The following is a 144,179-nucleotide window of genomic DNA, read 5'->3' as shown; positions in this document are numbered from 1 at the left end:
GTCTCCTCGTCTTCCTTAAAATTATTTCTTTTCTGTCTTAAGCTGTATAATGTATTTAAAAAACAATGTTTTGCATACTCTGTTTTTATGTATACCTGTATGTTTTATCATGGACTCTGCTTATTTCATACATGTACACACTTGTATGTTTGTCATGTATTCAAACTCAAAGTTGGAAGACAAAATGAACTTATGAACCTTCTCTAGAATTATACCACAGTCCTGATCCCCCTCCCCACAGGCCCTGACCCCTAAAACGCTATATCTGCAAGTGCTCGGATAGCTGGTGGTAAAATATAGAATGGACAGACAAGTAATGTGGAAATCAATAATGAATGGTTAATTTCGGCATGAAAGCACCTTAGTCCCTCTTAACATGACTAATATGAGTAACTATAGACAATTTTAGCAATCCCCATCACGACAAGGCAGCTTTCTAAAACGCACCAATTCCTTTGTAAATGCAAGTCAAATGACAATTGAGAGCTGAGAGGCTTTTGTCAAAAGTTGGTGGACTGGCCGGGACAGCAGCGTCGTCTCGTGACTCTGGACAACGACATATTTGCAATTGTTCGTCCGGTCCAAATCTTCGGATGGTCTGTTCTCCCGGTCTTCCAACGTTCGGCAAAACCCTCTCGGCTCTCCATTGTGATTTGATTTCCATTTTTAAAGGAATTGGTGCGTTGTAGAGAACGGCCGCGTTGTCGTGATTGCGTTTGGATAGACATTGCGGGGTCAGATGCATAAAAAAGGAGCAATTGCTTTTTCTAGGCTTTTGCTTGATTCCGTATACATATAATGGGCGAGCAAATACTTTTGTTAGTTGAAGCGATCGCTAACTGACTGCTACCACGTCCTTTACGATTAAGCGACTGCTAAAAAGCGTATGCATAAAGCAAGCATTTCGCTTGCGCGTTTAAGCACTTGCTTGTTTTTTTTTCAAGCTCCGTCAGAGCAGCTTGAGCGTTTGCTTGATCAAAGCGTTCGCTTTGTTTAAGCATGTTTATGCACCTGAAAGAGAACCCAAAGGTTTACCGTAGCCTACATGTACATGCAAGTTTTCTTCTTATATTAATGCCCAAAACATAAATTTATTATTAAAAAAAGTTCATTTGACACCACGTCTTCACGAGGAAAAGATTATGAAAGAAACGGTAATTTGCACTGACACACTTATGCCATGTATGTGTTCGAGACCTGCCTTTTTTTAGTCTTGTTATCATGGTAATTCAGCAAATACCCACAATATGACCAAAGTTAATTGACCCCTAAGGACCTTCTTTGATCCTGGTCATGTGACCTGAAACTCGCACAGGATATTAAGCGATACTTGATTACTATTATGTCTAGGTTTTATGAACTAGCCCCATGCAGAAACAATAAAAGTTATGATAGAAATTCAACAAATGTCCCCAATATGACCAAAGTTCATTGACCCTAAATGACCTTTGACCTTGATCATGTGACCTGAAACTCGCACAGGATATTCCGCGATGCTGAATTGCTCTTATGTTCAAGTTTTATGAACTAGCTCCATAAACATTAAAAGTTATGATAAAAATTAAATATCCCCAAAATGCCAAAAGTTCATTGACCCTAAATGACCTTCTTTGACATTGATCATGTGACCTGAAACTCGAGCAGGATGTTTGATAATACTTCATTACCCTTTGTGTGTAAGTTTTATGAACTATGTTTATTTACTTTCTACGTTATAATGACTTTTCAAAAACTTAACTTTGGGGTAAGATTTCGATATTGATTCCCCCAATATGGTCTAAGTTCATTGACCGTAAATGACGTTTGACCTTGGTCATGTGACCTGACATTTGCACAGGATGTTCAATGATAGGCCCTAATTGATTATACCCAAGTTTTATGAACTAGGTTCATATGCTTTCTTAGTTATGTCATTTCAAAAACTTTATCTTAGGTTAAGATTTGATGTTGACGACGCCGCCGTCGGAAAAGCGGCGCCTACAGTCCCGCTCTGCTATGCAGGCGAGACAAAAATCGCAGTTATTTTTACTACGATATATGTCCCCGGTATACGTTACATTTTCATATTTGGTGTGCATTAGAATGATCTTTTTCAAGGTCAATGTATCAGAAATTTCATCTGGGTTTTGCTGATTTAATTATTTCTTTAAAAAATAAAAGACATCCGGAGATGTTTCATGTTCACGATTATAAAATGTTCTGAAAAGTCCTGATTTCAGGTCAATTTATTGAAAAAATTACGCATATAGCACTCGTATTTAGTTCATTTAGTGTTTATTTTTCATATTCATGACAGTTGACTACATAATGTGCCGAAAACTTAATGCGAAAGGGGAAAAAACAAGTGGAAAGGCTCAGACAGTCACGCCTGTATAATTGGATTTAATATAGTAGCAGTACCAACTTTGAAAACAACTGTAATGAATAATTGTTGACAAAAAAAATCGCTCTAATTTCATTGACCCTAAATGACATTCGACCTTTATCACATAACCTGACACACGTGCAAAATGATCAGTGATACTTGATTACCCTTATGGCCGAGTATCTTGCAACAGAGAAATTTACTTTCAAAGTTATGATACAATTTCAAAAGTTAACCTTGCTTACGGATTTCATTGTTGATACTCAAAATGTGTTCAAAATTTATTGACCCTAAATGAAATTTGACCTTGAATTTGATTTGATTTGACTTTATTTTACATATTTCACAATTACAAACAAAATTATGAAAACAATATCAGAAAACTTATGAGAATACAAATCAGACAAGGCATAACAATTAATTCAAATTAAAGAGAATAGCGATTTGGAATTAAAGACAATCTAATGGAGTGAAATATCATTTGTTTGGCTCACCTGTGCCTGGGAGGCGAAAAGCGAACTGAATCACTATGACCCGCAGGTCTCTCCTCCCGATATAACTGATTGGGGGGATGCAGATGGACCACTACACCGGGGTTGCCCCCTACTCTCATACGAATAGTGCAGTGGGTTCTTAAAACGTGCAAAGGTGGTGACTCTCCTCTACACGGGGCTTCCATTTAACGTCCTATCCGAGGGACGGAGTGTTTTCCATTGTAACATAACCTGCATCTATGAAACATGGGAGAGACGTTTACACACAACGCACTGGCTTCAGTCATCTGCCCGGGTGGACTCGAACCCACGATCTTTGGTTCGACGGGCAGACGCGTTACCGACTGAGCCAACACCGCTCTCAATGAGGGAACCTGCATAAAAAAGCAAGGCTTGTTAAGTCTGCAGGAGCCAGAATTGGTCATGCGACCTGAAACTCACGCAAAATGTTCAGTACACTGAGTTTATTTAATCTGCCCCCGTCCCCCTGTCCACATACTTTCTAAGTTATAACTTTTCAAAAACTTAACTAAAATTTAGCAAGTTTATATTAGACGCCATCCTCCTTTCTTCACGTTCTTTATATTTTTTCAATCCTCAAGCGACCCGGTCGTGTTTAAGTTCTTCTCTTTTTTTCTCGTCCCTTTTCTCTATATTCTGATTTTCCAATGAAGCTTTCCGTTTGACATTTTCTCCCATATTCCCGCCATTCTTGCCCGTGCCATCGAGTCGTATCTTTTCATTTTATATCCCTTTCTTGCTAATCATGCTCATGTATTGATTTTGTACTTCATCATGTGTTCTTCTTTCCTTCCTTCTACCGCTTTCCTTCCATGTTCCCTATTTATGTTCTTTCTTTCCTTTTTTTTCATTTTTCCCCCTTTCCTCTTTTTCTTTCTTTCTTTTCCTTCCCCTTCCCTCTCTCGCTTTTCTCTTTTCCCGTTTTTTTATTTTCCCGGGAAATCCGCCAGAGGGGGGCAGCTTCCCCCCCCCCTCCCCGCCTGTTACGCCACTGGCTAATGGTGCGGATGCCGCCGACGGCCTTTTTACTCATTTGGTCTTTCAAATTCCCACTGACGGGCCTAAGTATATGGTTGGATTAATTTAGTACCAGCTGTCAGACTATTGGGGGAAATAAAACATTTGTTTTCAGACTTGGCATCAAGTAAATGTATTTTTTTGTATTTTGATCGGATAAGTTACTTTACGCGGTCTTCAAATGAGACTATGATATTGTACGCATTTTGACAACCTTACAGCGCACACGAGAGATCCATCGAACAATTCCGACTTTGTGAATCTGTGTAAAAGCTCCGAACAACCTGTTAGCACGCAGCTCGCCATTACATATTCTAAATAAACGCACACACGTTCTTTTTCCTTCTCACTTATCCCCTCTCCTGCCCATTCCTGACTGTGGTGCTACTGTTCCGGGCTCTGTTTCTGTTTTACTGCCAGTAAGTAACAAAATCATTTCTTAACTCATAAACTGATTGTTTAACTCTTCAATACTTGATCATGGAATCTCTTTATATCTATGATACGTGAAATCATCTGTTTTTATTTTCTTTATGTTAAACGCCGGTGATCATTTTGTGGCCATATTAGGAGCGATCGCTTTTGTTCTGTTAGCCAACGCCCATTTTTGGTGTTGAAGGGGTTGAAGGGACTCTTACAGTTGTCAAAATCGTATTATATTATGTACTTACAGACCAAGGGGAGCTATACGATTCTCTTTTTGACGAGATGTTTACTATTGAAAATATGTTTATAACTCTGCTTGCGGTGAATCGCTAGTCAATGATGAAAAAAAAGAGCTTTGATCGTTTTATGATTTTGGTTTATGGTATTAACGTGTCTACAATGTCCACAGATTGTTACCCTTTCTCTCGCTCTGGAGGTGCAGCAAGGGTGTGCCTATGGGGCGTGGGATTTGTCGTGGGTGTGTGGTTTGTGGGGTACATGTGGGTGTGTGGTTTGTGGGGTGTATGTGCGTGCGTATACAGTAGGGGTGATTCTTACCCTCTAAATGGCTAATTACAAAAATGCTTAGATTAAATTTGTTTGCAAAATGATAAATAAAATATCAATTTTTGCCGTCCTACAGTTTTCCGATTGTGTTGAACCTTTTTTGTATTATATACTTGCCTATATACACACTATCAAATATATATATATAAATATATATATATAGTAAATAGTGGTAGTAAAATACGAGCTGTGATTGGCTGGATTTGTACCACGTGACCTCCCTTCAAAAAGTTATATTGTACATATGTACAATATAACTTTCGATTTTTGGATGGCAAAATCCATTATGGGGGGCTTAGATTGAGGGATCTATTTACTATAATAAATAGTGAACGTTCTATCATACAATATTACTGGACTATATGAACTCCAAATATAAAATTATCCCTCGTGCAAGCCTATTTCACCTCGGCCTTCGGCCTCGGTGAAATAAACCTGCACTCGGGATAATTTTATATATTTGTCGTACATATAATCCAGTATATTGTACAACAGATTGTACACTATTTATATAATATATATAATTTCAGGTTGGTTAACATGTGAATAAACTGTTGGTCAAAAGAATTTTTCATGTAAAACGAATGGAGATTTTTCTTAAAGGGTCCAACAAAAAGTTGATTTGAATAAAAAGAGAAAAATCCACCAAGCATAACACTGAAAATTTCATCAAAATCGGGAGTAAAATAAGAAAGTTATGACATTTTAAAGTTTCGCTTAATTTCACAAAAGAGTTGTATGCACATCATGGTCAGTATGCAAATGAGGCGACTGATGACGTCATCCAATCACTATTTCTTTTGTATTCTAGTATATGAAATATTCTAATTTTGTCCTCATTGTCAAGTGAATCAACTATTAATTCCTCCCTGAACATGTGGAATTAGCATTGTTTAATACTATATGGTTCAGTCAAGTTGGTCCTTATTGTCAAATCTGTAAAAAATGAAACATTGTATAATTCAAACAATAAAAAACAAAAGAAATAGTGAGTGATATACACATCATCGACTGTCTCATTTGCATATCACTAAGTTGTGCATATCACTGTTTTGTGAAAAATAAGCGAAACTTTAAAATGTCATAAACTTTCTTATTTTAGATCCGATTTTGATGAAATTTTCAGCATTATGCTAGTTTGATTTTTCTCTATTCAAATCGACATTTTTCTGGGGTGGACTTGACATTTAACCAATATTTGGTAGGATCATACCAACCCGATAGGTTGGTTTAAATATTTCCGAAGGTGTGTTGGGACTATATAACGGCCTATATACCCATTAGTTTAAATGATATAATAGGTTACCACCACCCCAACAAGCAAATAGGCTCAATATCTATAGTAGTCAAGGAAGTTTCATGTAAAAGGAAACCACAGCTGCAACTCCCATTCGTTTTCCATAACGTTAGGATCTTGGCCTTAACTAGTCATAGTTAAGTTAATTTGTGTCATTGGCTAGGTGCTTTAGACGGAACGTTGCCATTAACAGCCTTGGTCAGTGAATGATCGAATATAAATTTTAATATTTTGAAAATATCGTATGTCATCGATTAGTGTACTGATTGTTTATTTTACTATATATTTTAATTCAGTTTTATTCTAAAGAAAGTTGAGTAATACTGCAAGATTTCATTAATGTGCATGGCACTTTTAAAGGGCATCTTAAGACCTATTTCTTCAACCTTTAAAGTTTAATGCCTTTTATAACTTAATCCAAATTTATTATAAATTAGTTTTGTATACATGTAAAGTACACTCTAAATCTTGTTTTGTCATCACTCACTGGTCTGACTGGCTTCCTATGGGGGCTGGTGCCCTTATATGCTAGAGCTCCCGTGAGTTCTGAGCTGATTGTTTGGGCTTGCCCCTTAAATTGTCGGTGAACGGAGCACCAGGTAGGAGGGCACCAACCCCCACCCGGATCTAGCTAGGAATTCCGGCGGGTGATGCCCCTGATGCAAAAATGTTCTTTTTGTATTTGTTAAGATCTCTTTTTCAATTGTTTATATTTGTTGTTTGTATATATATTTTATCCAAAGGAACTGTTGTTGGGCTAGCGCCATGAGCGCCTCTGGACGGTGTACATGTATGTGCTCAATTAATAAGATATCACAACTGTTATTATTATTCTAATGTTCATCACAATACATATTGATATGAATATATAATCCGGTAATCTGGGGGATGTTTCACAAAGATTTAAGTATGACTTAGGTCGCACTTAAATGTCGACGCGTACATGATATGCAACGCGCAATCTTATTGATCAATACGCAGTAGTCCGCGTCCTTTTGGCATGATCTTACCAATGCTGTCATGCCTTTTATACTACGCGCAACTAGACATTTAAGTGCGACTCTAAGTCGTACTTAAATCTTTGTGAAACACCCCCCCCCTGGGTGTATTCAAGACGTGTGAAACACAGCCTAAAACACAAGGATACCTTACCTTGGGGGAACATTGTTTAAAAGTTTTGTTATTTACAATGTATTGTAAACTACAGTCAGTAGAGCATTTCGTATGTAAATAACTTATGGCAAGTTTTGAAAAGGATGTGCAATTTCCAGACAAGCATAATTCTCTGTGTTCGGCCATGCACGTGGAGTGGATAGGAACGACACTGGTTGTGAGTGTGCATACAATATAAGTGCAAAAACAGACAGTTCGAATCATAATGCTATTTGTATTTTTTTTCCTGTCTTTTCCTCGACACTATATCTGCATGATCAGAACTGCTCCCGCCTACATGCTTCCGACTATTTCCTCTCTCTTTCCCTCTCCTTTTCGTTTCTTTTTCCTTTCATGTTTCCTCTTTGGTGATTTTAGTGAGTGGGTGATATTGGATCACACTGTTAAAAAGGACATGTCCACCCCCAACAAAAGGTTGATTTGAATCAAAGGAGAAATCCAGCAGGCTTTACATTGAAAATTTCATCAAAATCGAATGTAAAATTATTACATTTTAAACTTTCGCTTAATTTTACAAAGCAGTTATATGCACATCCTGGTTCGGTATGCAAATGAGCAGAGTGATGACGTCACCCACTCATTTCTTTTGTATTATATGAAATATAAAAATTTCTAATTTTGTCATATGAAACAAAATTTCCCCCCCCCCCCCCCCGAACATGTGGAATTACCATTATTTTAACAGTTTATGGTTAAGTCATGTTGGTCTATATTGCCAAATCTGTAAAATTTGAAATAGTGGATAATTCGAACAAAAAAAACCAAAGAAAATTGTGAGGGACATCATCGACTCTCTCACTTGCATAGTACTGAGTTGTGCATATAACTGTTTTGTGAAAAATAAACGAAACTTTAACATGTTATAATTTTTTTTTACATCCGATTTTGACGACATTTGCAGCGTTATGCTTGTTTTTGTAATAGTATTTATTCAATTCATTCAGTTCAAAATCATACAAATAATAGTATAACAAAAACACTGTCGACAAAGTCAAATAATTATTCATAATACAAAAAAATATACAAGAAATACAGATTATAACATTCAAATCATCTAGAACAAGAGTCTGAAGAAAAAAATACAGATATAACAAATATAATTTGATTTTTCCCTATCTATTCAAATCAACAATTTTGAAATAGATAAATTTGAAATAGATAAATTTAGTTGGCAGGAAATTCTTTTCGGGAAGCAGGAGAAAAGTAAAGGTAAATATCAATTAATTAATCATGTCTTGATTTTAGTTAAATATCTTATTTACAAAAACCGAGAATTAAAAAAACCTCCTTCATTGATTGAAATAAAAAATAGTATTAGGGGGGATCTAAGAGAAGAAAAGAAATTAGCAACAAAGAGGGGGACTCTTACAATCCATTTCTGTAAATGGGAAAACTTAAATTATATTAGACCATATACTGGAGCCCAGAGCCAGTTCTCCACCGGATAGGGGATGGGGGTGTTCAAGGGAGGGTTGGGGGGGGAATGACAAGGGCTGAGAAAAAAAGAAAAAAAAATCATAATCCTTTTTTCTCTCTGATCATGTCATATTTTGTTAATATTTCATTTTGTAATTGCTGAAACGCATTAGTATATTAATTTCTAGTATTTTTGAAGTTTGATGTATAAGTTGTATAATTATATTGTAATGGATTTATTGTATAATTTATAATTATGTTTCAAATAGTTTGTACAAAGTATGTATGTTGATCTGAGAGAATATAATAAAACATCCTTTAAAAAAAAAAAAAATTTCTGGAGTAGACTTGACCTTTAAAAGCAGATGAGAGGGGCGAAAAGAGATAGAAATCGGAAGCTTATTATCCGTTTTAATTTCACCGGATAAACTTCTGGGTTTTTGTGTGACAGTCGGTTATCTAAAGATGATAAGATCGCATTTTGTCTTTTTTTCTTTCATTAAATAATTGTTAATGAGACCATGACAGGTCCATGATCAGACCATTTGGCTTTTGTAGAAAAGGGTATGTTATGTATCATAATCATTTCGAGCTACCGAGCCGTTCCTCCCCCCCCCCCCCTTGATAGTTTTTTTCTGATTCGTAAAAAAACTAATATGTGAAGTTAGGCCTATGTCATTTCTGTATCGTTGTCAGAGTGACAACCTTGTTGATTCTATATCAGCGCTGGTTGAATCATAGCCCAGCGGATATATCATGAGCAAAAGAGATCGTGAATAGGGTTTTTTGCGTGACCCTCAATAAACACATGTATTACGTAATGCGGGTTCTTACTACGTCGCGTAGAAACCTTGTCGTAAGAGCTGAAGTGTTAATTAGAATTCGGATTGAAATGTATTAGTTGAAGAAGGAATGATATAATCATGATGGGATTGGTCACATGATTGGACATAATTATGTAGGCACTATATAGGTCCTAGTGTTTGCTGTTCACCGGTCCTTTGACATATATGCCTACTGTAAATGACAGATCTGGTGTATTACTACAATTCAATATTTTTTTTACACACGTTTCAGTCAGCTTTGTGGCATGTTGGACTCAATGGTCGAAGATCAATTGCGTTTGATTTGTTAAAGTTTGGTTTTAGAATCCTATATTTGAACCATTATCTTAAAACATCTGTTAATGAACAAAATATTAGCTAAACTCCTTGATATTATAACGGACAGTTTTATGTCCGTTACTAAAATCATTCAGAGAATATCCATTTGAGAGTGTTCGTTAATGCTACAGAATCCTTGCAATAGTAGGCAGGGCCCGAAATTCCAAAGCCACAAACGCATGGGCACAAAATTATCTGCATTAATCTACGTGTATAAGTAATCAATTCTTTGTTCGGTAAATAATTGTTACCTTCTCGAGGAAATAGTCGATGTATGTATTATAATCCTGAAATTGTGTCCATATTTGGATATTTAGTAGTGGATCGAGGTACACATCCGTATTTCAGATGACGAATCGTGCATTCGGTCAGCACCTGAAATAGGTCTAATCATCAATCCTCCTACGCTATTCCATTCAATTAAAACATGTATCATAAAGTGAATAAACAATATTATATACCTGCAATTTCCAAATAGCTTTTTATGAACTGGAGGCTTTTCTGATCAAAGCACAAATATTACAAACAATGCCTGATTTGTGATTTTTCAGTGTTTTTTTTTTAATTCAATTACATACATGCCCTCTTTTAACTGATTTTAATAGATATGCATGTAATGAACATTTATCAGATACCATTTAAAGTAGGTCTAGATGCAAGCGATCGAATTTGATTGGTTTTGCTAAAAGCTCGTTCTTGCGCGGCGATTTGAACAGACAGAAATTTTGAATCAACACATTCAATTTTATCATTAAGTTTTATCAATAAGTCGAAAAAATGTGCCAATAAGATTTTCCTGTAAACCTGCCAGACATAGCAACAAGTTATGAATGTATATGGAATTACATGTTTATGTTCATTCATTAATGGCGCTCAGTTTATCATGTCCTTGGCCTATATATATATATATATACCCTTTTCACTTCTAAGGCTAGACCCTTTGCTCTTATTACATCAAAGGGAAGAGGAATATCTATTGGAATAGGTTTTTTAGACCTGTCTTCATTCTTTATTGATGATATTATATTGCATTCTTATCGCCCTATGCATTCGTACCACTCTTGATTTATGGTGTTCATTGTTTGTTATCCATTATCATCACTCTTTATCGTAAAGAAGATATTGACGAGATTCCGAGTATTAATAAATATACTGCTATAAATGAATAATGCTATGTAGATTGGTTTGACTGCCATAAAAAAATCGTTATCTTTATTTTGATAAATTCAATACCACCGTTTATCACGACCAGTTGAACCGTATCTGCAAACATTCTCCCTAAGTAATGTGATCGTGGAAGTATGACAATGACTGAACCATAAATTCTGCGCCTTTGATTCGTTTCTACTGGTTTTCTCATTTTCTTAAAGGGGCAATCGAAGCCGGAAAAAATAAATGTTCATATTAGATAATTAGAAATCCAAGGAGCAGGACGCTGAAAATTTCAATAAACTCTGTTTTAATTATGTAAGTAATGATTTTTTAACTCCGGCGATACTGTGCTGTGAAAACAGCGATAAGGGGGTGTGGTAGGAGCAAATATCTCATGACCCCCCCCCCCCCCCCTCCCTGTAACCCATCTGAAATAGATCGTTTTGTCAGCTCGTACTTTATTTCTTACTCTTGAATGTGAAACTGACTCTTGGACAATGAAGGCCCACGCGTATCACAATAATGAACGGTAGGCCCTATTTCGGACACGTCGTTGGTTAAAGCAATGATAGGTCCATGGTTAAAGATAAAAAGTTGGTCAAAAATGACCTATGGGCCTATACCAGTGAAAAGTCCGACGTTGATTGGCGCAATTTTAACAATGAAACATACTTCATGTAAATATGGCATGGATAGCTCTGTTGTTCTTTGCAAGGCAGATTGGTATGAGTTATCAGATGTTTCATTTTAGCTGTATTTAGTTACATATTCAAACCGGAATCTATCAATCATTGAGTGGAAACCACATCAAATATTAAAGGGCTGGTCCGGGCTGAAAATATTTATATCTAAATGAATAGAGCAAAATGCTGAAAATTTCATCAAAATCAGATAACAAATAACAAAATTATTGAATTTTAAGTTTATCATTATTTTGTGAAAACAGTTATATGCACATCGTCATGAGTATTCATTAGGTGGGCTGATGTCACATCCCCACTTTCCTTTTTCTTAATGTTATTACATGAAATCATAAATGTTTTATTATTTCATACATGTGTAAATGAAGTGTCTCCATTATGATGAAATAAGATTTTGCAATAAATAACTAATGCACTTCATCAGTTGTCAATCCAATTGTTTCAGTTCTTGGTAGAAAAAAATTTAATAAACTTAATTTCATGTAATAAAATACAAAAGAACAAGTGGGGATGTGACATCGTCAGCACGTTTCTAGCGGTCCATTTATCATTCGTACACGTAGATGTTTCTTACGGAAAGTTTTGGTTACAAAGGTTAAATAAGCATGTTTGCTATGTTATTCTAAAATACAAATGCAAATACACGTTGATGCAACACGGAAGAATACGTTGTGTGCCCAGTGAAATAATACACGTGAATCATACAACCAAGTGCTCCTGCAAGTAATCTGAATTGAGTCATGGAAAAATCCCAATTCGTGAGAAAAAAATAATGACTTGTAATTTCTTCATTATTGCAGCACGCTGTACATGTATACTATACCAAATTTTATATGATCCTTGAATGATCGAGAGACCGGGCTCCAGATCATACTCTTAAAAATGTACATCTAAATCTGGTCGCATGGATTAATTTATTTGTTGTGGATTTGCAATTTGCAAAAATCCGAGCTGTGAGGCCATATTCATATATATACATATACATATTGTAAAGAAATGGATGAAGAGAACAATGGTAGACGTAGCTTAAATCAAGGTTCCCCAGAGCTATCTACCCTTTGGAAAAAATTGGTTATGCCGAAAAAATGTCTCTGCCGGGAATCGAACCCGGGCCCCAGCTTTGAACGCCGGTGCCTTAACCACTAGACCACAGAGACAGGCTATTGGGTAGGTCGACCGAGATCCGACTGACCGTCAGAAAGACAGATTTTCGACACTACCAATTACCTTTGTCGGGTGAAGGTGGGTTTTGAACAATGACAAGCCGTCATGCCTCAGCTGGATCAAAGCTATTGCTTCGATACAGTACACGTATGTGAGAAAGTATACAAATGTGTGAAGCTATACATGTACAACAGCTTTGGCAACTCTTTTATTTAAATATTGTAAAGAAATGGATGAAGAGAACAATGGTAGACTAGCTTAAATCAAGGTTCCCCAGAGCTATCTACCCTTTGCTGTTGTACATGTATAGCTTCACACATTTGTATACTTTCTCACATACATGTACTGTATCGAAGCAATAGCTTTGATCCAGCTGAGGCATGACGGCTTGTCATTGTTCAAAACCCACCTTCACCCGACAAAGGTAATTGGTATAGTGTCGAAAATCTGTCTTTCTGACGGTCAGTCGGATCTCGGTCGGCCTACCCAATAGCCTATCTCTGTGGTCTAGTGGTTAAGGCACCGGCGTTCAAAGCTGGGGGCCCGGGTTCGATTCCCGGCAGAGACATTTTTTCGGCATAACCAATTTTTTCCAAAGGGTAGATAGCTCTGGGGAACCTTGATTTAAGCTACGTCTACCATTGTTCTCTTCATCCATTTCTTTACAATATTTAAATAAAAGAGTTGTCAAAGCTGTTGTACATGTATAGCTTCACACACATATATATATATGGTGTTAGAGTAGAGCATGCGGTATGATGTACATGTAATATCGTAATCATTTTCCCTCCATATACTAGTTTTAACTAGTACCTAGAGTGTAGTTATGGCAGCACATAGCGACCGATTGCCTCCAATATTTCAGGTGATTCCTGAATGTTTGCAATTAAATATAATATATATATTTTTTAGATCTTGAATGAAGTAAGTCCATCCATTAATGCATATTGTATAATATTTAAAAGTCACGCTCATAATACGGACAAAAGAACACGATTCAGTAGCGAGCAAATCACTGAATTATTCATGATGTGAATTACAGTATCTCATTATGCGGTTCCAATAATTAGGCCGAGTTACAGTTTCGCTTTGTGCGATGAACAGCAGCTCTATTTATTGTTGCAAGTGATAATAAATGCATTTTTGATTGATGACATTTTGTCAAGAGTACCCGCAAAACGTTCAGAAGTCCGTTTGTAACATCTAATTATTCGACTATTTGCAGAAGTGCTATTACTCCGCCACTGTCGTAGGCCTGCCAGTTACAAACTTCGCGATTTCGATTCCATTTACATATTTCCAAACACATTACATTATTTTTGGTTTAAATTCACGTTAATGGTAATGTAATCTTTGATGGATGTTCATCAAACCTTCAACAATAATTTTTTAAATAATTGTTTTTACTACAAAAATCTTTTCTTAGGCGTGAAATTCCCTTTTGATAGTGAGCTTCTGGGGTCTTCTGGGCATGCAGACGATCTAAAGAAACGATATAATTTCTGGTATATGCATGGCCGTTCGTGAAGTTATAGTAAGGAAGAAGATATTCAATACTAACATTCACATTACGAAAGAGAAAGAGGGGGAAACGGCAATCGGTAAATATTGGCTAAAACAATATTTGCTTTAAACGCCCACGTTCATTTTTACACCAGGGCATGGAGGAAGTCGTCGTATGGAAATACGAGACAACCATATATAGTTACTAGCATTTGATTTATGTTGCTTACCTGTTTTTGTGTGAAACTAATTATGAGCCGTTTTATTTTATGATTTCATGAATCTGCACGTTAGTTGTAAAGCGCTGGCACGTGTTGTCATAATTAGCAAACCACGTATAATTCATTAATGAAATAGAAAACCTATTGAGAGCAGATATCCAGGGGCGTTCCATGAGCTTCATAATACGTGATATTAGAAAAATATAAAAAACAGATAAGGAAATTTAGGATTATAACAAGATACTATATATATTAGCAAAAATAATATAATAATACACTTTGTAGAACCAGCAGTAAAATTCGAAGAGAACCAGAAAACTGCATGAGTATAAGCACCAAATACTGTGTTGTCAGTGCTTGGATCGTGGTGATCGACCCTTTCTTGGTGGATCCAGCATCTATCCTCCCCATTCTGACCCCCACCCCCTTCCTATATGCGCCACTGATTGGCGCCGTCTTCACTAAAACTGGCGTGTTACTTCCCCTTAAAGGGATGGTCCATGCAGGCTGAAAATATTTATATCTTAATGCATAGAGTCAAATTCACTGAGCAAAATGCCAAAAAATTCATCAAAATCGGATAACAAACGATAAAGTTATTGAAGTTTAAAGTTTAGCAATATTTTGTGAAAACAGTCGTCATGAATATTCATTAGGTGGGCTAATGATGTCACATCTCCACTTTCCGTTTTCTTTTGTTATTACATAAAATCATAATTTTTTCATTATTTCATACTTGTGTGAATAATATGTCTCTTTTATAATGAAAAAGTTGCAGCAATAAATATCTAATGCACTAAATCAGTTGTCAATCCAATATTTCTATTTCTGAGAGGAAACAATTTGAATAAACCTAAATTCATATAATAAAATACAAAAGAACAAGTTGGGATATGACATCAGCCCACCAAATGAATATTCATGACGACTGTTTTCACAAAATATTGTTTAACTTTAATTTCCATTCAATAACTTTATTTGTATTCCTTTTTGTTGAAATTTTCGGCATTTTGCTCAGTGAATGAATTTATTAAGCTATAAATACTTTCAGCTCGGACCATCCCTTTAAAGGAGTATTGAGGAAGTACTGTATACAAGTTCCTAAGTTCAGAGATATGCATGTGGTGTATCTTTACATCTCTGCGCTCGTTTCAACGATTGCTTATTTTATCATATCTCAATTATCATTTTATTATCAATAGAGTGGACTTTCTTTTTAAATTACAGTGTGTATAGGTCGCAAGTATTCTTGATTATGACTCGATATACTGCGTTGTTAGCTGTCACACAATAGATCCGAATTGGTTGCCATGGTAATTCGCCAGGCAGAGGCGTTTATAGTCGAGTGGATTCGCATTGAGAGAGATTATACTTGGCGATATGGCAATGCGACTTCGTAATTAAAAAAAAATCCAGTGTGGCTATTCCATTGCAAGACACTATATCAGAGATAATTCCAATTTGTCTTGATTATGGTCTCTTTTTTTAAAGTGAAAGAAACCTACTTTGGTTTTTTTTTACTTTATTTATTTAGGTATAGATATATTTAGCCTTTAAATATCCCTTTAAATGTGGATTTCAGCAACGGAATGGGCAAAAATCACAACCAAAAAAATGTTTAGGCCTTTATGAAAAGCATCATATTAGATACCAAAGCATCGCAGACCCTACCCCCCCCCCCCCCATTTTTAATTGATTTGTTTAAATATTTTATTTTAATTAATTTTTATTAAAAAAATTAATTTTGCTTTATATCTTTGCAGGTGATTTCACCAACATATTAAAACAGCGACCATGCAGAAGGCCAAGAAGTACGACTGGAAGGATTCAAATCTTGCCCTCTTCGGGTCAGATACAGAGAAACAGGTGAAGAAGGAAAGTGCGGAAAGTGAACCAGCCTGGAACGGAGCAGGTCAAAGTGTTGGCATTCAGATCTGGCGTATCGTGAAATTCAAGGTAAATAATTCTAAATCCTTACATAAACAACAATAGTGATGCCATTCGGGGGGGGGGGGGCTTAGATGGTTCTATATATGCTTGTCCCGTATTTGGAACCTTCATAGGTTTCCTAAAACTTTAGGTTTCAATTATCTCAGACAGGCACTTTGGATGCTTTATAGGTACTTTTTTATATATACCATTTTAAAAAGATAATAAAAAAGGTTTAGTTCAAAGGTTCTTGACCACATAAAGATCCCTTTTGGGAAGTCTTTTGAGGCTTTTTCTTAAGGGTTTCAAATACAGGACAAAGGTTTCCAGTTTGTCTTTTTTTTCGGAGACCCACTGGCTCTACAGAATGCTGAATTTCAGTTTGGTAGGACATAGGTGAACTACCATAGATGACATCAAAATGTCATACATTACACACATTGACCCCAGTATGGAGGAGAGCAATCGAGGGAATGAACTGTCCAACCATACGAAGTGGAAAAGGGGACTTTAAACGTTGCTGTTGAGTATTGATAATGGTTGGTAATGTGCATTTGCTTCATAACATGAAATGGATCTTTGGCATTTGGTAAGTTATCCCCTTGAGAACGTATTTTGCCACCTCTACATGAAATGCCTGAAATTCAATATCATTTCCTTATTTTTGACAGAGACCTTTTCTTGGATATATCCATCTTCTGTATGCACCAACACGGGGCACTGCAAAGAGGTACCACACCATCATGATCAGAATAATCACAATAATGATATTTGCATCCAATTAAAGACATCCCACCTTCCCTTTCTACAGTCTTTTGATACAAACACACATTTACCACAAATATGATTATTTTTGTTTGTTTATGCAGGTTACACACTGGCCCAAAGAAGATTATGGAAGTTTTTATGATGGGGATTCTTACATCATCCTTAACACATATGTAAGTTGCGAAATAGATTGTTATTCAAGTAAAGGTGTAGGTCCTAATTGATATGGGAATAAATTTCTGGAATAGAAACCACATGGGTTAACATCTCACAACACTGCCATTTGGCAGGACACTCGTGGACACTATCTGTCTAGTTATGAGTATCCCCACATCCACTACTGACACTATCTGAAATAATTGGTTGACACTGATTTAGTAGTAGGTATAATAGCAGGGATGGAGTCAAGGCCACATTTTGCTCACCTGGCTTTGGCCTTGAGCGTAGTCACAACAAGTGTGTGGGTCCACGAGGTTGAGGGTTCATGGGGCCAATTGTTTTCCCATAAGGCCACGGGTCCACAAGGCTGATTATTTTCTCACGAAGCCGAGGGACTCTACAGTACCCACCTTGACAGCATAAATCAACCATCAGCCACCTTTGTAAGTTCAGAGGTGCATCAATAGCTCAATTCTTAGAGTTCCTACAAAGCTGAGGGTCCAGGAGGCAATATTTCTCTTTTCTCATAATTGTTTCTCATAATTGAAGTTATTAACAGCAACTTAGTCAGTGGTCTAGGGTATATTTCAATTTACATTGGAGAAGAGGCAAAGTCAGAAGTCTTTATTCGACATAGACAAACATCTTGATTAAAAAGAGAAAAAAATAAGAGAAAATCAGCCTCTTTAACCCTTGTCCTTGTGGATTTTTCATGATATAGTGGTGGTCTCACAACCTGCATATGGCCAGGCCTAGTGCTGTCTAATGGTTACGGTACCCTTCACCTTTACCGTGTCCCTTGGAGAGGACTCTGTCAAGCAATCAGTCTCCTAGGAGCTTTCTAACAAGCATCCATATTGAAATAACCACCACCACCACCACCATTGGAGCAGTTTGAGGTTTTGCATAAATTATTAATGAGGTTTTGTTCTTTCTCTTATATTTCTAGAAAAATCCAGGCGAGGAAGATTTAGAACATGACGTTCATTTCTGGATTGGAGAGAATTCCACCCAGGTGAGTGTTGGCAGTTTTGGCCTTTTGCTGTTTTGACCCCATTCCCACATCCTTGCCCCCATCCCCTAAAAATATCTTTTATACATATATTTTGTGAAAGAAATTTGGATTGAAGTTCCAGACCTATTCTGGTGAGGCCCAAAATTTCCTTTACCGGAAATCGAACAATTAAGGGCCCTCAGCTTAGAATGCCAGTACCATTTGTCCACAGAGACAGGTTAATGTTTATGGTTAACCTGTTCCGATTGACCATAAGATGTAAACAGATTTCAAGCTCAATAATTATTTCCTGTGGCGGATGTAGAGGAGTTTTTGGACAATGACAAGCCACCATGCATCGGCTGGCTTCAAGCATATGCTTAGTAGGTAAGAATTTATTGACTCTATCAACCCTCTATCAGGGTGTGAGAGTAAGAACATATTTACAATACATGCATACGAAGACATTAAAGTGATAATCAAATATACATGTTCAACTTGCACATGTTTAAATAACAGATAACATATTTACAAGTCAAGGCGTTAAGAAGTTTGACTACTCTACCACTACTTGTACACACATTCTCATCTACTTTACTTTCTGTAAAACTACTGTCTGCCTTCACCCAGCCATCAGGATGATCATGTCTGTACTTGAATCATTCATAACCTACCTGGGAATAATTGTACTGAATTACTTGTCTTCAAACATGCGTGATGAGTTAAATAATGATGGGAAACATATATGTAAATGCATGCAATATTGTCCATAATTTTAACCCATTGCCGACTGGCTTTCAATAATTTTAACACATTGCCTACTGGGTGATCTTTGTACAGGACTAATGGAAATTACAGAATTCAGTAGTCAACAGGTTAGCACAGGTGTCAGACCGTGACTTCAGAATACAGCAGGCCATAAGTGAAAAATGTACTTCTTTCCATCTCTTCATAATCAGAATGGTCACAGAGTGTATCCTGTCCAAGCACTGTTCCTGTATTTTGCTTTATTCAAATTATGTATTAATTAAATCTATGGGTCTGTGCTATTCAAAGAGTACCAGAAAGTAGTCTGCTATAAGATATAGACCTTATGTATTGATGGCGCTATCATAGAGGCTGCAGTGGGCACATCTCGGACACCTCCATTTACACGTACATGTATTCCTATTTACTCTGATGTAGGGCGCTACTAGATTATGTTGTCATTACAAGGTCCATTGTAGATTACAATAGCTTGAATAATAATTTTACCAAGATGGTTTCTTATCCATTCTTTTTCTCTGAAATTAATTCATGCCTTCTAGGATGAATACGGTACAGCAGCGTACAAGACAGTGGAACTAGACACTCTGCTTGACGATAAGCCTGTTCAACATCGAGAAGTCCAGGACAATGAGAGCGACCTCTTCAAAAGTTACTTCAAATCTTTCACGTAAGGTTGCAGTTCCCTATCAAGGTTTGACAAACACTGAGAGTTTGGGGTCACATGGTCAAAATTCAAAGGTCTTAAACTGGTGCAGATGCAGAGTTGAGCTTTATACCAGTGCAAATATCCTTGAAATATCTGACTAAAATAGGGTCATCGCTCATTTTCCACGGAGTGCAATTACTGCCCTGAGGGACCATTCAAATGTATTGCTGTACACATACGTGACCCCCCCCCAAAAAAAAAAAAAGAAACGTGTTTATAATGGGGTGTTTTTTTTTCGGTTTTGGACGCAGGCCACATTTGCAGTCTTTTATAAGGGAATAAAAAACGCCCATAAAAAGGGTGGTTTTGAAAACTGGTCAATTGTCAATCTTGGGGTCAAGCGTATTAAAGATATGTTTTTTCTAAAGCCTTTATTTTTTTTTAAAGACTAGCCATATGTGTTTAGGGCATGTTTTTCCCCAAGGCTTTTTCCTCCTCGTTTCTGAAAAGTGTTTGGGTTCTTCCCAATTGTGGTATTTTAACCCTATACTGCACTGGGGGCATGCAATACCCATTAATATAATATTTTTCTATTAAGATTATTGTTGAGCAATTAGACAAAACTTGTTTAGGGGTCATATTCTAGCGACAACTTGTTTAGGGGCCAAAATGTATAAATTAAGCCCGTGAAAAACTTGTTTAGGTGGTTATTTTGCAGAGGAAAACTTGTGTAGGAGGTGTTTGGAAACAATTTGTTCATGCATGTGTACAGCAATACATTTAACTGCCCCCCCCCCCCAGATTACTGCATTCTACATGCTACATATGTAGCATGTAGAACATTTGTATGCAGAAATGTCCTGTATGACACACAAGATTTTCACCTGCGGACAACATTTTTGTTGGTTGGCATTTTTTTCACAAGACTACTCTTATTATTAACACAAAACAAATTACAGTTCATTGTTTGTTCGGGGGTTCGGACAGCATGTTAAAAATGCTGTGAAAATGGCAAATTCTTGTAGCATGGAATCACCCAGGTAGGGCATGCATTTCTGCTCTGTTCTGTGTCCACATTTTGTTTTTTTTACAATTGCAATCTGAAATTCTGGTATAAATGGTTGATTTGTGGTGATTTACCAATAAAAAGCAAATGTATTGATTGAGTTAATGAACAAACCCTGGTGGAAAGAACACAGTGTTCAGACAGTGTGATCACAGTGTGTTCACATAATAGACTATGTGAAAATAGTATTTACACTGGTAAAATTCTCAAATTCAAAAGTGAAGATATTTTCACACTGTGGACACCTCAACTGGGTCACTGTTCTTTGTGTGTTCCAGTGGCTTTCCATTGGATTTTCCAAAGGGGGGCAAAACCAGTCTAAAACTTTGACAAGCAAAAAAAAAAAAAGGTCCTCGATCAAAAAGCTCTTCGTTTCCGAAAACATTTGACAAGAAAAAAAAGGTGTTCAAGCTCGTCAGGAGGTCAGGGATATGTCTTTTGTATGGGTTGTGACTCGTCAGGGGGGGCAGACTGCCCCCCCCCCCCCCCCGGAGGTACGCTAGTGGTGTGTTCACATGGTAGACTTGTGTGAATGTGTAATTCACACTGTTGAAATGCTCAAATTTAACAGTTTGATGGTGATTTCACATTGTGTGTTCACAGTGTGAACACACCAGCTGTGGCACACAATGTGGGACACGCAAGGTACTAGAAGGGAATGATCAAATTTACATTCATAAATGAATTAATGAATGTTGTATTCATGCAATCGGTGATTCTTCATTCTTGTGAACATCATTGCATACACTGTGGGCGCGCCGTGGTCTAGTGGTTATGACTCTCGTCTTTTGAAGAACATGGGTTCGATTCCCAATCGTGGGGTGTTATCCCTCGGCAAGAAATGTACCCACATAGCTGTGCTGCACTCAACCCAGGTGAGGTGAATGGGTGGCTGATAAGAAGAAATCCCTCAAATGCTTGAGCGCCTATAGAGCGACTCGGCTACAGCCGGGGTAATAATATTATGATACCAAATGTAAAAATCAGTAGAATATATCAATATAGTAGCTGTGCTATAATAAATGCTCCTTATTGTCATTTTTTGTCTACTGACCTAAACAATTAAGTCAGCATGTGCCCTTCTATTTTCGTTGACTAGGACAATGAGTGGTGGAGCTGACACAGGTTTCAGGCATGTGGCACCAGAGAAATACGAGACCCGCCTCTTCCACGTACGTGGCGATAAGAAGACGGTCAAAGTGACAGAAATACCTATCAAGAATGCACGCCTCGATAGCGATGATGTCTACATTCTGGATACAGGACTCAAGCTGTACAGTTGGGTTGGCAGTGGATCAAACAAAGATGAGAGATTCAAGGTATGTAGGGTGTAACTGTTGTGCCATAAATGACTGGTTTAAATATAACCACCCACTAGATAAATTTGTTTAGAGAGCGAGGTGGAACAAAATAATCAATGCTATATGATTTGCAGGACTCTTCAACTGAGGGCACCTTTAGAGTGCTTATGATACCACACCTTGTGGACATTTCATGAATATCTTCGTAATCAACTTGTTACGAGTGACCTTGTGAACAACTGGTGATCCTAAATTTCCTAGGAGCTATAAATGAAAATTTGGTGCACATATAATGTAGCATAGGAAAAGGATCACCAGGCGACTGCAAGGTTCCCCGCAAGCTGCTTTATGAAAGGCTGCGTTCATGTGAACTCAAGACCTCAAGCCAGAATAATGATTTCACTATGATTCAAAAGACAAACATGAATCACAATACCACAGAATCAGGGTTTAGACGACCTGGGGCGGTATTCTGAACATTGTCTTTTCTCCATATTTTATCTTATCTCAGAGATATGACAAAATCGGTATTCTGGTGGATGTCATAACTTTTGTCACAAAAATTGTCATAAATTTTGTCTCTTCTTTTTGGCGCGCAGCAAAAATACGCGGCTTTAAATGCGCGTAATCCTTTTATACAAGCAAAAGATATGACAAAAGTTATGACAGGCTGGTAGCAGTCATAAATTTTGTCATATCTTTTAGTACCAAATATCCCGATATCCTGCCGACTGAATGTCAAGCAAACAATTATATTATTTAGATTAGATTGTGATATTCGTTTCACTCATCTTCCATGACAATTTTCAAAATTATTTTTTCATGCTACAATTAGTTAGGCCCTCCATATTTATTCCTCCCTTTTTTCTCTGTTTTCCTTACTTCTATACTTCTCCTCTGAAATTCTTCATAGCTCCCTGTCTCTCTTTGTAATTAAGCGCATAAATATACGCGTAGTTGCACGATGCCAGCAACTGTTTTGGGGATACGCCCTACTTGCAACGGGGCTTTCCTATTGGCTAGAAGGGCTCCAACCGGGAACTAACGATGATTTTGATTGGTTTGCTTCCGAAAAGATGGGTGGGAACTTTGAGAGATATGACAGGGAAAAGACAATGTTAAGAATACCGATTTGTGACAATCATAGCGGTGTCACATCTCGGAGAGAAATGACAAAAGTTATGACAAAAGTTATGACAGAGTTACAGAATACCACCCCAGGATTCCAACACTATTTCTCCTCGGATTCGGGCCAGACCAGTGCGCATTTACAGTGAGCAGTTTGACGCAGGAAGTATGAGGCCTGTATAGGTCAACTTTTTTTAAAGTGTTTCAGCTTTCGAAAAAAACAATCTTTTGCTTTCAAAATTAAGTCTATTATACCTCATTTTGTTTTCTTCTGTTCGTCATGTTGGTTTATCGAAAATAGTGTTCGGAAGTGAATTTCAGCATTAATCCAATTTGATGATACTGTTAACTCAACAACAAATGAGATCTATTGTCTGTCCTGTTATTTCATTTATTAGAACTTAAACTTAAAGCAATGACAAAAAAAATGAAAAGCAGTGGACAATCAATGACCAACACAGAACTTGAAGTTAAATGCACGTGACAAGAAATCCATGCATAGCACAGTATGTACATACACTGAGCATAGCGCGCACATTGAGCTTGGCAAGAGTTTAACCAGAAGAAGCCCAACGCAGGTTTGTCATAGAATCATGATTCAAATCACAGTTGCGTTTCTCCACCCTTTTTGGTTTGTGATTCGACGGAAACATCTTTCAAAACGCCCCTTTTTTCGTGCCTGTTTCATGCTTGTCATTTGAAACATGACGAAAATCTTGCTTTGAAGAGCAGTATACCCCAAGTTTCCCTTATCATCAAATCTCTTCTCAAAACCATATTGCCCTCAAGCATGAAATTTAAGTATAGAAACACCTGTTTCTTGACCTCGGTCCGAAGATAATACACCCCAGCATCAACGGTCACAGCAGGGGGCCACACACGATGGATTGCAATGTGTGTAGTTCTGGTGAGTGCATGGAGTTCCATGTATACACGCGTTGATAGAATCTTTTTTCTTCCTTTCTTTCTTTTTCTTTCTTTCTTTCTTTCTCTCTCTCTTCCTTTCTTTCTTTCGTTAAGACTGTATCGTTGCCCGAGTGAACGGCATGCATCCCATATTTTCTTGCTGTACGGACAGAAACTAGATGGGATGCATCGCGGTCCTTGCATGCTAAGCATACCGTAATTTTTATTCCGCATACTTTCCTTATTTCGAGGTCGATTTTCTTCGTTCGAAATTGAAAATGGACTAGTATTGGATGTCTGAATGTAATATGCCTTTGAAAACGTGATTAATATCGAATACAATAATTTCATTCCGAAGATCCTTCTACAGGCAGACAAGTCTTACGTAATAGCACAGCTGTTGTTTATCATTTCGTCCTTGGCTCAACGCTCGTTTAGCTGGCCAGTGGTGGTGAAATTGAGACAAGGGGATTACCTGGCCAAGATGGGGTTATCGGGGTTGGAAATGTTGTTTGAGATTTTCCAAATGAAAAACGGGGTATATGACCGCAGTTTGCAGTCCGAAGTGCGGTCGAGAATCAAACGGGAAATTTTCGTAATGAAGACGTTTATTTTCACTTTTGGCTAAAAGCAATCGTGATTCATTGTGATTCTACAGAATCTTGATTTGAATCATGATTCTAGGGTAAAAAAGTGGCACATAAACGCTCCCTTTAACACCCTCCTGATAAGCACTCATGCAGGTCGGTATGAGGAAAGAGATCACTGACTCTATACTATGTGATTTGACTGATTTTTTTATTTTGGAAAGAAATGAAATTACTTAATATCCAGAATTTTCTGGGCGTTTTACCCAAAATATAGGGTTGTAGCCCATTTTCTATCTTCATATTGGCCAATAAATGAATGGAAAAAAATTATTTGGGGTTATCAGCACTAATTACATCATCAATAAAGCCTTCTTAGCAATGACCTTTAGGGAAACAAACTGCTATGACAATCATCCCAAGGACGATTTCTACTTTTATTTGGGGTTACTGTGCCAGAAGAATTATCTTCTGGGGGCCCGTTGCGTAAAACCCCAACCATAGTTTTTTTCTGGTTGAAATTATTGTTGGTTGGAAGCATAAACATTCAACCAGACTTTTCTACGGTTTGCCCTACAAAACTAATTTCTAGCACTATGTGTCCGTCCCTCCCCCCCCCCACCCTTGGATAACTGCCTGAGCGTAATTGTCCAGAGACTACATTTGGTGTGAAGTAAAAACCCATTTTCAGAATACTGCAAGATCAACCCATGCTAACGTAGAGTTAATTTCAATTTTTATTTTAAAAAGTATTAACTATATTTTACAGGCCACACAGCGTATACAAGCAATAAAGAACCAGCGAGGAAAGGCAACATCAGAAACCCTGGATCAGGATGAGATACCAGCGAGCCATGAGTTCTATACATATGTCCCTTTTCCTTCGGACGATGGTACAGACGGAACAAACAATGGTGAAGAGGAGCAGGACACAAGTGTACCTTGTATCTTCCAGTAAGTCTACTAAAGTTCCTCTGAACTTTGACCCATAGGCATGGGTGGATCCAAATTTTTCTAAAGAGGGAGGGGGGCATTATTGTTAAAACTAGAAATTTGAAGTGCTCAAAGGACACAGATGCCCCCACTTAACGCGATAAGAAATTCATTCAATATGATTGAACTTAATATCGTGCAGAAACCAATATGCATATACATAAAATGAACAAATTTAGACCTTTGACCAAATGACACACCCTTTTCATAAAAATCTCTGACAGAAGATATGATAGTCAGGTCATCTGATGTGACCTGCATTTTGGTGTCATCTACCCAGACACCAAACATTTTTAATATCTGGTATTTCCAAAGTTACCATGCGAAAATCAACTTGCATATTTAATGAGCTTTGACCTGCGGACTCCAAACTAGAACTTACCCTTATTTTGGTGTCATTTATCTACACACCAAACATTTTTTAAATCTGTTGAATATTTCATAAGTTATCATGCAGAAACCAATTTGCATATATAATGAGCTTTGACCTTTGACCATTGGACTCTGAATTCGAACTTAGCCTGTATTATGGTGTCATCTACCTACACACCATAATTTTTTTAAACCCGTTGAATATTTCATAAGTTATCATGCGGAAACCAACTTGCATATATAATGAGCTATGACCTTTGACCTGTGGACACAAAATTTGAACTTGGCCTGTATTTTGGTGTCATCTACCTACACACCAAATATTTTTTTAAACTGTTGAATATTTCATAGGTTATCATGCGGAAACCAACTCACACATTAAATGAGCTTTGACCTGCGGACTCCAAATTCAAATTTATACTGTATTTTGGTGTCATCTACCTACACCCGAAAAATATGTTAAATTCGTCGAATATTTTTCGAGCTTTCGTGCGGAAACCAAGTGGGGGGACTGACAGACGGACAGGGGCAGTGCTTCATGCCCCCTTTGGACTTCGCCTGCGGGGGCATAAAAATATTGACAAGCTAGAAAAAGTCTTTACTTGCATAGTAGGCATTTCCCGCTATGTTTAATCTCAGAATGGGGCACCGATGTACCTCTAACTGGATTCGCCGCTGCCCATGGGCTCGTCTCGTTTAGTTGAGACCATGTTCTAAGTCAATGCTTTAAATTGAGTGAAGCAAAAATTGTCAAGATTTTATTCATGTTGCATGCTTATATTTATTGAGTTCCTTAACCATGCATGAATGGTAAATAAACTATATCATTCATTATTTTCTAAAAAGTTCTCAATGATTGGAGTAAATAGACTGATAAATTGAACCTGTACTCTTAAGAAAATGTGTCACAACTGGCCATCCATGTTTAAACCACAACTTCGTCCAGAGTTCAGGTAAAACCCTGGTTGATTTGGGCCATATAGATACATGTCTGCTTAGAAATAATGTGCAATGTATGTATCCATCTGGACGCAGTATGCATGACTGCGCACATGCATGTTTGTAAACCGGTGCACGCCAGCTAGACTAAAGACAGGTAGGTGGTGGCTGACTTGAAAATAATTTGCACGATGGATTATCGCGGAAAATGTCTTATTAAAATTCACCAATCGATTTCCTGTCTTTTATCCCCAGACTGAGTGATGCAAGTGGACAAATGGAATTCACTAAAGTTGCTGAGGGCCAGCTTTCAAAATCAGACCTTCAGTCTAACGTAAGTATCTCATTTGTATTGTTGAGCTAACCTAGCTTTACAACCGAACATCCGCAATGTGCCTAATTACCCAAGAGTGTTTAATTGCTTGGCAAATTTTTCTTGCATCTGCTCATTTTGAGGCAATTTATTTTACTGTCAAATATGTGATAGCCCAATTCGTGACCCATCCAATTGAGCTGCCCATCCTTGTTAGTCGTGTTATGACATTGACACCATAACGTTGTGCACAGCATACTTTATGCATCAAAGACAATGCACACCTTACACTGTAGTTGCAGTGTCTTCCTGATCTGCACCTGACTTCAACTAGGTCTTTCAGAACATGGTGGAAAAATGTCAAACATTACATGAGCTAATTTAAGAGAAGAAATGAATGCAGGTGGGCCTTAACAACTGTCCTTATGTTAAAAATGACTTTAAACATGGCTGTTGACTTTTTTGTGCTACATGGTATCCCTATGTAACTACCACCTATGAAGAAGTTTTATGAAACACTTACCTGGGGGCTGGTTTACAAAAAAGTGTGACGTAGAGTCACACTTAACCTTCCCATTTCGCACGGTATAAATGAATCACTGCCTGGGTGAAATCATGCTATGAAGGTGCGCACTACTGCATGTGAAACAATAAGATTGTGTGTTACATGTCATGTATGTGTCAACATTTAAGCATGACTCTAAACACCTAACTCTTTGTGAAACTCTACCCCCCCCCCTCCCCTGGTCCCACAAGCCTGTGAAACTCGGTGTCATGTTTAAGTTACACGAGCTAAAGAGCTACTTGTTAGTCCAATGCCCATCTCTGTCAATGATGAAATCATACGTATAATTTTGACTGCATGAGCTCATTCAATTATTAAAGGTATTGTTTAACTTTGTGAGCAGCCGATTTAAAAAATTCTCAAACCAAGATGAAACATGTGTACAAGTGCATGTATTAGAACTAATAAACCCTGAAAACAACCATTATTGAGGATGAAAAGCTAAAACTACAAGGCAAACCCCGATTTTGTAAATAGGCGTCTTATAGACACCTAAATAGTACACATAAGTGTATGGGATGAAATTAAGATGGTGTTTCCGGTCACTTTATATTTCAATTTTTGAAGCACTAAATAATTATTTTCGAATGCAATTTTTTGGGGGCTTCATTTTTGTAACATATCACAGACACAGGTGACAAGTGTGACCTTCTAGCTCATATTTTTTAAAAGTCAAACCAATGTTAACCAATCACTTTAATCAGCAGTGGCATTCATGAAATAAAATTCCCTTTCTTTATATCTTCATACAAAAATTATGCTAAGGAAATCAAACCCATGACATTTCAGACTATCATTTGCATTTCTTTCAACTTGGTTTGATTTTTAGGATGTGTTCTTGATTGACGGACGTGTGATAAATGATGGACCGAGCACGAATAAGAGGATAAAAAGCAACGACAGGCATTTGTTTGTCTGGATTGGCAAGGGGGCCTCTGTCGCCGAGAAGAAGAATGCTATGACATATGCCCATGTGAGTTTTCTTTTGTCTTTGATTGTCTCAAATGTAATTTATATATATATATATATTGTAATGAAAATGTAATGACAATTACCCTGCAACTCTGCCCCAAACTTTTTTTTTTAAACAGAGGACTTGCCTAGTCATATCAATAAGTTAAATGCAAAGTAAGTTGTATCCAGTTTGGTTATCAATATGCGGAAGGGAGTCTAACCCTCGTGCTAAATTGTTATAATATAGTCAAGATCAATAAGAATGGAAAGGGCCATTGGAAGATTAATACCAGTCATCAAACCTTCAGGTGCATGCCTGTCATCAGAATCTGAACCAATAGACATGTGTAAATGATAGTAGCGTGGACATCAAAGAAATACTATACACAATAATGTAAACAAAAGTCACTTTTTCAATAATATCGAGTGAATAATATACCATTAATTATAAAGTAATACATATCGATATGATAGTGTGGAATCATTACTGTTAGGTTTGGCAAGTAGAGCACAGTAATAGGTTAAGTGTAAAAAAGTGAGGTCAAGTATAAAGGATGTGGAAGAGGATGGAGAAAGTTGTTAATTGGTCTGATTTTGACCGGGGGGGGCAGTAAAATATATTGCTGTACACACTCGTGACCAAGGAATTTCCATACACCCCCTAAACGATTTTTTTCTGTGTGTGCAAAATAACCCCCTAAACAAGTTTTTCCGCGGGCTTTATTTTTAGATTTTGGCCCCCAAACAAGTTGTCGTGAAAATATGACCTTGGAGGAAACACGTTTGGCTTGTCTTAAGAAAAAGCTTTGGGGAAAAAACATACCCGAAATACGTTTGACCCCGCGATTGACCACTGACCAGTCTTTCAAAACCACCCTTTTTCTTGAAAATCAGTGTTTTTGATACCTTTAACGAGTCCACCCGCGGACCACATCCAAAACTATAAAACCACCCCTTTAAACATGTTTTTTTTTTGTCATGCATGTGTACAACAATATATTTGACTGCCCTCTCCCCCCTCCCCCCCTCGGGGATTTTGATACATTGTCTTAATGCCTTTAGTTTGTTCATCAATGGAATTCTCTTCTCATGATGGGCTTGACTCTTGACGTCCTGTTTTGCTTGGATTTTCCCCCCTGAGAAGTCCTGTCTCGACATATTCCACTTTGGGGTAAACTTTGCAGATCAACCACTGTCAAAGTTAGACACAAGATATTGAATCCCTTGCCAGGTTCATTCTGAGACTACAGGCCCATTTAGAGTTCCTGTTTACAGAGACATGCTCATATCCCTGTGGTCAAAGTTTGCAACTGGGTTCTACATGTAGGTACCTGGAGAGAGATGTTATTCATGTTGTCCATCCATTCCGCTTTTTAAGGTAATTTCACATCCTTCTTGTGTAAAGTGAGGTCAATTATGACAGATGTGTAAGAAGATGAAAGTTGTTCATTTGTCTACATTTGCACCAAGTGATCTGAATGTTTTTAGTTGTTCATCTGTGGATTCTCTTCTCAAGATGGTCTTTACGTCTGACTTCCGGATTTGCTTTGATATTGCCCACTGAGAGGTCCTTTCTCAACATTTTCCACTTTGAGGTAAGGTAAGCTTTGTTTTTCAACCACAATCAAAGTTTGACTTACTAGTGACAGCCAGGTGCGTCTGATACTAAGGCGGAATTGGAATCCCTGTTTAGAGACACGCTCACATCTATGTGGTTAAAGTTTGTAGGTGCCTGGAGACAAAGACTGTTGTTCATGTTGCATGTTGTCCATCCATTTCAGGTTTTAGGGGAATATTGTGTCCCTCTGATCCAAAGGCGGATCTTCCTTCAAGGGTTCATTTTTGCTTAGGATAGGAGTTCTTGAAAAAGCAACTCTCAGGCCATCCACAACTGCCTGCCTTCTTTCGTATTCTTATGACCCTGTAATACATAAAGTGCTATCTACTCTTGATGGGAGGATGGTACTCATTCAAATACCCTAAACCCGATTCTTGGCTGCCTGGTTGTTGAGGTTGCGTCAGACAGCCTTCCTAGATCCCGGACAAAACAACCTTTTTAACACCCTTTCTATCCCGGAGAAAGTATCTTTTGAGTGGTCAGAACATCTGCCTTGCAGGGGCCGCAGTACGGTTTTCAAAGTGGTGGGGGGGCTGACCATGCAAAAAAATCACAATCAAGCTGGGGGACTTCAGTCCCCTCCCAACTCTTTTCCAAACCGTGTACAAATGAAGTTTGGGGGCTGAAGTCCAAATCCCACCATCCCCCCAACCGCTTCCACGGCCCCTGCCTTGACTTTACTTTTGGCAGACAGTGATCTGGTAAGATGTGTATTTCTCTTTCTCCAATCGCCTTGATTCCGGAAATGATTGCATAGCATCAGATGTATGCCCAAAGACCACTGCATGGTTACATCTATTCCTTTTAAAGCAGCCACTTATCTCTCTCTAAAAAACTCCTGTTGGGAAGGCTCTTTCATGTTTGGTGCAAAGGCCTTTGGGTTTATGCCCTGTGAAGCGACAATCAAGACAATTGTAGAATTCATGTCTCCTTGAGGCAGATCCCATTGAATTTCAGTGGATCATTAAAAGTTTTATGGATTAGTCTTCATGAAAATTCGCATTTGCTGGGTACAGAGAGTTGTGAAATACTTAGGTAAGGTTCTTGTTATAAAGATAAATGCCTTTCTTGATTCATTGTAGATCCTTTCTGTAAGATCTTCAGGTGGACTATCATTACTTTGCACCTTTCAAATATTTTTTTAACATGTAAACATGTACTATTCCTCACTTAAAGAAAGGAACGGTAAAAATAACCAGTACATAGGTACACAATGTAAGACCCGTTAAGAATGGCCGAAATCAAGTCATTTGCTGGTTAGAATCTGCCAAAATGTATCATACTGACCATTTTTATCAGTCAGCCACATATAAGTTCAGTAAGATAAGTCACTTATACCAATCTTTGTCAAGAGTATTACTGGAAGTGTACAATTTGCTCTGAGGCTTTCTTTTCTGCCTTTAACTTGGGCCCTGTCAAAAACCATTAACCTCAATCATCCATTGAGTTTTTATCTTGTTGATTAACAGATTACATTTTCTTCTCTTTTTCCCCTATTCAGGGATACCTTCAGAACACCGACCATCCTCTCCTTCCAGTCACGGTTGTGAAAGAAGGCTTAGAGCACAAGACAAAGGCATTCGAGTCAGTTTTCCATTAGAAGAACTTATCCTATGCAAGAAAGAGATAATATCCAATGTATGGCCCTTCTCCCCTCGAAACTTAAACTATTCTCCCAGACCCTAATGAAAACGGCCATGGTTGAAATCTGGAATTTAATTTGTAGAAGCTTTAAATAAGTCTCCTCAACATTTGTTGTACCTTTTGCATGGTCCTGTTATGATTTTATTCTCTGTGAGTTCCATTTTGATAATCGACTCATGCAATTGCAATTAAATGACAGCCACGTAAATTGCTGAAAACTTGAATGCTGCAAGTGGCTCATGGAATATCTATGTTAGATATTGGTGTAAAATCTGGCTTCTCATAATTAAATAACAAATTTTGACCTTGGCAGAGAGAAACTGGGTTTACAAACAAAATTCCTTTGCCTCATGCTATTAAGATAATAGCAACGGTCATATGTGATAAGAAATGGAAGCACTGTTAAAAAATATATTGACAAATTTCAATAATATTTAAACATATGAAATTCATAATACGACAAGTCCTAACTACAGCTTTGATTTACCAATATGACCAATCAGGTGAATTTTCATATGAGGCAAAGAACATGAGTTTTCGAACAAAGCAGAATTTTTGTATTATATACAGAGGTGCTCTTAAATGAAGAATACTTTGCAACACCATGAATGCCTGTATAAATAATATTTTGTGTATAAGAATGATTTTATATCTATATAAGAATGTCTTAAAGTTGTAGATTTGCCTTGTATTTGCACTTAGTAGTAGTGACACTTAGAGTAGTGACAATCCACTTGACTATCACATCTTGACTATCATTTTTTTGTTTACTTTCTTTCACTTGCCATCCTTTTCTTCATTCCTTCCTTCCGTATAAATCCCTTCATTCCTTCTCCTTCCCTTATTTTTATCACCATAACTTTTCTCTCAAATACACCCTATATCCCCTTATTTTTAACATAGAAATGTAGATTTGCACAGAGATAATCAAATTTCACTGTAATAAGTACAGACTTATCTATTTTATATTTGCATTTGTACTTCATATTTCAATCAGTTAGCTACATATGTTTTTATTGTTGGGAGATTACAGTCATGTTGTAAGTTAGATTATTTAGTATTGACAAGACATGTGCTTCTTTCATGACCAATTGCTTGTGTAAAATTTAAGTTTCTAAGTACTGTTTTAATGCATCAGTCATATCAACTACAGAGGCAATTCAACAGGGGTGGGGTGGATCATGGGGTAGTCGCCCACTCTTTAATTTCTCAAGTAATCAAAGTAGAGAAACAAGGAAAGAAAATATGGAATTAGTAGAAAAAAATAAGTTAAAAAATCATTTGAAAGAATAAAAACCCAACATGAAAAGAGAGTAGGCCTACTGGGCCATGTGACTACATTGGCATAACTTTTTTTTTAATTCATGTACAATTTTACATTTTTTTCTACTTTATGTTGCATTGTTAATGTTAGACGCCTTGAGCTTGGTATTGGTATTTTCTTTGAGGAAAAAACCTCTATCCACCCCCCCCCCCTCGTAAAATGCATGGCGCTACCCATGACTAGATACAATCCTTACAGACAATCTGATCGCACGTTGCAAATTAATTGGTGTTTCCAGTTTTAATAACAGTTTTCACTCGTTTCTATAGTTTATAACTGTACTACAAAATTGTTAACTACATGTACTTTGTTTGCATGGGTGTATCAATATTCATCTTGGATTGGAATCAAGTTCAATCATTTTAAATTGAGCATAGATGGAACCATAACTTTATATTGTTTGTTATTTACCCCCCAAAAAATCATGATTCTTTTGAATTCTGAAAACCCAAACCTGAAGACTATTGAACAACTGTTAAGTATATTTATCTATACAAAACAGTAACTTGGTGCATATCTTTTTATAAAATATACTTTTATATTGAGTTTTTTATTTGACTATCAGTGATTTACATACATTTGTTTTATATATGTGTATATTGCAGCTATTGTTTGTTAGAATTAACAAGCAAGTTCTGAACTAAAATTTAATTGAGATAACAAAATATATTATTTATTGTTTCCTGATGAAGCAAAGTTGTCATGCATTTGATGTATGATATGTTTTTAATTCATCTTGTAAATGAAAAAAAAATTACTTTTATTTTAGTACTCAATTTATGCACTTTCTGTACTTTTATTGCAATAGAGTCTACATGTAATTTCTATTGGCAAATAGAGGGCTTTCTTTATATAAGACAAGTACCATTTACACGTATGAAATGTCTATTTTGATTATAAACTACCAGGTGTCGTAGCTGAAAATTATAAAATGTTGCACTTAACAAGGTGTTGAATAAAATGGATCATTACGTAAGGGATAAGTCATGATTACCTTGTCTTTCTTTGCTGGTTATGACTTATTATATAATAACAGTAACAATACATATGACAATGATGAAGATGATGATGATGTTCATGACGATGATTGATGATGATATGATGATGATGCCAATGCTGAATATGATGAAGATAATATATTGATGGGGTTTTCCCCCTTATTTAGTATTAAGAAAATATGCAAGTGAAATTGCAATTATATCAAAGGGGCAATTCCATAAAATCTGTAGGTCCAACCCCATATATGTGGGACCTTCATGAAATTTTCTGTCTCTGATTTCTGGTTCTCATGACAGTCTGTAATGCTCTCTTAAAATGATCATGACTTGGTCAGTTTTGGAAGTACAGTAAGAATTGAGATAAATAGGGGTAGAATGTACAAAAAGGTTGATTCTTTTATGAAATTGCCCAAAGGTAGACACATGGGCCCATATTCTGAATTATGGTTTAATTTAAACTCTTTCCTAAAGCTGTGGTTTAATTATGGATAGCCAATTGTGAAACACCTGAAATCTCTGCCAGTACAGGTTATATTTATCAGGTCACCTGTCACTCAAAATCATTCAAAACTGTCTGGGAATATCAAATGGATTTGTTTTTCTTCCTCATGAAAGTATGATGAAAGAGGAAAGTGAGCATAAGAAACATACTATGTACATGTTGGCATAAACATTTTGACATACTTGGCTTCCCACAATTTCAGCACAGGGTTAGACCATGGTCTTTCAAAACGGACGGGCCATGCACTTCAGCAACCCGCAATGTTCATAACGTCCATAGGTGGTATTCCAGCTTCCTCGTTTCATCTATTAAAAGATATAAAATATCATACAGGTATACAAAAATATATCCACCCAAGGAAGCAAAAGACAATATTCGCTATAATACAAAATGACTAGAATATAGTTGGTGACTCACCATTTGCTTGCAGTAGGAACCTCACTATCAGAAAGAAAGAAATCTGTAAAAAAGAAATCCAACTGTAAAATAGAAAGGAAAATGTAACATATAGATTTAGACTAGTTTTGCTGAAATTGAAATTCCAACACCGTAATGTGTGAGCTAAAATAAGGAAATGCTGAATGGGCCTAAAGTTAATCCCCATGTAGTCAAATTGTATCCAAAAAATGAACACACAAAAAATATTGATATTGTAAGAAATAATGATAAATTAAATTGTAAGAAAAAAATGTATTGCCGCTTAATCGCCCAATGAAAGACGTTGTTGTACACAAGACTTATGTGAGGTGATGACCCAAGACCGTGAATTTTGTGAAAAAAGGGGTATCTTCTGTCACAAGGATAGTGAGCGGCCTCTAGTTTGATTGGTCCCGGACTAGGCCTATAGTACTGCGATGTATATCTAGTTGGCCCATTATACTTTTATAGTAGTCCTAGACCTACTCGTGGTGAGGGGGAGGTGAATGCCAGAGTATACCTTGTCTGTGTAAGATGGGCCAGTATTACATTGCACAGATTTGCTAATGCGTCATTTTCAGCTTTTAATATCCTGTTTAGTTTGATGTTGGGCCCATAAGAATGAATTATAGACTTGTTGCATCCGATCAGTGATGATGTTCACCTGGCTTTGGCTTTAAATTCTTCATTTGGGTGACATATAGGCCCCAATTTCTTAATTTCATGTATTTCCTAAAGACTTACCACACTAATCTTTGGACGCTGACAAAAGAAATCAGCGCATGCTTGATTCCATATCTATCAACTATCAAGAATGGAAGGAAGAGACCTTAATGTTTCAACGCGGTAGTCCGGCTTGATTTTCATACATTTTCATACATTTTCCCCGTGTTGACAATGGTAGGCCTACGTCCATCTTCGCCACGATGAATAATGGCAAGGCAGAAATACAATATTTCTCATTTGTTGAATCAGCTGCAAGGCTGTTTGGGAAAAATCTTCCAATCTTCGAGATAGCTAGCTGCAGATGGATCGACCCTTTGAAGATTACAGCAGATGATGATGAGATGATGAGATGATGAAAACAATGTCCACGTTCATTTGACTGACATCTCATGATCTTTTCTTCAAAAAGTTTATACTCCGACCCGGCGGCGCGGCCATGCCAGCTATCGACCGCACTGCAACTTTTCATATTTTGCGCGCCGGTACGTGGTGCGCATGCTCGGCAGCGGCTGTGCGCATGTGCTAGTAGCTGGATACGCGAGGAGGGTTCAAGAAAATTATATGAATTTCGGGAAAATTGGGATTCAGTTTCAGGAAATTCGTTTTGAATCTGTGTAAACACTGCTTGGGCTACCAAGTAAAATAAAAATTATAATGACCTACAATTTGGAGTCAAACCCTTCATTTGGTAGTGACCCCTCCCCCCTTCTTTTTTACATGTCAAATTTCTAGGTAGGTTAGCATTTATTTTGTAGAGGAGCCCAACGTGTTTTTTCCCTTATCATATTTCTCGGTCAGACCCCCCCCCCCTTGAAAAAAAGCTAGATCTACCCTGCACACCTCAAGATGAAATTTCAAACATCTTTTGGGCAACAAATACAACATAGGTCGTATTAACAAAAGGGGCGGGGTATTATTATTATTCCTTAAAAACTCTGAAAAAGACTCTGAAAGTTTTGAGTACCTTAACTTTAAAAAAGAAAAAAATTCTTATTATCTAAATAACCTGTGCAAGTGCTAAGTGCTAAAATGTTTAATACTTCATGTATAGACCTTGAAACTTAAAATTCTGAGCAATTTTCGTCATTTTTTTTGTTTTAAAACATTTATTTCTTCCTCATATCAGATATCCGTCATCATGATGACGGATGCACATTAACTTAAATATCGCCATAACTGAAATATTTTAAGCCCATCATTATCCTCCTAGTCAGCAAAGTATCTGGGCCAATATGGGCCCCATATGGGTTTCATTTGGGCCATATGGGGCCATATGTCCCATATAATCCCCATATGGGCTGGCCCACTTGAAACCCATATGGCTAAAAACATCTGGGTCCCATATGGGATATATATGGGCCATGTGGCATCATTAGTATCGATCGATCTGGACTGCACTCATGAATATTCAACTTAATACAACAGTAAATGACCAAAATTTTAGCTAATACAGCTACAACAATTAATATGTTTATGTTTATGCAAGGATTCCACCATGAAAAGTTTTAGAAAAGTATGTTATTTATTACTATACAGTGCGTATCAAAAAAAGTTTACACATAGAAAAAATCCAATAAATTCATACATTTGTCATATCCTGAAGATTTTTCCACATTTCAACATTGGTATAAATCCATTTAAGCAAATGACGATATAACTGTCGAAAAAATATTTCCGCTTGTGTGAGCACCACTTTCTTTTAAAAAGTTAGTTAAAAATGATTTGCGCAGACCTTTGAAAAAGTTATGCGAATAAAAGTAGACAATAATCATGAAGAACACAGGGAATTTAGCTATTAAGATTGATTTGAAGATATCTTTTTACCTTTTTTAACTTGTTTCCTTGCCCAAAACACTTCATAGAGTGCATTGCGCCACATCCCATTCCCCCACTCACCGAGGCCATCGTGACGATATTTAATTTACACTGAGCTGTGATTTACATGAAATGGCCTAGGCTTGATTTTCATTTTGTTAATCATTGTCAAGCTTGGAAAAAGTGTAAAGAAACAAATATTAAATGAAATATTAAATGTAAACCCAATTTAAATGATAAAAACATAGTGAGAAAATGCTGGATATGTCTGATATGAACTTTTGGTCAGATTCATTTATGTCCTCAGATCCAGCTGGCACAAAAAAATGAAGGTTGTGCTTACTAAGTGTTGAATTTCAATTTAGGTGGCAAAATTGGTACAAAATGCTTGAATGTATCAGTTTTATTTCAGTTGACTAAAAGTGCAAGGGAAATGTATGAGAAAAGTTATGCAGGGTAAGTTTGATTTCGCCCTTTCCCTTGACACAGCGTGAAAACAAGCATTTCTGCGCAAACAGATTTCTGCGAGCTTTACAAAAATGGACAGTGCTCACTCAAGTGTAACATTCTTTTAAAACTTTTACTTTCATTGGATAGATGAGACCCAAACCCAAGATTATATGTAAAAAAATTACCAACATGTTGTATATTTTTTAATTCCCAGGGATTTTTCAAAGTGTAAACTTTTTTTGATACGCACTGTAGAATTAAAAAACAAAACATTTAATTTCAGGAGAAAATTTTCACTGTTAAATATTGAAAATTGTTATTAACGATAGCCTGTCAAGTATAGCAAACTCGCTCTATAAAAGTCAATAACAAGATTCAGTGGTTAGGTGTATAGGATTTAGGAAAGGATTACGAATTATGGTTAGAATGTAGGATTATAGGATATGATGAAATGATAGGGATTAGAATATTGGGTTGTAAAGTCACCTTAATGACACAAATTAATGTATTTTTTAATTGATAAAAACATCGTGAACCTACATGGGGCCCAGTGCACATCGGACCCATATAAAACACAGTATCGTTTTCATACGGGGCACAGATAACGTGGGGTTTACATGGGTTTCATGTGGGCTTGACCAGATTTTCCCCATATGAAACCCACATGGCCCATATGGGCCCCTGATGGTTTGGATGGTGCAAAGCCCATATGGGCCCCATGAGCTGCCCATATGGGGCTCATAATCCAAGCCCAGATGAGCCCACACGGGCCCCAGATACTTTGCTGACTGGGCTTTGTTCCTAGCGTACGTACGGGGGGGGCAGACTGCCCCCTGGCGAGTCACAACCCATGCAAGGACCTATCCCTGCCCCCCCCCCCCCCCGACGAGAAGTTGAATTCCTTTTTTTTTTCTTGTCAATTTTTTTCTCCTGTGAAATGTCCTTTGTAACCTGTTGAGGACCTTTATCAAAGGAAGTTTTCTTACTCAGTGCGAAAACTGCCACTAAGAACAGTGTCAAATGCCCTTCATGACAATGAGGAACTAAGAAGTCTTTGTCGTAAATCAAATTGGTGACTTTAAGATTGCAGTTTCATCCTAGACCTTACACAGATGAACCACATATTTGTTTGAAACTTAGGATGAACTGCTATTCCGATTTACCAATTCGCGACAAAGACCACCCAGCTGTTCATTGTCGTTTAATGGGCATTTTCAATACATTTACTGTGTTCTTGAATTCGTTCTGCGTGGCGATGTGAAAACTCGATAATGTAGCATCGGAGATGACTTAAACTTGTAGCATGGGCTCATTCAGATTCCGTCCTTAACATGAACAAGGGAAGCGTATAAAGACATCACAACTTCAATCACGGCATGCATAAGAAATTAACACAAGAGTACCTCGACCTTGCGTTTTGAACTTCGCTTGAAGTAGGCTATATCCTCTTTCGATGCATACATTTTGAAAGCATGACTAGGAGAACTGGAAACGTACAGTGTTTGGATAAAGACTATCTAGACGCCGTTGGTATGCGAGGAATGCGCGGGAGATGTCGGGCTAGAGTTTTTTGGCGGGATGGCCTCGTGCAATGCATCTATCGTCTGCTCGTCATGTACTGGGAAGTGCTTGTTTTTGGAAGTTAGTGGACCATTCGGCGCAAAGAAACTGGGCGCGGTTTGAGGAAGAGCAAAGGATTTCATCGCATAAAAAAGGTAGGTTGTTAAGATTTATACTTTTAATCTGAAATTTAGTCATTGACCTGTGCCATGTTTACACCTTCGGGTAATTAGCTTTGAAAATAATCATTTCTTAACACCAAGTTTAGTTCTGTAGAGGGTTAAGGAGAGATAAGCTTTAGATAAGAGTGAGATTGAATTGGTTGCTTATCGGTTTCAGTAATGAGAACGTTGCTTAGAAAAGCACTTAAATTATGAGAGATGCTAATTCCGAGATTGAAAAAAAAGACCTAATGATTATGGTGCATGAAAGTTTCATCATAAAAATTGCATATCCAATCTTGCTTTGTATTTTGTGACTGTATTTGTTTATTACTGATGGTTTGGGATAATGTTTGCCAATGTAACTACCAAAGTTTCCTTCATTGATATTTAGGGCAGCATCCTGAAAGCTGCTTGCAATTGAGGTCATTTATCGATTACATATAGTTATCACAAACTTTATCAACTTATTTTTCAACAAAGATTATCAGGACCAAGAATGTTTTTTTATACAACTAGACATTTCGAAGACGTGGGGAAAAAAGAAAGAAAGAACACAAACAATCCAAGAAAGAGAATTAGAAAGAGGGATATGGGAGAAATGGGAGGGAATAGAGGGGGATGTAGATAATGATTCCATCGGGATGTATGTGCTTGTTGTCTGATGGGAGTGTCTCGGGCGGGTGTGTTCATATACGCGTGATAACGAAGATACGCAGCTTGTATAGGCTGCTGTCTACTGCTTGCCAGAAATAGTATATGCCTATGTTCACATCTTCATAAGATAAGGACTTGTGTTAAAGAGTAATTTGGTTAGATAATAGGCGCAATATTCAAATAGGCAACAAAATATTAGTTATTCACTGCTACTTATCAGGATTTAAGCCTGAAGAATATTGTGCAATTTATTACATTCAAGAAATTTCAATAGCAAATTAAGACAATCATAATATTGCGACAGCAATAGTTTTATTATGCAGTAAAAGTCGACTTATTTGTTGAGGCCACATTTTATTCTCTTTTCTCCCTTTATAAATTGCTGACATCGGATGGAAAATCATATCTCTGCATGGTACAAAAAAGGTATCTAAGAAGAAATTATTTTACTTGTACTCAATAATCTTTCATATTCTAGAGTTTTGAATGAAATAAGGAAACCATATTATGATCCATAAATTTTAAACACATATTTTGTCTATCATGCCTGTATAAGCTTAAAGTTTCTTTTACTTGATTTGGTGTGATTTATACATCATTGATTGATTGATTGATTGATAACGAATTTATCTCATTTCAAAATTTTCAACAAAATAAGGTGAATTATGATACAACATAATGAAATGGGGAACTTACTGGAAAAAGAAGAAAAAAAGAAAGAGAATCTTTTGAAAAAAGCATGTGAAAAACAAAAAGAATAAAACACTCGACGTATCATACGATGTATAAAATATAATACTAAGTTAATATTTTGACCATTGAGAACGACCCGACGATAACTCAATCTGGAGTACACAAGGAGTAAACTTACGAATGTATTGCAAAATTTCACATTTAAAAAGATGAAATTCACTCAGCAACGACTTCACGTCATTCTTAAAATTTATCCACTCCCTCCGAGGATTGGATTATTCACTGAAGAACGAGGATCATCTAGACCAGGCGCACCAGTACGATACAGGAACTCAGACTCATTTTCTCGCGGGTCTGGTTATACGAGGAAAGATCGAGTCAGCTGTTGAAACGATTAAGTTGAGGGAGGTAGGGGGTGGGAGTGAGAAAGGTAGGGAGAGAGAGAGTCAAGGACATGTAGCCATTACATTAACGATTACAGTCAATGCTATTTAAATACTACTATCACTGATCAAATGGAATCTTGAATATGCTTCGCCCATCCCCCATGTTGATTGGTTTCTTAACCTTGTCACGGAACAATGTTTCTGTTAACCGTTAACCCTTGAAATTTCTTCTGGCTGTTTTGGTTTTGCTCCATATTGTTCCACAATTCATATTTTTCGATTCATTATTTTTTACGTGCTTTATTGAACGAGAGGATGCTGCATGATTGATGCTGCAGTTTTCAGGAGACTCCAAACATGTTCTAATTTATTACGTTAAAGTTGCACATGCTAAAGGGTTCTGAATGGGCTTGATGGTGTTAAAGGTGAATGATAAATAATATCATAATATTATGAAATATCAGCCTCTTTAATCGCGACTTCATTCTGATTCTGATTATTACCCGGCAGGAGTAATTCCTTGCACTGAGCGCCGGTGATGGTAGCTCGAGCTAAAGCCGGTGTAATAATAGTAGCGCTTTGTATCCTCTGGTAAAAAGCGCTTTATAAATCCATTCTAATCCATAAATCCATCTTTTATTATTATTACAAATTTCTTGATATCGGATGAGAATATATACACTCTAAATGCAAGATAGCTAATCTGGTCCCCAATCATACTCCCCTCAGAGTGAGACGGGGGACCTGTCAGTTTGGAGCGGGATCTACTCCCATCCTTTGATAGTGCATTATAACTCCTTCTGGAGTGAACAGTGTACATCTTTAGACATTTCCACTCGAAAAGGCGTAAATCCCATTCCAAAACGACTGGTTTCTAGTCTCACTCCGAGTGGAATGTGATTACCAGATTTATCTCTTTTGCGTTTAGAGTAATTGCAATTGGATTAGGGCGGATCTAAGATTTCATAGAAGAAGAGCAACTGAGTCTCGATCGGAACATTATGACAAATAGAAAAGAAGGTGTTAAAATAGATAATGACACACGTGTGAACGATTGACGGCATTTGTTTAGTCGGACATACGGGACATCGAAGATGGATAGGTGAGGCGAACTTGGGGGCGTTTCATGAAAGGACTTGTCGGACGTTTTATCCGACAAGTCCCATTTTATCCGACAGTTACCATGGTAACAGTGTCTCTCAGTCAATCAGAATCAAGGAAAGATGTCAGGTCTGACGACTTGTCGGACAAAAATGTTGATGAAACTGTCCCCCGAACTGGGATGCCCCATTCTCCCGTACTAATTCCAATGGGTAACTGGATAAGCCCGAATGCCAGTTTATATAAACCTATATGTCTAAAATGAAATCGACAATTCGCCATTTAAAAAAGACAAAATTTTAATCGGAATTTTGGCTTTCACTATACAGTCATGCTAGTGGGGAGACCCCATCGGTCCCCGATGACCTTTGGTAAATGTTTTTTTTTATGTATGAGCTCGGGGGAAAAAAGAAAATGAGATCAAATTGGCTTAAATATAAAGTTAAACCATTTTAAGCAATACGGCATTATTTTTTCATGTTTTACTGATATAATGAATCATAAACCACTGTTTAAACGGATGTTTAAGCTGATGTTTGTGTATGTGTACACAATTGCTTCTTGTAAATATTCATTTTTCATTGCTTTACTATGACTATTACTTAATTTTTTTGTAAAACTTAATTGTATCACCTCGATGTTATGTTGCATATTTATCCTGAGTGCAGAAATAAAATAAAATCAAATGTATATTTAGTATTATACCTAAATTGAAGAAAATCCCATGCTAAAACAATTAACAAACAACAAAGGCATTTGCACTCTTCGCCTTCGCACCTCCTCTTAATTACCTAGCACATACCATCATGACCATTGCGGTATACTATCGTTTATATATCTCTGTCAATTATCTGATAACCGCGAACCCGGGTCTTTGGAAGTCAATAAATATATTACCATCATCTGTCATATGCCTCATCAGCTGATGTTAAGATTGCTTGTGGGTTTAACTCAAACTTAACCCCTTCGTCAACCATCGTTCGATAGAATTTGTTTTTCTCCATCATTTCTCTCTGTCTTTCTTTCTTTCTTTTCTTATCCTCCCCTTTCCATCACTTCCTGCCTCGTCCTTTTCTATCCATCCCCTTCCCCTCTCCCTATAATTTCGTATTCTTAGTTCACCCAGCCTAACTCATTTGTTCTCTGCTCCCCATAATATCCTTGTTTTTCGCTGTTGTTGTTGTTGTTGTTGTTGTTTCATTTCTTTCTTTTATAGTTTTGGTCCATTACGTATCCCTCATCATTTCCATCCTCCTCTTGCCCCCCCCCTCTTTCCTCTCCTTATCCTGTCCACCCTCTTCCATTTATTTGCACCCCATCACTTTCACTTCTCAATTCCTCTCCTACCACACCATCCCGCATCCTCCCCTCCCCTTCTCTTCTCCTTCGCCCCGTCACCATCAATACCCCCCGCGCCAACCTCTCCTCCATCCTTCCCGTGCATGTCATACCAACCTATATCTGCTCTCTTGCTGAGACTAGCTGGGTTCATCCTAACTAGGTGGACAGCTGACGGTTATCCATCTCATCGTCTCGGTGATAATGAGCCATACTGAATCGAGATCCAAGATGATGTTTTTTGCTTCGGAAGCTCCAGACCATCATTGTAGACTTCCAATAAAATTCACAATTTGTTAACATTTTTACTATTAACCAATCGAATTGAATGATTTTTTTAAAGCTTTAAACTGCTTTTGCAAATTTGCTTCTATAACACGTATTATCAAACGGCGGCCAGGGGCCCGTTTCCTTTTCGTAAGTAAAATTCGAATGTCTTGCACAAAGATGAAAATTAAAAAAATATAGGTTTCTCCAAACTTACTTAAACCGGAGTAAAAAAAAGAAGAACGAACAATTTATACAAATTTCTTGCTTGGCAGGTTTATAATCTACCCTTGTAAACAGAGGTGTCTCCAATGTTCTAGGGAGTGTTGCAAGAAAGTAGTTATAATGAATTATTTCAGATGCAATTTTACAATTGTTAGATCACTACTTGCTGTAAGAAGCTAATCAGCAATTAATAATACAAATATATGAATTGATTTGATATGATTTGTTTTCTTCTGCATTCATTACATTCGTACATAATTCATGTTTCATTATATAATAACATTATATAGGTTGAGTTTGGGAGCATGAACAAAATTGGACTAAATAAAAAATCGTTCTAAACATAGTGATCTATATACTTTCTCTGATAATTTATACAAATTTATTTACAGTTTGAAGGAGAAGGATTTACATTTACAGTTTGCATGCGAAGGATTGTCATATATATATAGGCCTATAAGCAGATTGCTTGAAAAAAAATGACATCCTCGGAATAAAAATCATCAAATTAATGCATTTATAAAGCACGATGGTAATAATTGCAAGACATATTATGATTGGTTTGGGAGCTCAAATGCATTTGACCGTTTCTTGCAATGCTCTATTATAGTTCAGGTAATGTTATAGGTCCTTTTACTATCAGCTGAAGAAATGAAAAGTAGTTTATCGGAGCAAGTGAAAGACACTTTGAAAGAATTTAAGTTTATTCGCGTGTTATTGCATTAGAATCAATACGAAATGTGATACTAGTATATCATATTGTCAAGAAACGATCTATTTTCAAGCCTCGTGCAATTCTGGATAATGATGATTTGAAAATATAGCAAATATCAGCGTGGGATATGAATATATTCTCACTTAATCAGTTTACAGGATAGCCTATTCATTGACGTGAAAAATATTGTGTGTGTGTGTGTGTGTATTATGTATGTCTGTGGGAGAGTGGTATGTGTGTGAGAGAGAGGGTGTGTGTGCTTAGTGTGCGAGTGTGCACATGTGAGGGTGGGAATATGTATGTATTGTGGTGTGGTTTGTATGAGCATTATGTGTACTATTGTGTAGGCCTATATGTTAACGTTGTGTTGGATTGTCAAAACTTGTTTTCATTTCTTGTTCATCTCGCACTGCAATAGGCATGTGACTTGTCCTGATCGAACCGTTAAAGTCGGGGGCCGCGGAAATGGGACCCACTTTTATCCGAAACTGTGTACAAAAAGGTAAAAAAAATACCATATGATTGTGATTTCTTGCATGGTCACCCCCCCCCCCCCCCCCCCCCAAACACACTTTCAAAACTGTTCCGCGTCCCCTGAAAGTTAAAACTGTTGGGGAATTAACATTTTACATTTAAGATGACATGCCGGATACAAGTTCCTGTGGACCCAGAATGGCCGAATCTATGTAAGGAAGGATGAGAAGTGTCAACCCATCATCATTCATTCCAGAGAGGACTTTTCTAAGCTGTAGAAGGACTATCCATGTTATTCCATTTTCCAGTATTCTTTTCATTTCTTATGAAATTCTCGTCACAAAAATTTTCGCATCGATCAATATCTGTGTTATTTTCCGTGGTATATTTTGCATTTTTTCACTGCCCTTTCAATAATTTTTCAATACCAAGCATTTCATGGAGGTCATTTTACTTATTTTTGTGTGCAAATATTCTTCACCGACCGTTAATAATTGTATTTGATAATCTTTATTTTGTTAACTATTACTACTGCATTATTTTTCCAGCTCGAATTTGGGGTCATGTTGGTATCAAATCTAAAAGATGCTTTACATGCTCAGCTTACAAAGATTTTGTTTTAAAATGGCAATATATTCTATTTCAAAATGGTGGATAATATGCGTGATTTCCCATTTTATCATCTGAATAATGATGATTTCTTATTACTAAATCATCAGGATAAAAGCAATATTATCTCAAATCATCATACTCCATTCGATAGATTTTCTACCGATATTCTTACAAGTAATTTTGATGAGCTTCAAGTTGAATTCGATATTCATGATAAAGCATACAATCTCTCCTCATCTCCATATTATACAGAAAATTCATTCAAAGACTATGCTAAATCGATTGGAGAAGAAGATGTTTTTATTTTGCATTTGAATATAAGAAGCGCTAACCAAAACTTCGAGAAATTACGATTATTATTAGAAAATACACAGTTTGCCAATCCCCCAATCATTGCTCTTACTGAAACTTGGTTCACGGAAACACCGAATTCCTTATGCACCCTCCCGAATTATGATATTGTTATAAACAATAGGAAAAATAAAATTGGAGGTGGATTAGCATTATATATTCCGTCTTCATTTGATTATGCAATTAGACATAAATTTGAATATATGAATGATATCATTGAATCCTTATTTGTAGAAGTAAAAATTCATAAAGATAAGAAAACTCTTATAGGTGTCATTTACAGACCTCCTCAAACTTCTTGTATAGAAGATTTTTTATTTGCTACTAATGAACTTTTGCAAAACGGCGAATTGATAAATAACAATTGTATCATCACTGGTGATTTCAATATTAATCTCTTGACCAGTAATCACTCTTTAACAAACGATTTCCTTGAATTAATGTTAACTTCTACTTTTTTGCCGATTATTTCTAGACCAACCCGTATTACTGATCATTCTGCTACGCTTATAGATAATATATTCTGTAACTCTCATCCTCTTCCGAAAGCTGGCATTGTAACGACAGACATATCCGATCATTTTCTTATTTTTACCCATATCCAAACAATGCAATCATTCGCAAAAATGGAAAAGAAATATAGGATCTGTCGCAACTTTAGTGACAAAAATATTGAACGCCTCCAAGAAAATTTAAGCTCTGTTGATTGGTCTGACGTTTATAACTCGAAAGAGAATGTCGATGACTCGTTTGACATATTTTTGAAATATTTTAATGATTGCTTAGATTCTTGTGTTCCTCTGAAGAAATATCGAAATTACGACTATAAACGTGTTCCAAAGCTACCATGGGTTTCAAAATTGATATTAAGGTCCATCAATCGGAAAAATAATCTGTATGTTTCTTATATATCAAATCCAAATGATATTTCACGGAATAGATACACGTCTTATAAGAATACCTTAACAACTACTCTCCGAATAGCAAAAAAGAGGTTTTATTCAGAAAAATTACAATCATATAAAAACGACCTTAAAAATACATGGAAAACAATAAATGGGGCTCTAAACAAAATTAACAAATCTAGTGCTGTTAATAAATTAAGTGTAGATGGAAATATGGTTGAAGATACTCATTCTATAGCAAATGAATTTAATTCATATTTCTCTCAAATTGGACCGAAGTTAGCTGGAAATATTATACCTGTAGAAAATTCGTTTAAGGACTTTTTGGATAAACAAAATGATAGTTCAATATTTCTTACTCCAGTTAATAGAAAAGAATTACTTGAGATTGTATCTAATTTGAAAGCAGAAAAGACACCCGGTTATGATGGTATTACAAATAGAGTTGTGAAAAACATTATACATTCTCTTGCTGATCCCCTGCTTCATATATTTAATTTATCATTGCAGCTTGGTCAGGTCCCAAAGAAGATGAAAATAGCTAAAGTTATACCCATTTTCAAAAAGGGAGACCAATTGATTACTAGTAATTATCGCCCAATATCCTTGTTAACTTCGTTCTCAAAAATTCTTGAAAGGATAATTTATAAAAGGACAGTTGCTTTCCTTAAGAAATATAGTATTATATGTGATAATCAATTCGGTTTTAGAGAAAAACATAATACAACTCATGCTATATTGACATTAATAAATAAAATATCTACTTCTTTTGACAATTCTGATCATACCGTAGGATTATTCCTCGACTTCTCAAAAGCGTTTGACACAATAGATCATGAAATACTGTTATATAAGCTATCAAATTACGGTATCAGAGGGACAGCTTTACAATGGTTTAGGAGTTATCTTACTGATAGAATTCAGTTTGTTACAGTAAATGAATCAGAATCTCCAACAAGGCCAGTTTCCTGTGGAATTCCACAAGGTAGTATTCTTGGCCCTTTGTTATTTATACTTTATGTTAATGATATGAAAAATTCATCTCATGTTCTCTCATTTATTCTCTTTGCTGATGATTCCAATATTTTCTATACACATCATGATCCACATGTACTTGTGAGAACTATGAATACAGAATTTAAAAAAGTAACAAACTGGATTAAAGCCAACAAACTGTCACTGAATCTGCAAAAAACTAATTATATGCTTTTTAGTCATTTATTGAAACATCTACCGCATCAAATACTTTTAGATAATACTGAAATCAAAGAAGTGCAAACAACAAAATTCTTAGGTCTTACTATTGATAACAAGCTCACGTGGAATGCTCATATCAACAATATTTGCAAAACTGTGTCACGAAATATTGGAGTCATCAATAAGCTTAAAAACGTTCTTCCAGCACAGGCGCTATCCATGTTGTATTGTGCATTAATCCTACCGTATCTTAATTATGGAATTCTGGCATGGGGTAATGCCTCTCAAACGAGACTAAATAAAGTCTTGCTACTTCAGAAAAAAGTAATGAGAATAATATGCAATATGTCCTTTAGATCTCATACGGATGAATTGTTTCGTCAGAAACGTATCCTTAAAGTCAATGACCTGTACCGCTTGCAACTATTCCAATTCATGTATCAGCTAGATAGAAATAGTGTACCTAATGTCTTACAAAAGAAATTTATGAGAAACAATACTTTACATTCATATAATACGAGACAATCAAACGACTATCACCTACCTAAAAGTAGAACAGTATTTTCTAGCAAAACTATATTTTTCACAGGACCAAAACTCTGGAATTCTCTGGACAGAGAAATGAAAGAGGCAGCTAATCTTAACCGATTTAAATTACTCATCAAAAAATTTCTTCTGAATTCTTATTGATTCAATCAAATATTTGTGAACTTCATACTTATCCACGGTAATATTGATTATTTTAAAGTCAATATTTAATTTTGTATATAGTGTATATACATTTGTGTTACAGTGTTTATATCTATATAATTGTATAGAATTTTGCTGATTATTTTACTCTATTTGTGTCATATTACCCTTGTATAAAGTTTTAATAGGGGGTCTACATTTTACAAGCACTGCTTTTTAGTAGGCCCCTCCACTTTTTTTCTTTTCATTGTACGTTTCAGTCCTGCATGTGTTATGCATTTTTTTCATTGTAAACATGATTTATTACGAAATGTACTTTGATGATTGTGGAATATGAATTTATCAATAAATAAATAAATAAATAAAATAAAAATCACCATAATTATACTTCAAAGCCACTGCTAAGTTGTTGGTATACTTAGGAGCATACACTTATTCGCGCACACCCTGGAGCACAGTGAAGGTAGTCAACTGCTCACACGGGCTGCATGCGCTTCAATCTACGGGTCTGTGATAGCTGTGATAAATCTCACGCGATATAGACGCATCTCAATTGGACCAGCAGTAATTGACTCCGGTGGGGAATGCTGGAGCTAATTAACTTTGAGAGAGAAAGATACTTCCCTCCTGTTCAGTGATGTAATATATCCACAATGGTCTTAGCTATTGCCGTTGTCTATCAGATAAGGGTTATCATAAGCAAAAGATTATCCCTTGGACATTATTTCAGCATAGCACTTCTATTGTCATATCGCTCATGTATTACAGGATGTAACTGAACACACATTTAAAAGTACTTCTTTTATATTAAAAAAATATATTTCAGTAAAGAATCTAAGTAATACAGTATACAGAATAAAATGGTTTTTCAGAGAATTAAGATATTTACACATGAAACTGCTTCTCGCTGAGTGGTAGAGCAAAACGTGGGCTATCTAGGTGAATGAATCTCAATCTTCCAGAGGTGCTGATGACATAAGTTAAACCCAAAGCCATGTAACATCGAAAGACATTCCCCAATTACTCTCTAGGTCCTATTTCTTTTCATGAATATTAAGTACATACAATGAGCCTTTAAGCAACTTATTATCAATAATAAGGCTATCATTATGTCGAAGCCATACCAAGCACATATTTCTAAACGGATAACGGTATGTCATACAAATTAATATACTAGCTTAGATCGGTATGGAGTCGGTCATGAAGCACTGCATGACTTTCTAAGTCTGATGGTAAATAAGGGGGGGGGGGCTTAATTGACATTGTAATTCCATTCGTGATTTCGATTAAATCTATGAGATAAAGGAGATCATCGTTGGAATGAAGATGAGAATAAAGAGAGCTTGGAGAGGGATTTCCAGTATATAGAGTGAGGCAATATGACCAAAGAGAGCGGAAAATGATGTGAATGATGATGGTGGTGATGATGATGATGATGATGATTATGATGATGATGATGATGATGATAATGATTTAATAATGGTAATGATAGCAATAATGATAATAATGATAACAATAATGATGATGATGATGATGATGATGATGATGATGGTAATGATGATGATCATGATGATGATAACTGATGGATTAACGTATAGTGTTTTTTACAGAGGATAAAAGATGAAACTATTATTACCCATGGCTTTAGCTCGAGCTATTGTGTTCAGTGCATGTAACGATAAAATCCTGCCAATCCCACTTCACCTGAGGAAAAAAGGCAATGCTGTCTGGAATTCGAATCTCACTTCCCCTCTGTTTGAGAGAAAAGACTATAAGATCCACAAAAGAGTGAAGGTGCAGGAAGATAGGTCATTATGATATTTTAAAGCATAATTATTATATTTTAAAGCATAAATTAGCCTAATTATATGCATAATATGGGGAATGACCTGGGCCAATTGAGGAAGGCTGAGTGAGATATATTATTATTAAATATGAGGGGGGAACGGAGACTTACATGCATTTACATACAATTATTCGATGAAAAGAAAATACTTATTAACCTGCAAACCGGCAACGGCTTGGAATTGATAGATTTCCCAGTGCTGATTTCATATCCAATGAAGATAGCAATACGCGATTTCAATTTATGACACATACCAATGGTATTCGTAGAATCCTCCATACGATTATATCTGGAAATAATGCACAGAGCTGTTCTCCCCATCTTGATAAATATTGTGAACGGCGCTTCACGTTAAAGCTGAATACCAGTAAAAGTCATGTACTCGCAAGAGCGTACTGGTTGCCGCCCCCCCCCCCCCCCCCCCCCCCTCCCCCCCTCTCTCTCTCTCACTCTGTCTCTTTCCCTTTCACCTACCATTCTCTTTTATTTTATGAATAGATATGGTATATTAATTGATTTCACATTTTATAACAATGTTTCAACTTTGACAAGGATCCAAAATCATTATGCAATGCTGACCCCCCCCCCCCCCCACACTATACTCTAAAAATTATTGTTTTATTTGCCCCTACCCCCGAAAACAGTAATGATAATAATAATAACAAAGATATCGATTATAATAATCGTCATTAGGAATAAATGAATGAATTAATGAATACATTAATTAATTAATAAATATACCAAAAAAGAATAATGTAAATGAATGAATCAGTGATCATACAGATGAATAAAATAAACAAACAAATGAGTGAATGAAGGAAGGAAGGAAGGCATGGATAGATAAACAAATAAGGAAAGAAATTACATTTTCATCAAACAATATTATCAGGTAAGCGAGCTGCCGAGTTTCAATACCGGGTGCATGAACTGCACACGGTCAAAATCGGATCTTCTCATTCTCAGCCTCTTAATATTGCAGGCAGGATACCAATTACCATATAAGGGTCGAGAAGGGACTGATGTCCTTTGAAAGTAATCAAAGAACTGAGGTCCGACACGCGGAGCAACGGGAACGTTCGTTGACGATGAGGAAACTGCCAGATGGGTTTATTGAATACAACTTAGTATACCCTAAATAGAAAAATCAGTCAAAATACCCAGTGTGTCAATGGTGCTGGTAAGGGGCGGATTCAGGATTTTTCGAAAGAAGGGGGCAGATTTTCCCGAGGACAAATTTGACAAGCAACAAAAAAGTGTTTGAACCAAAAATTAAGGATATTCCGTCCAGGAAAAAAATTGACAAGCTAAAAAAAGGTCTTCACCTTAAAAGGGGCACACTTGTTTTAACGGCATTTTTACATTACAAGTAGGCCTATTAATTGTGCTTATCAGGAGGGGGGCATGGGCCGGCTGTGCCCCCCTCCCCCCCCCCCCCCTTTGATCCACCAATAATATGTAAGCGGCCAAAAAATATTGATGTTCCCATCATCAACTATTAAATCGTACCAATTTTTTTTTTGTCATTTTTCGTGGATGTGACATACTGTCGGCGAACTTTCTCTCTCTTCAAAGAACCTTCTCAAAAGTAGAAATTAGTTTTTGATTAAAAATGTAAATATTGTTGTTGTTGTTAAACAACTGAATATTGGTAGAAGGATGAATTAATTTCGAATAAACTATTCAATAATTGCAATTAAGAATTATTGAGTGATGTCTTATTTTCATCTATTTGATTGATTAATTTCCTTTCCATTTTTTTTTTTGCAAATTAAAAGTTTCTGCGTGCTGTCAGAGTGCTTCCTAATAATGTCCCTACGTTACACCCGACTTTATGCACGACTCTGTTGATCCTTTCTTCGGTGCTAAACCAGACTCAAGTTTGAATTGAGCTACATTTGAACACTTATCTTTTTAGGATGAAAGTCGCGTTTTTATTCAGCATTTCAAAGCAAAATGGGTTATTAATCAAGACTTATGCAGAATTAGGGGCGAAATTCGGGATATCTCATTTCGCATGAGAACGGGGTGCCAGACGCCATGCGTAATGTTCAGCTTGATGGCATTGCCCCTGAACTCTTTACACAGTAAAATCGCTACTTAAAGTTTTAAACAACGCTGCTACTATATAAAACTTACAGTAGTTGTTTGATAGTTCAAACACTGCTTAATTAATTGAGAATTAAACATTAAAAATTACACTTTGTTGTTAAGACTTTAAACATTAAACTGTTTAAAAAAAGTACTGTAAGGTTCTTATATTTAATAGCGTATAAAAAATTCAAATGGCGTTTTTACTATGTATCTCCCGTACCCCCATGCATACATTTGAAATATTTTTAAGAGAAACATATATATCATCTCGTGTTTTTACTCTGTATAAAATGCAAATGAATTACATTTCAAATTTTATCTTAAATTAGGAAAATATAACTGAACAAGATGACTGCACCGAGCAAGGGATTGCGCAAGGCCAAGGAGTATGACTGGAAGGACTCGAACCTTGCACTCTTCGGTTCGGATACAGAGAAGAATATCAAGAAAGAATCGGCTCAAACCGAACCAGCTTGGAAGGGAGCCGGGTCAAAGGTCGGCCTTGAGGTATGGAGGATCGTTAAGTTTAAGGTCAAGCGTTGGCCAAAGGAGGAATATGGAAGCTTCTACAGCGGGGATTCTTATATCATCCTCAATACATATGTAAGTGACGGTAGAAATAATCATGATTGGTTGGTTGGTTGGTTGGTTGGTGGGTGGGTTGGTTGGTGGGTTGGTTGGTGGGTGGGTTGGTTGGTTGGTGGGTGGGTTGGTTGGTTGGTGGGTGGAATGGTTGGTGGGTGGGTTGGTTGGTGGGTGGGGGGTAGGTGGGTTGGTTGGTGGGTGGGTGGGTTGGTTGGGGGTAGTTAATTGGGTTGGTGGGTGGGTTGGTGGGTGGGTGGGTGGGTTGGTTGTTGGGTGGGTTGATTGGTGGCTTGGTTGGTTGGTGGGTGGGTTGGTTGGTTGGTGGGTTGGTTGGTGGGTTGGTGGGTTGGTTGGTGGGTGGGTTGGTTGGTGGCTTGGTTGGTTGGTGGGTTGGTTGGTTGGTTGGTGGGTTGGTTGGTTGGTGGGTTGGTTGGTTGTTGGGTCGGTGGGTGGGTTGATTGATTGATTGGTTAATTGACTCATTGATTAATGAATGAATGGATTGAACGATTTATTGATGTGTGAATGACTAATGATTAATTGATTAATCGGTGGATGAATAGATTATAATTTATTGCTTATAATTTAGTTATTGATTGATTAAATGACTGACTGATTTATTGATTGGATGAAAAATGATAAATATGTTAACAGCTTTGTTTTTTATCTTGTATATAATACTTTCTGTTGTATACAACACTTTATGTGCCTCTTCTTTCAGAATCACTTGTTCCTTGGGCAATCATATTTTATATGAATCTAAACTTTTTAATGCTCTTATACAGAAAGATCCCAATTCGAAGAGCGAGGAACTTCTATATGACGTTCACTTTTGGATCGGGAGATACTCCACACAGGTAATGGAATATACCATCCTGACAAAAAATAGATTTTAAGAAGATGAAAAAAAAGATTTCAAGAAAAGTAGAACATTATTGTCATTGTTTTGCTGTTAGAAGTAGAAGTAGTAGTAGTAGTAGTAGTAGTAGTAGTAGTAGTAGTAGTAGTAGTAGTAGTAGTAGTAGTAGTAGTAGAAGAAGTAGTAGTAGTAGTAGTAGTAGTAGTAGTAGTAAAAGTAGTAGTAGTAGTAGCAGTAGTAGCAGTAGAAGTAGCAGTGGTGGTAAAAGTAGTTATTGTTATTGTTATTATTATTATTATCATCATCATCAATTACTATTATCATTAATGTTTTCATTGTTGTTGTTGTTGTAGTTATCATTATTACCAATAATTACTGTAAATATCACTAGTAGAAGTAGTAGTAGTAGTAGTAGTAGTAGTAGTAGTAGTAGTAGTAGAATTCGGTAAAAGTAACTGTATTTTAATTTTCTTTTGCTAGGATGAGTACGGCACTGCAGCCTACAAGACCGTCGAACTCGATCACTTCCTCGACGACAAGCCCGTCCAGCACAGGGAGGTCATGGACTTCGAATCCGACCTCTTCAAGTCTTACTTTGAGGACATCACGTGAGGGTTAAAGTTCATCTATAATTGAGAGTTTAAAATTCACGTTACATCATGTATATGTACCATACAGTTTATAAACCACATTCAGTTGTTTATTCATATTTCTTTCGACCTGTAGGGCCTATACGTATTCATCATGTAAACATTTAGTCATTCATGAGTTGTTCTTCCATTTACACATTCATCTTTTCATATCGTATAACTCAATTAATTATTCATTTATGCATTAATCTATTGTTGATTTACAATATTTTTATATATTTCTTTATTAATAAACTATTCATTTATTTGTATATACATCTGTATCTACTCATTCCTCAATCGTTTAATAATGGTAGATCTATCAATAGTTGAAATGTGTTTTTCTTCGAGGCCCCAAGAAAAAATACAAAGTTCCAAATGAGACCAAACAAATAGTACATGACTTCCCTTCCGTCTTGATTTTTGCAATGGACTTCTGTTCAATTTAGCCCAACCCCAGAAACAGTTATCTCAAATTCAGAAACTTCAAAATGTTGCAGTTCGTATATACTGTCAACTGAATTCGCTGCTCTGGCCTGGCTCCTTATCAAGGATCGGATAACTTTCAAGATTTTGTTGCTTGCCTTTCATTGCATTCATGGATCAGCTTCTCAGCACAATCTTCATGTCTAGGTCTCTTTAACATCCAGTTCGCTTGTGGTTCCAAAAGTTTCAAAAACTTTGGGGATCCTTTGCTCATGCGTGCCCTATACTATGTAACAGACTTCGTGAAGATATCAAAAATTATATCTCTGTTGACTCTTTCAAAAACATTCTTAACACCTTTCTTTTTATCTATTTTTTATGCGCCTTGAGCACTCTACAGAGTGGATTTGGCGCTTTTTAAGTCATGTGTATTATAATGATGATAATAATAATGATTATAATAACGATAATAATAATAATAATTATTATTATTATTATAATTTTTATCATTATTATCAAATGATATAAAACAATATATTTATAAAGTGCTTAATACACATTGTTTCTAAGCGCTATAGGTACATAATTTGACACTTTCTTGAAGTCACAAAGTGCAAACTAAGGGCCGCGCCAGGGTATTTTGAACAGAATACAAGATAGTGTTGGGGTTACGTCATTTTCTTAAAGTGATTGGTTAACATTGGCTTGACTTTTAAAAAATCTGAGCTAGAAGGTCACACTTGTTACCCGTGTCTGTGATATGTTACAAAAATGAAGCCCAGAAAAAATTGCGTTCGAAAATAATTATTTAGTGCTTCAAAAATTGAAATATTAAGTGACCGGAAACACCATCTTAATTTCATCCCATACACTTATGTGTACTATTTAGGTGTCTATAAGACGCCTATTTACAAAATCGGGGTTTGCCTTGTAGTTTTAGCTTTTCATTCTCAATAATGGTTGTTTTCAGGGTTTATTAGTTCTAATACATGCACTTGTACACATGTTTCATCTTGGTTTGAGATTTTTTAAATTGGCTGCTCACAAAGTTAAACAATACCTTTAATCAATTGAACAAAGTATAATTTTGTAACACAACTTTACGATAGTCTTCTTCCTTGTTTCTTCATTTTGTTTTTCGTTGTTTAATTTCTTATTTTCTTCACTTCACCCAGCCCTCCTCATCGTCACCCAGGTGCAAATCACAATCATATTATCAAATGAAGTTGATAGATTGCATATATTTATTGGTTGTTATTTCCTAGATTTATTAAAATATCGTTTGCAAAAAAATATGTCCTTTATATAATTAGCTTAATAATAACTCGGCAAAATTTGACCATTTTGCATACCCCATCTTCATTTGAAGATGGCTCGAAATCATGCACGGTTCTGACTTTGATAACAGATGTAAATTTATTTTTTATAGTGTCTCCTAATTTTTACTCTTTCCATTTATTTTTCTTTGTTACCATGGTTACAGATTGATGGAGGGCGGAGCCGACACTGGTTTCCGTCATGTAGAACCCAAGAATTACGAGCCACGTCTACTCCACTTCAAAGGAGACCGCAAGCGCGTCAACGTGCACGAGGTATCCTGACATATCAACTTTTCTATTGAATCATATTCCCGCTCCTTTTTGCCTTATCATACTTTAAAGTTTTGGTTGCATCTACCAAAAATATTATTTCTTCTCCCCTCTGAAGTCACAGTTTCCCTTCAGGACGTTTTTCCCTCACCGCTATGTGCTTCGGGAAAATGAACAAATAATTATGATCCCTTGAAAAAAAATCATTGACAAAAAATTATTTGCTCTTTCCACCTACAATTTTCTATAGTTCTTAGATACATTAATGTGAAAAGTGCAACATTGTCGTAAATTATATTTGTTATATTATTATTCAACTTCTAGACTGGCAATGTCTGTGTAATACTCTGAGAATTTTTGTAATGAATGTTGTGGAATGAAATAAAAATAAAAATCAAATTAAATCAAATTTAAACAAAACTGGGAGAAACGGGTCAGAAAATCTTACCGATGGCTTGTTTTTGAATCACTAGCATTGCCCATGGATGTCAACGGCTTCCTAGTATTTTATCCTAAAGTCCTCTATCGCCGACAAGGAGTAGTGGTCGAGTGGTTACACCTCTCGTCTTTCAATCAGAGGGACATGGGTTCGAATTCCAGCCATGGCTGTTCTCATTCAGTAAGGAATTTACCAACATTGTGATGCCACTGCTGCACTTAAACTCGGATGAAGAGATTGGTACCCGGCAGAATTCATTCCTTAAATGCACCAAGCGCCTTTACTAGCTCGAGCCATAGCTGGGGTAATATAGTGTACCGCTGGATCTAGGCAAGTATATAGTCGGCACCTCATAAATGCTATAATTATTTCATTATTATCTTTCTTTAAAACTTGCATCTCTCTTCAGCGCCCACGGTCTCGAAAGTCTCTCTGCAGCGGTGATGTGTTCATCTTGGATCTTGGACTCAAACTTTACCAGTGGAACGGATCAAAGAGCAACAAGGATGAGCGTACTATGGTAAGCCATTATACATGCACAGCAAAAACTGTGGTGTTAACCGGTGTACACAGAGGACCACACCAGTTATTTTACACCGTTGTTAGATTGGTGGTGTTAGTTTTACACCTATAGGTGTTACGTTCAATCTCTAGGGTGTTATTTTAACACCTCAGGGTGTGATTCTCTATTAACACCAATTAGTGTCAGTTTTAACAACACAGTTTTTACAGTGTGCAGATGTATTGTGGCTTAGTGGATAGGTCTTCTGACTTTTAATCATAAAGTCATGGGTTCAAATATCCCTGCATTTTTGAATAACATAAAACAAAACAAAATACAAGCATATATAGAAGAAATAGAGAGCTAAAGCGCAAGAAGGCACATCACCGTACATTTACACTATATGTACATTTCGCTTAATTGATATCTCAGTAATTTATTTGTTTATTTGTTTTGTGTTGTTCATGCATGTCTACCCCTATTATTCTTTGAGCTATTTTATGTATTTGTCTATTTTGCATGTCTATTATAATTATACCAGTGGAAAACAATTTTTTGTGATCGGTATGTTTGCGACGACAAAACAAAATATCTTGTATCTCTTGTAACTTGGATCTTGTAAAATAACATCTATCATTTCAATTAGTTTATTTGACTTTATTCTATTTAATTCAATAAACACAATTTAAAAGTAACGTGATATACAACATTCAAGATTTCGGGGGGGGGGGCAACTGCTACAAACCCCCTCCCCCCTTCCCGCCCCTCGGCTGGTCCTGTTGTCAGTTTCAACACCCACGTTCTTAAAGTACGGTGTCTCCACTGGTTTGTTTTGTAGGCTGTTCAGTACATCTCTAAACTAAAGGAGAAGCGAGGCAAGGCCAAGAGCGAGACCTTGGATGAGAACCGTGTGGGGGACAGTCACCCCTTCTTTACCAACCTCCCTGATGTACCCGTTGACGAAGTGGACTGCGTTCCAACGGATAACTCCCTCCCTTGCATATACAGGTAGGTAATCTCATGATTCCCAAATCAGAACGATTTGAATATTACGGAGAGTACTGCGAACGAGAAATAGTTTTGCAGATATTTCATTTACAATTGCGCTCATTAATTGTATGGGAAAGATATATTTCGAAACACCATTTCTGATTCTACGAAATCGTTTGCTTTCCAAAATATCCTGCATGTCATCAAGCAAGCGAAAATTGGTAAGAAGAAGAAGAAGATGATGATGATGAAGGGAGGAAGAAGAAGGAGAGAGAGATAGACATAATTAAAAAGACTTAGAAATGAGAGGAGGAGGAAGAAGAATAAAGGATGAAAAAACAATAGAACGGATAATAGGAAAAGAAAAATCAAGAAAATTTGCTCTTAATAGTACATCTTACACACCAATGTGGGTGTATATAGGTGCTTTTACTTTAGTTTACCTTTTTCAAGAAACATAATTCTTGCAGTAAAAGGGCAACTCGGGGGCAACTCGGGCTTATCGTAAAATTTTGATAACTATACCTTGACATAATGTTCACTATTTTCAGGCTCCAGAATACTGGCAAGCTGACATTCACCAAGGTTCAGGAAGGAATCCCTCTCAAGAAGAACAAACTGGACTCCAACGTAAGTTGTTCTTTTTTTAAATTATCGTCGAAAGAAATCTTTGTTTCAAAAGTCACCTCATGTGAAGTGTTAAGATCAAAGTCGAACCAAGTATTCACTGTAAGAAAATTTAGAACCTCTTTTTTATCCGTATTCGTTAGGCTACATTGTTCATCACATTGGCAAAAGGTTTCTAATCAATATTTTGAACCGTTCTTCGAAGAACCTTATACACTCTTAAAAAGGATTTTAGTCAAAGTAACCAATGTGTTAGTTAATACGTGTCCAACCGATAAAAATGATCAATATCAACCTCTAACCATTTTTATTGATCGGTCATAGACAGTATATTAAGTTAACTAACATATTTATTTCGGCCAAATGAAAACAATTTAAGTTTACAAAATTTCGGGGAGGGGGACTGCCCCTGCCATGGACCTGGCCACGGAGGATTATCTATTGTTACTGGGGGTGCTGTGACAATGCTCAGCACCCCCGGTAACAATAGAATAATCCTCTGTGGACGGGTCCCTGGCCCCTGCCTCCACGATGCGTACGATGGGGGGGGCTTGGGGCATTGCAGGTCACGGATCCCTAAAATTTTCATGACCAAGGAAAAAAAATATTTCCGCTTGGGGCCTTGGAGGTTACGGATCCCCAAAATTTTCACGACCAAGAAAACAAATATTTCCTCTCAGTGGAATTATGGGGTGAGTCCGAACGGAAAGCAAAGCGAGTAGAACAATTTATTTGCAGCTAACATTGCGAACATTTCCTTAACCCCCCCCCCCCCTCCCCTCCAGATTATTTTTAACTGTTTCTGATTTCTCCCCTTCTTTTTGTTTTTTGTTTTAGGATGTCTTCATCGTTGATACACGCGTGGATTGTTTCGTTTGGATCGGAAAAGGCGCTGACGAGGTCGAACGCAGAAATGCTTTTGGCTACGTCCATGTAAGTGTTTTTTAATTAATCTTTTAGACATGCAAAACGCATTTACAAGCTTTTCAAATATAAAATACCGTTTTCAATCATCACTTTGGCAATAAATAATGTTTTCATATAAGTTATATCCCAGTCAGGGGCGTCGATCCATTTTTCAGATTGGGGGGGGGCAAAATCATTAACGTTCCAAAGGCGCTGGATCGTACAAGACACCCACATATACACATGCACACACCCACACACGCACCCTCACACACACACACACACACACATATATATAAGATTCATGAGACACAGACACGTATTTCAACAACAAAGTTATACGAGCGCGAAGCGCGAGCTGATTTTTTTTTATTTACTGGCAGGAAAAGCGTGCCTGTTTAGAACTGTTTGTAGTAACTCATGAGGAGCATACATATCTCGCTACACAGCTAGTACGAGTGCCGAGAGTGAGCTAAAATTTCTTTATATTATGACCTGAAAGCTTGATATTCTAAGCATTTTTGGTACCAATGATTAAGATTGGTATCTAAAAGAAGAATACAAGTAGGCGCGAGCTGAAAATTTTGATTTTTCGATCTGAAAAAAATGACAGTTTAATGGACGTTTTTGATAAAGAACAAGATATATATCCAAGAAAAGATGATGCAGATCGAAGCAGTGGTTCTTTTGAGGCTTTAAAGTGAAAACGGGACATTTGCATTCACCCATTTAATCATGAGAAGTATGTTTTTTGCTACAGAAATGATGCGAGCGCGAAGCGCGAGCTAAATTTTTTTATATTTCAATCAGAAAAGCGGGCATTTTGAACACGATTTTAAATAAAAAACGAGTTGTGTATCACATTCTCTCTTGCTGAACATTACAATCTTGTTTTTTCTCCATATCCGGAATTATTGGCGGGGCAAAATGATATGTTTGCCCCCCCCCAATATTTTCATTGGTGGGGCGATCGCCCCCCCCCCCAGGATCGACGCCTCTGATCCCAGTGTATTCCTGTCATGTTGGCCTAAAAGGCTGAATGGATAGGCCTATAAATGTTATTTTATGAAATTACATTGTTGTCAGGTAACTGCTGGAGAATACAACTTTGAATTTGGCAATAAGTGGATTCTGATCATCATAGATCAAGTAAATGATTATAATAATAGTAATAGAGTAATAATGATATTAATGATAATAATAATAGTAGTAGTAGTAGTAATAATAATAATAAGAAAAATATTCTATTTTGCACTTCCGGAATGATTAGGGGCAGAACGTTACACTTGCCCTGCCAATATTTTTATTAGTGGGGCGATCGCACCCCTGCCCCCCCCCCCCCCCCTGGATCGACGTCACTCTTCAACATCAATTATCATTATTGATTTTTTATCACTTTAGTTCATCGCTATCATCATTTTTTTCTTTCAGAATTACCTGCAGAAGTCCGAGCATCCTTACATCCCCGTCACAACCGTCAAAGATGGCCAGTCGTGCCCTGCATTCGATGCCGCCCTTGCCTAAACCCATCTCAATATCCCGTATTCTTAACCGTGGTTTAATTTTAAACTCTGGTTTAAAGCTGTGGTTTAACTATGAAAAGCCAATTGCGTCACAACTCTCAAATAGAACAGCGTTGGTCTGTCAGCTCAGTATGCATTCAAATTATTCTTAATTGTCTGGGATAATGACGAAAGTTGTTACCTTCACCATTAAAGCATATGGAAAGAGCATTAAGAATAAAATTTGAAAAAAGTACAAAATAAACATGTTTTGACATTTTTGGCTTGCCATAATTTTCGCACAAAGTTAGATCATGGTCAAGTTAAACTGGCCTTCAGAGTATGGGTCCATAGGCATGTGTATGTCAGTCTGTGACGTCAAAAGCATAAAGATATTAATATTCCCCGGATTCAATATGAAAATGCAAAGTTTACGGCGAATTGTGTAGAATTTGTTTCACAACTGTCAAGATAATGAAGGATTACACAAAGGGTTGATTGCCATTTGGAGGCACATGAAGAAATACCAACTAAGATGAATAAAATTATTATTATTATTATTGATAAATAATAATATAAAATAGAAAAAAACATAACAAATATCGTAATTATGGTGAGTTGGGGGAAAATCAGAAGGTAATGTGAAAATTAAAAGGTACATTGCATATTATAATCCCTTCCAAATAATAATATATTATTTCCTATGCAATAGTGAAATAATTATGTAAAGTAACATTGTTAGAGATCTGTCGGTCGATATGGTAGCAAATTGAATTTTATGTTATTCGTTAGAACGACCTAAATGGTATTTGTAATTTGAATACTTTTATATGTAGCCTTTAGACTTAGTGCAATTTTTTGTTATTCATTTTAGAAGAGTGACCATAATATCTCGTGATTTGAATTATTCGTTTCATTATAAAGTTTATATTTCTGTTATAATTGGAGAAAAAAGGTATGTGTTATTCAACATTCTTCATTCTTATTGGCAATTTGTTACAATACGTTATGGTATTTAACGTTGAGTATTTTTGCAAGTTTTCGATGAAATTTAAGGGAAAGTCTAGATTGAAATGCAATAGAGTTTACGAAGTTGTATTGACGAAAGACTCATACTTTGCCTTGTTATTGAACTTTGTAATTTCAACTATTTTGATATTCATATCTTTGAATCTACAGCACTGTTTTAATGGAAAACACACCTCAAAATTTTTAGCCTTACATTTTTTTTAATCAAAATATTTCAATGATATTTATGACTACATCAAAGCATGAAAGCAATATGTAACTCACATTTTTTTAATGATTATTGATCCGATTTATGTTAGTAAAGTGATACGAGGGGCAAATTCACGGGGGTTGGTTTGATATCTAAATTTGCAGGGATCGCTTAATTCAACAATATCTTGTAAAACAATTATGAACTTTTTCGTCGGAAATATGATATCTTATATATGGAAGAAAAAATGCATCTTTGTTTCAAACAAATCAAAAAAAGTTGAAAATCAATCCTTGTATCAAAATCCTAATGATATACAAAGGCGTGATTTATCATCATCCCCCCCCCCCCCCATACCGCCGCCGCCATTTGCCTGCCACTGTCGTGTCACAAACACAAAGTAGTTCACGAAGTAGATGTACTTGAAGATTTTTATAAGTATTAAAGTGTTGCCATTTTGTAGCAACGTGATTACCTTATGAATAATTCGTCTGTGAATGTTATATTCGAGTCAGAATACATGGGTCTTGGAATGGTTTTAAGAGTGTGTAAGGTGCATGAATTGAAAGTAGATGAGGGGCTTACCATACAATGAAAACAACGCACAATCAGATCAGCGACATTTTTGTCTCACCTGCGAAGCAGAGTGAGACTATAGGCGCCGCTTTTCCGACGGCGGCGGCAACGGCGGCGGCGGCGGCGGCGTCAACATCAAATCTTAACCTGTGGTTAAGTTTTTGAAATGACATCATAACTTAGAAAGTATATGGACCTAGTTCATGAAACTTGGCCATAAGGTTAATCAAGTATTACTGAACATCCTATTAAAGTTTCATGTCAAATGACCAAGGTCAAAGGTCATTTAGGGTCAATGAACTTAGACCATGTTGGAGGAATCAACATCGAAATCTTAACCTGAGGTTAAGTTTTTGAAATGTCATCATAACTTGGAAAATATATGGACCTAGTTCATGAAACTTGGACATAAGGTTAATCAAGTATCACTGAATATCCTGCATGAGTTTCACGTCACATGACCAAGGTCAAAGGTCATTTAGGGTCAATGAACTTTGGCCGAATTGGGGATATCTGTTGAATTCCCATCATAACTTTGAAAGTTTATGGATATGATTCATGAAACTTGGACATAATAGTAATCAAGCATCACTGAATATTTTGTGCAAGTTTCAGGTCTCATGATTAAGGTCAAAGGTCATTTAGGGTCAATGAACTTTGGCCGAATCAGGGGTATCTGTTGAATTACCATCATAACTTTGAAAGTTTATTAGTCTAGTTCATTAAACTTGGACATATGAGTAATCAAATATCACTGAACATCCTGTGCGCGTTTCAGGTCACATGACCAAGGTCAAAGGTCAATGAACTTTGGCCGAATTGGGTTTATCTGTTGAATTACCATCAAAACTATGAAAGTTAATGGATTTTATTCATGAAACTTGTACATAAGAGTAATCAAGTATCACTGAACATCCTGTGTGAGTTTCAGGTCACATGATCAAGGTCAAAGGTCATGTATGGTCAATGAACTTTGGCCATGTTGGGGTTTTTTGTTGAATAACCATCATATCTCTGTAAGTTTATTGGTCTCGTTCATAAAAAGTGGACATAAGAGTAACCATGTATCACTGAACATCTTGTGCGAGTTAGAGTAGTATTCAAAGTCAGCACTGCTGCTATATTGAACCGCGTGATGCAGGTGAGACGGCCAGAGGCATTCCACTTGTTACGGTTTGGTGCTCGTTTGTTGAAAAATGGGTGCTGAAGACCCATCCCCCCCCCCCCCCGATAGCGCAGCCTCTAGAACGGATGGGATATCAGACATAAAATGATGTTTTGTTTGGATTGTGGAGCGAAATGGAATCCCTTGCCGTCTGACGAGTGTATGTCCTTTTTTTAAATGCCCCTTAATGATACGCATACGTATAGATTCAGGCGCATGCTCCCTTTCTTTCATTTTAGCCCTTAATAAGTAAAAATAAACGTGCACACACCCTATCCAGTCATCTAGATTTGGCCCCGTCTTGCAAAGAGCTACGATTGATCCAATCAAACGTAACTCTATGGAAATCCATTAGTGTCATAATTTTTTCTTCAGGAATTTTGCAAAATGTCCTTTGTAACGAAGGAGAACACACCACATTGTTAAGAAATCAATAAATTTATGGATATACATTCAATTTAAAAAAAATGGATTTTATATGATGACTTTGCAGGCTTTCCATATTTGCGATTGATGGGATCAATCGCAAATCTTCGTAAGACGGGGCCCTATAGTCTCCATGATTGGACTTTTGTATTAATAATTTTGCTCGGCCGCTTCACTCGCTCGAAACATTTTGATAGATTTTGCCCAATAAACCATATCTATGCCCCACAATCAGGACAACATTTTTGGTTTATTACGCCTCTGTTGGCACTGGTTCAGTAAACATATCCTCAGTCAAGATGAAGTGTTCCTCTCTAAATTTCTTTAGCACTTCATTTCATTTTGGTAGCAGATTTAGGCTTGCTTAAATGTAGGAGTAAGGAAGGTATAATTCGTCAATTGGCAATTTGATTGGCAGAATATTTTATTACTTTATCAGTTGATATGTCCATGTATTGTTTTGACCAGTCAGCACTTGATTGATTGGTTGATTGGTTGGTTGGTTAATTGATTGATTGATTAATTGGTTGGTTTGTTAATTGATTGATTGCCTGTTTGCTTGCTTGATTGGTTGGTTAATTAGTTGGTTGGTTGGTTGGTTAATTGGTTGGTTAGTTGGTTGGTTGGTTGGTTGGTTGGGTGGTTGGGTGGTTGGTTGATTGATTGATTGATTGATTGATTGATTGACTGACTGACTGACTGATTATAGAATGATTGATTGATTAATCAATTTATTTATTAATTAAACAATTACTTAATCGACTTGATCGACTGACTGACTGATTGATTGCTTCTTTTCGGTAATTATCTGTATGATATTTGATCCATTGCTTCTTGCTTGATGACTGAGAGATAAAATAATCCAGTCATTCGTTCATTAATATATATTGATTGATGTTCGCCGTGTGGTCGATTAATCTTATCATCGATTGATTTATCAATCGATTATTCATATATCTGATTGATTATTGTAATGACAAATATACCCGAAGGATGATTGATATACATTATTTTGGTGTTTAAGTGAAGAGGCGTCTGACAACGAAAGTACTTAAATGATTTGACGAAGCCCACCAACTACAAGCAAATTGAAATATTTACACTGTAAAAACGATGTGTAGACTTTTTAGCATGTTGTTTAAGCCAGTTACTCTAACAACTATTATTTAAAGTTTTAATCAGGTCATTAAAGAAGTTTAAACAACTTAATTTTTTTTAAACAACTTGATGTTCGAGTGTTGATCTTAACCAACTTGCCTACAATTTTACAGTGTTTTTTAATGGGGACACTAGAAACTTCATTAAAATTGATGTAAATTTATGTATATTATTTTTGTTCTTGATTTACACACTCTTGGAAATTCACCATGTACCTTCATACAATAATATATGGGGGTCGTGCACTTTAGTCCCCGCCTATGCAGGAAGACTCGATTATGATCATAAAACATTCATTTCCGGTGATTTGTAACGAAAGGAAAATGGGGCTCTTGTAGGACTTCTAAATCCTATACATCCAATGATAAAGTAAAATCAAGCTTCTAGAAAATGGAGCCATGCTGATATTCCCGATTATGGCACAATATTCCAGAGAGGTGGCACATACCGTGCTCCAGGTTGCACATTCAAAATAAACCTATACACAACAAATAATTTCCTTTCAAAGCAAAAACAGCTTTGTGATAATCTTTGCACTTTCGGTATTTTTACCCCTTCCCCTTACGGCCTATGGATGAAAAAAAAAATAAAAAAATAATAAATATGGATATAAATGAATAAATGAAATAGGCTTTCGTTATTTTTATACACAGTAAAAAAAAACACGTTGTTTAAGCCTGTCTCTCTAACAACAAGTTGTTTTAAACAACTTGTTAAAAAGTTTGAACAGTTTTTAAAAGGCTTAAACAACAGTTGTTTGAGTGACGGGCTTAAACATCGTTTTACAGTGTACTCTATGCGGGACTATATGCCCGTCGAGCAGGTCTATATCGTAAGTGGGCGATTGATCACAAGGAATCGATGGAAACATGGCAAACTCCTTTTAGTCGGCCTAATTTCGGAGTTTCTTGTCTCTTTTCACACCCATGAATCACAGAATTGATGACCATAAGTTCTGTGGTTTTCTAACGAGGAAGGACCACGTCCAAGGTTAAAGAAGACAGGAATGACTGTACCATGTCTGCAAAACTATATAGGGAAATGCCCCTGCTGGTGAGACAGTTGCCATGATGACGTCATCCACTCCGAGGTCCCCAAGTTGAAAGAAGATTCCATCAGTTTCCGTCCAGTCATATAACAGAGAGTTCTCGCTTTTTACGTCGGAGCTGCTCTCGACAACGCACCAATTAAAGGGGAAGTTCACCCTGAAGAAAACTTTGTTGTAAAAATAGTAGAAAAAAATAGTAAAAAATATTGGTGAAGGTTTGAGGAAAATCCGTTAAAGAGTAAGAAAGTTATTAGAGTTCAAAATTTTAGATTTGTGACGTCATAAACGAGCAGCTGCCCCATGTGTTATGTAATATAAAATGCATGAATTTCAAATTTTGTATGGTTCCTGATGACTTATTTTTGTTTTCTATTCATGATCGGGTGTGAAGGGATTTGTCTATTGATATACAAAAGGTACAGTGAATTTTTTTTTTCAATTTTCTGAGAAAATGACATTTCATTGATTTTTTACCATTCGCTATGTAGGAATGCTGCTCGCATATGACGTCACAAATCAAATAATTGAAATTCTAATAACTTTTTAATTATTTGATGAATTTTTCTCAAACCTTCGGCAATATTTTTTATTATTTTTTCTGCTACTTTTACAATTAACTTTTTGTCAGGGTGAACTTCCCCTTTAATATGAAAATGCGCGATGGAGAATTAAGGGACTTATGTCGAAATTTGCCGGGGCAGCTGCGTAGTCTCTTGATTCTGCATGCATATTAGCAATCAGGCGCGTAGCCAGGGGGGGCGGTGGGGGCGGTCGTCCCCCCCAAAAAAAAAAACGTCCCCAAAAAGAAAAAAAAAGAAGGAAAAAAGAGAGGAGAAAAGAAAAAGGGAAGGGAGGAAAGGGGAGAAAGGTAGCTTTGTGTTTCTTTTTCTTTTTTTTCTTAAAAGAGAAACTCCATCACTCTTGCTCTAAATTTATATATGAATTTTTCTTCCGCGCTGCGCGCGGTTAAATGACAATATTGCAATTCTCCATTGTTTCCCCCACCCTTTCTCTAACCCTGTTTTTCCACCTCAGGTGTATGTGTTTCTTACCGGTTAAAGTTAAATGTATCCATTAGGGCATGGAATTAGAGTAAGGCTACGCCAAAGTATATGAAGTTATCTTTTTTTTAATTGATCGCGCAACTTCTGGTCGGGTCGGCTCCGGGCGGGTAAAATTTTATATCAATTTCCACCTCCATAAAGTCAACTTCTCCTGCTTTTCAGCTCATTACCAAACAACCATAATTCTGGGGCAAACAGGTTCCTAAAATTCGCGTCGTATTAAATAAAGAAGTACAATATATTTTTTTTATCAAATTCTATTAAACTTCATGTCATTTCCCTTCACATTCATCTCCTGCCCTGTTTTGCGCCCTCAGTTTGAAATGTTGAATGACACTTAAGTTTCTTTATTATTCAAAATGAAGCACTTCAGGATAAGTCAAAGACATTAGGAATCCTCTTTTTTTATTTAATTTCAATAAATCACAGAAGTTTCAACTTTCTGCGCACTATTTCCTCATAAAGAAGTTCAATAATCTTAGAAAATCATTTTAATTAGAGCCGATGGTGGTATTAGACGTATCTGCATTATTTTGATGAAATGTCCACCCTTTGAAATTTCACAGTTTCATTGCTCTGCGCGGGGCTGAATATCTTTCTCCCGGCATATGTACACTTCTTCTCCTCTGTTTTGCGAGTTAAAGATATGCACTGTCGCTAAATTGTTTGTAATCAAATCTGATCTTTCCAAGGGAAGTATTCATTATATCTTTGAGAAGACCCTTTAGTCGGGACCCTTTTCATGGCAAAAAAACTGATAAAACGCTTTAGCTTCCGCGCTTCGCGCGAGGGTATTATTATTTTAATTTCCTCCAATGTATTCCTTTTTTGTGCGTTCACAATCACTTTTTGAAAACAAATTAAGGTTCATGAAAACAATGTTCAAAATCACAATGAGTCAACTGAATTGGAGCTGAAATAGGCACTAGAGACAAGAGAGACGGCTCCTTTTCATTTTAATTTATGAAACACCAAAAGCTTCGCGCTTCGCGCGGGAGGGGGAAACTCCCCCTCCCTGCACCCACCCCCTAGGGAGCGCGCTTCGCGCGCTCTTTAAGTGTTGGCACGCTTCGCGTGCATTTACCGCCCCCTCCAAAATGAAATCCTGGCTACGCGGTTGTTAGCAATTGTTCATCCGGTGCAAATATTCGGATGATGAACTGTCCCGGTCGGTCTGCCCACTTTCGATCCCCTATTTTTATTTTGTGGTAACATAGGAACTCGGCAGGACAGCACTTTGCTGGTAAACGCCAAGCTGGTTTATAACCAATTACCTATGAAACATTTTACGTCTAGGTTTATCAGTCATAGTGGTTGGCATTATAGACGACCTAATCACTCTCGGGCCTTTTTATCAAAGTGGAGGCAATGGCAGAGTTGGGATTCGAACTCACAACCTTGCGATTATGAGTCCAGTGCTCTAACCACTAGACCGCACACAGTTTTAACCAGTGAGCAAATGAGTATTCATGGAACTGAATATTCACTTTACTGCTTATTTGCTCTTTGTATTTCTTTTTCCTTTTCTTATCCTCATTATGCACATCATTATTTTTAAAGGACTGAAGCAACTTTTTTCAAGGCTCACCCGCTATGCTCGCTGCATTTCCCCTTTAATTACACACCCCTAGAAAGACGATTTTAGTAATCATTCTGTCTTCCAATTATTAAATATTCGCTTGCTCGCTTCGCTTGCTGGCATGTTGATATTGTAATTCATTACAGTAATGATATGAATTACAGTATCAACAGATTTAGATTGCTATTTGTAATGGATTTGTTGGAATATAAAGTAACTTTATATTCCAACAAATTCATTACAAATAGCAATCTAAAAATCATGATAGGCCTTTAACCATGTTAACTAAAAGATTGTAGTATAATCATGGAGCTATTAATCATGTTAATAGCTCTATGGTATAATGTACTCATTTACACTATATACGTTAGTATACATTGCCGTGATTTGATAATTACACACCACTTAAAAGAGTTTTTGGACGTCATTTTTTTTCTTCCAACTACTGAAAATTTGCCCATTCGCACATTGATATTAACTGCAATTCATTATTCAATAGCTGTCGGAAAAAAATCGTTATAGGCCTTTTTACTGAAAGATGGTAGAATTATGTACATGTTTTTCTACCCCCCCCCTTCACCCTGAATACATAACCCGTGGTGTTTGGGTGTCCCCAAAATTTTCAGGTCAATAGAGCCTATATACTGCTATCACCCCCCCCCCCCTGCTCGGACCGGATTTACGCCAGTGCTAATGATTATAACATGTGAGTGAATGTGAATTTGAGTAAGTAAAAACAATACAGATAAGCTTTGGGTCAATAATAGAAACAAAAATTTTACTATCAAACCACCACCACCACCACCATCATCATTACCATTATCAACATCATCATTATTATCATCATCATTATCATATACCACAACAAACACCACCACCACCATTGTTATCATCATCATCATCACCATCACCACTACCATCATCCTTGACCTCCTCTTCCTCCTCATCATCATCACCACCCTCACCGCCACCACCACCATCATCATCATTATTGGTAGCCGCAATTCTCCACTATTTTTGGCCGGGATCCATGTCCCTATCATCCAATTCAAAAAGGGTGAACAGTTAAACAAGAGCAAAGAGAGGAAGAAGTTGATGATGGAGAAATAGGAGTTAAAAAACCTGGGAGGATCGAGAAGAATAGAAGAATGTAGAGGAGGAGGAGGAAGAAGAAAAAGAGAAGAAAAAGAAGAAGGAGGTGAGGAGGAGAAGAAGAAGAATTAGAAGAAGAAGAAGCCGAAAAGAAGAAGAAAAATTAGAAGAAGAATAAGAAGAAGAGGAAGAATTAGAAGAAGGGAAGAAGAAAAAGGAGAAGAAGAAAGAAGAAGGAGAAGAAGAAGAAGAAGAAGAAAAAAGAAGGAGAAGAAGAATTAGAAGAAGACGAAGAAGAAGAAGAAGGAGGAGGAGGAGGAGGATCGTGATGTTTATCGCTGTGATTATTGTTATATTGGGGTCGGCTACAAGTGTCATAATTGCATTTATTATATTGTCGAATAAAATAATAATAATAATGATCAGTCGTAAAAATCAGTTCCACGATTAATAGCTATTAAAGCTTTGCCTCAGGAGACAACATTAACGGAGAAGCCTTTAGGAACAACTATTGTTATGTTTGATAAATCTTTCATCTTTCAAGTAGCACTGGTTCATTATATTTTAATGAGGCTAATCCCCATTGTCAAAGCTAATCAACACTTCTTTTCTAAGTCATCAATCAGTCATACATTTCAGGCAAACTGAACTTTCAACTCCAAAACGAGACACACTTGTTAGTCCTGTACAGAACGTTACAGATAAGATGTTGAAAATATTAGAAGAAACTGTGTAGTAGCGGGTGTCTTTTTAAGCAGAATTATATATCTGATATAGACTGTAAAAATAAAAATTAGCTGCGTGTGGGGACCTATTGAAAATAACAAACAAAGAAAGAAATATGGGCATTCCTGATATTTTTATTTACTATTCTGTCCTTGTCATAGACTAACTCACCATTAGCATACGAATAAAAGACTACTACTACATTAACAATATTGCGGGGAGACCGATCGTATACACCTGTCAACGAAAGGGAGACGAAATTGGCGATTTTCACCAAAATGATCCTCGAAATGGTAAGATTATCTCGAAATTATGTGTGATAAATGTAAATTTATGGTGTGATTGTTGAAATATAATCGAAGTATGTAGAATTAGTGTCTTAATAAATCCGGAAAAGCCGGGTGACTATGCATCATCTATATTCTTTTCTGTGTGGAGCTTATGGCTTAACTACGTGGGTGCATTGCGTGTGAATGTATATTGGTATTTTCATTCATTCGGCCCCTCCGCGAATGGATGAAAACAAATTAATAGTCAACACAGTATTCCTAATCCTAGCGTTAGATCCATGCTTGGTGCAGCTACATGTTGTAAATAAACTCTGATTATATCTTATAAGCAGAGTTAATTATTTTTTTAAAGGAGTCAGCTTGATAGAGAGTGATTTGATAAGATAGAATTTGACTGAGCTGAGTGAATGAGTGATGACTTTTATTGGACTCTTTGGAGAATTTTTAGATTCAATAATGGTATAAGATAAGGATTAGAAATCAATAGTTTATTTCAATGTGTTAACCTTTTGCTATACGAAAATAGATTTGACATTTTATAATGAGCATCTTGCAATTAACAATTCACAATTCCTCACAATCATGAGGCCTATCATACCTGTCTGAGTATTACTAGTACATGTATATTATTTTCCCTCCTTTAATTTTTGAACCAGGGTCAGAGAAGCATGTATGCATGGAAAATGTGATACTTTAGGGATCTGAGGTTTGCAGAATACAGAGAAAATGTCAAACAATATTACTACAATCATATTACTACATACATACTTTCAGCTCAGAATTTATTGAGTGCATTTATGTTGATAAAAGCTTTGTTTTAACCTCTGAGTCTGACAACATTCACAACTCACATTGCATTGAATTGGTGTGTGTTGCCAGAGGTTCAAACAAATAAAATGCCATGGAAAAACTCCATTAACTGTTACAGCTGTAATGTTAATACAGATTTAGTTTGCATGTTGTGAAAAGTGGCCCCCAGGCCAAAAATGAAATATCAGGGGTTTTTTGCCTGACATGAACATGTATGTGTTTTAATTGTATGTTCAAAAATTTCTGCTATTTTGGGTCATACGTACACATACCAGACCTGCCAACCTCTGGGAATGAAAAATTGTATTCTGTGATAAAAAAAATGTATTTTTCCGCAAGAAAAGTGTATTTCATGTGTGGCGCACTCGCTCATCCCAGCGCTCAAGCTGCATGCAAGCTAAAATGTGCACTGCTCTTGCAGATGAAAAAAAAAACATTGAAACATATATCTCACCCTGGTTTTAACAAAATGATTGAAAAAAAAACAAGTTACCTGAAATTACATTGATCTAATAACCATATTTGTGTAAGTTAGTTAGTGTTATGAAATAGAGACATATAGTGATGATTTTTCTCAATAAGTTATGATTTTGTTTTATAAAAAAGTATTTTTTAAAGAAAAAAACGTACTGCCGTATTTTGGTTGCAAAAACGTGCTAAATACGCCAAAAACGTACTGGTTGGCAGGTCTGCATATACTCATTTACTATAATATTCTTCACTTCACCAATCACCATGAAAAAGAACTTGAAAGTAACAGCTTTTATCTTTCCTGCAATAGGCATGTACATGTCGAGACTCGAGACTACCCATGCGTATAGTTCTATGTTTGTTTCTGTACACAGTCTAATTGGTAGTCAATACAGTTTTCTTTTTTATCACCACCTCATAAAATCCACCTCTTCTACATGTAGTTTAGTTGAGCCATAAATGCTGTGATCAGAATTTGGATGCTAGTTACAGGGGCAGCGGAACAGTTTTCAAGGTGGGGGGCCGACCATGCTAAAAATCACAATCATATGGTCATTTTTACGTTTTTGTACACGGTTTTGGAAAAAAATGGGGGGGGGGGGCTGAAGCCCCCAGCCAACCCCCCCTCCCCCCGGTTCCGCGGCCCCTGAGTTACATGTAAATACAAGGCCTACATGTAGCCTTAAGCTATCCAGGTCTGTGTGAATTGCGTATCGATGCAATACAATTCTGTTTAATGATCAAATATTTAAAGATGATTGAAGCTGAACCCTGGACTGATTGATGAGTAATCTATTGTAAATATAAAGGCATGTAATATGTAGGGTAACCCGGTAGTATACATACATACATACTGTGTAAATAAAATAAACATACAGTACATGACATACATAATACAGATAATAATTCTGCCTTGATTTTTTTTTTAGGTAGGATTGTGAATTATTATTTTAACCTGCATGTACATGTATGATGACACGACAGTATATCTACATGAAAATTGAAAATGTTTATGATATAATAAGGATTGTTATGAAGATTATGACAACGATGATGATGATGATGATGAGGAGGAGGATTATGATGTTGATGGTGATGATAATTTTGATGGTGATTATGATGGTGATTATGAAAAATTCACAATGTTAATAATGATCATAATTGTGCACAGTGAACACTGATATATGCTAATAATACAAGTTTCGAAGTCATACACATTTAATCGTTACGTACATGTATACAATAATATTTTTGTAGCTTATGACCTACACTGTACATACATGTGTAGAGTGTTAATCATTATCATGGTACTGTAGCTAAAAGTTAGATCATAATTTTAATAATAAGGCCTACATCATGACTTACTTTAAAATAAATACCCATTACCGTCTGATATTGGTGGTAATATTCAGGCACTGATTTATGAAAGGATTAATTGCCATAATCTTGAGAATGTGAGAGTCCTTAAATATTCCGAGGCAAGTCTGTAAAAGACAGATTAATTGAATAGTCTCACATTACATATAAAATCATTATTTCTTTGTAATTCAAAGGAAATAAAACCAAACCAGAAACCCACTTCAGACTTGTTTATTGTATAGTACAAGGAAGTACTAGTATTTACTCCACCACTTGAAAAACATAATCAATGAACTCATTAAGAAAGCGATGAATTGTGACCCCGCCCCTCTTTTGCTCTTATTGTCTTTGACAAGTGTTTCAACTTTACTGGCTGTAAACTTAAAGGTACTTCTTTTCTTTCTCTAATCTACTATCATACATAAATTTTTTTTTTGAGTCCTAAGGTGTAATGAAATTTAGGCCTATCCATTGATTGTCATGACTGTTATTCCGGATACCAATGCTCCACACTACATTGTAACGCTTTTTCTTGGTGGCCCGATCGGTCCACCAAAATCATCAATTTCATAATTTGGTGGCCCGCAAAGCAAATTTAATGGCCTGAAACAATAGAAAGCATTACAATTAATCAAAACTTTGGTAGCCTAACCAGGCCACCAAGTGTTGGCTTTTAAAGAAGTTTGGTGGCCCAATTCTCATTTTTGGTTGCCCTGGGCCACTGCTAATGTCGAGCCTTGCGGACACAGTACATAGTAGCCATTGACATAATGAAATATTTACTTCTAAATTTAATTAATGTAATCTTTAAATGATAATGTACAAATTAAGACTAGTAAATACATGTACATGTATCTTTAGATAATCTGATAATATACAAGGTGAAATAGACATGCCTAGAGAAGGACTTTACAGATTTATTATAACCCCATTTAATGGATTCAATCAGTCATTCTCCCACACAATGTATGCACATCCTCCACTCCCTTGGGAATATTCCAGCTGATAGCCATACATGTATGAGGCACTCTCAAACCTGGACCAGCAACAGAATAATATCCTACCGAGTACTGTTTTTCTATTTTTTTGTGAGAGTTACCAGTTCTCCAGCATTGCTCCAGAATGCATTGAAGAATGTAAATAAATTTTGAAATAAATATAAATATTGTCTGGATTTAAACAGTGATACTGCAGCAATTACTGTAGGCTTTTTATCAAACGTTTTTGTGGAAAAAACCTACTTCTCACACAAGCAAGCATTCGCTCGTGTATTGAATGAATGTTTCTATCCTGTGACATGAAAATAGCGAAATAAATCATTCATTTTCCCCTCTTGTGAATGGTGTTGACCCTAAATGTCACAAGAGGCACAGTTGCATGAACATTGTGGCACAGAATGATTGATTGATCCCCATTTCTAGAATCATGATTTCATGTTGGTGTAATTCAAACCAACAACCAATCAGGATTAAGCTACTAGCTGTGAAGTGTTGACAGACCAATCAGCTTGGCTGTTGTGTGAGGGTATTGATGGGGGTTTTAAAGAGGAGTTGAGTTCTGGAAAAGATGAAAAGATAGAGTTTGTGAGAAACTTTTAGTGGCCTTTTTAGACTCTGGTTGATTTCCAACAACTATGTTGTTTGTGAATGATTTACTTTATTTTTCGAAAAATCAAATCAGTTTTAAGAATGGCTTTTGAATTTCAAATAGGAATTGGTGAAAAAATACATCTAAATTTTGAAACATGTATTAATGCCATCAAATCAGTTTTAAGAATTGCTTTTGAATTTCAAATAGGAATTGGTGAAAAAAATACTGTAAATTTTGAGTATTAATGCCATCAGGAGTAGATCATGGTCATTGGTAAACAATTGAGCAATCAAGTGTTGCAATGTTTTGACAGCTAACATCAGGCAATGTGCATGGACCATCGTCGCTGCAAGCATTTTATAGCGTAACTTCATTCCGAGAGTGGCACTGATAAAATGTTCTGCCAAGCAAAAAATTTGAATAAATTTTTTTTTTTAAGTTTTAAAAAATCACCCTGATCAGATGCCATTGCCCCCTTAATTGACAAGCAAAGATTGAATAAAAATTGGGGGGTGCAGCCGTGCAGGTCCCTTCATGAAGGAAACTTTTAACATGTTTTTTATTTTTTCCAAATTGAATAAATAATAAAAGTTGACTTGTTATAATAGGGTCGGTCAGGTTCTTGCTAACAAACGTTTATTTTTAGTGCCTTACTTAGGGCGTGTTTATGCTTCCACTTTTCAGGCCAGAATCAGCATTTACATAGGGCCTACATGACGTTGCAACCACGCTTACTTTCAATTTAATGACGTTTCAGAATGCTGATTGTAAACTACATGCAATTACTAAAATATCTGAAATTGTTCAAATTTTGAATGATAGGACTATAATCATAACAACACTAAAAAAAAACGCTTTCCAAAAATGGCGCGCCCAATTTGACCCTTCTTTCCTTCTCAACGAAAACTATGATGCAAATCCAGCTGCAAATCGCGATTTCGAAAAATAAAGCATTAATAGCACTCTCAGAACCACATTTGCGATGGGCGATCTGAAAGACGTTTGAAAACGCTTATGTTGTCTCCGAAATGTAAGCATAACACACCCCCTAGTCAGTTGTGCTGTGAGAATTCGGGTAACACTAGTCCCAATTTTAACGTTGTCGATACAAGATAAGGGGCCATTGATTTAAAAGGAAATCCTTGCAACAACTGGCAGGATGTACTGTACCTGTATACAGGCTAGTATAGGCCTACAGTATATATACGTAGGACCTATAGGTTTGCTTCTCAAAGGAACAGGGTAAGGGTTTGATATAAACTTTCAGAAATATCTTTGAAAATATCTGAAACATATTATTTTAGTTGTTTCAGGACTTTGTGTTTGTTATATTTTTTTAGTTTAAACTTGAAAGTCCACAATTTGAGCTTTTTAAAGGGGCACTCCAGTCTAAAATATAATATGATTTGAACAGAAAAAGACAAAATCAGACAAACCAAACACTGAAATTTCATCAAAATTGGACAAGGAATAAAGAAGTTATGACCTTTTAAAGATTTGCATATTTCCGAGTTCAAACAGTTCTATGCATGTCTTCTTACATGTACATAGGCCTACTCATTGAGCAAACTGATGTCAAATATCCCCACTTTTTCTTTTGTATTACATGAAACTATATTTATTCAAAGTTTGTCCTCCAAGAAATTAAAAATGCATTGATTTTAGTGCGTTTGATATAAATATATATATTTTTTGTTTTTGTTTGATATATACATGTATTGCTGCTTCTTACAAGGGAGAGATAACGTGTGTATACGTGCATGAAAAATGAAATAATTAAGATTTCATGTCATAACATACAGGGTATAAAGAACAAGGAAAATGGGAATATGACATCATCAGCCCACCTCATGAACATTCATGGCAATGTGGATATATATTCACAAAATATAGCTACATTTTAAAATTCAATAACTTTGTTATGTATTATCACATTTTGATGAAATTTTCAGCACTTTGCTTAATGAAAGTTTACACTTCATTTCATAGATATAATAATTTTCAGCCCAGAATACCCCTTTAATGGTGCGGCATCAAAATATATGGGAATAATAGGCCTTCTTTCCGTGGCTGTAGGCCTACAATGTACATGTATGGTATTTTACATTTTGCCAGCAATTCTAACAAGCAAATAAAATAATTGCTTTGTAAACAAAAGTATGATCCGTACAGTAACAAGGATTCTACCTTTAAAGATTTGACCCTCTCCATTCAGTAAGTCAACAAACTCCAACCCTTGAAGCCTGTTTACTCAGATTGACCCTCAATACCTCTTCATATGACTGACAACCTGAACTTGAAATGGAGACAATTTGCATAACTTCACTTTAGATTTCCCCTCGCAAATTTCCAACCGAAAGCAGCACCATAATTTAATGGAGATTTTAGCTTGGTTCTTGTGCAGGCCTACTGCTTCTTCTCAAACTAAAAAAAAATGGGAAACTGATTCTTTTCTTCTACATGTATCTACATGTAGAACATGCTGTATTTAAAGGGCCTACATAGAGGACCTGAAATGTATTAAAGTCAATTTTAGATTCTTGATTATCAAGTAGGCCTACCTTTAATATACACTGTAATTCAAATGGTGTACATGTAACTACAGCTTTTAATACCAAAACTCTAGACAGGCTTGTTTTTGTAACCTAGAAGATTTGTCTAAAATTGAATATCAGATATTGAAAGTATAACTTAATGAATATTGTGATAAGATCAATTTTAATAGTTCTAGATGTAAGTCTACATACATGTACGTATGTATCTTTGTTGTATGTACAATAGTATGTATAATTATTCAAATTCACTATTTGCATAATCATATTCTTGTACAGTATTAGATTATTCAATTCTATTCAAATCAGCATTTATTTCCAAAGGTAAAAGCATTTTATATACATTCCTAAAAGTTACAATATAATGAAGGTAGCAACTCAGTATTAAAGCTAAATGATAGTATTTGCAGTAAAACACAAATTTTGTGAGAAAGTCTGTAAAACCAAGGTTGGGTATGACTATATCATCGTGGATCTAGATATGGTACAGTTACATAAACTGAACTTTGTGAAATCATAAAAAAAAGCTGAAATACGGTCACACTGAAGATCGCCTACACAGATAGGCACACGTGGGACAGTGTATTATTATTGCTGGAATAAAGACCCGACGGAAGTGACCGAATCCGCGCTTATTTTGCTTATTTCTCAGCAATTACACAATTTCTTCCAGAATCCTTTGGCACATATTTTTTATTCATACAAACAGACACTTGGGTGGTCATTATATTAGATTCTGTAAAAAGTCATTTTGAGATCGTTACCAAAACTGGAATTTATCTTTAAAGCAGAGCTTGTGATGAGTGCACCATGATACATGAAAAATAAAATTATCCATACAAAGTATATATTACAAGAAGGGGGGGGGGGGCGAAAACAAAACAAAGCAACATCATATCAAATGAAACTATTATCAAACCAATCATCCCACAACTGAAACTATGCAAACCACTCACTAGAGACCAGACGTAAGTTTTTAATTTTTTTCATAAACTAATTCAAAGATGGTGCATTTCTGACGTCTTTAGATAAATTGTTCCACTTTTTGGACGTATACAAATTGATATGTTGGATACATATTTGATATGCCTTTCTGCAAGTTATCATTTGCTAGGGTCCTACTAGGAATAAAACTTTGAGGTCATTCTTGTGGTGTGTTCGAAGATTGAACTTACGTTATGAATCTTTGTCAAGACCACAGAGCAACAGTCACGCAGTCTATCTCAAGCCCTGGTGATCAGGGCTGCGTTCAGACAAAATTATGGCACACTTCTGCACATGAAACATGATTTATGATACATGATACAAAACAAAATTTATTAAAGCTAAGAGAAACATTCTGGCAGAATATTTTCCATGTAATATAATGCTGATATTGTGTTGTTTTGTGTTCTGGAATTGCACATGTGAGTTAAGGAAGACTTCTCGTACATGCACAGTGGTATTGTCGATATGTGATCTTGCAAGTGACTTTGGTAATGCAGTTGTGTGTTTTTTAAAGAAATTTAAAGAGATTTTGGCATAGTCTCATGGCAGAATCTGCTTTAACTTGCATTTTGTCTGTATTTGAGAATCTTGTTCTCAATGTTTACTGTAAATGAGGATGAATCGAATGCTAAATTGATCAACCGCTCAAGTGTGAGTGCAAATTTGAATGGTTGTGGTAAAACTAGAAATTGTGCAATTCAAGTGATAGTTGCAGTACAAGTGCCATCATCAGTCATTCAGGGTGGAGCTTTAAGACATGACTTGCAGTGGCATAATGAGTCAAAAGTTTGAGGAGGCACAAATATTGTACAGGGTAGACATTTGACCCCCAAAACAGATATTTTTTTAATAAAGTAAAAATGAAAATTTTTAAGATACTCTTTCCCCTTTCATTTTTTCTTTTCCATCCATTTTCCTGTTGTTTTTCTTGGTGTTTTAACTTTTAAGGGGGCAATATCCCTCAAGCCCCCCCCCCCTTTCCATTTGTAATGGCAGTGACGACTTTTAGAATTTATTTTCATATATGATGAACAGCAATTCCATGTAGGCCTATACATGTATATGATTTGTGGAGGATATTATGGGAGAAGGATGTCTTCTCCCAAGACCAAGCATAATGTATATAATAATGGTGGTGGCGATGGTGATGGTGGTGGTGATGATGATGATGATGATGATGATGATGATGATGATGATGATGATGATGATGATGATAATGATGATGATGGTGATGATGATGATGATGCTGCTGCTGCTGCTTCTGATGATGGTGGTGGTGATGATGGTGACAATGGCAGTTTGGTTTAGATTTTGTGATGTACTCCAGATGCTGTTGTCAGTAAAATGACGATGAATACATGTGCACACATTTGCATGTAGTACATGTAGTGATGACAATGATGATTAGTACATTAGGAGGAGGAGGATGAAGATGATGATGATGGTGATGATGATTATGATTACTGTATGGACATGTACATGTAGTACATGTATGTGCATAAAGTGTACATGTCTGATGCGTGGTGCAGTACATAATATCACAGAACTACATGTACCCAATCATTCTGTATGAACGAAGATGTAGTCTTCATAGATTTACAGCTAGATATAGATTACATGTATGTGTGTACATTGTACATGTACATGTAGGTGCCAATGCACACTACATAAAACAGTCAAGTTTTAAAAGGCAGATGGGGGATAGATATAATTCAATTTCGTCTCAACGTGGGATGTTTAATGAACCATATAGGTGGGTAAACTCATTGCCCGGATGCAGACGATGGCATGATACAAAAACTTTCCAGGGAAAGTAATTGCTATTGATTTTTTTAATGGTACATGTATGGGGTAAGGATATGTTAATAAGCTTTGTCGTTCATCTTGTCCTGAACATTATGATTGATGGTGGATGACTTTGTGTGTTCTTTGTGTATCTTATTTATTCATTCATTCATTCATTCATCATTCATTCATCATTCATTCATTCATCATTCATTCATCATTCATTCATTTCATTCAGTCAGTCAGTCATTCATTCATTCATTCATTCATTCATTCATTCATTTATTTATTTATTTATTTATTTATTTATTTATTCATCTATCTATCTATAGGCCTGCAGTGTAATAAGACCATATGGGATGTACACAGATTAGACAAGATGCAATTGAAAGTGAAGCCCAATACCTTTTTTTGTGTATATAATGTGTGGTTGGTTGAATACAATTAATGTAAATTAATTTGGGTCAAATTGGCACAATCTACAAAATTATTCAGTCCATTACAGTTCAAAATAAATAAAGAATGACAATATACTTTAGCCTACTGTAAAATAAAAATAAATCATTTGGGCTATTCCACGGTTACTCACGTTACATTTGGAGACACCTTGACTCATACTTGGAGCTGTAACTCCATTATTATTGATAGGAGCTAAACATCTCCTTATCACAACAAAGTACACAGTCTGACTATCCTTCGTATAAAAACAAAACTTGGGAAATTCTATTATGCTCCTGGCAAATCTTTGGAATGTGTCGGTTACTCACGTTACATGATTTGGACATGCATAAAATGAAAAGTCAACATAAGTGAAAAGTCTCCTCATACAAGGCTTTTATGAAAGTTGATTATATCCATTTCAAAGAAGTATATTAGGGAGACAAACTTTGTATATAATTAAAAAAATAAAGAACACATGGTTTTTACTTGGGGTGCAGATAATATGGTTACTCACGTTACGGTTACTCACGTTACATTTTGTCCATGTATGGTTAACAACACACATGTCATTAAAAATTCAATAATGTGTGTAAAATTCATTGCTAGGAACATCTAAAAGAGATTTTATACCAAAAATTGGAACAATTGGAGCTTTATTAGGGAGTAGGAGGGAAAAGTATGATTTCGCTTACTAATTATGCATAAATTAGCATAATCGCTTAATACCAATTTGCATGAAATAAATTACTGTATAGTATTGTAGATTATGTCCAAGACAACCTGCATGCAAATTTTTGGCGTGATCGTGCGGCCAATGGCCGAGATCTCAAGGGGGGCCTGGGAGCCCCCCCCCCCCCACCTCCCCCCACCCCCCGGGCCATATCAACTCCCAAAATACCCCGGCCTAGATAGGGTTACAGGTAAGGGCATTCAATGTGTTGTTCAAACACTCTTTAAAGTTTGGTTAATCAAAACCAAGTCTTACTAATGCACTCTCGCATTGTGAATACTTCTACTAATATTCAATTTTTGTGTGTGATTGTATGACCACTGATATTTTGATGAACAAAGAGTCGCATTCATTTTGCTTTTAATTAATCAAAAATAACTTCACAACTAACCATGAGACTTAAAACTTGACATCCCACAGAAAATGTTACCGAACTGAATAATTTTTACTGGTTACTCACATTACATGATGGTTACTCACGTTACAGTTTTTCTTCATCAATTTTATAAAAAAATTGTACTTTTTAATGATTTTGATAGTCATCACTGTGTCAAAGATTGTTTGAAGGAAGAGAATTTAAAATCCCACCAATTAACTGTGAAGAATTTTTCTCTCAGAAAACAAAGTCATTTTTTTCGGTTACTCACGTTACATCACCTGAACAGGTTGCAATATTTATTTTTGAATGAGTACTACAAATTTACTTGAAAAGCGGTTGTGTATTTTAAGTAATTTGACTCTTCTAAACTTCAGAAATATATAAAGTGGTATGTTGTTGCAACAAAAAAATGGTAATAAGGCATATTTCATTTTTCACTATTTTTCTTGTATTTTGGTACACAATGGAAGCACAACTTTTGACCATTTTTTTCCAAAGTATACATATGAAAATAAACTTTTTATTTCTTGTTCCTGAAACTATCATGTATGAAGGACTTAAAGTATTCAAAAATTCAAGAAAATATTGAATTTGAATTTTTAAGCTCATGTCCACCAACCTGTGGAATTGCCCATTTTGTTTATTGGGCTTCTTAAGAAATAAATGTTTTTTTTAATGCCTTCAGTGTATTTCAAATTTTGATAATTCCACCAAGTGAATCGACCTATTTAAACTATGAATGTGTATAAATTGGAAATTGTCTTATTGGATAAACTTTGCAATTTTACATGAACAATTGGAGATTGAAATGAAATGTCTGCTTAGGTTTTCATACAACTCTTACCAAGCATAGAATGGGCTGAAGATATCCAATCACTATGTGTTCACATTGCACTCTGAAAAAAAATCAAAACATTGTCTAGAGAGGGGGCTAGATAACAAAATATATTGAATTTCAAAGCATGGTTTAATATACAGCTTTTGAACTTTAGGCAGATAATGTTGTGCTAATTGAAATGTGCTTTTAAACTTTAATAGGGTAGTCTCAACAATCAGATGATTTAAACAAAAATAAAAATATCAAATAAAGCATAATGCTGAAAATTTCATCAAAATTGATAAAGTAGGGGAGTTATGACAGTGGGAAACTTTGATTAATTTTCTTAATAACATTTATGATATTGTATGCTTAACATAGTGATATTCAAATGAGACGGTCAATGATATATACTCACCATATTGTATATTATTTTATGAATGATACAGTACAATGTTTCCATATTGCAGATTTGACAATAGGGAAACTGTTCATCAAATTCCAATATGTTTATTACAAAAATTCCACATTTTTCCAAAAGGTTTCAAAGTATTTCATATTTCTTTAAGAAATACAAAAGTTGAATGACATTATTAAAAGCGAAAGATAATGTCATAGCTTTTTACATTTCTTTCTGATTTTGATAAATTTAAATTAATGTGTGTTTGTGTGTTCTCTACTTATTAAACTCATCTCTTTGTTAGGATAGTCTTGGCCTTTTAGCCACGTGTTTTATAGTGGTATACATCATAATAACCATAAATAATAGGTTATTTTTCTTTATTTTTCTTGTGCATTTTAGGGAGTAAGATGAGGCAGATGATGAAAGGATGTCATCCAGCGAGGATAAGAACCCCAAGAAGGGCAAACGCTCCTTCATACCCAAACTCCCATCCTTCCGCCGCAAGAAGAACAACCCTTCCCCTGACGACACCACCCCCTCCAAGTCCTCGACAAAGTCCAAGAAGCAACGGAATGAGAACTCCTCCAACACCAAGATATCCATCGCCAAGGAAACCCAGACCCCAAAGGCATCTCCGCCCTTATACCGTGATAAATCCACATCCCAAGTTGTAGATACCTATAACCGGTGCTTGGCGGAGCTGAAGGAGGAGGAGGAGCAGAATGGCAACAACCAGTCTAGGATCAGGACAGCTCTGTCAAACATCAACACCACGTCGGTATTCACGACATCAACGACCACCACCTGCTTCATCAACCCTGAATACGAGGGGGACATTTGGCATCTCCAGAACCAGAATACAAAGAAGGGTACTGGTGGTGACGGTGAAGTACAGGAGATAAATGCCAACATCAATCAGAAGCGAGCAGAATCGCCGACCCATATTATCCCTCTAAGTCCCGTAAAAACTAATAGCTATCAGCATATAGGCCGTTGTTCCTCTGTCACCAGTACCTTAAGCTCAGGGTCATCCCTTAGTCTGTCCAGTCCGGGAAGTCTTTCCAAACTCATAGGAGGGCCCAAGCCCTACAAGAGCGTGTTCACTGATGAGCCAAGAGGGGTCAAACGTCAAGGAAGCACACCCTCTGACCTTGACATCACCTCAAGCTGTGTGAGTGTAAGTGGGTCGGTTAGTTCCCTTTCACCAACTATAGATGATGTAGCTACCAAAGTCACAGTCAAATCTTGCAGTGTCCCAGGACTTCACCAATACCCCATCGTAGCTCCAGTAGAATCTCTTAGCCCCGGTGTAAGCCCTAAACATTCACATTCCAAAAGGGAAGGAGCATATACTTATGATAGTTCAGGATGCGAATCGGAAGGCAGCTCTAAGGAGAAAACCCTGACACGAGGAAGTTATGACATCAGCAGCGCTGCAGAGAAGACATCGAAAGATGCCCCAGTACCTCACACCCTTGTTAACTTGAACTTTGACCTGCAGGCTGCAGCGGCTGCGTCACCACAGATCAATGCCAACCTTCGACGAGAGAGGCAAAGAGCGCTGGCAGGCAAAGCAAAGAGTGCGGTCGGGGAGCCCAGTCAGAACACTGTGACCAAGCGACAGGAAAGCCCCAGTAGTGCAGCAGCAAGGAGAGAGGAAGAGCTAATTTCCCCACGCTCAGCTGCCTCAGCCAGCAGCGGCCCCACAAATAACAACCCAGCGTCTGAGTCAAGGCATGAGGCATTGATTCAACCAGCACAGCCTCACGTCGGCAGTGACAGCTGCTCGGGTCTCGCCCAACGACAGCAGTCGGCTATCTCTACACCACGCACGTCAGCAGCGCTGAACGCTCCGCAGCACTCCACGCCGTGCTCTCAAATCAACAATGCTGGTCAGACAGCTGGCCAGGATCAAGAGAAGAGCGACGAAGTTGTCCTGACTCGCGTCCGATCGGTCACGAGTCCCATCCCTCTTAAGACTTCTCGAGCCTTGTACGCCCTTTCCCACATCCAACTCTCAGCCATGCGGAACAAGCTGCGGTCAGAGTCATTCGACTCGAGTGACCTGGACTCTTTAGCTTCAGATGATCTCATGTGTGAGGCGGACAATACCTTTCTGGACCCTTCGGACGAATCTCACCCGACACAAGGGAACGGTATGCCTGGTGAACAAGGATTCTCGCCCTACCCCAACAGTGCCAAGGGGAAACGACTCAGGAATAATAGTATTGAATTCCTTGTGGCTAGCTTCGATAAAAGGTAAAGTGTATCCAAATTCTTCTTGATTTCTTACTCTTCTAGCCAGTAAAATGTCTATATTTAGTATATTTATGTTCACAATTCTCCTTAATTTACTTTTGTATCAAAGTGCATGCTGGAATATATTTAATTAACATTTGCCAAGTCCTCTATTCATACATGATTATTAAAAGATATGTTACCCCTGAAGATTTTTTTAAAAGTATATTGCATGGCAGATATTGGAAATGTGATGATGTGAGGCGAGATGAGGAGAGATTGACTGCAAATGTGTTGGGTATTTTTGTTCAGTTTGATATTTTTTTGTATAAATAATGCATTTTTCAATATTCCCTTTATATTTAAATAAGGTAATAATGAAAGCAAGAGCATGACAGATAAAGACTGGTTGTAATTCCTAAATCTGCATTGTATCCTCTATCACCTACTCAAATAAACTTATACAAGATGCATGATCTCTATTTAAAAAAAATTTCATACCATTTCTTGGAGGTCTTTCTACAAAATATATCAAATCAATACGAAACAAAAACATACTGCTAGAGAAATAGACCTAGTTTTAATTTTTGGATAATGTAAGTTTGGTAGTCAATTGGTTAAAGGAGAAGACTGGATCAGTGAGCCAGATCTCTGTGTAGGTCACAGGAGCTCCTGTTAACCCATCGTCTACTGGGGCCTGGTGATCCATGTTCAAAGCCTATGGGAATTGCAAAACTCGGAAGGCAATAGGCTCCGAAAGAAAAATAAATGGCTTAGATTTGCCGAAAGTATCGGTTTTGGGTGTTTCCTCCATCCTGTCGCTTTGTCCAAACTTTGACAAGTAAGGTCCCAATCCCGAGGATATCTCTGAACAATCTTTTCATTTCAACTTTGGGCTTTACGGCCAGATTAAACATCGAACGCATGCAGGGTTGGCATTCTGTCGCAACCATCATTGGTAATGTGGATTAACTCATTAGAGACACGGCACCACCCTTGCAGATAAAACCGTGACCCTGTTTTCATGGATTGAAATGGAAAGAGGGATGGTTCTGGGTTGATAGGTTTGAAAGGGGTATCTTAACCCGTTAACTACTGGATTCTGGAATTCCTTTAAAAATGCTTTGACATTTGACAGGCAAGGTTTATTGTCTCTTGAAATTCATGGAAAATTCATTCCCACTTTGTAAAAACTAGATTAATAGGGTATCTCATTAAAGGGGAAGTTCACCCTGAAGAAAAGTTTGTTGTAAAAATATTATAAAATAAAAAATATTTTTAAGTTTTGAGGAAAATCCATTGAAGATTAAGAAAATTATTAAAATTTTAAGTTTTGGATTTGTGACGTCATGAATGAGCAGCTGTTGTGTATATAAAATCCATGAATTTCAATATCTTAATGATTTGTGATGACCTATATTTGTTTTCTTTTTAGAAACGGATGTGAAATGATTTGTCTATCGTTATACTAAACGTACAGTAACCATTTCCAATTTTCTGAGAAAATGACATTTCATTGATTTTTCTTACCATACAATATGTAGGAAAGCTGTTCAACTATGATGTCACAAATCAAATAATCAACATTCTCATAAATTTATTCTTTGTGGGATTTTTATCAAACCTTCGTCAATGAGTACTTTTTCTGCTATATTATGAACTTTTTATCAGGGTGAACTTTCCCTTTAAGCACTAAAAGAGGTCAACAGTTATGGGTAGAGTTGGGCATAAGGTTGTTTATAATCTTACATGTGCATAAAGTTTCACATTTTTAATGTTGTACATTGTACATAATGTTTGTAATTTACAAAGAGCTGTATGAAATATCTATCGGTTTCAGTTGGCGAAGGATTGCATCACTTTCGTTTACAACACGAGAGGAAGAAAACGTGCGTGACATGCAGGTGATAGCTAAAGAGAGACTATTTGAATATAGACTTCTTGAAAAATTATGAAATTTTTGATAGCTATGTAAAAATAACAGTTAGAACCCTGGCTGTAGGATGTATGATATTTAGTTACTTCCTATATGTGAGTTTCCAAAACTAATTATTTGTGGTTTTGATTTTGATATGCATCCTGTAAATTTATCAGGTATACTGTGGGATCAGGTAGAATGTTTAGTCTGGGTTTCAGAAAATATTGCTTCAAAAGATTACTCGCTCAGTCATTCAGTTTGTAGGCCAGTTAAATAAAAGATATTACATGTATGGTAACTTTGCCATCCATTGGTTAATTTTCCTGAAATCCTTGATTCTGATTGGCTCTTATTATGTTATCATGGTAGTTACTATTGGATGACTCTTATGTTAAAGTATCCTAGCCTGTTGCTTGTGAAACCAGGTCTGCACTGTTGACTTTTTTCTCGTCTTGGCCAGACCAGGTTGACAAGTGTTCAACAGGGTTGAGATGTTTGGGGAATGGGAACTTGACTTTTCCAGGACAAAATCAGTGATTTTGATAGTTATATCTTGTCCCTCGGTCAGGGAAGGAAGGTCTGACGGAAACACTGAGATGCTATCATCGCTTGTATCTTCATCAGAGATGACAGGCTGCTTGAGATATGGATTTATGGTCAAGATTTTGAGGGTTCGTCGCTCAGTGTTTTTGTATGCCCTACACATGTATGAGACTCCCACGTTTTTTCCGGTAGATGTTTTCAAAGTAATTGATTGTATACACTATACACTGCAAAATATATATATATTTTTTATTTTGGGGGCTGAATCATTCCTAGCCCTCTTGTATTTTTCCCCTGTCTGCAAGCAATGACATCATTTATCACTTTCACATTTTTGAACATTTATTAGAGATCTCTCTCCCTTTTAAATGTTCCTCTTCAATTTTGCACTCTGTTTTTTTTTTATAGCTTTTTGTATTTTTAAGCTCTCTCTCTCTCTCTGATATTCATGTATCTCATCCACATGACTGTACCATTGTTTATGATTTCAATTGTTTCCTCCCATACATTCCCTTTTTCTCTTTGTATCCCCCTCTCTGTCTTTCTTTCTCCCTCCCTTTCCTCTCTTTCTCCCTCCCTTTCCTCTCTCTCCCTTTCTCTCCATTTCTTTTTCTTAATTACTCCATGTGTTCTAATATCTCTTCTCCCCCCCCACCCCACTTTATTGTTTTTTTCTTTGCATTGTATCTATCTGTTACTCTCTTCACTTTTTTAACTCACAATAGACTTTTATCATCTCTGTTTTGCCTCCATCAGAAAAATAATTTCTTCATCCTGATAGTTTTTAGTCTCTTATCAGCTTCTTCAAAATTTTGATATAAAAAAAACTCTGAACATTATTATTCTCTGATTGAAAATACATGTACATGTAATAAGATCACTGTATGCAAAAGACATGGTAGAATTAGAAGAATGGTTTAAATTGAAATGATTTTCATGCATTAGAGATCCCTTCAAAGCACATGTTACAGATTCAGTTTTCCCAAACTACTGCTATCTAAATTCATTCGGAGGAAATAATTATCACCTTGAATTTCAGGTCATTACTCAGATATTTTCCTCCAATATTTTTTCTGCCCTCCCAAGATACGTAGAGGGGTTAATCTTCATTCCCCATTTCAGAGTTGTAGATGATGATGGCATGATAAAAATGATTGAATTTGTTCCTGCCTGTTACTTGATGAAAGCACTGTGGAGTGTTTCAGTGGTATTCACTGACAATTTACTTTGAGCCAATCAGATGCAAGGATTTCAGCAGCTTGTAACAAAAATCACTGATAATCTTTGGTTTCATGAAAGGTTCCCCCAGACCTTCTGCAGTGGATAGAAAGCAGGTCAAGGAACTCTTCTTTGACAGACAAGCTTGCCGATTTTGAATATTCGGGGTTGGGTTTTGATATTAATGTACATCAAATACAATGTAGATGTCTGCTGAACTATAATGAAAGTAAACTTTTTTGGTACTGTGATTCCTTTTACACTTTCCAAATATAGGGGAGCATATCTTGAAAAGTTTTGTTGGTGGTTTAACAAGCATTTTTTGCAGGAGCTTGATACATGCTCAGTACATCAAAGCAAAACATTGAAAATTTCCTCATATTTCTTTTTGATGGAACGACTGCAAAACCACTGGAAATCATGATATATCATGCAAATATTATCATTTAAAAAACATACATGTAGATGAATATGCATGATTTATAGATGTGTCTTTTTATAGTACAATGGTACATTTTAAAAGGAAATTTCATTTACAAAATGGTTGTTTCCTTTCTTCCCCTTCCTTCCAGGCTTTCATGCGCTCACTCCTTGACAGCCCTTGAATTTTCATTGAATAATTACATTAACTGCAAATTGGCAACACGTTTCACTTACATATAGCAAGGAAAGGGTTAATGAAGGAACCCTTTGCGGGTTAAGGGTAATTAGCTCTCGATTGTATGTCGGTCCCTGAAGCTGGGCTAGATGTACGTGCTGCGGGACCGATAGAGGATACGGCCAGCTAGTTGATGATTGACGTTTGCCAAGGGTCTCTGTAGATACACAGTACCAATTGATTTTACACACACCTACCTGTACACAGCATCAAGAGAATCGTTCAGACCATCATTATCTTTGACAGCAATTCTGTCTTCTCAACTACTCATCAAGATTTTGTGAAAAAATAACAGGAAATAAAGTTTTCAAAATGCCCTTTTTAGTGAAAGATGACAGATTTGTTGGTTTCCCAAATACATTTTAGCCAATATCACAAGTATACTTAAATAACATGCAACATTTATATAGTGCTTAATACAATTGTTTCTTAGCACTGCATACTATTACCCCAGCTTTAGCACGGCTATCCTGATCGTACGCGCGAGCGTTCAAGGAATTTCTGCCTACCTAGTACCTATTTACTACACCTGGATGGAGGATGGCGAATGTACATGTAGATATATGCCTTGCCAATGGTTGCGAGTGCTGAGGCAGTGAGGTGAGGTTGGAACCCCAGACATTTGGGTTCAAAGTCTTGAAACTTATCCACTGAGCCACAACACCTCTACATTTACACCTCTACTCCTATTTATACCTTCAAGATTTTTTAAGGCATGCAAAAAATTGATGTAAAACTTTTCAATGCTGCCTATTGAGCTTGCCAAAATTTCCTACATTATATTACAGTTAATATGAGTACCCTTTTATGAATTTCAACTGTGTTTCCAGGGCTCTTATAGACATTAAGGACCCCCCCCCCCTGTATTTCCCCCATGTTAAGGGTGCCGTTCTTGTTGCATGTACTACTGTGGTTAAACCATAATGACAATGCTTCTGAACAGAACCCTTGAACAGCCTGTTCTATGGATTACAACATGCAGGTGAAAATGTTGAAAGTGCATTATGAGCCTGTCATGTCACGTCATAATGTTGGCTGAATACAGGCCTTAATTGGATCGAAAACATGATTGATAATTCTCGTGATGGCATGAAACAGTGCACAGACGTCATGAGAATCAGAGCTTAGATCTAGAGCCCCTTAAATTTGCAGGCTCTGCAATTAAATATAGAAAGAATTGAATTGAAACCAGAGATATAATTTTTATTTTCGGGGGCTACCAAAATACACAACTTACTGCCTAAATCTACTCCATGGGATAAGCTTTGTGATGAATGGGAATTTCCAGGGCCCCATTTTTTTTTTAGTTTCCAGGGCTCTTTTGCCCATTTGGGGGGCCAAAATCGCCTCAGCCCATATATATAATTTTTCCTGATTGAAATATCTAAAAAAAATCAAATACAGCTTGATTTTTCAAAGTTACATGCCGGAAGTTGAATGTAAAGTATGATATTCATGGAGACCTCATAAAAAGTGCTTACTATCCTAAAGAAAAGGGTTATAACACTGTACAAAGGGGCAATGGAGCATAGAGGCTCTGAAAGAGGGGGGGGGGGGAGGGAGGGTTCTGACTTTATGTCTGCCAAAACAGAGTCTGATAGCATTTTTGTATACGTTTATGGAATAAAGCAGGGGCTTCAGCCGCCCCTCGTTTCTGTGTCTTATGAGATCTGAGTTATATGTGTTGAGAACCATTAAATAAAGAATTGAAAGTTCTTTCCCCTTAAATGTTCCCTTATTTTGAAAACCCAAAATAAAATTGTACTTTATATAGCTTCTAAACTAAAAATGAACAATGCTACATTCCAGGAGCTGCTAAAGTCTGTGAAAACATTTTATGGTATTGAATACAAAATATTCTGCTTTTACCCCCAAACCATTGCACATAAATTTACACTTTGTTATGAAGAAGAACAGCATTCAGAGCTAAGTTCACCTCATTATTATTATCTTGGTGTGTGTACAGTATATTCTTTACATGTGTGTGGCATTCATTTTATCATCATCTGTCAAATTTCAATTGAAAACATTTGAAAAGATGTCAAGTTTGCCTTTTGGAAATTTTCTATAACATTTTTATAAGCCTTGGATTGAGGCTATGCTTCACGTTTTTCTTTTATCTATTTTAAAAAAAATTTCAAATTTTGGAGTGTGGGTGTGTTCTATTTAAAAGCGCAAAAAAAAAACATATCAAGGTCTGCGGCTAGGTTTTATTTTGTCTGTATTTTCACACAGATTCCTAACTTGTTTGATTATCCATCTATTATTGTGCTGAATTTCAGTCTCTGAACAATTGCAAGGTTTTCTTTCTATTTGACAGTTTGATTTATTAAATAGAAGCCTAATCCGATATATTGAAGTGTTACTGTAAATAAATAAAGGTATCTAAATGTGGCATGTATTGGTTTTAACCCACAATGCCTGTGGTTAGTCACTGATGCATGATCTTATGTGATGCCATAAATATGAAAAGAACATTTAAAGGAGAATTTTGAATGATGAACAGCATGACATTAATTCTGACAGAAACATTCAAAAATATTTTTCAACATTTTGATATCATAATGATACTCTGCTGAGTTCAAACTGATAGCATTTTCACTGCAGTGACCTAGTTAAGAATTGATTATTAATCATGAAGTGTATTTCAAATACATGTAGCAAAAATTAAAGGGGAGACACAGAATTTGGCATATCAATTTTTGGTGTAATTCTTGTTATTTTCTCCTGATTTTTTAAAACTTTCCAATAGGTGCACTTTTTGCTGTAGCCTCGAATGTAGGCCCTATTTATACATGCTATTCATTTTTGTATTCCATCATTTCTAGTTTTTTTTCCTGCTCTGCTGCATACTGTACTGACTCTTGATTTTAAGAAATTATTGATCCCAATAAAATGAAAAATCAAGCTTTGAAAATATAGCCTAATCATTCCGGCACCAGTTTGATACAGCTGTCGCACTGTACTTTATAACAGAATTTTGTGTAATCTTTTCATCTTCCACAAAATTGATTCATAAATCCTAAACCAGATTCGATGAAGATTGTGAACAAAAAAGTATGAATTGATTATCCTAATGTTTTACAAAAGGGTGTTTTTATTTATGTCAGTCAGGAGAGATTATTGAAATGTATGTTTTGAAGGTATATTATTTTATAGTTAATCAAGATTTTCATGCATACATTTAAAACCTAAATCACAAGAATTGACATAGATCTATAAGCCTTTTTTCAGACAAGTTTGTAAGAGGCATTTAACTAGTACCTCATCCTGAATGCAATCAAGTATACAACATGTTTTATTTATGTCAGTCCTCTCCTATTTTTGATTTTTTTTTCTTTAATTTTTTTTGGCATAATTTATTGTCTTTAATGTGTTTTCATTTGTTTATTTTAATTTTTGTTTTTTATTCATTCATTAGTTCATTTATTTATTGATTAATTTCATTTATATTCATTTATTATATTTTATTGATTCATTCATTTTACTTTTTATCTTATTTATTTTGATTTTATTTCATTACATTTTTTGACAGACATCAACTTATTTTTCAAAAATGAATGATATTTAATTTGTTTTTGTTGTTCTGCTCTGAAGCGCCTTGAGCATCTAATCAAGATAGAAAGTGCACTATACAAGTCTCACATATTTATTATTTATTTTATTTTATTTATTTGTTATTCAATTAATTGATTTCTTTAATTTAATTTATTTCTATTTTTATTTTATTGATTTATTGATTTATTTATTTAAGGGGGTGCAATCTATGCACTATGGATAAAACCTCCAATGATTTGATTGCATTCAGGATGAGGTACTAGTTAAATGCCTCTTACAATAATATTTCCACACAGATAATAGTTAGATATTGTACTGGTCATACTTGTACAGTGTTTGAGTTTACACATACCTCCTGGAGAGCTTGGTTTAATTTTATCCGAAAGGCAGCATTTTTCAACAACTTACACCAATTGGTAAAATAGCATGGAATATTCGGCATGATTACAAGTCAGGGTGCTTGCAATTCTAAAAACAAATGCTTTTATAAATTCAATAATCGACCTTTCAACAAGTGTATTTATCTAGACACTTTGTCATACGTGTAGATCATGATCCCAATTTGGATCTGACTTTTGTGAGGTGAGATGAGGTGGAATATATAACATAACAGGTATCATAGACGACTTATGGATGGGAATATCAAATTAATGTTGGGATATGATTATGAATCATATTGACATGTAGGGCAACCCTTGGAAAGTGCTATTCAAACTATTTTTAGGAACACTGTGTAACCTTGTTAGTCATTAAATTCTACCCCTTTATTGACATCAATGTGATGAGAATGTGTGTTCTGGGCACCGGTTTCATGCAGCTTTGTGATTGATTGTACACAATGCAATCTAGCATAGAAATGATCCTGACATCAATTGCTATTTAATGGAGCTGTGTTTTATAATGGAGTCCTGCAGAGAAGCAGATCCATAAAGACTCTTGTTGATTGCAAATATTCATTCAGTTATAGTTAGTTACCATGGTAATGGGGCATCATGCATTTTTAGTCAACTAAAATTTCGTATTTTCATTCATTTTCATTATCAATAAAACCCTTGGGATCTCTTGTGATGGGTTGCCTGTTTTTTTGAAATAATTGTATGACCAACAATAAAGATCAATGAAGTACCAATATTAATTACTCATGTCAATATACACATACATCTACACCTATTCTACAACATAAACTTGTGAATATTCTCTCATTTATTTTCATCATATTTTTCTGTCATTTATATGCTTTTGTTAAAAAATAAAGAGAGAAAAAATCCCCAGAATTCCTTCTTCAGTGAAGCTCAAGTTTTTGCAATTATATCTAATTTTTATAATTTTGTAAAGAAGAAAGGAAAATAAGAATTCCATCTTTGATAAATACTCAGGTTTTGCATATATATGATCGCATATCAGTATGGGGCTGCTTTGGGCAGCTGTTAAAATTTTCCCAAGTGATAAAACAATTCTGCTTTCATCCACAGTTTAATCATAATTTTCTCTGTATGATCACGATAGGAGATTCCTTTGTCTCGGCAGATTACACTCTCGAAGTGATTCAAGCGTTGAAAAGCATCAGCTGTTTAATCTATTTGATGCTCCGAAATACTAGTCTTAAATAATTAATGATGCCGTCTCACACCCCTAAATGGATTATTCTACAAAGAGCCAGACACCACGATGATACCTCGGTCATCAAACCTCCCTTTTCGTCATCATCACATCATCTCAAGAGGGCATGTGATTGTACACTCATAATGATTGCCATTAGGAAGCTACGCTACATTCGTGGTTAACCATTCTATAAAGAAAAGAAGGGGGTAACACAACACCCCCCCCCCTTACCTCATCCAAGTTTCAAGCATAAGGTGGTTATCAAACCTCCTTGTTGTCTTGAGCTTTAGAGAATGTGATTTTACATTCATGATAGCCATTATGAAGGTACCTACATGTACATTCTTGATTCTATGAGATATTAGAGGGGGAGTGGCAAAACCACCCCCCCCCCCATTCAAATTTCAAACAGACCCAATTTATTTTCAGTGCTATTTTTCAAAAATTCTACGTTGACCAAAGGAGTTGATATAAGTTTAATATTAACAAATTTGAAATTTGAACATAGGAATAATAAGCTTGGCTTGGTTGCTTTGTCTTCTAGCTCATCTATTTCCTCAACATTTTTGAACTCTTCTTTAACACCTCATGGTCCTGTACAAGGATAGGTTTAGGGGTAATTAGGACCTTTCATTGAATGGGAAAAGAAAGTGAAACAGCCCTCATAACCATTCCGCTGCCCCACTTTCTCACTTGCCTATTTTTCTCATTCAACCTTCAAATTAAATCCTTATTCAATTTATTTTAAAGTGCCATATTAACATTTGTGCTGAAGGGAAATGTTTTACGCTTGTGAAACCACTAGGTCAACATGGAGGTGAGACAAATTTGACAGACAAGGCTAGCACTTTTGGGGTATTGTATTGTGCAGATATTCCAGACAAAATAATGACATCTTTCACTGTTGATGAAAGTAAAATGAGTAACAAGCGTCAATAATTTGATTTATGACGGCCGCAATGATTGGTCAGTGCACTGTCAAGCCAGGAAATAGCCAATCAGAGACAGGCTTTGATATAGTACTAGTCTGATATCCTGTCTGTGATTGGTTTATTGTGATAGGTTATGTCATATAATCGGGCATTGCACTGAATGGTATCCTTAATTTAACCTCAATGGATATTTATTACTATTCATAAATGTCTGTCATATTTATCACTTTGGAATAACTCTACATTGAAGCGAAAAAACAGGATGATCAGGCAAAATTCAAATCACGAACTACAAATCTGCAACATTGGATATGCTTTAACATTGCCAACCAAGACTTTTATTTTTAAGAGGTTGTTTGAGCAGTTTTTTTTTTTTTTTGGGGGGGGGACATTTATCTGTGCCCTTGTCTTATTTTTCCATAATGCTTGTGACCATTTCATTGATAAACTCACAAATTTGGCCATTAGAATATATGTGTTTATGTGCTTACAGACTTGCTTACAATACATGCACTATTGTTCTATACAGTATGCATATTGTTTTATTTTTGTTTATTAGCTGATACTGTCTTTGACCCACAAAGCAAGTTAATAATACTCAGCTGACAATGTGTGAAGAAATTGATTCCGGGCCCCTTCCTGCTCCCGTCTTTATTACAAGCTCAGTAATTCTAATTGTGTTCAGGTCACTGAAAGGTGTCTTTAAATAGTCTGTTGGCTTGGTGCTGTAATAATCGCATGGGTTGTCTGTTCAGCTTGCCTTAGTTCATAAGGTCATGTGATGCGTATGTGTCCGTAAATGCAGGCCTACATATTTGATTTTCTTTTTGTTTTAAATTATTTTGAGAACAAACCAAATTATACTGGGACAAATGAAAAAGAGAATTTTCTTTTTGTTTCAGCATATTTTAGGGATTTTTCTTTAAGGGGGGGGGAGATGCCTTAATAAGTAAGTAATTGAGCCTTTGTTTGGCATACCATACATGTAGGTTCATGATCATTTAACTTGGGTAGATTTTTTTAAAGTGTTTTATCGTGATCCAGAGATTGAAGAAATAGATTTTTCTCAACTCAGCATTTGCTCTTCATAGTTTACCTTTAAATAAAATCTAAAGTTTTTATGATTTTTTTTGAAGAAAAAGGAAATTTCTTCCAGGGTAGGCCCACAGTGATATCATCAAGAAGGATATATCATTCACTCTTGAATCTACCTCAGAAGTATTTAAAAGGTGAAATATATCCTATTACATCTAAAGAATGGAATAAGATCTGCAAGTCTGCTGTCAAAACTGTAATTAAAGCCCAAATGTTTGATCTTCAAAACTTGAGTCTGTGGGACAAAACAGTTGGTGAAGTACAAGGGGCTTGACCATTTCTTCCATATCAAGTTCATGTCCATGAGTCTTTATACTGCTGTTTCACATGGTAAAAAAAATCATAATTTGAATGATGATTCCCGTGCAAAATAAGACTAATGACGAATATCTAGCATGTGTGAAACCAAACTACATGTAGAACATGATTAGAATCATGAATGCTAATCACAGTCATGATTACAATAGCAATCATCATTGCAATGGTGATTCAAGATTCAGGTATGAAAAGGCCCTTAATGTGCTTACTGTCAGAGTTTCAAAACAAATTTACTTGACGACAAGGTGAAAGTTAACATCCCTTTTGATAATAGGTAATGAGTGATCTGTAATTTGTTTACCAAACAAACAGCAACTAAGATAATTTTATCACAAAATTATCAGCAAAGAAGAAATATCCATTCTTAAAACCTTTGGTGAAATATTCATGCACAGACATTATTTCTTTTATTTCAAGTTGAAATTAGTTTTTGTAGAGAATAAGATATTCAGATTCGTTATGACAAAAATCACATACACGTGGATTGCTGGGGGTATTTTTTTTTTATTAAATAGGGGTATTGTTGAAGGAGTCTAACACCAATGTTCATTGTGTTGAATTGTTACATCACAGCTTCATTCTGTGCAAGATGAACATGGCATTTGTGATCCTTGGATGAGACTATTGTGTGATTATGTTACCTTACATGCTCAAGCTTCATTTCATATAGGGGAAGGGGCAGGGGTAGGGTTATAGGATAGGAAATAGACCATGAAATAGACTTTTAGATGACAGATTTATTAGAATATACATATATGTAGTCAGGTGACATATTTATTAGAATATATTTAGTCAGGTACAAATGATCAGCAAAAAGCTGTTTTTCATCAATGCCCTGATGAAATTGAAAGTGTTATTTGACAATAATATCACTTGTTTCTTAGTAAATTCATTTCATTCATTCTACTGTCAGGGAGACTGTTTGTATACTTATATTCGAATGATATTCTAGAACTTACTTCATGATTTGTCATGAAAGCATAATAATATAGGACATTTCAAAATGCATAATAAAGAAGTTGCCAGCTCAAGTAGTAACAAAAACACAATTTCTATTGTAGTCTTGGCCCATGGACTATCAATACAAGCAGGACTGATTACATGTACAAGGAGCAAACTAATGTTGAAATTGAAGCATTTGGCTGGAAGTTTATTCGCAATAGCTTTAATTGATAACGGGTTGTTGTGAAACCTGGTCTTGGAAAATATTTTGACTTTCTAAAGTAGATGTTGACATAGTGAATTAGATAGAAAGGTGTGCCCGTGTTTTATGGGGGAAAATCACTAAAAAAAATAATCCTAATCTGACAGGGCTTTTAAAAAGATAATCCAATTAATGATAATAATAACATTTGTAGGGCGCTTTATACTGGTGTTTCAAAGCGCACAGGTTGGCAGATTATAATAATATACAATTAAGGCTTCTAATGACATGACTATAGATGCCGTGTGTAGATTGGCCCCAATGTCCCTCTCATTGCCCTTTAATAGTTTTAGCCCTTTATTTATTTTTCATATGTTTGCTGTACAATTCTAAGAAATACACCCTTTTTATATAATAGCAAAAAAACCCTTTCCCTTCGCCCTATTTTGGTAAATTTGAAGTTGAGAAACATCAATGAGCATCATCATATTAAAAATAACAGTTATAATCCACATCAATATTACTCCATAAAATACTCTGCAGAGTAACCGGCATAGGCCTACACAATGTCTATACCACTTGTAAATGTAACCTAGTAAATGTACATTGCACTCACCTGCCCAATCACACTCACCTTTAAACCCAATTTCTACCCTAACCTATCACTTCATTATTGTGTATAAATGCATCGTGGAAGTATCATTCCTGATATATATATATCTCTTTTTTGTAGAGGCTGGACAAATTGCATCTAAATATATTACAAAAAATTATTTGTGCATTTAACTTTGATGATGCATTCTTCCAGTTAACAAGCAATTAAAATAGCATATTGTGTGATTGTATGCATGATGGCATTAAATAAACATAGTACAATTTGTTGAGTGGGAGTGGCTGATATATGGGCTTTATCTTACAAAATAGTATCAGTATGTGAGCTGCAGACTTTGGATAGTATTTTCCATTTTCCCCATTACCAATTATGTATCTCTCCCTCCCAACACCCCACCGTCTCACACCTTCTCCCTCCCTCCCAAACCCACTCATACCTTCTCCCTCCCTCCCCAACCCACTCATACCTTCTCCCTCCCCCATCCTCTCACACCTTCCTTCCCATCCCCTCCTTCCCTCCCCCACTCTCTCACTCCTTTTTAATCCCCCACCATTTCATACCTCCCTCCCCCACCATCTAAAACTTCCTTCCCATCCCCTCCCTCTCACACCTTCCCTCCCCCACCCTCTCACACCTTCCCTCCCCCACCCTTTCACATCTTCCCTTTCACACCTTCCCTCCCCCACCCTCTCACATCTTCCCTTTCACACCTTCCCTCCCCCACCCTCTCACATCTTCCCTTTCACACCTTCCCTCCCCCACCCTCTCACACCTTCCCTCCCCCACCCTCTCACATCTTCCCTTTCACACCTTCCCTCCCCACCCTCTCACACCTTCCCTCCCCCTCCCTCCCCCTGTCACTCCCACCCTCTTAACCCCTCCCCCACCCTCTCACATCTTCCCTTTCACACCTTCCCTCCCCCACCCTCTCACATCTTCCCTTTCACACCTTCCCTCCCCCACCCTCTCACATCTTCCCTTTCACACCTTCCCTCCCCCACCCTCTCACACCTCCCTCCCCCACCCTCTCACATCTTCCCTTTCACACCTTCCCTCCCCCACCCTCTCACACCTTCCCTCCCCCTCCCTCCCCCTGTCACTCCCACCCTCTTAACCCCTCCCAGCTTTCTCCTTCCCTCTCTCCTTCCATTGCTTACTCCCCCACCCTCTCCCTCCCACTCCACCTTACTCTTAGCTCCTTTCTGATACCATTTTTTCTTTCATCCAGGAAACCACATCATGAAATAGAATGAGAGAATAGAAATAAGAATATCTCTTCATTACATTTCATTTAGGCCTGTATTAATTTCATTGCCTCTGCTAGTTCAAATCAATAAAATACAACATTCTGAGTAGTACCTGGATATTTCAACTTTATTATCCAATTGAGAAGAGAACAATTATTTATTGAATTAAAAATATATTGGTTGTTGAAATAAAAGCTACCTGCAGGCATGATATTTCAATTTGATAACAGCTCAATTCACACAGAGACATCATTAGAGATTGTTTTAATGTTATTCACCTCAAAACACAAAAAGGGTATTAAAAATGCTAATTGATAAATGATACCAGCTTAAATACATGTATTCTATTGAAACATTAGATTTTTATACATCAATGTTGTTGACCCCTTCCCCCTCATCTCTCGATTGGACAGCAAACCGCAATGTTTCCGTGGAAATGGTGTAGTTTTCCCCCAATTATAGAGGGGGATCATAAAAGTACATGGCAATGGGAGTATCAGTGTATTATTTGACAGGAACCTTGGCAGGCTTGGTGATATCTGACAGTTTGTTATCATATCGCTTTTGGAATTGTTCTTTTTCAAACCTGACTGTGCATGTTATATAGTTCATATCCTGTGTGTTGTGTTGAATTGGATGACGTGGAACTAGCACCGGCTGGGACTTTTTTTGGTGTGTTCCTTCTTTTCATATGCTTTGTTTGACTTGCTAAAACAAGCATGACATTTATCTACTGAAATACTGTTTGCTTACCTTGTATGATATGAAAGCAGTAGCGAGCAATCATACAGTTGCAGTCATGGGTTAGATCTATACTTGATCAGGAGTTCCAGGTCTTGTTAAACCCTAGAACTGGAATTATTAGACCTTTAATGGGATTGATCTGGATTGGCGGATACACATAATTTTGTGTGAACTTGTTCCATAGGAAGCCAGGTGCTTGTCTCTATTACCGTGAACCTGTTCAAATATTTGCGTTTTCGCATCCGCTGTTATCAAATGTTAAAATTTGTCGTGAGAAAAGAGAAACGGCCCGACGCAGACGTTGAATCGTAAGTGATAATCGCAAACGCTCCATTCATTCTATCTTGGACTAATGTAGATGAGAGCTATAGAATAACATTTTTTATTAGTTGAAACATACGTGTGTGGCTAGTGAGAACATGCTTGCGATGTACTATCAAACCGGGATAAGACACTTTTACTACTCTGAGGAACAGCTCAATGGATTAAATATTTACACCGACAGGTACATGTATAAATCTCAGCATTTTAACCACACTTGCATGCGTTTGGTGTTAGTCACTTAAGTGTTAGTGTTAGTGTTCATGTAAATTTTTTGTGAGTTTCCAACTTTTCAGTTTTCCATATAGGCTATTCTGTTCTGATGAATATTCCTTTTGGTTGTGATGACATAACTTATTGTTAATTTTGTTTTTGTACTAAATATTTTTGTGTGTTCCTAGTTAGTGCTTAATATTATTCTCAATTAAACATTCATGATTGATTAAATCTTCAAGGACATCTTCAAATACATTTACAGAGGTCCATATCATGCCATACATGTATTAATCAATGTATGCAAAATCTAATGATTCATAATGATTCATACATGTACAGTAAATAACCATAGAATAACATTCACTTAATAGTGCATCTGGCAGTCTGTATGAGGTACAGTGTATTCTCTTGTCTACTCAGAAAAAAGGAATGTCCATCTGGCATCTGTGTACATTCATTTATATCTTGCTACTAATAATTCATTTGTGTAATAATTTTGTAACTACACTGAATAATACTGATGTGTACAGTTCTATATGCTGAAAGCAATATTTTTTGCTTGATAAGTGTATCAGATTTGTTATGCAATGCACCTTCGTTGCAGTAATTTACCAATGTTTAATTGTCAAAGGGTCTTAAAAATATTGGGAGTGGTTGTCAAACAATGCTCTTGGATAACGTCCATGTTTCCGTGTATGTGTGTTATGGAATGCTTCAACTTGATGGTACATGCATTTCAGGCAAAAAAAAAGTTTTAAATTTCTGTTGGCTACATTTCACAACTGACTGCCTATATCCTAAACAGTGCAGTAAAAGGGGTTTTCAGGGATTCCTTAATTAATTTCTCACCTGAGGCTTTTTTTTTGCATATTAGGGGCGAAAGGGCACATAGTCCCTGTGTAAGTTTTTTCTCTGGTGCATTTTGTCACAGATCCAACTAAAAACAATTGGCACGTCTGCCAAAGAATAAAATTACTACACATAACATTTGATATATTCCTAACTAACATTTATCACATTTATGTATCAATTAGAGCCAAGTGGATAATTGTAAATGAGGCCGTTGCCTTCTTAGTAGGGGGCCAATTTTCTTTCCAGACTGTTGAGCTTTAAATTGTGCATGGCAATGATTTCTTTGGTTGAATGAATGGTCCCGATCGATCGTGAGAAAAATCAGAATGACGTGAGATAAAAGACAACATTTTGCATTTATACATGCATGTATTCATTAAAAGCTCACATTAAGGTCTGGTATTGGAATTTGTTTCTAAAGGCACTGCCTAAAAATTGTTGGACCAACAATTTGGCAATAGACTTTTAAAGATATTAATTAAAACTGGATTATATCAGTGAATTAAACTTGTCTTGGTATGGGGATGTGCTGCTTTGACGATCCCCTCCTCCCCCCCCCTTCACACTGCCTGGTATTTATAGTTCCTAAGACCTCTTATTTTACCCTTATAGTCAATTCCTTAGAACCCCCCCCCCATTTCAGGGTTTTGTGAGGCACACCCCCATCAAAATATAATTCATGTCCCCCCCCCGATACACATATGCAGATGTATACTTAAAGGACAAGTCCACCCCAATAAAAAATTGATTTGAGTAAAAAATCCAACAAGCATAACACTGAAAATTTCATCAAAATCGGATGTAAAATAAGAAAGTTATGGCATTTTAAAGTTTTGCTTAATTTCACAAAACAGTTATATGTACATCCTGGTTGGTATGCAAATGAGGAGACTGATGATGTCATCTACTCACTATTTATTTAGTATTTTATTATATGAAATATGAAATATCCTAAGTTTCTCCTCATTGTCAAGTGAAACAGTGATCAATTCCTCCCTGAACATGTGCAATTAGCATTGTTTAATACCAAATGATTCAGTCAAGTCGGTCCCTATGGTCAAATCTGTAAAAAGTGAAATATTGTATAATTCAAACAATAAAAAATACAAAAAGAAATAGTGAGTGATGGACATCATCGACTGACTCATTTGCATGTCACAGAGTTGTGCATATCACTGTTTTGTGAAAAATAAGCGAAACTTTAAAATGCCATAACTTTCTTATTTTACAACCCATTTTGATGAAATTTTCAGTGTTATGCTAGTTTGATTTTTCTCTATATGTATTCAAAATTTCAAATCAATATTTTACTGGGGTAGACTTGACCTTTAAGCAAAGAAACAAAGAGATGCTCATTATATACCAGACTTATTGTTTTGGTTAGTGGTTCTTCCATTGCATTGTCATTTTCTTCACCTTTTTCAATTTTTTCTTGGTCATCGTTCCCTTTTCCTGAAAATCCTTAAATTACCTTTCTCTTTATATCTCACCTAATTAACTTCCCTTCTCATTTTGCATTTTCTCTTCTTTTGTGTAAAGAGAGAGAGAGAGATTCACATTTGTGATAGTTAATGATTATGAGTTAGATACCGTCATGTCCGTGTGCTTGTGTTCGATTACAAGGGATTCACATCGAAACCACACCAGAAAATCATTTTATGTTTGCAGTTTGTTGTTTTCCATTGCGTGATGTTAATGTACAACTGGTCTTTGAAGCGGTAAAACTGAAAGTATGCCAACCACAGAAACAGATAATCTTGCACTAGATTACCATTTGTTGTGGTGAATGAATGGAAGACATGTTCATGAACTGTTGTGGATAATGCTGTACAGTTGCAGTTTTTGCTTTGACATTCCGTGAAGCTGTCAACACATAGTGAATAGATCAAGCGTAGCTCAAAAAATCTTTTTAATGGCATATATACTATCTGATACTGCCAAACCCAAAGGATGCACAAGTCAACTAACTTACCAAGCTTCAAGAAATAGCCTTACTACATTTTGGGAAAGAAGAGGATTGATCTGATACTGAAACAGTTGCTTTGCTTTGTTTTTTGAGAGATGGAACATCAATTATCATTCTTGTTTGGTGAAAGGTAAACCCAAACTATCTAACATCACATTTCTAGTTCCAGTTGTTGACAGAGTTGCAATCAAACGAATTTCCAGAATCAATTGCAACTGGATTTATCAACAGATCGGAAGCACTGAACTTGCTGAAGTAAAACTCGAGTATGATTTTTTAGTTGCATTCAAATGCAAGTCTTTCTACAGTGGGCCCTTGGTCATAGGAATAATAATTTAATAACGACATATTTACCCATGGTAGCCACTTCAGTTCTGAAATCTGCTCTCCCAGCGGGCCGTGCTATTATTATGACCCCGGTTTTAGCATGGCTACCTTGATCAGGTGCTCGAGCTTTCAAGGAATTTCTTTGTACCAGGAACCCATTCACCTCACCTGGGTCGAGTGCGGCACAATGTGAATAAATTTCTTGCCGAAGGAAATTACGCCATGGCTGGGATTCAAACCCATGTTTCAAAGTCCGGATACTAATCCACTGGGCCACAACGCTCCACTAAAGGTGATCTGGTTCTTCTGAATCAAGGGACTCAACTGGACTAATGTCTGTCCATTATGTAATGTCTGGAGGATGTGCCTTTCAGGAGCAATCCTGGTTTAATGTACCTTGTCAGAACACAGAGTTGGGTCCTTTATGTGGGAATCCAGCAAGCGGACTTTCATTACCAAGAAATAGACGCATAGTGCCTTTTAGGCTTATAGCAGGATCCTTACTGAAAGACAAAGGCACAAACTTATGAAGAAATACCTAAAGGCACTGTGGGTCTTGGCTTTTCTGTATAACCCATTTTTTGGCATTTGCCTCTTCAGCTCCATCTCTCTGGAATGCTCTTCCACTAAGGATCCGAACAATTGAATCGCTTGAAGCATTTAAAAAGTATTTAAAATCCTTTCTGTTTTCTTCTTACTTTTGTTAAATATCTTAATGTAATTCCCCCTCCCCCCCTGTAATCCCTCAATCACTCTGCGCCTCGGAATAGTTAACTTAGATAGATGGCGCATCATAAATGCTGTGCATTATTATTATTTTGTCTATGATAAGATTTGAGCAAGAGATATTGAGAGCATCTTGTGAGATTCAGGTATGAAAGATCTCTGCGAACTTGCCTTTAGTATTAAAGCTGCCTATAGAACAGCATCCAACAGACTTCTGGTGATGTCAACTCTGTCATTGGGACTGGTGTCCTCTAAGGATTACTTGGCCAGGCTGAAAGTGAACATACTGTTGTCTCTTACGATATAAAGACTTCTCATACCATGCAGCCAGAGACCCAACTTGACTGATATCTTTCCCTTTTAAATTGTCCTTGGAGACAATGACATCATCCAACAGATTTCAGTGGTGTTGACTCAGTGGTAACCTTGTGAACATGAGTCTGATTAGGCTGCAAGAGACAATTCACTTACTGTCTGCACTTAGGATTTAGATATCCCAAGTGTACTATATGTCTTCGAATTGTCCCTGGAGACATTGATATTGTCCAAAAAACTTCAGTGGTGCTGACTCCTTGTTAACAATAGGAACACTGTATCTTGTCAAGCTGCAAGAAATTAAGAGGCCATTTTCATTATGCTTTCTAAAACTAGTTTACTGGAAACCGATTCAGGAAACCACTTAGGAAGATCGCTTTGCTAGCATTCCCACTTGATCACATGAAAGTGGTTTTAAAAATCACTTCACGTAAAGCGCTCTTGTTGCTATGGAAATGCTCTCAATTGGGTGACACGTTTCGCGCGAAATTTGAAACCGCAGCATAGGCATTCTACACCTGTCATGTGGAGTAGCACGCTCAAAATGGGCGAAGATCGCTTCATGAAGAACGGTTGTGTCCTCACTTACGCTTAAACCAGTTTAACGAGGCAAAGTGATCTTGAAAACTACATCGCAAGGTGGTTTTCCAAACTGGTTTGGAAGATCGCTTCCAAGACCGCTTTGACCGTTCTCACTATGCGTTAAACTAGTTTCCACTAAACTAGTTTTAGGAATGTAGTGAGAACAGCCTCTTCATTCCTCATCACCACAAGGATACAACTGTACTAATCTCTCTCTCTCTTTTATTCTTTAAGACATCGTCATCATTCCACAGGCCAGAGCTATGGACCTTACAGCACCAACTCCCCCAGGGGTAACTTAAGGAACCACGGGTCCAGTCCAGCCGTTGGTAGGGACACCATCTTGGTGGAAGCCAGTACCTACAGACAGATGGTGCAGGACTTGAGCAGCATGAAGACAGCCCCTTGGCAAACTCAGCAGGATGCTTCAAGATGTAGGTTGCTTTTAGAGTGTCTTGTGGGCAGATCTTCTTTTTTTCTTTGATTTGCCTGTAAACTATTCTCTTAAGCCATGGACCGTTTGATAAAGATTTTTTATAATAACAAATGCACAATTTCTATTACAAGCTTACTATCAGCCAATATCAATTTGAATGATTTCAGTACATTTAAAATGTTTTATAACAAGTTTTATGAAGCAGGTCCCCGGCTGCCTTTATACCAGAATTAACTACAGTGCTTGCAGCGCAATTCTGGGGCCAGCCCTCCCCATTTGCAGGTCTAAAATTCCAATGACCACAGAGTTTGTTGAATCTGTCACTTGCCAATAAAGTTTTAAACCTTGCCAAAGCAAAAGGAGGATATTCATGTTTGGACACATTGAGACCTGTTTCTGCAACTTCTGTGTTTATTAATGGTTGTCATTCAATCAATAAACAAGTTAGGTATCAGTTTTGATCCTACCAGTTAAAGGATAAGCCAGTGGTGTTTTCTTCTCTTTGACACTAGTGATTTTTTTCAGATTCAGTGTTATAAGCTAAAGATACTAGAAAATGTCTAAAATCTCTATTGCCAATCCTCCCATTCAGCAATTATCATGAATCCCATTTGAAATCAAGTTGATTGGGATAAACGGCTTTACACATTTACTAATTTTTTGAATTAATTTTGTGTTTATTAAGGACAGTTAGTGTGTGGTACCCAAAGTGGATAAGAATTAGAATAAGATAAGTGGTAGGTAAGAATTACACAAGAAAACACTAAAAGAATGATGATTTAAATTTTCCGCTTTTGATTTTGCTGAACTTACATGTACTTGGTTGTGCCAAAGGACAGTTTCTTTCTGATGGTTCATTCCGAGAAACATCAAAATTTGATATACAGTACACTATACTAGATTTTATATTTGAAAAAGCAGTTGATAATTTAATGAAATGAAGGCATCCCAAACAAAATCAAATATTATGTTTGACAGACTTTGCCCAAACCTTCAGTGATACATTTCTCCTTTTTTCTTGATTTCATTCTTCTTTTGTGTATTTCTTTCTTTTCTTTATGTAACCGATTTTATCAGTGTCCCTTTAAACGTGACAAAGCTTGTGAATGAATATCATGTTTTTTCATGACTGAGACTTGTTTCAAATGACAGGAAGAAGAGATATATTCGATGGGAAGTATGGATCAAAACAGTAGACAACAAATGTTCAGTGACTGTATTTTTGTTTACAATGTACTTTCAGGGGATATTTTTTTGCTGTTTATAAGATGACATCATGTAAACTTTTTAGAGGATTGATGGATTTTCTCATATTTTTTCCCATTTTTGCGTTGCTTATTTTCTCATTAGATTACTTTATATGCTGCTATTTTCTTAAATTTCCAATTGACCATGAATTTAACAGCACATGAAAATATTGGCGCAATTTTCTCAGAGAACCATGAATGTCATCTGTTTGTTCAGAATATCAGACATTTTTTTCATATAGGAAAGTGGTCATTCTAGATGATTTTCAATTTTTTTATCAATCCTGAGTGGCATCGCTGATTGTTACATACCCTTTTCCATGAACAGAAATTTCAAAGTCATAAAGATTTGATTGTAAATGTATTTTTGTGATTTTTTTAAATTTCATAGCCGAAAGCTCTTCAAGAAATGCTTGCAGTTTGCCAGCCTGATGCTGAGAGAGAACCTGGCTTAGAGACCATGGATAACATGACCCAATGTGAACAGATACCTGTACAGGAAGGAGAGACTCAGACTGACTATGTACAGGTATGCGGAATGGGAGTGTTCACATATGTCTCTTTAACTAATCTAACAAGTGCATGATAAACAAAAAGCTCATTTAAAAAAAATCTTGTTAGAGAAATTAAAGGGCCACAAAAAGATGAAAGGAAAGAAGGGGAAAATATAGGGGAAGAAAGGAAATAATAAAAACAAAATTTTAAGATGGTATTTAAGAAATATAAAGCTCTACAAATAGGTGTAAAAAGGAGAGTGTAAAAACAAGTATAGGAAGTACAATGGAAAGTAAGAGTTGATAAAAGAATAGAAGAAAATCCACAGATTATGAAAGTGAATGTAATGAGAATAAGAAAAGGTCAGTAGATTGTATATAAATAAAACGAGCTTTTAGACCCATTACTAAATATGTTGAGAAATAGATTAAATTGATGCGAGGAAAACAGTCCCTATTTATAATTTCTTGCTGTGTTTAAGTATAGAAGTAATGCTGTCAAAAAGGCTCACTTTCAAGTCTTTTTTTTCACTCTTGTACTAGGGTTTTGGTCAATGTCATTATATAAAACTTAAATGTTTACAAGAAAGCTAAAAATGATTTCTCATGGTTACTATGGCCGACTGTGTGGTGCAGAGCTAATAACATTAGACTGTGTTTGATTACACATGGGGGGATTAGAACGGAAAATAACAAATCCCTTCGCAAAATGGCAATCATTGTAATCAGTCCAAGCATGGATCTGAATTTGTGAGATAGGGTAGCCTGAAGTAAACAAATTCATAATAAATAATGTAATTAAAAACAAAGAAATAGCCAAATCATGTGTAACATAGCCCAGTCATCGGCTAGTAATGCCTATAGTATGTTTTTGTAGGCTATGTTATAATGAATTTTCATGGAATAGAACATGTTCTATTGAAAAAGAATGTTTTCTTTTGAAACTTTACATTAATTGTATACTATGGCAACATGAATCAATATTCAATCATTATGTTATTATTGTATCTACCATGGTAACGTTACCCACCTGTCAATCAAGATTAAGGATCCAGTGGACCCAAATCAGCGATAGAAGGCACAGTTATTGGGGTTCATCAATCAAGTTCAAAGGCCACTAAGGCTTTTGAAAATTCTCACCCTCAAAATTCCTTTTCAAAATATTTGTCATCAAAATATTCATTCTCAACATATCATCCTCAACATATTCATCCTCAAAATATTCATTCTCAAAATACAAAATAATCATTCCCAAAGTTATTCATTCTCAAAATGTTCATTCTCAAAATCTCAATATATTCATTCTCAATACATACATTCTCAAAGTATTCATTCTCAAATATTCATTCCCAAAATAATCCTCAAAATATTCATCCTCAATATATACATTCTCAATATAAACATTCTCAAGATATTTATTCTCAAAATATGTATTCTCAAAATATTCATTCTCAAAATGTTCATTCTCAAAATTTTTTTATTCTAAAAATATTCACTCAAAATATCTAATCTTCATTCATATCTATAGAAGGTTTTCATTCTCAATATTCAATCTCCAAATATCTTTCCAAATATTGTTTTCTAGTTGGATTCAAAGGTACCTGTCCAAACACGTGAAGCAGCATCGCAGAGTGAGGGTATGCAGAGAGAGAACAGAGGAGTCCAGAGTGATGTCACATTTACTGTAAGTATTTACTTGATTAAGGAGATAAAATGATAATAGATGGGATTTGTAATGTACCAAATCTACTCTGTAGAATGCCCTAGGCGCAGTGAAAGAATGAAAACAGAGAGAAAAGTAGGGGAGACCAGGGTTAGTTGGAACATGGGGTAAGTTGAAACATTGTAATTTTCTTTAAAGCCTGTAAAATAAATTTATGCAATACTGCCATCAATTTATTGCTATTAATAATACAACAGTGTTGAATCATTATTGCAATAAATTGAGGGCAGTATTGCATAAATTTATTTTACAGGCATTTAAGAAAAGTACAATGTTTCAACTTACCCCATGTTCCAACTAACCCCGGTCTCCCCTACAAATACAATGATCAATTAAGGAACTGGCAAATAAGGAGTAGGAAGCATTGAATAGATGCGTGCTCATCTATTTCATTTGTATTTTCATTTAGTAATATAATCATTTTATACAGGGTAGTTTTGCCAGTGGTCTCAAGGGCACATATTCTTCACTTTTCATAGGGGATTCGACACCATTCAGATATAAATCACCTAGAGTAGAACTAGATTTATAACCAGCAGGCTTGTAATGCCACTAGAAATGTCCTTATGGTACCGTAACTGTGTTTTATGTATCTGACTTTACCTGGCCTGACAGTTTCCCCGTGGCTAATCGGGCTTGGCCAAAGAATTTCTTGCTGTACATTGAGTTTGCTTATCCCCAGCGAAGAATCTATTACAGGTATACCCGTTGCTTTTCACAAAGTTGGGGGCCAGTGAATTTTCAATAATCCACTCCCCATGAAACCTGTCACCCATGAAGGACCAGGGGCCCCATTTCATAAAAACTTGTTACAATAACACATTTGCAATACCAGTTAAAAGCTACTGCATTCCTTCAATCTGATTGGCTGATGATACATTTGTTATAGAAATTATTCATTCATTACTATTATAACAAGACTTTGTGAAATGGGGCCCCAGGGCTCTGTTGCATAAAAGTCACTATCATGGTATCTTTGCCATCCATTGGTAACAATGCTCAACAACCAATCAAAATGCAAGGATTCAGTGGCAGTTACCATTGGATGGCAAAGTTACCATAATGCAATGGGGCCCTGGAAGTCTTATGGAACATACCTCCTTCTTCATCCATATCTATAGAAGTTTAAAATATTTTCTTTGTAGTTTCAAGTAATATTTCAAAATACTATTTGCAAGTTTCATCATCGTCTATTCCTACATGAAGTATATTTCTCTCTGTGTACAGTTGTGCTCAATAGATAGTGAACCTTACCACAAAATGCACTCCTTCATGTCGAGTGTTGAATGTAGACAACAACACTCCAATGTTTGTCAAGCCCAGAGAAACGGACCTTGTCGAATGTAATATTTTATCACCTGGATTCACAATTAAATATCTAAATCTAAAACTGAAATACTTTAAATATGTTCACTTTTCAGTGGGGTTCGCCTACATTTATCTTTCTTGCATTCATACCTCAATTCATCTGCATTTCCTTTTCCCTCCTCAATTTATGCCTTGAAGCTTCCTTTAGTAAAAATTCCCACTTTGCTTCCAAAACAGATCTATATGCTCAGTATTTTCATCTTGAAGATATGAAAACCTCACTTTAACTGCTTTTCTTTTCCCTCCTCATTAACTTCTGCCTTGGAGCTACATGTACAAGTAGCTTTAGCAACAAAATCACACACACAAAAAAAAACATGTTTGCTGCTCATAAGCAGGTCTATATACTCAGTATTACCTAAAATTGCTATCAGGAAGATATGAAAACCAACGTGTTTTGACAGGAAAGGGACTATTGGAGCAATCCCTTTCCTATTTTCCACTTTGTCTTTTTTTCGGAGCCTTCATTCTCTTTTCCAATCCTCTCTGTCAATCCATGGGGACACTGTCCAAGTTGTTATCCGAAAACCTTCGCTCGTCTGTCATTCTGTCCTGGCCGTTTCCCTCTACTTGTCAATGGAATAGAACTCATAAACAGGAAGGTAATGTCAAATAAGGTAGGGGTTGTTCAGACGAGGGATAATTTCATGTAGAACCTTTAAAATTGATGAAGTTTAATTTAGACTCGAAGTCATAAACAGAAAGTACAGGGATTGTTCAGACAGGGGATAATTTTGTATAAAACTTTGTAGAACGATTTTAATTTGATTTGCAATACATTAAATTTACCATGCACCTTTTAATGATAATAATGATAATGACAATAATATTCTGCTTTTACATAGGGTTTAATACTTCGGAACAACGTGTGTAAGTGCTTTACAGATATACGGATGTACCTTTTCAGTACATTTTGATAGCATTTCATCGCAGTTGAGGTTTATTAGTAAAGCAATGGTCTTTTAATACTTCTACTGACATTTGTAATATTTCACTTCAGTATAGTGCCTTCGAATCCTACTGTAATTGCTCTTGGGTTCTTTCAAAGGAGCTGTCCTGCATACCTTGTGATTTGTTTCTGACAAAAAAGTGCAAAGACGTTTGCGGAATTAGATGGGACTCTGACATTTACTGTCGAGTTCCTTACAAAAATCCTAGGATGCGTCTTTTAGCAGAAATCCTGTATACAGCAACATTCCTGGCATTCCCCAATGTTTTTGTAAAAACATTGATTGGATGGCTTGGATTTATGTTTTAAAGGGACCTAACTTTGATATCAGACAGTGGGAGGGGGGGGGTATTGCTGGCTATGAAGCGCTTTCAGACATTTTGTATCTTTTCCTGTGGCGATGGCGAGACTTGGGCCAACTGAATTAACGAGACTTCCGTACAGCGCCACAGGAGCTTGAGGAGGAGATGCGCCGCAGTTGAAACGGTTACAGAAGCAAGGTTCCCCAGAATAAAAATAGATATGACAGTGATGGATGTCTATGAGTCACTGGAAATAGGAATAATGGTGAGGATTTGTTTAATTGGTTATTAGAGAATGTAAATATGCTGCGAGAAGCTTGCAATGATTATAATTGTCTGATATATTGAACTTATAATAACACCTACATTAGGTTTAGATTCTTTCTGAATGTATTGCGCGGTATGTTTTAATTGGTTATTTTATTAGATGATATAAATATGCTGCAGGAAGCATGTGATGATTAAAATTGTCTGACACATTAAACTTACACTAACATCCATGTTGGAATTAGATTCCTTTGCAATTCATGTTGTCACTGAAAATTGCACTAACAACAAGGATTTGTTTAATTGGTTATTAGCGAATACAAATATGCTGCGAGAATCGTGCAATGATTTCAATTGTCTGATACATTAAACTTGGAGTAACATTGGATTTAGATTTGTTTTTTTGATGAAGTATTCATTGTAATTTCACCAACAAGGATTTTGTTTAATTGGATATTAGAGAATACAAATATGTCACAAGAGGCATAAAGTGATAATAGGGATACATTAAATTTGGAGAACTTTTATGCATGATATAGGTCTTTGTTCAGTGAATAGGTCACTGGAAATTGGAATGATTGCCATGATTCATTTTAATTGGTAATTATATATAAAATTATGTCTGAAGAAGCATGGGATGATGATAATTGTTTGATACACTAAACTAACCAAAACATTTTCATGTTTATGTGTGTCTTTTCCTCTTCAGTCAATGGAAGTAGGATTAATGGCAAGGACTTGTGTAATTGATAATCAGAGAATACAAATATGTCGCGAGAGGCATGCAGTGATTATAATTGTCTGATACCTAAAACCCACCACAACATATTTATTGGATTAAGATTTCTCTTCAATGAATATTCATGTAGACATAGTACATGGGAATGATTACAAGGATTTGTTTATTCGGTTATTAAGGAATACAAATATGTTGCGTGGGACATGCAATTGCTATAATTATCCGACAGTACCAACTATTAAATTTTTGATTGGAGATTAATATAAGAATGGCACATGACTTCTAGATCACATGCAGATCCTCCGTTCCTTTGATTGCCAATTTGCAACTTCCTTTGTCGGTACGAATTGTCTGGGGGATTATTTGATGGATAATGAGAGGTGTCTGGAAATTGGAAATATTAGATGATAAGAAACAGATTCAAATGAGAGAATCTTCAAAGTGAGTTGGAAACAAAACAAGAGGAGAGAAAGAGGGGGATGGGGAGAAAGAGAAGGAGAGAATGATGGAGGGAACAAGAACAGATGAGAGAGAGAACAGGATACTGTTTAAGCCAATATTTTGGTTGTACAGTTCATTTCATAATTCTTTGAACCTTTTCAGCATATTCAGCCATTCGTATTTTTGCAAACCTGGTTTTGTTGTCAAGTGCAAGAATGGATAGATATCCCTAGCTAGTGGCAGAAATAAACCTGCATAAATTCCTAACTGGCTATTGCTAGAGTGCAAAGTGTAATACAAAATTATCCCCATTCAGAAATTACTAATTTTCAATGCTCCCCCCCCCCCCACTCTCTCTCTCTCTCATCAGTTATAACCAGATATAGATAAGCATACACTTGCAAGTGAGAGAGAAAAAAAATATTTTTACAGTTTATGAAATGATATATTTATAGGAAAGTAGATCATTAAATACAAGGGGGAAATATTCAATAAAGCATTTTTTCTAATGAACAGAAGGTAAAATTGTCCCCATTCAGGAAAAAAACAATTTTCACTACCCCCCCCCCCCTTCTCTCTCTATGTCATCAATAGTAGCCATAAGTGAGATAGCATAAAATTACATTAGATTAGAAAAAATACAATTTATTAGATTTTCAGAAATTATTAGGATGCATATATAGCAAAGTAGAAGATTCAACACCACTAAGAAAAATTGAATGAGAGTGCTAACGTGGCAAACAAATGAATTGTAGGAAGTTGGTTAATTTCTTAATCTATCAAGGATACCTTGTGGTTTATAGCTGACTGGAAATTGACACAAGAAATAATGAATGGGAAATAGGATCATGAAACACTAAGAAATGCCATAGGCCCACTGGTTGGTGTAAACTGACCCTCGATTCACCAAAGCTTTTCCAGTGATATACAATTGGTTGGTTTGGAGTCTGTTTCACTGGTTTGACTGTAACATTATGACTGAATTTAAGTCTGATATTACAGAGGAATGTCTATTTAGTGATATTATGATGGGCAAAGAAGGCTGATTATAACATAATGATAATATCAGGCCTGCCAACTGCTCATTTTTTCCTGGAGTTACCCTGTTTTTAAGATTTTTTTATCAACCAAAAAGAGGAGCACTCTTTTTTCCATTTATTTTAAGATAAAAAATTAATCAGCCCATATGGGTATGGGTGTGTGTTAGAGTAATATAGTTTTTCAACACTTGTATTTTCTCAATGTTTGAATAAAAGAATGCTAAATATGTCTTAATTTAAAAAAAAAGTGAGGGAGACACACTGTGCAGAAAAATTTGTGGCCCGTGATTAGGACTCCTTCCTTTTTTTCAAATGTTGGGAGGCCTGTAATATTTAGGTGTTCCAAGTGCAGCTATGAGGGGCCAAACAGGCCATTAATATGACAACTTTGCAACCATACATCTATTCAAGATTTGTCCAATACATGTATATTGTGTGATAGCAAGTAGTATGGATGTGTGAGGCCCATCTTAAGTCTTGAGCTTAAAGGGGAAGTTCACCCTGAAGAAAACTTTGTTGCAAAAATAGCAGAAAAAATAGTAAAAAATATTGGTGAAGGTTTGAGGAAAATCCGTTAAAGAGTAAGAAAGTTATTAGAGCTCAAAGTTTTGGATTTGTGACGTCATAAACGAGCAGCTGCCCCATGTGTTATGTAATAAAAAATGCATGAATTTCAAATTTTGCATGGTTCCTGATGACTTAATTTTGTTTTCTATTCATGATTGGGTGTGAAATGATTTGTCTATTGATATACAAAAGGTACAGTGAAAACCATTTTCAATTTTCTTAGAAAATGACATTTCATTGATTTTTTACCATTCGCTATGTAGGAATGCTGCTCGCATATGACGTCACAAATCAAATAATTGAAATTCTAATAACTTTTTAATTACTAGATGGATTTTTCTCAAACCTTCGGCAATATTTTTTATTATTTTTTCTGCTATTTTTACAATAAAGTTTTTGTCAGGGTGAACTTCCCCTTTAAAGTGAACATATCTCATAGATCATGATATGTTAGGAAAGGACTGCAAATTTGGTCAAATTCTCGTATGGGAGTTGGCCTAGGAAAGAAAGTCCCATGAGTGTGATAAGCGTGAATGGTGGCATCTTGTAGTCATGATAATTTTTCAAAATGGTGATAGGTATGCTCTGATCGTTAGCAGGCATTCCAGGAGAAAAATAAATGGGTGAGGGATCAGACAGTTTGAACTTGTCACAGATAGTTTGTTTGAATACAATGGGTTTAATCAGTGAAACCAAGGGGGCATTTCATGAAACCAAAAGTGATTGATTTGCACTGACAATTTGTTATAAGCTACTGAAATCCTTGCATCTGATTGGCTCAGGGCACATTTGCCATTGACACAATGCTTCATGGAACACTTTCCAGTACTTTATTGATGCTCGATTTAAGACAGTCACACACTGGGCACATTTATGATCCAGTCTACCATCCCATGTCATACAGACAACCCCTGACCCATCTTCACATGCAGAATCGTGAATCACACCATGTCTTCTGTCATCGCCAATCTAGTCCCATTTTCTCCCCATCTCCTAAGGTTTACCACACGGTTCTGACACAGCCTTCCCAGTAGGCCTGGATCCGAGGAAAAACATTCCATCATTTTGATTGTTTGGTAATATTCTGTTTCCATGGGGCTGTGCAGTGACTCCGCCGCAGTGGACTCTCCCAAAGGATATCAAACCAAAACTTTAATGTGCACTTAGTCATGTGCAGTCTCCTACATTTTCAGTCACTCAAATGATATTTGAACAAATGTGTAAGTTTGTATGTTTTTGAAATAATCATGTGTTGTCTCCTTATATCTCTCAAATGATATAAACAAACTCAAATTCTGTATCTTTGAATTGGAGTGCAATATATTTCGAATGGGGCGAGAGAGCTAGTCTTGCTGGGTAGTATGAATTACTGTCATCATTATCATCATCTTTATCATCATCATCATTATCATCACCATCATCATCACCATCATCATCATTATCATCATCATTATCAACATCATCATCATCCCCATCATCCCCATCATCACACCACCCTCACCTTATAAAATGATCTATGAGTATCCAGGAAATGTGATCACTTCACACAAAGTGCGTTCAAATTAGTTTGATTGGGGTGTTCGGTGACAGGAGTCAACACCAAGCAAGCACCAAATCCAAATACATGAGAATTTGATAAGCAGTGGTTGCCATGGTAACTAATGGCTCAACTTCCATATGATGAGTGTGAGGATGATGATACATGTGACGACTAGCCCGGGGCTGGGTTTCATGAAACAGCAAAATTGGATTACAAGCAAGACTGCTAGCATTCATTGTTTCATGGGATGTCCTGATTTTAGTGGTTATCTTTAGTTAAAACATTACCAATGTTCATGTTTTTATTGCTTAAGGCCTGGTCACACCGCCCAAGCGTTGTTGGAGCGGTCGTGGAGTGGTAGGGAGAGAGGGTCGAATTTCCCTCACAAAATTGGGGAAAATATCAAAAACAAAATAAAAACAATTGAAATCGAAAAAAATGGTGAACGGTAGCGAGCGGTGATGATTTTTTCTCTCCGCTCCACGACCGCTCCAACAACGCTTGGGCGGTGTGACCAGGCCTTAACTGAAGCACGTAAACTAGGAATTAAGATAAAATTAATTTTAGGCTACATTTTATACCATTTAGGTTAAGTGGACAAATTAATAAGTTTAGAGTCTAGGTTAAGGATTGAGGTAAGAATTTTGGCAAAACTAAAGGGTTATGAAGTTAGCAACCAAGAATAATAGACCCCCTTAAAACTTGTTGTCAATGACAAATGCTTACTTTGTCTCACAAATTTGTTCATAGCCAATAAAAATGGAGATTTTCAGCCACTTAAAACAGGAACATGTAACTTGCCATTGATAACAAGTTTTGTGGAACAGGGTCCAGATTAGCTTCTTGTTACACCCACATCACCAGCAGGGTAGGTTGACTCACAATGTTTTTGTTTTTATTCCTTACCGAAGAGGAATGCCCAACCAATAGCCCTCTGTCCTAACTCAACAACTGAAGTCATAGGCCTATTGGCTTATATTTCAAACACTGTTTTCTTTAAATTTATGTTACTGAATGAGTAAGAAAATTGTATTAAATGAGGGCACACTGAAGCTTTTTGACATGTACCCATCAGAGTAAAAAAAAATTATGAATGAAAGCTAGTAACAAAATGGCATATAATAGAACAAAAAGAACAAACAATAGATAGTGAATAACGAGCTGTGATTATCTGTCAAAGTAAAGAAATCTGTTAATTACTAACATAACGAGGATTTCATTATTCCACTCTTGCCACCCATCCTGTAAATTTTTACTTTCCCCTTGGTGAAAATTTCAATTTAAATGCAACTCCTAAGAATCAATTTCAAGCCTGTATTAAGCACTTTTGATTAGCGGATAAGAACAATGCAAGTGTCACCCCTAACTTTAAGGTTCAAATGCGAGTGTTATGTAACAGGTTCCAGAGTCTAGTAGCACAAAGTTTAGTTTTTGCTATAGCTGATATCCACAATCGATTGCATTGGTTATTATGTGCAATCAAATCATTCAAATTTTCTTTATGATCATTTTCTGAGCTTTTGTTATGAGGCCCTGGCCTTAAAATTGAAAGAGGCCCTTTTGAAGGTGCCCAAATATTTTTTGTTTGTTTCATTTTGAAAGGGGCACTCCAAAATATGTCTGCATCATGCTATGTAATGACATTGTAACCTTTGGGAATTCTATAATTGAATTTAATGACAGGAATATTTTCAAAATTTTGTATTTCCTCCGACTGGTGCTGTTTACTGATCAGGCATGCTATCTTTAAACTCTGACAGCACATTAAAGTTCCTCTTAAATTTCATAAAGTCACGCCATCCCTAATTTCATGGCAAAAGTTCAAATATGTTTCGTAATGGGTCGTGGGACTAATTACTCACTGAGCTCTATCTTTTTGGTAATTATTTTAGCATCGAGTCAGGTCTATGGGGTGGACTCGAATCGGTTCATCTCAAGTTCTGTCAAATCTTTTAAATTGATTATAAGCTTTGGACGTTAGTCATTGATTGCATGTCGACAGCAATTAGGGCATTAACGGATTTGGAATGGACCAAAAATTAGACAAAAATCGGTTCAGGGCTGACTGGAGTTTAGTCATGCGTCCTCATTTTGCCATTAATAGTTTCTATCGTTTCCAGGATGCATTATTGATCGGGCATTTAATGAGGTGAAATTAATAGTTTGAAACTTTGAACTGATTGGTTAGTACTGAATTTTGAAATTCCCAAAGACTTTATACAGGTACCAACCACCCAGTTCCAGTTGGCAAAAACATTTAGCATTTGAGCCTTTGTTTGAAACAATTCAAGTCTATAAATAAGTGTTTGGTACCACAAAATAGCCTTAAATACGGACATACTGAAGCTTTTCGACATTGCACTCATCAGAATAAAATCACATGAATGACTAAAATGCTAGAGCAAAACAATATATAATAGAACCAAAACCAAAATTCAAGTCTAATTGGTTAACTTGTATTCTAATCAATGCAATTAGTTTGGTGAGGGCCTCTAAATAATTTGATAAAGTGTTTTATGAGATAGAATTAATTCATTGTATTGTTGAATAGATTTCTATTTATTTTTTACATTTTAACATGCCACTACTTTATGTACTTTTTAATAAATGACATTTGGCAAACAAAATCAGAATAAGTTGTTGACCAAATATGTAGAATATCAAGTAATACAAAAATTTTGTAACAAAATGGAACTTTGTTTTCAAATTGGTTCTTGAAAGTAAGGTGCATCACATTTTTTCCCCAAAGATTTTTTTTTGACGATGTTGGTAGTCACGTAATTGACTTATATTAGGTACTTTGTCTTCTGATGTGTTGGATATTCTTGGCACAAAGAAAGATAAAAATTTGTGGATGTTTCTCATGGATGGGTCGCAGGAACTTGTGTTGATTCTCTTTTAAGAAATTAAAGTTAGTAACAAACTTAGTATCAAACTTTGTATTTTGTGTTCCATGTCACTTTACGTTATTTCATCAAATAAAAAAAAACATATCATATTAACATGCAGATGAAGAGATATTTGAAGTTTGTTGGAACATTTATTTGTCTGCATTAGCTTACAAGAGACAAAGACATTCTTGAGCTACTAGTGCTTTATAAGATTTGGCACTTTGGTTTCTAGCCTGTCTTTAGTCAGTAATGTGAGCCATACTCAAGTATCATCGAACATTGCAATATTACAAAAGCGCACTAGTCATTGAATGCACCTTTACCAACTGGAATTAAATATATGGCATTTTATGTTTTTATCTTTGATATTAAAAATAATAATTTAAGCACTTGTTTTACACACTTAAGAATTGGATATTAGAAAGCGACTGACAAAGATTATATTGTGGCATTTTTAGCCCATACAGAGGAAGGAGATCATGAAGATAAAACTGTGAAATTGGTAAGTTTATCTAATAAAACAAATTTATGGTTTATATCCTTCACGCCATAACCATTTTAGGGCACATGCATTGATATAATCAGGAAATGAAATGGAACAGTGACATTCACTTTTTTGGGGGGATTTACCCAAACTAAAGACAGGCTTATTTAAACATGAAGACAACATGAAGTGATGCTAAATAGATTTGAAGTCTAGGACCAAACGTCCCACATGTGGCTTGGGTTTCCGGTGAGCTGTGGTCTGAAAAAGTTGCCCATGTCACTCATTGTTGGTAAATATAGCAAGAAAGAGCAACACATGTCTCATAACTGTATGGAAGAGCTGAAAATTACATCATTTGCATCATTTTTAGAATGCATTGTGCAAAAATAGCATAGACAGGCAGTAGACATCCAGAATTTAACACAAGCAATGCATATGATCAGTGCAAGTGCTTATGGATTACATTGCATTAATATTAAAATAGCATTTCATGGCACCTGATAGACCGAGAGCAAAATATTTAGTAAAAATCATTAAATGCTCCCGAGATGGAAAAGGCAACAAAACTTTTGGCCAACACAGCCCAATTTCAAACTCTAATAACTATTGTGTAAACTGTTTAACAAGTTGTTAAATTCTTGAACAATTCATTCAAAATTTTTGAACAAGTTGCTTTAAAAAGATTAAACAATAGTTATTAGAGTGTTAGGCTTAAACAACGTTTGTACAGTGTGCATGCCAGGTGGGTGTTTCATAAAGCTGTTCGTAAAGTTACCAACAACTTAATGCACGACTGGAACATGTTCTTAGGTCATGACTCAATTATACAGGGGTATCACATAGCACAAGAAAGGATCACCAGTTGTGCGTAAAGTCATTCGTATCTTACGAACAGCTTTATGAAACACCCTCCAGGTGGCTTGTGATGGGTCAGACTGAACTGGTATGATTGTGTGAAGCCTCTGGCTCCTACAAAACATATTTACCTCAACAACTTGCATCAGATTGATTTGGGTCGGCCAAAATTCTGGGCTTGATTGGAGAGGGGTCTCAAGTGTATGTTTATTTTAGTAAACATACCTTTTCGCTTAACAATGCAAGGAAGTTTAGAAAAAAAATGAATATGAAATTATAATCATTTTTCTTTTTCCTGTTTCATGAGTTATGTTTCATTTGGGATTTTTGTGAGGAAATAAGGCTGATGAGTGAGCGACTGCTTTACAGCTTAAAATAACAATGACTATATGCTTCCTCTGGGTATTCTTTTAGATGAGACTTACTATCATTCTAAGCCTTTAAAGGTGAGCTTGTCATTCTCATCCATGCTTTACAGGATAACAAGCTGAGTGATTGTTATCACATATGTTGTGATGCACTTATGTGGTCTGTACAGCAGGGCCCTGTCTTACAAAGAATTACGATTGATCCAATCAATCGTAAGTCTATGGAAATCCAACAGTGTCATATGTTTTTCCAGGAAATTTGCAAAATGCCCTTTGTAAACAAAGGCAAACAGACCAAATTGTCAAGAAATAAATGAATTTAGGAAAATACATCATATTTAGATTTTTTTCTTGAACAAAGATCAGATCAATCACAACTCTTTGTAAGACAGGGCCCACCAGATCTTCTCCCCTCCCCTTCACCTCCCCCCCCTCCCAACGACTCCCAAGAACATATATGTCGAGACAGATGATTCATTTGAAGCTGGAATGGAGTGAGGTTTTAAGAAGAGACCTGTATTTTGATCTCAGTCTTGAAGGTAAAATAAAATAATCGCAGCAAACAAATGCTTCATGAGAAAGCCTTTAGAATCAAGGTTAATTATTCCGCAGCATTATCATGGATGTAGATCTGGTGCACAAGAACCAACTCATCTTTGGGAAATCATGAAATCTTAGCTGAATTGATAATTTTGATGATAACAATACAAAAAGGCATATGTGGAACAATGTATTTAGTATTTACTTGGAAAAATTATTTTGCTCATTTCTCAGCAATTACAATTTTTTTATCCAGAGCTGTTTGGCACATATTTTTTATTTATACATACAACACTTTGGTGGTCATTTTATTGGATTCTGTTCAAACTCATTTTGAGATTGTTACCACAACTGGTATTTATCTTTAACATCAAGTGAAACCATAATCTCATTCGTACTCTTCGCTAGACTTACGAAAGCTAAAGTTTTTTTTAAAAGAAAATTCTTTACACTGCAGGACTATATTTGTTTACTGTGCTATCTCCCATTCATAAATTGTCATGAAAACTTTTGTATAAGTTATTCTTATTAAAATGTTTTTATTACCAAAACATATCAACAAAAACATTTGCTCATGCAGCCCTTTATGGAAAAAAAAACTCCTAAATTTCCTGAAAACAGGTGATTCACTTGACAATTTCAAAACAGCCCTTAAGAAACTACTTACTCAAGTTGTACTTGAACTCCACAAAGTGAACTTGCCAACACATCTCTTTTTTACCTTTATATTCATAAGTGCATAGAAGCATATTTATTGTTTGTTATGCACTAAATAAAAACTTTCTTCTTATTATTATTATGATTATTATTATTGTGCAATTTTTTAAGAAAGCAGGCCACACCTGGGTGTAATTTTGTTGTTTTTCTGAAGTGTCATCAGGTTTTTTATCCAACTTTAAAATGAGTCACTCTCTCCTGAATAGGAAGGTACATGTATGCATAAGATTAATAGAACCAGTATGTCTTCATGTGGTATTCATTGATGCTATTAGAAAGGGAGATAGTCATTGCTGTTTGGGGCAAGATGGGCTGTGATCTTTGTGTTTTAAAGGGATGGAGTATAGTGGAATTTTGCAAAAAATTGAGCTGTGGGGGCCCTTTATGCTGTCAGTGTATGCAATAATGTTCCAAGAGTAAAAGAACCCCTGACAATTTTATTTCATAAATATTTGCATTCTTGGCAATAAGTAATACAGTGATTATTTTCCCTCAAAAACCTACAGTGTTATTCAAAGCGATATGAGAGTAGTCCTTATTATGATTACATCAGTAGCTGAAAGAGGGAAAAAACGTCTTAATATCGCAGTGAAGCAATCCCTTTAATGAGGAGTTAGAACCTATTAGCAGGGAGATGGGTCTAGATACAGAGAGGCTGAGATATTCAAGAAGGATCAACATACAGATTTCATTAAGTGTAATGACTTTGTACAGATCTGGAATGACAAGTGGTCCCGGGGAATTAAATTGGTTTGATTCGAAACATGGTTTGATTTCAAGTGTGTTGTTGAGTAGATGAGTTGCAGTTTTTCTTGATGATCTTGCGGTCAAGAGGCTTCGACTAAATGATTACTGCATAGACTGCCTTCCAATTTCCCTCTTTCTTCCGGGGGATGTACCCCCCCCCCCCCATCATCTCCTTCCATTCTTTCTCAGCATGTTCCACTTCATAATGGTATCTACTTTTAACCATTTTATTTATCCTTTACAGGAAACAATTTCAAGGTATCTGAAGGCAGTTTTCCCCATTATAACAAAAATGCTCCTTATGAATTGTGAAAAGTGCTCGTTGGATGTCTGTTTCGTTCATTATTTAAAGGACAAGTCCACCCCAACAAAAACTTGATTTGAATAAAAAGAGAAAAAATCAACAAGCATAACAGTGAAAATTTCACCAAAATCGGATGTAAAATAAGAAAGTTATGGCATTCTAAAGTTTCGCTTATTTTCAACAAAATAGTTATATGAACGAGCCAGTTACATCCAAATGAGAGAGTTGATGACATCACTCACTATTTCTTTTGTATTTTATTATATAAAATATGAAATATTCTGATTTTCTCGTCATTGTCATGTGAAATGAAGTTTCATTCCTCCCTGAACACGTGGAATTCCATTATTTTAACATTTTGTGCTTCAGGCAAGGAGGTCCTAATCATCAAATTCGTAAAAATTGAAATATTGTATAATTCAAACAATAAAAAACAAAAGAAATAGTGAGTGACGTCATCGACTCTCTCATTTGGATGTAACTGGCTCGTTCATATAACTATTTTGTTGAAAATAAGCGAAACTTTGAAATGTCATAACTTTCTTAATTTTACATCCGATTTTGATGAAATCTTCAGCATTGTGCTTGTCTAATATTTCTCTATTGATTTAAATCAACATTTTTCTGAGGTAGACTTGACCTTTAATGATAATACGTGGAATGAGCACAAAGATTAATATTAGGAGCTTCCATACAGAATTGTTCCTCTGTCTAGTGAAAATTCATGTAGTATGCAGTCATGAGAAAATTTTCGTAATTCACTATTTTGATGATACCTGGACTAATTCATGTGCAACCTTGGTGAAATTAATTTGTCATTTAAAATCACAGATGAGGTGCTCAATGAAAAGCTCCTCGAGAGTACTGGTAGTTAAATGTTTTTCATACTGTTGTCTTCTGTTTACAGTGCTCTTTATTTGGAATTATTGACAAATAAACTGGAAGAAATGTACATCATAATCTTTACTTGAAAGTTTTTTTATCATTAAAATATGGTATCTCTTCATTTTAGGACCCTTTCCACACTACTAATGAGATCTCGGTAATTCCTCTTTAATCTGTTTGTTTTTTTGTACATTGAAATTATGGGAAAAAACAATATTCCCTTGATATTCATAACATTTTTGCAAAGATGTATGTGTTTCATGATAAAAACCTTAAGTGTTGTCACTTCTAAAATAGTAGTACTACCATTAGTGATGCCACTCTTCCTGCAGAGGTAATATTATCCTATGAACACTTTGAAAGTGTAATGACCTAATTGTTTTATCTTCTTTTTCCGCTTGCCACTGACCGCTCACTTTTGACCGTAGACATCTAATGGTCATTCTACAGATAGTAGTGATGGTCAAGATGTGATCACTCTAGGTGTGTCAACTAAAAATAGCACGAAAGCCAGGTAAAGGATTGCGCTCCTTCGAGCTGTCTTCCTAGTTGGTTAGTCCTCTTCTACAGACCTTTTGCTGCACACACAAAAATCACCTTCTTTGCTCATTGAGAGTCGAGATTGATATTTCAAAATTGATAATCTTTTCCTAACCCCCTCACAAAAAAAAAGTATTTACAATGATAATGAAATAATTTGAATGAAATGAAGTGAATATTCTAAATACATGAAATATGTATTTGAAATTTGCAAGAAGAAAGTAACCAAGAAATTGAATTGATATTATTATTTTGCTTAAACTTGTATCACGTTGAATGCCTACAAAGAGAACTTTATGTTCAAACATTTTAAGCTACTTGAAGAATATTTGAACATTACGCCTTTGTATGTTCTGTTTGTTTCAAATTAATTTTACATATTGTTTGCAGCATTGGGTCTGAGTGAGTGAGACAAACTATTCCCAGTGCATTGCTATTTCTTTCAAGCATGCCTATATCCTACAACGTAATCAGGTCTCTTTAGTATTTCCTATTTTCTATTGGATTGACGTCAAGCCATGATCATCTGTTTATTATAGACAACATAAACTTGAATTTGCCTTGTATGTGTGGTTGTATATCAAGTACTGTGTAGGCTATTCCATATTTTCCCATCATTACTATTTATATCTTTAAATGCAGTAAGAGAATATCATATGTGGATACAGAACTTAAGATTTGCTTTTTTATGAATATCATGCATTTACAGGAGTGAAAAGTTTGGTTCTTGGAACTTTCAACTATTTTCTTTAACACTACTTCAAATTTCCCATTTGGTCTATCAATTACGTCCGATTACCATTTGGTCTAATCATCCAGTAATTTTTTTAAGATAGCCTATACAGTACTCGGATCATAAATCTGATAGAAATTGATGGAAAATGATTGAAATTTGATTGTAAAAAGTACATTTTATCCATTCAGATGCCTGCATTGTTGTTTCTCTATAGATAGCTCGCATAGATCTGTCAGTCCATCATACACAGTATATCCTAAATTTGATTTTTGAAAGGTATTTAATCATTGTATATAATGAAAAATAATCTTCCCTAAAAGCAAGAGCTCATGTCACAACAGCTGCAAAAATCAAAGGAGCAAATTATTTCAAGCTTGAAAAAAACATGATATTGTAGGCTTTTTAAGTTTCAAGGAATAATAAAAAGAAATTGGATTACTATAAATATAGAATACATTTGTATCAATCATGGTTTGCCTGTACATTTTTATACTGTATTCTACATTTCACTGCGTGTCTACAAAATTATGATAATGCATTTGCAATATATGCACGTCAATCTATTCAAAAACATACTTCCATAGTATTTCTTAATGCATGGCCTGTTTTGTTTCATATATTACAAATTCTATATTACAGAATGAAAGTTGAAACATATATAGTAAAATTGCATCATTTTTTATCATTCACTTCCATATTTAGTGTATATGAATTCTATTCTGTTTTAAGATTTTTTTATCAAAGAAGAAGTTTATCACAATCAACCATTTCTCTTCATTAAATTTCCATGAAATGGCAGGCAGAAACCATTAATTAAGAAAAGAATTTAAATCCATGTAGTTCTGCAGATTCTATTCCATTTTCTATATGTTTTTTGCTTATAAATAATGCAAATTCCCAAATTTTTAGACTTTGAACATGAAATATTTTTGATATGATATTGATAAGCTTGTAGTTTTAAATCAAACCCATTAATCAATTAATTCGTGTGAATAGAAAGTAGGCCTATATGTATGATTTAAGTGCTCATAAAATAAAAATTACATTTTGTGTTATGTATATTTGTGATGTAAAGTATTTTCTGGCATTGACACTAGATACTTATTACTAAATATAGAATAGTGTGATTTAGTGCCATTGTAGTTTAGGAAAGGAATCTAGGTTAGTTCCCCGCCCCTTATTGTCGCATTCATTATTTTTTATTGATATTGTTATAGTTAAGTCACTTGTCATTATGAAAGGTAGAATTTTATTTCCTTTATTTCAAACGGTTCCTTGTTGTAATGGAGGGTCTGTATACATATCATCTACAACTACTTTCTAGTTATCTGTTCCTTCCATGTAGTCCACTGCATCAGTGCAATATTATCCTTGTAGCATCATATATTTCAAGGGTTCAGTAAAATATCAATCATGTTCCAGGATTATCATCTAATGTTTGATTAAAAAATCACCTTGCAAAAGTGTATTTAATTCAATTTAAAAAAAATAAATGAAAAATAAATTCAAGCTATTTACTATAAAACTCTATTGGCAATGGTTTATTTTATCTTCAAATAAATGTATTTCAGATATATTCACAATTTTTAACCTTAAAGCTTGTGTATAGTTTTGGTAAATCCACCAAAATGCACCTATCACTATTCCAATTCATTGCTAGCTAATATGAATGGATATGCCCTATAGCAGTTATGATGTGGAGGATATGAAATAAAAATGTGTTTTACAGGATAAATTTTGCGATTTTACATGGAAATTTAACTTGATCGGGTCACCCGATCAAATTAAAATATGTGTGTTTTTGTCTTTCAATTAAATCCTATTCCAAATCATGGAATGGGCTGAAACTTTCAAGATATGTTCTTTGTCTGTAACTTTTGGATATCTAATCACTAAATTTATAAGATAAGTGCTTGAATGCCCATTTTTTAATTTAAAACAAGCATCGCCGAGAGAGGGCGCTATATATCCAAGATTTGAATATTTGAAATTTTGACAGAGAAGTGCAGTTGGAAAAATATCTAACGGTCTCTACGCTTCAGTAAGACTGTTATATTAGATGATATTCGATTATCAATCACATTATTGACCCTTTACCAAAGCTATACACAGGCTTTAATATTGGAAAGCTTCCAGTTGTATCCAGAAATTTGCAGCTCATTGCATGCTTGAAAGTGATGGTTTTTATCTAAAAAAGGGGGAAGCATGTGTTTTTTTTTAGTTAGTTTCCTTACTATTTTTTGAATAAAAAAGTACTCAATAATGTCAGATTTTTTTTTTAATAAAAGAAAATACTCAATTTAGTTTTACACCTTTCATTTCATATCATACAGTGTACTTGTGCTTTATTTGACAATGAAACCAAGATTGATAAACTCCAGATTAACCAAAACTAAATGGTGACTGTAAGCCATTTTCTATGCTAATGCAGTGCCATAAATCATGCACCAATGCAAACTATAGCTGAACATTTATTTAATATTTTGTTTATCTTAATATTATCACTGTATGATTGTGTAATTTTAGAAGAATGCCCTTAGAATGATAGACTCGCTACATATCTTGTAAATTAGAACAAGAACCCCTCCCCCATCCCTTAAACCATGTAATCTCTTCAACCTAGTTTATGTTAGGCGTTGAGTTATGTGTTAATACATGTATTTTTAGCATAACCTATTCTTATGTTCAGCCTTAGTCATATATTTTATTTCCAAGTTAACTCTAGATGAGGGTGATGCATATTTTGGTGAATCATAGTTTATTGCTGTTTCCCATAACAGGAAGTGCTGTTCGGTAGCTTTCTCAGCTCCTTTGGCTTTCAAGGCTTTCCCAGCAAGACTAGCCGTTGATAGTTCTTTTTTTTCTTGCAAGAAAGTGTCCCGTCCGTGACTTGTTCAAATTTAGGTTAAAGTGATTGGTTAACATTGATTTGACTTTTAAAAAAATCTGAGCTAGAAGGTCACACTTGTCATCTGTGTCTGTGATATGTTACAAAAATGAAGCCCTGAAAAAAATTGCGTTCGAAAATCATTATTTAGTGCTTCAAAAATTGAAATATAAAGTGACCGGAAACACCATCTTCATTTCATCCCATACAGTTATGTGTACTATTTAGGCGTCTATAAGACGCCTCTTTACAAAATCGGGGTTTTACTTGTAGTTTTAGCTTTTCATTCTCAATAATGGTTGTTTTCAGGGTTAATTAGTTCTAATACATGCACATGTACATATGTTTCATCTTGGTTTGAGAATTTTTTAAATCTGCTGCTCACAAAGTTAAACAATACCTTTAAGGGACAATATTTGAAGTTCAAGATCATTTGTTAATGCTCTCAAATGTATTCTCATATTATGGTTGCAAAACTTTCCATGAGATAGTTTGTCATTTCTATATTCAAAACCATTTAAAAATCATTTTTAGAATCCATATAACAGCCTATATCACACCTTTTTAAAAATTATATAAAAGATGGATAAAAGACTGACCCACATGAAACATTATAGACATGTGATTGGCAAGATTTCTTGAGCTAACTTTATAGTGGAATGATTGGAGTGTTTCATGAAACAAATTGTCAGTGATTGTCACTGACAATTTTGCTCTTAGCCAGTCAAATGCAATGATTTCAGTAGCTTATAACATATAGTAAAAATCAGTCCCTGTTGGTTTCATGAAATGCTACCCTGGTGGTAGTGAGTGGAGGCACTCTTACTCTTTGAAAAAGACAAAGTTGTCCTGTTGTAACCACCACTTTGTTCCATGGTCAGTGATCTGGAAAATATTATTATGCTCTTTGAAAATTTGTTCTGGAGCTTTGTTGACATTGCTCTGCCCGATAACATTGGACTTTGTTCATATTTTATGAAGTATGCTACGTATTGAGGAAAAGCCATAGAAAAAAGAGAATATGTCCAAAATGCTTGAGAGACGGAAAGCAGATGACCTTGACTTCATAATTCTTTTAGTTTTTGGAATGATTGAAATTATCGTTCAATATTTGTTTTATGACTACCTTTTTTAATGATAAAGATATGTAAATTGAGCAATAACGATGACTCATCAAACTACATGCATCACCATGGGAATGTTTAGTATTAAAGCATTTGAAATAAAATGTTTTCTTTTAGTTGATTGTTCTTTTAACTTCATTGATAATGATATTTTTCAAGGATTTTAAGATTGTTTGATTTTGTGGTGTGATTTTAGCACATCTGTTTTAGCTACATAATATTATTATAGATGGGTAAATGTAATGTTTTGTGATTTTTGAACATCAGAGATGGATGACTCATTTTTTCACTTTTGTCAATTTTTCCTGATCATCCCCTTTTCCTTATTATTCCTCAAATTTCTTTTCTGTTTATGATTTCCCTTCTTCTAATTTTCTATTTTCTTTCTCTGCTGGCCTATTGTACTGTACTTTCCACAATATATGACTTTGTCTTACCGCACTCACACCTCTGCCATACCCCACACACACACACGTGCCCTTCAACACTCACATATCTGACAAGACTGACATACCCCACAACTATGCCCTCCCCCACTCACACATATGCTGTACCTCACTCACACTTCTGCCCCACTCATACACACTCCATACCCCACTCGCCCCTTTGTCCTACCTCACTCACACGTCTACCCTACCCCACTCACACATCTGCCATACCCCACTCACACCTCTGCCCTATTCCACTCACACATCTGCCCTACCCCACTCACACATCTGCCCTACCCCACTCACACATCTGCCCTACCCCACTCACACATCTGCCATACCCCACTCACACATCTGCCCTACCCCACTCACACATCTGCCCTACCCCACTCACACATCTGCCCTACCCCACTCACACATCTGCCCTACCCCACTCACACATCTGCCCTACCCCACTCACACATCTGCCCTACCCCACTCACACATCTGCCCTACCCCACTCACACATCTGCCATATCCCACTCACACATCTGCCCTACCCCACTCACACATCTGCCCTACCCCACTCACACATCTGCCATATCCCACTCACACCCTTGTCCTACCCCACTCACACCCTTGTCTTATCTAACTCACACCCATGCCCTACCCCACTCACACCTTTGATCTGCCAACTTACACCCTGACCCTGTGCCACTTACATTCTGCTCTACTCTAACACATCTGCCATACCTCACTCACACCTGTGCCCTACCCCACTCACACTTGTTCCCTACCCCACCTACATCAATTTTATACCCCACTCACACCCCTAATCGTCTTAATCCTGCCCCATCCCGTCTTACCTATGCTCTGGCGATGACTCTCGTACACTTCTGTGATAACCCCCTCCACACACACACCCTCCCCCACCTCCACCAAAACTGACACCCCTACTCCACCCATTTCTCATTATCGTTGATGCATCCAGTCGGATAAAGGCTGCATTTGAAGAGTACATGGCTTTGCATGGAACCTATCCTGTTCAGGTATATCAACTTCTGTTTCCTGTTGATAGCCTTTCAAAAATAATACAGTTCTTAGCAATATAGCTAAATACTAAATATTAATATCAAAAGATTTTTAAACCTGTTTGAGTAAGGGAAATCATGCCTTATAAAAGGTAGTAATAATTGCATTCAGATGATTAGCATCGAAAAGGTATTTAACTTAAGGACAAAATGACTTTTCGAATGAAAGATATAAAGTGAAATACAAAATGTATATTTTTAATCTGTTGCCTTTATCATGACAATATCCTAATTACCTCTCTTCGTACACCCACTGGAAATTGGCTTTCAAGCTTTCGTGGGTTACCTGTTCAAGAATACTCATCTTATTCTTCGATGTATAATATCCGTTGTTATGTTCTAGTGACTTGGCAAATAAAATCAATCAATCAACCATTATTTGGGGTTCGATATGATTTTGGCAGCACCCTTTCAGAAATTTTAATTCTGAGGTTGATATTGCAACAACACAGAGTAAGATGGTTGGTGGGTAAATGCTCTTAGATTTGTGGTTCGTTTCAAAAGCAATCAACTTTCACTAATTTCACTTATCTGTTGTGTAATTACTAATACTAGTCACCTTGTATCTCTGTCCTTCATCCTTTAGCCTTATGTGTTACTTACTATCTTTCAGATTCCAAGGATAGCAAATGCCATGTAGAGAATGCACTGATTGTCTATCTTGAGTTCTTGATTGATATGATTTACAGTGGTCAGAACTTTTTTTATCTCTAATGTACCATCGAAATCAGTGCATCAGCATGAACTATACATACTATTTTGAATTTGATCGATCTTTACATTGTGTCAGAGCCAACAAATTCTCGTCATTAGAAGCAATTACTTTTCCGCATTTGTGTAATTTCCACGTTTCTTGTGTCGAGTTGTATAGGACTTACATCAAGCAGTCACCAAGATCCTCGATCATAAGTATTATTTTGCCTTCATAGTTCCCTTGTCTGGTTAAACCACTCTTAACAATCTCCATGATGAGTGGCTTTTGAGATGACTTTCATAAACATTATACCCCCCCCTCCTCCTGTTTAAGATATCTTACACCATTTATATACCTGAAACTGAAAAGAGAAAAGACAGGGCTTAAATCTTCTGAATCACCGGCTTTGTGAAGATCACCTTAAGATGGTGTACTAATTGGCAGAGCAAAGAGGGATGTCAGACAAAGAATTTGTGTTTTCTAACAAGTCATTTCCAGGGACTACTGTCAGGTTTTTAGCATGTCATGCTTGTTTCACCACATGAGGAGCACCTTTTACAAAGCCACATGTATATTCCTTGTTGTTTTCCTTGCTACAGTGTCGTACTTCATGGGATTCACTTGAAAAAATCATCCCCATCTTTCCCCAATATGGGATTCACAAATTATAATAGATAATTGTTTTTCTTTGAAACAAACTTCAGACAAAGATCATATTGTTTTAAGCTTTATAAAGATGTCTTATTGATTTAAGCTCTTCCAACTGATAGCAAACTTCCAACTTCTTGTTCTATATGTACAAATTCAAGTTGCAGTTGCTAACAAAAGAGGGAGCCAAATCTTGTAAGTTACGTCAATTGAGTACAAAGACCACAATCAAATCCTTTCTAGGGATCGATAATACAAACTCTGCAATTGATCATAAGCCTTTCAATCAGTGCCATTAGGACTGGTTGATGGGCTCAGTAGTATGGATTGCCTCAAGGATCTTTCGTTGGGCCAATGCTTAATGATACATGTGATAAGTACACTGTATGTCAATTGGTAAATCCTGGACCCGAAGCAGGGAAAATATCACAGCTCGGTGCTCTAGATCACTTGTGTCTTTACAAATTCTACTTTGTGTGACATATTGCACAGCTTGCAGTTTTTATGGTACTAGCACATATTATTGATCAATATCACAAGATCATGTTGAAATTTTGAGCATGTGGGCAAGCACTAGGTCTTGTGAAGTGAAACTCAAGGCTTCAAGAGCTGCTGAAGCAGTAGCCGTGAGCAAAATCAGCTGGAAATCTCCTTCATCCCCCTCTTGACAGAGCTAGGGGCATCCAAATATCCTCTCTCTGATACCCCTGCCCTCTTTCAACTTACCCCTGCTCTAATTCTCAATCCATTCTCCTGAAAAATTAAGGGAAATGGACTCTTCCGTTCAGTATGTAAGTTAATTCTTATAAGCTCTGCCAGTTAGACAGGACATCCCTCTCGGTTATTCATGGGAGCGACGTCTCAAGTTTTCAAGCCTTTGTAAAGCTTTTGACTACTTTGCAGAGCAGCAAGCAGAGGTTCAAATTTGAGGCTTTTTAAATTTGTTTTTCCACTACTTTAACTTTGGACTAACAAAACTAAAAAAAACTTGTGGCATATATCACACTTTTTAATGCTTTTGCCTGATAAACAATCACTTGTGAAAATCAGAAAATATTATTGGCAAACGTTTGCATCTCTGTGTGTAAGCCAGGTTAATAATCTGGCAGTCAAAATTTACTCTTACGTAATTGTTAGGATGATAATTAGATTAATTTTTATTTCATTACTGCCCCACCATATTCCATCATTTTTTGATGGAAGCCAAACTTTCAACACCCCAATAACAATTTAAGAATATGAATTAATTAATCAATGAATATACATATATATATATATATATATATATATATATATATATATATATATATATAAATGAATAAGTAAATGAATACATTTAATGAAATGAAAATAAGATGAAGCTTTCCCATGCCTCTTATGTGCACCAACTCTGTCCCTAATATTGAAAATCCTGGCCAAGCGGGTGATATTTTACTCATTGAAACTTAAATCAAAATATGTAATAGAAAATAGATGTCAATGTTCATGCTAAAAAGCTGTTCTATTTTGATAGATTAGATAAAATCTGATGAATTTCAAAATTTGGGCTCCAAGTTATATTTAGATTAATTTTAGAATGTCCAAAGTCTGTTGTGGTCTTGCTTTTGTAGGCCACTTTTACATTTTCGTAAAACTAGTGCAAAAAAAATACTTCCCAAATTGATAAAAGCAAAATCTATGGGATATATTTGTATTTCTGAAGGCATTGTGACATTTTCATAGGACGCGATGATGATGAGGAAAGATAACAATGAACTTTCTCAGGAAACAGGGAGAGAATGATTTTATTCCTGCTCTCCAAAATATATTTTGGGCCACAAGTTTGTTTCAAAGTTTATCACTCAAATGATGTATTCTGTGTCCGTCATCAGGTGTGTTACTGTCTCGTGCTAATACTTCCACCCCTCTCATCCTGTGCCAAACTCGTCAGAGTTCCCAAGGCGTGTGGCACAGGTCGGCAGAAAGGAAGAAAGCAATAATTCAATTATGCATCTGTGTGTAAACTTTGATCAATCCCCTTGTCTGTTTCTCCAACATGCTGTTGCTCAATAATAAACAGTTTGCTCCTTGTTTTGTCTTCTTTTTCTACATCTTATCAGTTAATTTGAGTAACCCATAGAATGCAAGAGCTGGTGTCTCTATTTTAAGACAGTGAGATAGATGAATTTCGGGGGTACAGGGGTTGAAACTTTGACTGCAGGATGTAATGCATGATGTAATAATACATACTTATTTGAATATATTCATGCCTGTAATACAGAATGGTTTTTCATACATGTTTGCACACCTTTCAAACATCAAGAATATTGGTATGATGTATCTATACAGTGTGATCCAGATATCTGTCTTTGTGCCTTGATTTTTTTAGGGATAGAGCATTGTGTAATGGTGGTTGTTGATTACTTGGTACTTTTATTTAGGCTATTTACTTACTACTGAAGTACTAATTGATTTCTATTTTTGTTTTATTAATTTTCTGCAGGGATGCAAGCAGTGTGAAGATGGCTTCACCAGCGAAGGAAAACAAAGAGACAACAATGTCATCCAACAGAGGTCAGAGGTTACAGCCAGCAGCTACCTGTCCAGAGAAGGATGCCTCTCCATCTCCTCCTCATCCTCTGCCGGGGAAGAAGGAGTTCTTCGAGAGCCTTGGAGGGGGTCCTCTGGCCTGGATCAGGTCACTCTCTCTCCTCTAGGAAACAGCCTCAGCTCTGGCGATACCAGCGACGACAACATCACCCGCTTAGGGAGGCAGAAAGTTACTAAGCCCCATCGGAAACATGTCCGGATATCTGATCAAGGTAGTGATGGTTCAGGGTCTGGTCAGCTGAAGCTACCAAGTCAACGAGGAAGCTCCCTGCCAAGGATGAACCGAGATAAAGGGTCAAGTTCAGAGGAGATTGGCGAGGTGTGCAGTGGGAGGTTGAAGCACCCTCAAAGCAGGTTGGGTATGAGGGGAAAGTTGGTGTCTCCAAGAGTTGCTAGTGGCAGGTTGTCCAGTTCTGATGAAGGGACAGGTGCTGGTGGTAGGTTGGTGTGTAGGCAGCGGAATGAAAGCGATAGCTCCCATGATAGCAGTGAAGATTCAGGATCACTGGGGGAGAAGTCTAAGCAGGCTCAGATGAGGAGACCAGCTTCTAGGATGCAGCGACCAAGACAGATACAGCGACCAAAGGCTAGCCAGCAACAGGGCAGGAAACCTGATGGCAGTGTAGCATTGGATGGCAGAGGCAACCAATCAAGCAGACTACAGAAACCAATTTCCTACCATAAGGGAGATGGCAGAGGAGAGCAGACGAAGGCTGTTCCTCCACAAGAGCAGCAAGGAAGCTTAGAATGGCAGCAACTGCAGCTTCAACAGCAACAAGACAAACTTCATAAACAACACCAGGCTGCCCACAAACAGCAACAGGAGAATCAGCAAAGACTGCACAGCCAACAGCAACAACTGCAGAAGAATCAGCAGGAGAAGGTGTCTGCTAATCTGCAGAAGCAACAAGAGATATTGGTTGAGCAGCAACAGCAGCAGCTTAAGAGGCAGCAGCAGCTGCAACAGCATCACATGTGGCAGCAGCAACAACAGAAAAGCCAAGAGCTGGCAATGCCCAAGTTTGCCCGAACCCAAGGGATGATCACAAAGCGGTCAAGCAATCAAGACTTGACGTCGTCACAACGAAGATCCCCAGAAACTGTAAAAACCACTCAGGAACTGAGGCATTCTAGCCCTGATCTAATTGACAATAAACTTTCCTCAACTCAACATACAGCAACAGTACATATCCAAGAGAAATGCCCGAAATCCCGTCTCCCTGCACCGTCATCGAGGCTGCCCTCAAGTCGACAGCCTACAAATGGTGCAGTGAAGAGAGACACTGGAAACCCCACACAAACCAAGAACATTGCAAATGGCATTCCAGTCCACAAATCTAAGATGCCCAGCCCAAAGTCCCCCAGACGTACCATTCCTTCCAGTAACGCCCCAAAACTTCAGAAGGGTTCCCCTCCTCCAGAGAAGCGAATCCCGAGTGTCACAAACAGCGCTGGCGTCAGGCAACCCGGTATTCAGCTCCAGTGCAACCAGAATAACAACCCAACTGTTGCTCCAAGAGGGCAATTCCAGACGACAACCCTCACCACCACCACCACAACCATCACCACTACCACCCTACCACAAGGCACCTCCAAGCTCCCCTCTCCCGTTAAATCCAATATCAAACCTCCAAGTAGGTTAGCACAGCCGAAGGTCAAAGTTCATAGTAAGATTCCAAAAGGTTCTGGCATTCCCATGAAGAGTCGTGATGCATACTGAAATCATCCCAAAGACATTGGATGAAACCAAAACATCATTGGTGTTATTGACATGTGTTATGTGTAAGAATGGTGAATCTCTACTTAACTTATTCAATACCTGATTAATTTATTGATTATCAAAGAAAACTAAAGGAAGAAGTGATTGTCAACTCATCATGTCAGAAATAAATTTGAGAATTGGTGAACTCTTGAAGACCAGTTTGGGTACTCAACATTTTTTGGGATGTGGAAGGATCAGTATTAAGCTTCAATCAGCTAGTCATTGTTTTAAGAAAATAGAGATTAAAGGCAGCGTCGAATTTGTAAAGGTTGTTTAAATATAGACCATTCACTATGCAAATACGTGGCATAGGTGTGCTTTCTTTTAGCATTTGCCCTATGAAGAATCAAATAATAGTAAAGGACTTATGAAGAATCAAATAATAGTAAAGGACCTGTGTTTCAGGGAAAATGTGCTAGATTTGTGCTTATATGTCATGGGTTTGGCAATTTTACAAAAATCAATTTGCCTGAACCTGCATTATTCCATGCTGGAAACCATGACATCAAGTGTAAATCCAGCATAATTTACCAAACTCTTGCATTCTTTACCATGAATCATGGGGTCATTCCAAGTGTGAATGCTCAATAAAGCAAAAGTTTGAACTTTGAAAAGTCCATGGTCTACATTTAAACCACCTTTGTGACTTCCACCCATAAAGGTTGAGTATGAACAGTACTGTGGACACCGTTTTTCAATCAGCATTTGCCACATGCATTTTCGACTGCTCATTAAGGCTTTGAGGGTCAAGTGGAAACACCTTTATAGTTGAAGTGTGAACACATCCTAGGACACCTTTAAACAGGTGCACGTTGGGTGAGGTGATAGTGATGGATAAAACGTTACATTGCAAGACATATGCTTCCTTACATGCTAAGCAAAGGGAAAAGGTATCGTCTACACTTGAAGGAATAACTACCAAGATGATCCTAGTCTGCAGGTTCAGACCCTGATTGAAACGTTGATCAAGAAGCGGGTCTTTAGACAATACTAACAAAAAATACATGATTAATTGCACGTGAAGCACAGCTGGCAATTTCGAAGTATGGTTTTCTTTTGATGCAGTCCAACATACAAAATATGAATAGTTATCAAAGACGTAAATATTCACAACTGTATGGTATCCGCCTTAAAATTAAAAAACGACAAGAGGTAGAATGAGAGGAATCTTCTATGGATAAGTTCCAGTCTCCAGTCTACTGGGCCATCGTCAGTTTGTGCCAGTTTCCGCAAATTCAAAGCAGCTATGGTGCCTAGTGTCGGCTAAAAGGTGCCTAGTGGTATGCACTGGCTCAAAATGCCTCTCGTGTGTGTTGCCGCGTAACGACACCATAATAAGTTTTGTGCGAACTTACGATTTCAGCAAGATGCCAAAAATTGAATTTGGCACTATGAAAATTTGAAACATTTTGAATGTTCAATTCAAGTTTTGGCGCTGTTACGCGCACCACGCGCCAGTTGGGAGGCAGTTTGAGCTACCGCACACCACTAGGCACCTTGTTGATGACAATAGGCGCCACAGCTGCGTTGCATTGGTGCCAACTGGCGCAGCTGGCGACGGCCCAGTGGACTCCTAGCATCATAGAATTTAGGCTGCATATTAAGTCCAGAGGCCCATAACACAAAACTTTAGCCATGATCGTAGAACATTTTTTATGATTGATTCCATCGACTACAATCAATCGTGAAAATTGAGTGTACAATTAATTGCTAACCTTTGTGTTACGGGACCCAGGGGAGTGCTTTATCAAGGGATCTTAGTCTGACAAATTGTCAGCTCTGACAACTTTCCTTGAGTTTGATTGACGGTTCCTATGGTAACTGTCGGATAAAGCAGAGCTGTCGGGTAAATGCTCCGGGAGGTAGAAAGGGAATGAGACAGATATATGTACTCAGATAAAGTATTAAAAGCTGTACATTTACTCAACATAATTATGGCGAAAATAATTGTATGAATTGATACAAAATATAGTGCTACATAAAGGCTTCTGTACATATGCATAATTTTACTGGTGTGTACAAATTACTGTTGCAATTGTATTTATAGCTAGGCCTAGCTCTCTGCATTGTGAATACAAAAGTGAGGTGATGTTGTGAATTGCTTATCAAGATAAATTGATAATTTGAAAAATAATTGCTGATTCAGACTTCAAATGATCCACAGCATGGTTTTAAGTTGCAGGAAATCAATGATATTCCTCTGATATATCACTCCAGAACCCTGGCTGCTGACTTAATCCTATTACTTGACCAAGGAGTCTTGATATATACAATTACACTTGATGGATTGTATTTCATATCACACATGGTTTAAAGAGCTGTGCTATGGAAACAATCTCGGTATGATTTAGCCAATTACTATTCTTTTGGAACGTATCTGCGTAATCTCTCTTGGATAAGAAGCTAAAGCACTTTAAATAGCTGTGTTATGCAAAAGACTTTTTAAATGTTTAAGCTAAGACTATTTCATATGTATAAATATGAATGCACTCTCTTTATGATATATTCTTTTTATTGAAAGATCATTCTAAATGAGGAACTTTTACAGGACTTACAAATTTAGTTGCAGTCGTCTCGTTTTTCTTTGAATCATTAAAGCTTAATTGATTTAGGCATGAACTTTTACATGTAAATGTTAGTGAAGCTTAGGAATGTTTGCCCTTGCACACTTTGCATGATAACCAAGAAAATGGTTCATTAATCATCAACCAAATTGAGTCTATCTTCCATCTTCATTAACTCAAAATTAATTTTTATCTGGTAATCAATGGAAATATATGACTGCATATCTTCACTTTCATAGAAATATAAGGAATCGGTTAGAAATATCTTCGATATCTAATCGTAGATGACATTTCAGAGAGTTAGTCTAGGGAGCAAATTCTCCCAGGACCAGGGGCTGTAGTTCCAGGGCGCAACACACCTTTGGGGATTGGCTATGATTACTTATTTTAAGACCATGATTCATCCAGCATTTGGAAGGAAGGACCCTGGCAGTGGGTGACCTCGAAGAACCCCTCAAGAACACACCCTCGCTCCAGCTAGACAGGCCGACGTCATCATTTGTGGGAAAGGTGAGGGGGGAGGAGTTGGATTGTGGGATTTGGGTTGAGTGCGAGAGTTTGCTAAATTGCAGTTTGTCCAGAGGCATCCCCGTCCATGAAACGATATCCATACTTTCTGGAGGGCATCCATGGTAAAATGTCCATCGTCCTGGTCTATGGACAGTACCTTAAAGTTGAAGTGGGGAGGAGTTGAGATTGGGGGCGAGGGTAACATTTCGCTGAATTGCCATCTGTCAGGAGATGTTGTCATCCATGGTATGATGTCCATTGTACTTGTTATTGGACAAAAGCTAGAGATATGTCAAAGGGAAGAATGTAACTCTGTCTAGACTGAATAGTGATCTGTCAGAGGGCACCCTTGTCCGCGATAAGATGTCCGTCTTGTTTATGAGTAATCTAGCTATAGATAGGTGGAGGGGGTAACGGTTGGCTAGTTGCTATCCATCGTGGGCATCCTCGCCGAAAATCACTGGAAACGGTGAAAGGTCAGTGAGCCACCGTCCACAAACCCAGCTAGACAAGGAGCTGATGGGAAATCTGTATCCGTAGGTCCCTTCACCATCAATCACTCATCACTTTGACAATACAACCATACATAAATCTTGAGGAAACGCCATTCAGCCCAGACTGATTAGCTGATTATTTCACTCGATTTACTCATTCTTTCCCATGTGTCGATCTTCATGGTGGTCCTCCTCAGGACTTGGTACATTAGAGGTTTCTGGAATAGGTTTTTATAGGATCCTCGGATAGGTTTTTATGGGCTCGCGATATCCTGTGTTCATTACACATCCATATTTACAGATTTGAAGTTAACAGCAATGTACTATAATACTCTTAATACCATAACTCATGAGTAAAACTGAGTATTCAAATCATGAGTAAAGAGATTCTTATCATTCTGTTGAACTCTTTCTCCCTCCATCTCTTTAATACCCATTAATTTTCCAGACTACAGAAAACACATTATTTTTTTAATTTCTTGCTCTGAATTATTTTTCAGGCTTTCAAATAAAATTCCAGTGATATTCCTGCATTTTAAAA

At 36.3% G+C, this 144,179-nt stretch overlaps 3 protein-coding genes across 5 annotated transcripts; all 3 read left to right on the top strand.

Annotated features, from left to right (window-relative positions):
- Positions 1-4,145: 4,145 nt before the first annotated feature.
- LOC121431611 (gelsolin-like protein 2) lies at positions 4,146-34,637 on the top strand. Its single transcript, XM_041629178.1, has 10 exons — positions 4,146-4,316; positions 16,444-16,636; positions 17,479-17,550; positions 18,486-18,551; positions 19,838-19,965; positions 22,110-22,329; positions 25,702-25,886; positions 27,492-27,570; positions 28,944-29,087; positions 32,188-34,637. Exons 2-10 carry the CDS (start codon positions 16,475-16,477, stop codon positions 32,284-32,286), a joined length of 1,155 nt encoding a protein of 384 aa, XP_041485112.1. The 5' UTR covers positions 4,146-4,316; positions 16,444-16,474; the 3' UTR covers positions 32,287-34,637.
- A 5,505-nt stretch (positions 34,638-40,142) lies between these two features.
- On the top strand, positions 40,143-64,583 carry LOC121431867 (gelsolin-like protein 1). 2 transcript variants are annotated; one of them, XM_041629638.1, is made up of 10 exons: positions 40,143-40,274; positions 54,159-54,434; positions 55,202-55,273; positions 55,756-55,883; positions 57,814-57,922; positions 58,768-58,878; positions 59,699-59,868; positions 60,402-60,480; positions 61,315-61,410; positions 62,815-64,583. In XM_041629638.1, the coding sequence occupies exons 2-10, from the start codon at positions 54,180-54,182 to the stop codon at positions 62,905-62,907; spliced, it is 1,113 nt and encodes a 370-aa protein (XP_041485572.1). In that variant the 5' UTR covers positions 40,143-40,274; positions 54,159-54,179; the 3' UTR covers positions 62,908-64,583. The 2 variants fall into 2 exon arrangements, with proteins under 2 accessions (XP_041485572.1, XP_041485571.1); XM_041629637.1 differs by having other exon boundaries at positions 40,143-40,277; positions 54,161-54,434.
- An 8,534-nt stretch (positions 64,584-73,117) lies between these two features.
- Positions 73,118-143,858, top strand: LOC121432027 (putative uncharacterized protein DDB_G0271606). Of its 2 annotated transcripts, none has more exons than XM_041629843.1 (4): positions 73,118-73,231; positions 85,952-87,811; positions 108,920-109,119; positions 110,760-110,891. In XM_041629843.1, exons 2-4 carry the CDS (start codon positions 85,980-85,982, stop codon positions 110,798-110,800), a joined length of 2,073 nt encoding a protein of 690 aa, XP_041485777.1. In that variant the 5' UTR covers positions 73,118-73,231; positions 85,952-85,979; the 3' UTR covers positions 110,801-110,891. The 2 variants fall into 2 exon arrangements, with proteins under 2 accessions (XP_041485777.1, XP_041485776.1); XM_041629842.1 differs by lacking the exons at positions 73,118-73,231; positions 85,952-87,811 and adding exons at positions 112,448-112,546; positions 138,202-143,858 and having other exon boundaries at positions 109,014-109,119; positions 110,760-110,897.
- Positions 143,859-144,179: the final 321 nt, after the last annotated feature.

This window comes from Lytechinus variegatus, chromosome 18 (genome assembly GCF_018143015.1).
Source record: "Lytechinus variegatus isolate NC3 chromosome 18, Lvar_3.0, whole genome shotgun sequence".
Classification (NCBI taxonomy): Eukaryota; Metazoa; Echinodermata; class Echinoidea; order Temnopleuroida; family Toxopneustidae; genus Lytechinus; species Lytechinus variegatus.
This window is presented reverse-complemented; position numbering and strand designations above follow the sequence as displayed.

Excerpts from the sequence above, each read along its gene's own strand:
- LOC121431867 (XM_041629638.1), top strand. The coding sequence starts at position 54,180 with ATGACTGCACCGAGCAAGGGATTGCGCAAGGCCAAGGAGTATGACTGG. Across the intron at positions 60,481-61,314 it reads AGAACAAACTGGACTCCAAC|GATGTCTTCATCGTTGATAC; the intron begins GTAAGTTGTTCT and ends TTTTTGTTTTAG. Across the intron at positions 61,411-62,814 it reads ATGCTTTTGGCTACGTCCAT|AATTACCTGCAGAAGTCCGA; the intron begins GTAAGTGTTTTT and ends TTTTTCTTTCAG.
- LOC121432027 (XM_041629842.1), top strand. Across the intron at positions 110,898-112,447 it reads CTCAGACTGACTATGTACAG|TTGGATTCAAAGGTACCTGT; the intron begins GTATGCGGAATG and ends ATTGTTTTCTAG. Across the intron at positions 112,547-138,201 it reads AGAGTGATGTCACATTTACT|GGATGCAAGCAGTGTGAAGA; the intron begins GTAAGTATTTAC and ends AATTTTCTGCAG.
- LOC121431611 (XM_041629178.1), top strand. The coding sequence starts at position 16,475 with ATGCAGAAGGCCAAGAAGTACGACTGGAAGGATTCAAATCTTGCCCTC. Across the intron at positions 19,966-22,109 it reads AGTTACTTCAAATCTTTCAC|GACAATGAGTGGTGGAGCTG; the intron begins GTAAGGTTGCAG and ends TTCGTTGACTAG. Across the intron at positions 27,571-28,943 it reads AATCAGACCTTCAGTCTAAC|GATGTGTTCTTGATTGACGG; the intron begins GTAAGTATCTCA and ends TTTGATTTTTAG.